This window comes from Lagopus leucura, unplaced genomic scaffold, assembly GCF_019238085.1.
Source record: "Lagopus leucura isolate 7727_CA_CO unplaced genomic scaffold, USGS_WTPT01 Super-Scaffold_100016, whole genome shotgun sequence".
In the NCBI taxonomy this organism is placed as follows: domain Eukaryota; kingdom Metazoa; phylum Chordata; class Aves; order Galliformes; family Phasianidae; genus Lagopus; species Lagopus leucura.
In genome coordinates, this window is record NW_024962270.1 from 7,493,160 (window position 1) to 7,635,274 (window position 142,115).

Consider the following 142,115-nt stretch of genomic DNA (forward strand, 5'->3'; position numbering starts at 1 on the left):
TGGGAGGAACTGTTGACTCCCTCAAGGGTAGAGAATCCTTGAAGAGTGATCTTAACTAATGTGGGTTGGCAGTCACCAACCACATGCAGTTTGAGAAAAGCAAGTGCCAGATTTTACAGCTGGGACAGGGTGACCCTGGCTACATACAAATTGGGGTTCAAGAGGATGGAGAGCAGTGCCACAGAAAGGGGGCTGGGGTTTCTGGTGATAATAAGTTGAATCTGAGTCAGCAGTGTACCCTGGTAGCCCAAAGGCCCACCATACCCTATGGTGCATCAGGCCCAGCACAGCCATTGGGTGAGGGAAGGGATTGCCCTGGTGGTGCACACCATAGGAGGTGCAGTGCAATTACCACCTCACAGCCTGAACCAATAGTTGAACACTAGGTGAGAAGGCATGGCTAACCAAGGGAGCTCAGGTGCAGGCAATGCACCTGAGTAATGAAAAAGAGCCTGGACACCCCCCTCCTCGCTTTCATTTAAGGGTTAGCAGCCAAGGTAGCAGTATTTCTTTGGATAGAGGTTGCTCTCCTCTTGAACTGCTGCCAGTCATTGGTAAATTGGAAAGGGTGAGTAAATTTTTTTTTTCTGCTATTGCTCCATCAGGTTAGTATCCTGCTACAAGACATTGTTGTCATGTTCTTTTGTCATACACGAGGAGAGAGGATGTACTGGTCTGCCTGTAACTCCAGTGTTCCCGCAGCCACCATAAACCATACTGAGATACTCAAGGCTGTTCTCAGGAAATTGCCAGTTCTCAGTTATTCATCCCATGTATCCAGCACAGTGATCTGGGTAAATGGAAAGAATTGTGTGCACATGCACAGGATCCTGTAAAGACTGGTGCAAGGCTAGTGTCTCATCATAAACTCTTTCCACTCAGATGCTAAGGTTTTGCTTGTGCTGAGCTGCAGTCAGGTCTCGCTGGGAGTAGTGCTCTTCAAACTTCTATGAAGCTGACTGCTGGCACCTGTTAGTATTATGCCAAAAGGTTTGGGTCTCCTGACTTGGTGAAGTTGTTGTAGGGCAGGGGTGATACAAGAGGATGGTGTCTGGCAAATGCTGAGGCTTCCAGGAGGTTTTTGTCAGATGCTCCTTTTTAGAGAGGGAGGATGAAGTAAGTCTGAGTCTGAACAAACCCAGAGTTGATCTCCAATAATAGTAACAAGTATTTGCAGCTGAGGGTTAAGGTCAGTGGGTACAGCTGGAGGACTAATGATGTGAAAGAAGAGCACCTGGCCAGAAAGGTCTCTCCCAAGCAATAAGAGGCCCCTGGGATCCTGTGAGACTTCAAGAGCGAGGGCTGAGATCCCTGGTGCCTGTAAAGGCCTTTGTTTGGAAGAGTGCAGTGGGGCAGTGTGGTCACAAACCAGCACGCTCTCTGGAGAGGAGGAAGCAGGATGTCTGCGCTTGGGAAGACACTGTGTGGCATTTTCAGTTGCTTCTTATCCTAAGCAGGTGTGTTGGTAAAGTAATCCTGACTCTTGTTTTTATGTATGTGTTTTTCAGAGGACCTTCATCTCAGCTCTTCTGCCAGAACAAAGCACCAAAATGCAACCTGTGTCCCTGCACAGCCTTTCAGAGCTGGAAAGAGCCAGTTTGCAGGAGCTAGCCCTCTACCAGCTGCAAGAAAAGCTGCTTGTTGGAGATCTCAGCCTGGCTAAAGGTGGGAGAGGATGGCATCTGCCAGGGGAGGACTGAGGTCTGAGCCTTTAGTTCTATTTATCCACACTCCTGCGTTTCATAATGTGGGATGATGTTTACAGATTGGTATTTGTGACACTTTCACTTAAAAGTTTTTGTCCATTTTTTTGTTTTGTTTGTTTCCTGCTTTGGTCTGAGCACTGGAGGCTGAAGCAACCTTTTGGGGAGGGTTTGTTTGCCGATAAGAGTGTGAGAATATTACCCTGCCTTTGGTCCTCCTAATCCAAAACAGATACAACATGATTTAGCAAGGGCTTCCAGCGGGGCAATTCCACTGGGATGGGGTAAGCTTTGTTTTGTGGATTAATGTTCTGCACAAAGCTCTGATGCTGAGATGGGGCTTATGCAAGGCTAGAGGATATGCTTCTGAAATTAATGGGCAGATAAATATAGAAATTCCACAGAGGATTATGGTCCTCTGTCCCGGCCTACAAAGAAATAAAGGCATTTTCTGGGTTCCCATAACTGCCTATGTTCCCTAACGACTATACATCTAACCAAGTAAGCACTATGAGCTGAGAATCAGTTGACTGCTTCTCAAATTATACTTGTAATTTAACAGTGGAAGACCAGATGCAAATGCATTCTCTATGCTCTGGGCCTTATTTTGGCATCTCAGTATGGCAAGAGATGCTTATTAATCATGAGCTGTACACTAGCAGAGCAGTTGCAAAGGGTTCTCCAGCCTCACTGCCCACTCACAGCTGTTGCCACCACTGATATAGGAGGTTGGGGCTGGAGCCCCCCAGTTCTGGGGTGCTGCTACAGAGAAGGAGTTTGTTCTATCGCTCATCCTCAGACTCATATTGTGTAGAAAACAGGTGCCAGAACGTAACTGCATCTATTTATTCTGGGTGACATTCAAGTTTTGTTTCTTGTTTTATTAATATTTGGAATATTTTGGAACATTTCCATTGCACGAAATATTTTCAAGAAGAGTGAAAGAGAAGAAAGTTCCCTTCTCATTCCCAGGATATCCAACCACCCCAGGGCTGCAGCAGCAGCCACTGCAGTTTCTTTCAGTCCCTGGGGAACTCTGTTCACAAACATTCTGCTCTCCCCAATTTGTTTGTTTGTTTTGAGCTGTTGTGAACCGTTCTCAGTGATATCATGCAGCAGGAGCTTCTCTACAGAACAACAGCAGGGTGAGAAGCAAATCGACAATTTCCTTCTGTGTCCTGCATTCTGTCAGTCAGGTTCCTCTTTTCCTGCAGAATGAGCTCAGGGAGTGTAAACTCCTGATCTCATCTTTGTGTGTGTTATGTATCTTATGTTCACTTGGTTTTTGAAGAAAATGCTTTTCAGTGAATTCCTTTCTCCTTAGCTCTGTCTCTGTATCCCTCAGCTTTCTACCTTTTTTTTTTTTCAGTCCGTTGGCTGGGAGTCAATGTAAAAGAATAGATGAGAATTAGCTATGAAAATATTGCACCTGCAACACTGTTCTCCTGACTTGATGTATTAAAGGGAGATTCATAATGTTTGGAAGTGTCTGAACTTGGTCTTCATTGTCTCCATTTGAGTACGTTGACCTGTCTGTGCTTGTTCCAAAAACTGCCTACGTGAAATTTCTTTGATAAATAGCTCTCTTTAATAAACAGCCATCATATGATTGTTATTACTTCCCTCAGTGAAAACATGTTCAGCATCTTCTTTAATCCTCACCATACACTGTGGGGAACACAGGGTGTGTGAGCCACCCTTTTGGATGCTTTTAATATCCCTGGGCTACTCTCCTCATTCAGTCCCAACAAACTTCTGCAGCATTGCAGACTTTTCAGTAAATAGCCACTTCTGGGATGGCTCTCCTGAACTGCAGAAGATCCTTTTGATGGACACTATAATCTCATGTTGGTCAATTCTGCAAGAACAAGTCTGTTGTTCAAGTAGGAGAAGATCAAAACAAGATGAAATTTCTGAAGGAGGTACAACTACCAGTGAAAAGAAGTTGCCCTTGTCTCCCAAGTTTGAAGTAGGTCATAGGCATTACTCTGCCACGGAGATAGCAGCTCATGCCTTCTGTAGAGGGGGATCCATGTGGTTTCTTTACTATCTGCTGCCTCCTGGTTTGTTTCTGTTAGGAACATTTGGATGGCTCCAGGAGTAGAGAGTTATTGTGACTGTATGTTTAAACAGTGGGGTTTTGCTGGCGTTTTTTCTTCTATATCTGGGTAGTGTTTTTTGTTCCAGATGGATCTTCAACTTCTTGCTATTCATTTAATGAAGCAAAACATACAGTGCTGTATAATGATTAATGTACACTGTGTTTTCATGTGCATACTGTTCATATCAAAGTAGCTTCCTTCTAAATCTTGCAAAATAACCCAAACATTTATACAAGCTGTGTCTAAGAATAGAATTCTTAATAAATGGCAAAGGCCAGGGTAGGATGATGTGTTCTGGGAAGATTTAGAGTGATTAATGGATGAGTTTTCAGTTAATTGATGCGATGAAAAAATGGTGACTGCTGTTCCTGGATGTGAATGTCTGAGGTTACTTAAGTGTGGGGCTTGGCTGTCTAGGACCAAAATGAGATTTCTGGGTGATGTTTTGTCTAATTTTTTTGTTTATATTATGTGGGGAAAAAAAAAAAAGTTCAGAAACAGTTATAGGGCTGTATTCCTTTTTCCAGTATCAAGACCAGACCTCTGAGTCTGAATTAAAGCAGCTTTCCCAGTGTTCAGGTGATCATTAGAACATCACTATCAATTCAGGGTCACATATAACATGACAGGATTTAAAGTGGCCAGAACACTTTTATTCTACAGCCTTTGGGCAGCAAAGGCTTTTACCACTGGCCTTTCGTGTGCAAGAACTATATGCTGGCTGCAGCATATCCCACACACTCTATAGCTATCGCATATCAGGAGTGGGATGTGGGAAGCTGGGATGCCACCAGAAAGATCAGCTGTGGTTCATTCTTTTTTGTAATCCTTATTACTTTGCTGCCTGCGTTGTATTTCATAAACACTAGCTTGCAGTTGTCGTGCATTCCTGGATTACATGTCTACCATGCCTGGTAGCTGGGAAGGTGCAGTAAGGTATGGTGTTGCCTTAAGCCAAGTAGAAGTCTGGAGCAATTGCTGTAGGCACAGCAGAAATACATGGAGAACTAAGTGCAAGCAGTGGGTTGCAACATGTTACCCTGGTCTGTCATATCACAAATGGGGCTCAAGAGTCTGGCCTTAATGCAAAAGGATGTGGGAAAGAGGCCCCACTATCATGCATGGGCAGTAATCTTCCATGACATGCTCTACAGCAATGAAGGCTTTCCTATGTACAGCCTCATACGCAGGCAGGAGGCACTTCACTTACGCAGCAAAATACTGGAACAAGTCATACTTCTCAGATGCCTCTTGCTGTTAGCCAGATAGGGGTGAGTCCCACACTTGAGTTGCTTTTAATCCACAGTTTAGTGTTATGGGATCCTGCTGTCCAGGTGTCAGGCTTCAGAGGGGCCGGGGCCCCTTCCTCCACTTCAGGAGGACAGTTGTCAGTTGCAGGACACGGTTTAGAGAAAACTATCAGTGATAGGTGGACTGGATGATCTTGTAGGGTCTTTTTCAACCTCGGTGATTCTGTAATTCTATGACAGTAGTCCCCCATGCAGCTGATGCCAGTGTGCTGTCCTGCATGGTCTGTAACAGCACTGTGTCATGTCCACAGTATCCCCCTACCTGAAGGAGGTGCCTGTGGACATGTTCTACCTGTGAGGGTGCAGAAAGGTAAACAGCTTCAAGATGGGACTGTGCCAAAGCAGCCTAATGATGCAGAGCCTTTGCTTTTCTCCCCACAGTTGGACCTAAGGGCAGTAAATCTATCCGTCAGAAACTGGAGAGCTTTTCAAAGGAGAAGAAAGGTGAGTAGCCTCCTCCTTAGCAGGGTTTTGGTCACTACTCTCAAACAGAATGGGTGATTTTTAACGGGGCTGAGCCAAGTATCTGAAGTTAGCAAAGTGATTTGTCATGTTGCTTTGGTTTTCTGCAGTGATGTGTAATGATGCATACATAGCCACGAGAGACTGTAGAAGGATGAGTGTGTGTTTGCACAAATGTGTATGTGTAAAGGTGTGGTCTTGTCTACTTGCTCATTCAACCCCCAATCTTTCTGTTTGACTTCTGACTTCTGACTTCCCTTGAAGGATGTAAGCCAAAAAGCTAGGAACAGCAGAAGTCTAGTGCACAACCAGCTGGGAATGAGCACTTAATAATTTTCTTCACCAAAGCACAAAAAGTCCACCCAAAGAAAATTTTGACTAGCAGTCTGATAATTTATAAAATGAATTTGTGGCTCATGCTCTGCTGCAAAACCCTTTGGCCCAGGGTGACGTGTATGCTGCAAATAAGGAAGAGTCTTCTAGTATCCACAAGGAGTTGGGGGGGGAGGATGGGAGAATTATTTGTGGAAAAAGTCACATAATCACTTAGATTGGCAAAGACCTCTGAGATCATCAAGTCCAACCATTAACCTAGCACTGCCAAGTTTACCACTGAACCATGTCCCTAAGCACCACATATATATGACTTTTAAATATCATTAGGGATGGGGACATAACTGGGCAGTGTGCTCCAATACTTCACAACCCATTCAGTGAAGAATTTTTTCCAGATATCCAACATTAACCTCCCCAGTGCAACTCAAAGGCATTTCCTTTTGTCCTATCTTTTGCCTGGGAGACTGGCCCCCCACCCCCAGCTTGATACAACCTTCTTTCAAGTAGTTGTAGGGAGTGATAATATCTCACCCAAGTCTCCTTTCATCTAGCCTAAATAACCCCAGCTTCTTCAGCCACTCCTCGTAAGGCTTGTACTTCATAACCTTCACAGCTCTGTTACCCTTTTCTGGGGTCTTGATGTCTTTGTTGTGGTGAGGGGCCCAAAACTGAACATGGTGCTCAAGGTGCAGCCTCATCAGTGCTGAGCACAGAAGGATGTTCACCTCCCTGGTCCTGCTGGCTCACTATTGCTGATACAAGCCAGGATGCCATTGGCCTTGGCCACCTGGGCACACTGCTGGCTCACGTTCCCCTGGCTGTTGACCAATACCCCTGGATCCTTTTCTGACCAGCATTTCATTAGTACCAAGACTGTCACCTCTGAACAGACATAGCTGATGCAAACCCTGTAGGAGACTGGAGGTTATAATTTGCTAATAATGTTTGGTATAAAATATTTCTGGTGACTTAAAATCTATGCTTAATAGATAGTAGGGTGTCTTCATAGGGTTGTGACCTATGAAAGAAAAGAAATTTCAGAAAAACTGAGGCAAGTTGCAACAAGCATGTTGAAGGAGGCTGCTTTTGTTGGCATGCTCCCTGCATTTCCTTCCTCTTCCTTCAGCCTGCTGTCTTTCTCATGGAGCTCTCCCCACTTGCCTGCCATGCTGCCCAGCACTCTGAGTGCCATCACAGCAATGTCCCAGTCCTTTTCAAGGACAGCAGCTCCCCTTGGTTTTGCTCTGGCTCGCTTGGGATATTTCTGCTGCCCACTTCAGGTTCCTAGGGAAATGGAAGAGAAACTGAGAGCAGAGACTGATAGTTGCAGGTCTGCCATCTTGGACTCTAGCTACATGTCTCCTTTTCATGTATTCAGTCTGTTTTACATGCAGTCCTGCTTGCACTCTTGCTGGTCGTTACCTTTACAGTATCGTGGTATTCTCTTCTGTGAGTTAATTATTTTACCTGGCCATGCACGTGTGTCATTGGCAGCTGGCCTGTGCTGCCCTAGTTGATTTTCACTGCTAACAATACTTTTCCATCTCTCCCATGTTTTTTTCTTAGACTGCTCTCCTCAGACTTTTGGGATCCCACTGTGCCAAGTCATTGCCAATGACCGTGCAAACAGACAACTGCAAGAAACAGTGAAGAGCAGCCGCCGGTTCTGCGTGGAGGTGGAAGAAACAGTGACAAACTTTCGGGCTCAGATGCAGAAGAGATCCCCGCTGGGCAGGGGCTGTTTGCTGGTACCTTATGAAGTGTTCCCTGAAGAGCCTCTTTCCCCAGATTTTCCTGACCATAACTCTTCCTGGAGTCAACGAAGGGTACGATTGCAGAAATGAGCTAACTTCTGTGGCAGAATCGTTGCGATAGTATTGCAGGCTGGGGAGGCTCAGGCAAATGTGATGGCTACTGTTCATGCGCTCAGGGGCTAATGCTACAGAAGAGATGGACTGTGAGGAGTGGGCCAGCCTATACCAGCTGTTATGGAGCCTTGGAGCTCAGGAAAGCCAAGGTCCCCAGAAGCAACAAGGCCAGATTCCTATTACAGCAGATAGGAATGGGAGTAGATTCATCATCAGTAGTGTAGATTTTTCAGACCCTCCACTGAATAACATCGTGTTGAGCAGTACCAGCATCTGTCATCTCAGATTTTTGGCAATGTAGCAGTTAGAGACAGGACCTCAGATTTTCTGAACTCCCATCAGAAATTGATTGTTGATGGTGGGTCCTGCTGGCTCCACAAAGCAGGGTGAGACCCTTTTCACTGGTGGAGGGGCAACGATGCTGAGATGATCTGCTTGCAGTGTTTGACTCTTTTTGCATCAAAGAACAAGGAAGGTGGGTGCAACTGGTCAGCCTCGGCCACCTTGGTTTTAGTTCTATTTTTTTGTGAGAGGATGTATGTAGTAACTTGGATTAAGTTTGCTTCATTTCTTTGGAGCAGAGACCCATGCCTGATCTCTGTCACATCCTTGTAAATCCTGGTGTAGAGAAACTCCAATGTAGGTGACTAAATCCAGTACATTGCATAAAGATGGCAGGTTTGGGGATGTTTATTCTTTCCCCATGTCTGCATGCAGTATAGGCTCTGTCCCAGTAGGAAGGCTGTTTTTAGAAACACGCTAGGAACAGTGCACATAAATGAAGGCGCAACAGTTGAAATGTTCCTCTGTGATTCTATAACAACCCAAGTTAGGCTCATTGTAGACCTCTATATTCATTCGGAGGCCATGCTTCTCTTTGTCACTAACTTCTATGGTAACAACCATGGTGGTGTCCTGTGGGACAGTTCCTGCCACCTTGTGAATCACCTCTGCTTCATCTCAGGGAGCCATGTCTGTGGACTGCATCACTGAACTGAGTGGCAACAGTTCCAAGCTGCTGGAGGCACTGCAGTTGTCACATCCCCATGAGCTGGATCCCCGGAGGAACCTGGGCAAGAAAAAGATGTTAAGCCTCAACCCCATCAGCTGGCAGGTCCCACGGATTGTGGACAGATGTTGCAAACACATTGAAACATATGGTAAATAAGGATTTCCCTCCAGCCAGATGACCAGTCCCAAAGTAGGATGGTAAAAGCTATTGTAGGTGTTGGGCCAGGGCTGTTTGGCCTGGAAGTTTTCAGAGAGAAAAGGCAGCAGCAAATTTCTGGGGCAGGATGCACTGCTGAGCAGTCACATGGCAAGAGTTCTCCAAGCTGGGGGTAACCACTGGACTGAGAGGTGAATGTCACTCGTGTATCAATCAATCCATTCCTATTGTGCTGGCCTTAACCTCCCCTGTAAATCCAATTTATAGTTTGGAGTGACTTTAAGGTTAGATCTCCTTCCTGAGCCACAGATAACCCCAGCAAATCTTGTAGCTCCCAAACCTTTCTTCTTATTGTCTCTGCCAAGAACAGAGAAAAACACACTGCCTCATAAGCAGGGCAAGATAACTGTTTCCATGATGTTAACATGCCCTGGTGCTACAAGGTGCTGTGGGAATGCAGAGCACTAACCTGTCTGTCTTCCAGGTCTCCAAACGGTGGGCATCTTCCGGGTTGGGAGCTCCAAGAAAAGAGTTCAGCAGGTAAAGTGAGGCACTCACTGCATCCTTTCTGCATTTTCATATCCACAGGATAAATGTTTGTGTGGAAGGTGAATGAATGAAGCAGACATTGGCATGTGGTCTAAAATATTGCAGGAATATACTGGAGAACAAGCAATCTGTAACCTGTTGAGTCCTTTGCCCAGCTCTGGATAGCAAGCTTCATCTCTCCAAGCTGCCTTTAGCAGTTAAGCCTCATTCACCTAATGGCAATTCAGAGTTCCCTCTTGTCAGTAGCAAGCCGCTCTTGGGTTCTGGCATGCCTCCTTTCAGCAGTTCTGTACAAGGAACATTTTTTGACAGTGTGACTGTTGGTTTTATTCTTCTCATTTCCACCTTTAAGCTGAGAGAAGAGTTTGACCATGGGCTGGATGTCTTCTTGGATGAGCATCAAAGTGTTCATGATGTCGCTGCTCTGCTCAAAGAGTTTCTTCGTGACATGCCAGATTCACTGATTCCCAGGGAGCTCTACACAGCCTTCCTCAGCACAGCCTGTAAGCACTCAGAGTGCATTGCTCTCTTTCTTCACAGTCCACCCATTACTTCTGGTTTTGTATGGAAAAAAGGGAATTTTCTCCTTGTGCATTCACCAGGCTCCAGCACAGTTCAACTTGCTATGCAGTATCTCAGCCCAGTGGTTTCCACTCCTAAGGGTGTCTTTGCAAATGTTCTGTCCAGGTCCATCTACCCTCCACAGTTAGGGTGACTGCATTTTTAGACTGTCTCCGCTGCTATTCTCACACTTTCTTGGTCTGGTTCACCATCTCTTTGTCTCTCTTTCCCCTCCTTTCCATCCTTCTCATATTTGATGATTCAAATCCTGGATTCTCTGCTTCCACATCAATAACCAGATTATAGGCTCACTGGCCTAGGATAGTCTTTGGTCACGGTCTGCACAGTATTAAATGCATTACATCCCTGCATAGGCAGGATGAAATACTGGCTTTACTGATTTACTGTAAAGGGTAGAACCTGTCTGGCTCCCTCCAGAACTTGTTACTGCAAATTTAAAGTAGAACTGTCCAGCTGGAGATATGTGTCTAGCAGACCAGGAACTGCACTGAACAATGATCTTCTCTCTGTCCAGCTATGGAGGGCCCACAACAGCTGGCTGTGCTGCAGCTGCTGCTCTTCCTGCTGCCCCCCTGCCACAGTGACACGCTGCACCGTCTCCTGCAGTTCCTTAGCAAGGTGGCACAGCATGCTGAGAACTCCTGGGGCCCCAATGGCCAGGAGGTAAGGCTCATCCACAGTGGTCAGCTCTATGGCAAAGGACTGTTTAAGCTTTGTTGATGAAGACCTTCCAAAGGTAATTGCAAGCTTGGCTTAATCCTTTGACACCTTGGGCTTGCAATGACTCTCTCCTGTGGATACTCTTGAGCCAGCCAAAGGCTGAGGAGTTTTGTGCATTTTTAATTCATCTGATTAGAACAGTGGCTAAAGGTGATAATCCAGGCTGCTCTACACTGCACACCTGATGCTACTCTGTCATACAGGTAAGGTTCTGGAATGGGTTTTGTTTTCACAGAAACTAGGGCAGGCGACATTTTAAAGCAAAGGAAGAAAAAACAGGAAAAGATAAACAAACGTATTTTCAATTAATTTCCTTCTCTGTGGTGAGTCTAATTTGCTCTCAGTTCCATTTTTCTGGTTTGCAGTAACCCCAGGTTTTTCCAACTCCAATTGTCATGAGGAACTTACCATGATTCACTGAGGTTGATTTTGATTTCTCTGGACAGTTTGAGCTCTAGGTCTCTCATGATGCAAAGAGATTGGTTTTGTCCCAAACTGTAACATGATGTCATCTTCTTGTACAGCTTGTCAAAGTGAGTTAAGTGGGAATGATGCAAAGAAAGGCTGCACACAGCCTTGAGGTTAGCCCTATGCTCAGAGAAGACCGAGCTGGACCCAGATCAACTTTCTATTTGTCACTCAGTAGCTCATGTTCCTGTGAGGTTATCCTGGATATTGCATGTTGCTGCATCTGCAGTTTTTCTTTGTTCTTGCTTACTAGATCCCTGGGAATAAAATGACAGTTTCAAACTTGGCCACTATCTTTGGTCCCAATATCCTTCAGAAAGAGAGGCCTGGAGAAAAAGATGCTGGAGCCATGAACTTTGAAGACAGTACAGCTATCATACTGGTGGTTCAAAGGCTGATTGAGCATTATCAGACCTTGTTCAAGGTACATGAAGCTTTCTCAGGTCACCTTCTCTAGACCTTTTCTTCTCTGAACTCTTTCCTAATGGTTGTACAAAGATATACTCGCAGCCTCACTTAACAGCAGGTGACTTGCAGAAATGTGATTCATTCCTCATGGTACATGTAAATATTAATTTGGGATGGGTTGTTACTGGTCTCATTAAGACTGAGCTGAGGGGCACACCACGAACAGGTCATAGAATCATAGAATCCTATTGATTCATAAGTCCCATCTATTCTGTCACTTTCTACCCACACAAATAACTCCTTCGGGACAGGAAACAACCAGCCAAAAGCTGCAGCAGTGGCACTTCAGTACCGTTTAGCTCTCAGAAGTCCCAGTGAAGGAGGAAAAAAAGATTGGAGCTCCTTGAAGGAAGGAGCTAGAAGGTGATGGTGGGAGGTTCAGATATTATAAGCTCAGGCAGATGATGGGAAAGAAATAACAGTAGGGCGCCATGAGCAGTGTCTGTCTGTCTCTCCTAGGTCTCTCCAGAAACACAGCATGGCATCCTCAGGAGACTGTTTCAGACAGACCCTGATGTCATTGACTACCTCTTACGCAGGAAATTCAATGCTGTGCTGTAAGTCTCACTCAGAGTACAGCTGGAGGGCACCCACCTGCACAGTATAGTCACAGCCATTGCACTGCTGGCAAATCAACACAAATCCTGCTGATTCTTCTTACACTTCATCACCCTTTTTCATGTTCCATTTGCTACTAACACCTTCTATGAGCTGAAACATCATGGTTTCTCTCTGTCCCTAGGAGCTTCTGTTTCTATTTCTCCTTGATCTGTGTTTTGCTCTCTCCTTTAATGAAGTCTTTCCTGCCTCAGAATTTCTCCACTGCACACTTTTGTTGTGTGTATCTATGCATCTCTCGTCCTGCCACACTCCCAGTCCCCCCACTGCTCCACGCTCAACACTGGTGTGTGCTGCATTTTCACTACCTGCTTTCACTATCCACCTCCAAACCTCCTTCATCCTTGGTATTGTCTGCACTTCTGCTTATTTTTGGCCCCTCCTGCGCACATGTAAGTAGGCATGTGCCTGTATCTGTTTATGTGACTGCCAGCTATGTTTATGCACGTGCTCCTTTACTGCAAGATTGGGTAGTCCCATGGAAGACCAGAACTTGAGCTTGTGCTCTTCCCTGTGATTAAGAAAGATGGTTTAAAAGGACCTTGTGCCTCGTGGGCTGGGCCTTTATCATGTCGTAAAACAGGAGGTACTTTGCTCCCTTGTGATCTGAAGGAGGACTTGCTCAGCAGCCCTCAGTCTCCTTATAGATCCAGGCACTCCTGGATCTATACAGGTACTCCTTCAGCGTACACAGAATGTCCTGTATGAAATGTTTTCCTGTAGCATAGATCTTACCAGTAGTCTCTGCTACTGCTCCTTGTCTTACTTCACATTCCTATTGGTGCTGGTGAAAGAGATGACAAAAGTTTGGGGTCAAACAACATCTCTCTTTTTCTATTTCTTCCTTTTTTAGGCGCACAGAAAGTGAGAATTCGACAGAGGAGCATGCTCCAATCCTGATGTCTCATCAGACCCCGGAAAGTAACTCACTCTCAGAGTTGTACAGCAACATCTCATTCCTGAACTTGAACATTGGCATCTAGCCAGAAATCAGCTCTGCCTTCCATGGACAAAACTGGGCAACATTTCCACTACAAAAATACAAAAATATGTTCTCTATCCTGCTTTGGAGGAGTGGAAAATGGAAGGGTGCATGAATGTATGCGAAAGTATCTTTGCTAAATGTAGGCGTGCAAAATGGTTCCAGTGTAGTCAGTTCTGCAGCAGAATGGATTTTCAGTTACAGTTTCATTGTCTGGTAGCTCACAGGGACAGGGCTGGGAGAGAAGCAGCTTGGGCTGAGATCCACTGGGCGTGACTGGCCTGAAACACAAGTGAGCAGAGACTGCTAGCAGGGCAGTAAGGATGGGAAAATGCAGTTCAACTTCATGCAGTCCATACTTTGGTATGCCACTTGCTGTGTGTTGTCCTGTCACTGCTTTGTGCAGAAAGACATCTCAGAGCTGAAGAAATGACCATAACCCACCATTACTGCAAAGATCTGCGTGCCATGTTCAGAAAGAATCATGGATATATGTATATATTTAAATTTTGATTTCAGGTTTCCAACTGCTAATTTTATAGATAGAAAACACAGTACTGACCACAGAATATATAGGTAGTGTAGTACAAAAAAAAAGTATACTCTGAACGTCTTTATTCCTTGAATAATATTCAGTAAGTAGACCATCTAATGTATTATAATGTATTATGGATATTGAGTGTCTTATGATCTTTGGCTGATAAATGTCTGGTTTGGTTTTTTCCTGCATCTGAGGCATTGGAAGGCACTGCAAGTTACGTGCAAATGTATGTTTTTAGCTGATGGGATAGAATGAAAGTTATCAGCAAATATTTTCTGCAGTATTCTTTCCATTTGCACTGCTAGACATGTTTGGTGGCTCCTTCCCCAATCGACCCCTAGGTTGGGCTGTCCTTAGACGAAACAGCAGTGAAAGGAGGGGTGCTATGGAAAGCCTTCCCCAGGCCTTCAGGTAGGCCCGAAGCACACTGATCCACAGCCAGCATAACATAGGATAAAGCTGCCCATGGTGTTCCCAGGCTTGTTCTTGCTTTGTTCACACACCAGATATCTGGAGGAGGGGAAGCTGCTCTTCTGGGATCAGTTAATCACATGCGGAAGGCCAAACTTTCAGCAAGCATAGGACAGAATGTCCCAGTGAACAGGGAGTAGGGGCTGAGGCAGAGTTTGAGTCTGCAGGGAAGAGTGCTTGTTTTCTAGTTGGTAGATCAGAAGGAGAGGCTGAAATAAAGGAGCATAGGATGGGGGGGTGACTGTAGATTTGCAAGTTCTTTGAATGAATCTGCCTTTTCTAACAGTTCTGTCTTGTCTTCAGGTGAAGGCTTATGCTCTGGAAGTGATACAGCTTTGGGTATTGGAAGCATTTCAGAGGTTTAGTTCTGTCATGCCATGATATGATGAAAATGTTTGCCTTTGTGCTCCTGATAGCTTCTGACCTCTTCTAAAGGCTGTTTTCCTGATGTGGTACAAAGATGGTGTATGTGGAAAAGGAGGTCACAGACAAGGAGACAACAATGCTGTAAACCATGCACAAAACACTTTTTGTCTTTCAGATGTTTTTTGAGATCATGAATTTTATATTTGCTTGGTCTGAGATGTCAATGATCATATTCATATTCAAAGTCGAGACTTTCCTTCCAAGAAAATGCAGAGTGCCAAGAAGAGAGCGAGCACATAGGAAGTTAAGAGATCACATGTGGAGAGAGAATAGGTGCCCAAAGGAGTGTTGATGTAGAGAACTAGGACAGACAGGTAGGGAAGGAAGATGGGTAAAGCTGGAGTGCTGCAGAACAGGAAGGAGGCAGGATATGAGATATGCTGGCATTTTTTTGGTGCTGGGGAAAGAGGGATCTGGTGTCACAGCTCCTCCCTTTTGGACACCCTGAAATCAACTGCAAATCTATTACTTATTCTGGAGGTAGAGATCATGAGATACACAATGACACTTATTTTCTTTGAACTGTGGAGAAATTGAGTGGATTTGTAACTCAGGGCACAGGTTGCCTGGCTCCTTTTTCTATTTGCCCTATAGGTCTCTACCAACCTGACATTTATGTTACATTTAGGCAACACTGAGTTTTTCCTGTGTGATGGAAACTTCTGGTTACTAATTAATTTTATCTTACCTGAATTCATATATTATTTGATACTCTTCCAAATGCAGTCTTTGCAGGAAACTGATTAAAATTTATCTGTACAGAGGCTCCCATCCCATCAGAAGCACTTCCTTTCACTGTGAGTTCCTCATCAGCACTGCCATCCACTGACGTATGGAAATAGTATTTGTTTGTTTGTTGCTGTAGTTTGAATGTCTTACACTGCCATGTTGTGTAGAAGCTGATGTACTTCGCACCCCTTCCTCTCAACAAAATGGCTGGAAAATAGAAGAATACTTTTGAAAAGGAGCCGTGTCTGAGTGCTTGACAGAACTGTGCCATAGGGATAGCAAGGAGAGGTAGCATGTTGGGACTGGAGATGAATTGCCAAAGGAAGACTAGAGTCATCTGGGGTTTTCAAAGCCCAGATCTTCTTGGGCACTCCACACAGAGGTTGCACCACCTGGCAGCTGTTTGAGAAATGCTCTCTGCATGAGATGTGCAGTTAAGGTTGGGATTAATGCTGAATTTTCATGTAAGGTTATGATTATGTCCTCCTACTTCCAAGTTTTTTAGTGGGTTGAAGCTTTCTCAGGACAATTGAATTAGTTTAGGGAAGTTTTGATGTGGGGGGAGATGAATAAATGCACCATATTAGTTTCACTGATAAAATCTTTTTTCCTAGGACTAATGGCAGGCATAGGCTTAGTGTGTGTGTTCAGTGGTAGAAATAGAGCTAGGGTTAATTTTAGTTTAGGACTGATAGGGATTAGTAGTGGGATTAGGGTGACTATGGGATTGAGATAGACTAAATATTTGGGCCTTTTCTGATGGAAACAGTTTGTATGTCCTCTGCATGCTCAGGTGAAATTTGTGACCATGGGAAAACATTTGGGGTCATGCAAACAACTGAAGCAGGTTTTCATTAGGGATTAAGTTTTGTTTTGGGGGCATAACTCAAGTGCAGACCTATGTACTCCAGCACTTCCCTCTTTGTGAGGAGGGAGCTCACAGCTCAGCTCATGTGTCCCACACTTGTCATTACATTGCTTGGCTTTGGCCATTCTTTTTAGCTTCAAAAGGATTGTTAGTGAATACATGATCTTTCTAGCACCAGACAGGGAGAGGAGATATTCCACCATAGCCTCATCTGACCAGTGCTTGATACCTGCACAGGGTACTGCATCTTTGCAGCTGCACTGCTTGAGATTGAACTCTTGCTTTGAAAAGGTCTTCTTTTCCTGTGGATGGGTACACTCAGAATGGATGGAGAAGCAGTACCCAGAAAATAGCAGGCTAAAGAAGGATGAGTGTGCTGAGAGATAGCTGGTGAAAGCCTCCCACGAATCCAGAGATTAGCGGTGCTGTTGACTCTGCAGGAACAGATAAACACAGGATGCCATGAGTTGCTGAATGCTCCCGGGGCCATCAACACTCTCAGGCAGCCAATGGCCAGCTGTGCAACCAGGATCATATCCAAGAAGGCAGAGAGCAGCTGGTCTGTGCTGACAGATGCAGGATTATACCTGGTGCAAAAGCAGACCTTCTGGGGGACCTTTCAGTTTCTTCCTAAAAGCCTCTGGCCCATCAGTGAGACTCTGCTCCTCAGTCAACAGTCAGCATTGGTCTTGCTGTCCCCATGGGGTGTGAGTGACACCTTATCTTGTGTCAGCCACAACAGCTTGAGTTCGTTAGCAGCACTAATGAGGATAAGGTCTTCTAGTAGCCAGTGCCGTTGGTGGCTCAGGGCAGGGGTTTTACAGCAGTTGGATGCCATTTCTGTGAAACCCTCAAGAGACAGCACTGGGAAGGAAACAGATCCTCAATTTGGGAGGAGTGGTTACAAATACTCATAATTTTGAATTCAAGAAAAAGCAGATGATCTCTATGTCTTTAAATGGACATAAGGACGCTCAAATCATTATGCCCATGCAACACCTGGACTGCAAATCATATCTTTGTCATGTTGAAATATGGAATGTTGGACATGTGGGGAATAGAGGGGTAAGTCTTGCTTAGTGCAGCAGATTGATGGGATATCCTGAGAAGGGCTGTCCTAAAGGAGTGTCCTGTACGGGATTCCCTGGTGACTGTGTAACACGTTTGATGGAGGAGGTTACAAAAGAGGCAGTGGAAAGGCGCAAGTGTGCAGTGGCAATAGTTGCAAGCTGAAGTTTGAAGATACCAGCAAAACACCAAATGAGAAGCGCCTTGGGGAAATATATTGCAGAGCCAGACCGGGTTTGAAGATGTGAGTGACATTCAGGCTGTGTGTTTGGCTGACAGCTGACACGAGAGTAGCATCAAGCAATCGATGTGCCTCGCCCCTTTGGAAGCCACGCTTAAGGCAACGAAAAGTTCTGCAGTCACCTCTGTGCCCTGTAGAGGCACCCCGGCAGACAAGCTGGCTGCATTCAGATTCATTTCAAACGTGTGCACAACGCACACCCTGCGTTTCATGTGCTGCTCCCCACGGGCCATGGGAAGAAATGCATTTTCAAAAGCACCACTATGTGGGGCATTTAATTCTTGTTCTTGATTATGTTAACCTGAAAGTGATGGCTATGATGAAATGCTATTTGCTCTGTTTTGCAAGAAAACTCCTTTTAAAGTTTGCTTGTGCAAAAGTGTGCCAAGTACTGTATTAGAGGACAACCGAGGGTTCACCACGAAGCGTGAAGTGGCTGTCCTTCGCAGCCGCTGCAGAGAAATGCACTTTTCAAAGATTAATTATTATTTTTTACTGAAAAGAAAGAAAATTGCTTAGTGTAAGGTTCTTCCACTGCATGCAAGGCTTGAAACTTCACTGGCAGGGGATAAACTGGGATGTTGCTGAAAGCTCCACATGAGGGCAGCTGTCACCACTTGTCTCTGTAAGCGTGCTGCTTCCTCTCAGCAGCATGAAGTGCTCTTTCAGCAGCACAGCAGCAGACACTGCCTGGCACGTGTGCTTGCATATGACTTGTTCTATTTCAGCTTCCTCAAACAAACAAGACTTCACGAATCGGTCGCAGAGCACTGTTGTTCCTGAAGCACTTTACCCGACCCTTGCTCAGCTGCTGCCCCAATAGGCCTGCTCCTCAGAAGAGATGCAGGCACAAAGCTGAAGGATAGAAGTAAAGCTAGATCCTGGCAAATCTGCTTGGCTTTTGCCATGCTTCAGTTTCAGCTTCTTTTACCCTGCTACCCACCTGAATTTGCAAACTGCTATAAAAATATGTTTTAAAACAGTCAGAAATTTTGTCTGGCAGTTTGCAGCCCCCAGGTGCCAGGACAGAGTGATGCTGCTGAGGGCAGCTGTGGGCTGCCTGCTCACACACTGCTGGAAACAGTTTGGGCTACACAACACCAGAGGGGTTTTACAGCTAGAGTCAGCTTTAGAGGTCTTAAGAAGGTTAGAACTGGTAAAGTTCTGCATCAGAACCAGCCCAAAGCTGGCTGTGGGCCAGCACTCTTGTGGCTTAGTAGGAGGGGAATTGCCTGGGGTTTCCAGCTTTCCCAGTACTGTGTTATTTACAGTGAAAACCCCGGAGCACAGTATGGCAAATCAGACCATGGCCAGTCCCACTGCAGTGTAAAATACTGCTGTAATAACTGCTTGCTTCTCGATGACCAACGTGCAATTTCTTCTAAACACAGGTTCTGCACCACGAGGGCTGAGATCATATTCTGTGCCACTCTGCGTTGAAACGAATATAGGGATGCTAGCTTACACCCAGAAAGTGTCAGCTTTAGCTGATAGTTCAGGAGTAAAGCTAAAGAAAACTCCAAATGAGTACAGTTAGAAAACACAGACATGCTTTTTTTTTTTTTCTTCTGAAGACTATAGTGTCCCTCTGTGACCAGTTCATTCACCCAAAGGATTCCCAACTTAGATTTAGGGGTGGCAGAAAGCAATCAGAGCTCCCCATTGCCCCCTGAGACCACCAAGGTGATGGGAATTGAAACTACAGACAGAACCCACTGATCATCCTAGAATCAGAGAGGATAGAGCAGCTTTGAGGTCCCTCTGGATGGTAGTGCAGCCTCCTGCTGTGTCTGCCACTCCTCCCAGGCTAGTGTCACCTGCAGCCCAGCTAGGGTGCACTCTGCCCCAACATCTTTTCAGAGAAGATGTAGAACAGGACAGTACACAGAATGGACTCCTGGGGTGCTCTGTCTCATACTGCCCCCCAGTTAGCCTTTGTGCCACTGATCACCCTTTTGGCTTAGCTGCTCACCCTTGCTGTAGGTCAGTTTTTCAGGCCAAGGCAAACTCAAGCTCACAAGCCCACTCTGCGACTATCACAGACAGTGGCCTCTTGGAGGCTAAAAGCTCTTTTTTGGAAGAGCTGGGCTAATGACTAGTACGGGCAGCTGGCAGGAGATGCTGAGGTCCGCAAGCACATAGCCGACCTCCAGCCTAGGGCCAACCGCGCTTGGACAACCGCACCGGGAAACAGCGCGGAGGAGGAGGCTGGGCTAGGTTGGGCTGGGCTGGGCTGGGCTGGGGGGAAACCCGGGGAGACCCAGACCGGCGCTGCGGTAACAGCATCCCGCTCCCGGCGCTGCCCCGGCCCCGCCCGGTGCCGCCGATTGGTGCGGAGCGGCCCGCGGGGCGGCGGCGCTGATACAAAATGCGCCGCGACCGCCTCCGCCACATCGGAGCATCGGGTCGGGGAGGTAAGTGCTGTGTGCTGCCGGGATCCCGCTCCTCTCCAGTCGGAGGGAGCCTGTTCGTGGGGCGCTGCGGGCTATGTGATCTCTCGGCTATGCGGTCTGTTGGTCGCCAGCCTGGGACGGCTCCCGAGGCTTTGCCCGGTGCGCTTCCCCAGTCCCTCACTGCCCAATGCTTCCCTGCAGCCATGTCGGACGAGCTGAGCGATCTGCTGCGGGAGTTCGATGAGGTCGTCGAGGGCTTCGACAGAGGCCCCGCGAGTCAGTATGAGCGGCACTTGGAGGAGCTGAAGAGGAAAGCGGGCCACAGTGTGTACGACAGCGGCATCGATGAGCTGGAGAGTGAGTGTGGGGCTGCGGGGGAGGGTGGTGTTCCTGAGGGTGGAATCGCTCTGAGAGCTCTGGGGCTCTTCCATGATAAAACACGAGTTTTTCTGCTGGTTCAGCCCCTGGGCTGCCTGTCTGACCCGACTCGTGGGCAGGATGAGTAATGTGGTGTCTGGGAGGGCTGTGGTTATGGCTGGGTCCTGGTCCAGGAGCTGCCAGCATCTGCTGGTACTGCTTCTGCAGAGCTGTTTGAGAGAACAGGGAAGATCATGCCCAGCAACCTACGAGCATTCCTTCTAGCCAGGGAGGAGCGGACAGACTGAACAAGTGAGAAAGTAGCCCAGAGTCCTGCAGTGTGCACGGGGTCGGTCCCTGGTTCTGCAGTCTGTTTACTGGGTGCCTCTGGCCTTAGGCAGTGAATGATGCTTTTGCACCCACAGGTACCAGCACATCCCCAGCAAGCAGCTTGAACTCCAGTGAGGAAGATCTCAACACCCACACTGGTCCTTACTCCTCTAAAGGTAAGTTGGGAAGGTCTGTCTGAAGGGCTGTTAGCTGGGGTTTCCCTGCCCTGCATTAGGGAGGTATTACAAGCAAGTGAAGGAAGTTCCGTGCCTTGTAGCTGGGTCATTGTGCTGCCACTCCCAGAGCCTGGGTATGAAACTGGAAGCAGAGAGGATGGGGTTGGTGGGCTGTGAGGAGACGGCTAGTTCTCAGGTGTGGAGGTGTGTGTCTGCAGTCAGTTAGCCCTGGGAATTTCCTTTCTGTGCTGCCCTTGGGTAGTGTTGTTGTTGTGAAACCTCTTTCCCAGAGCTCTGCCAGCTCTGATCTGTGTGCTCCTCACTTAGATTGGAGGGGTGTTGGTGGAGGGGAGTGGGATGAAAGAGCACTGATGGTGTCTTTCTATCTGCTAGCTAAGCTTGGAGACACGCAGGAGCTGGAGGAGTTCATTGCGGATCTGGACAAAGTATTAGAGGGTATGTATGTGGTTCTGTCCACCAGGCTCTCCCACATATATGGGACAGCTTGTGACATCAGTGTGGTTTCTGCAGAGCTGGCTGTGCTCTGGCACTGGTGTGGAGTTGGAGTATGACTTTTTTTTCTTATCTTTCGATTGAGGCAGAAATTCTTCTGTGTGAATATCTCTGGCACCTCAGTTTCCCCAGCTATTGAAGTGGAGGTGGCAGTACTGCCCTCGAGGAGAGCCCTAGTGATATGTGCCTATTGAAAATGTCCTATGAGGAATGTGAGGGTTCAGGCTGATAAGTACCAACTAGCACCGGCCTGGGGAAAGGCCCATTGGAACATGCAGACAGTGAGCAAGTCTATCAGAGTAGAACGTTGGCATCTGCAGAACAGAAACCACTTTGGATGCTGTGTGCAGTGGTGGAATGGGGAATTCCAGCTGTCTGAAAGCACAGCTGGGTTGTGATATCACTCTGCAGATGCTCCCTTACTGACATAGGGCTTAGCTGCAGGTGTCCCTGAAGAGTGGAAGTGTCATGCTGAGTCTCTCTGGCTGGCTTTCTTGGGCAGCGTTACAGCATTGTGAGGTTGGCACTAGCTGGGGTAACTTGAGGCATGGGGGTCATCTTTTCTATTTTTGCCCTCCCCAGTAGGTCTTTGATCCCAGTATCTGTTCCCATCAGTCAACTCATTTTGGATGTGCAAAAGGGAGGGGAAGGAAATGTTGTTTCGGCTGGCCCTGAGTAATACTTCGAGTTAGTAATGAGGAAAGGGAGCTGCAGCCCTGACTGCAGATTTCTGCTCTAACCCTTCTGCAGGTGATTCTGGGAGCAAGCGTGGGGATATCCACTGTAGTAATGCACCCCCTCCAGCTATTGTCTCACTACTTTTCTATCTTACTGCTTGTCCCATAGAGATGTGAGATGTGGTTTTGGTGGAAAGTTTGGAGAAGGATCCACAGCAGATACACCGAGTGCCTCCCTGATGTACCTAATGCTTCTGTGTCCCTGCCATCCTGCAGCTGAGTGGGTAACAGCTCCTCTGTGCTATGACATGCTATTTCATGCCAGGGAAGGACAATCCCAGCCACAAACATGGACTGATCCTGCCTCGACAACTGCTTCTTGCTCCAGCAGTGGGAGAACTGGAATGTGTTTCTGGTGCTGTGGGGTTGGGGACAGCTGCGCTTGTGCCAGTCTCATGGCACTGGCAAGCTTAGGCCTGCATGTTCAGCTCTGCATGTTCATGGCACCCCAGTCAAGGAGAAGGAGGGGCTCCCCAGACCCCGGGGCTGGGCAGGGCAGGCTGGCATAAAGGCAGTGGGAGCCTGAGGATGGTCCTCAACATTACTGTGGACACAGCCATGGAACAGCGCTTTCATCCTTGCCTTGGGCCTGCCATGAGATCTGCTGAGGTCTGCTGGCTAGCAGCTGTGAATGATGACATAGTCAGCTCTGCTTTAATTGCTGGGCTTCAGTCTGCCTCCATATGCAGGACAGGACTCTGCTGGCACTAAGATATGAAACCCTCTTGGTGAGGGCATCAGGCTATGCTCTGAAAGAGGGACTCGTGGCTGCTGACCAAGTGGATCTGGGGAATTTATCCTCTGGATTCAACAGTGGCATGATGGTGATATGGGTGAAGATCAACTAGCAGTGCTTCACTGACACCTTGGTGTCCTCTCCTGGTTCAGGAAGTCTGTCCCTGCAGCAGTATGTCAGGCAGTGGCAGCCATTGCTGGCCTGTTGCTTCTCTTGGGTATCTGCAAGTAAGGCCCCTGCCTGGACCCCAAGTGCCTCTACCCTGACTTCTGCTGTCAATACTGTAACAATGATGATGTACACTGTACAGTTAATATATTTTTATGAACGGGATTTTAAGTCTCTGAGTTTGTCTCTGTGTTTTTGTCCTGCTCCTGTGAGCTTACTTCATCTCTGGAGCTGCCTGCAAGGAGACACTTCTCTCAGCCCTGGGTGCTCCCCGTGGGCTATGAGGGGTTGGGGAGGCTTGGAATGAGTTAAGCAGCCTTCCACTGGCTGAAGGCAGGTGGGAGACTCCAGTGGATCCCCTGGTCATCTTGCCTGGGCTCAGCTTGCCTGTGCCTGGATGACCCAGAGCATGGGGTAGGTTCTGTTGCTGTCAGATTTATCTCTGAGCTCCTGCTGTCTATGGGACCAGTCCGTGCTCTGCTGTTCCTGACAGAATCTGACAGAACTGCAGAGGTTGTAAGGGACTTCTACAGACAATACTCCCCCATTAAAGCACATTTCACAGAATGGCCAGGGTTGGAAGGGACATCAAGGATCATGAATCTCCAACCCACCTGCCACATGCAGGGCCACCAACTTCCCCATTTAATACTAGACCAGGCTGCCCAGGGCCCCATTCAATCTGGCCGTGAACACCTCTAGGAATGGGGCATGCACAGCTGTTCCAGCACCTCACCAGTCTCTCTGTAAAGAACTTCCCCCTAAATCCAACCCAAATCTTCCCTCCCTCAATTTAAAACCATTTCCCCTTGTCCTGCTGTTATCCACCCTTTCAAAGAGTTGATTCCTGTCCTGTTTGTAGGCTCCCTTTAGGTACTGAAAGGCTGCAATGAGGTCACCCCGCAGCCTTCTTTTCTCCAGGCTGAACAAGCCCAGCTCCCTCAGCCTGTCTTTGTAGGGGAGGTGCTCCAGTCCCCTGATCATATTTGTTTCCTATAGTAGGTTGCACAGGTAGGTGTCCAAACAGGTCTTGAATATCTCCAAAAAAGGAAACTCCACAACCTCTCTCAGCAGCCTGTTCCAGTGCTCTGTCACCCTCACCTTCAAGATGTTCTGCATATTTGTGTAGAATTTCTTGTGTTCTAGGTTTCTTGCCGTTGCTCCCGGTCCTACCACTACGCACTGTGGAAAAGCGTCTGGCCATATCCAACTGCATTGATCAATGTTTATAAATATCTAGATCCCCCTTCTGTCTTATCTAGGCTGAACAGATCCAGGTCTCACAGCTTTTCTTCGTGTGGGAGATGCTCCAGGCCCTTCATCATCTTTGTTGCCCTCTGCCGGACTTCTTCTAGGGCCAGCAGTGATATATGGACAGCCTGAAGGAGGGTGGCAGCATCTGCTGGGGAGGCTTTAGGAGTGTCCCCTGCTGTGATACACTGCTCTCTGTATCCCGAGGACTCAAACATTCTTGCTGCTTTGTGTTCTGCTGGGAAAGTGCCCTGCCCTGCTGGGACAGGGACAAAATCCAGTTGCTGAGAATGGGGCTCCCTGGAGAAATTTCAGGAGCTGGCAGAGGGCCTGGCTGCTCTAGCAGGGGGGATGGATCCACCCAGCTGCACTGGCCTTGCTGGAGAGGTGGAAGAGAATGGGGCACGAGCAGCTGGAGGGCTCATCAGCAGCTCTATGAAGGGGCAGGGCATATAAATTGCAATTGCAGCTGTTCAGACATCCCCTCAAGTGAACTTGGGTGGAGGAGGTGCTCAATAGAAGGAAAGAGCCTGAAGCAGAGTACACTCTGTTCCACCTCCATGTGTTAGAGGAGATGAGATACCTACTTTACCCTAATGGTACGTTACGGGGATTATTTCTTGACTGCCTTAAAGAAATGAAGTAAACAAGATTTGTTGCTGTGAAGCCAGGTTTGCAGCTGTGGGTTTATCCCCAGTATGTTTGGCAAAGTGGGGATGTCTGTGGATAGTGTTGTACAGAGGCTGCTTTGGGAGCTCCCTCTTGCTGGAGGACAGGCCCTGATGTTTCCTTTGGTTTTCCCCTCTGTAGAAGCTACCCCTTGGTCAGCACAGTGACCAGGAGGGATGTGGGGAGATGGTGGAGAGGCCCTGCTTGCCTCAGCTGATGACACTGTTCTTCTTCCCCTGTGACATGCTTGTTCACTAGGGCCATGTGGAACTCTGTTGCAACTGTCTGAACTGGAAACGGGACAGCTTCCTTCTCTCCTTGGTTTGCGGGACAGTGACAGTGGGGCGACTGGTCACGTAATCGATTAGTTTGATGTCTAACTGTCCCAGAATTCTGAACAAATGCTAATCCTGCAAAGTGAACACTTGGGGAAGGATAGGAATATGGCTGGAACTTCAGAGCTGTCCCAGCAGAGCTTAGCAAAGGGCAGGCTATGTGTGGAGGTAGTGCGTCATCACTCACTTCATGCTGTGTGCTGTGTCTAATGAGCTGGTACATAGACCCCTGTGCCTTTAAAGGGCAACCAAAAGGTGAGAGGGTGAGAACAGCATGGTGGAACTGGGGGCAGAGATGATGCTTAATGTTCCTTGATGCTAGCACGGGGCAGAGCTCGAGCACCCCACTCTGTGGGGACACTCATCCCACATCAAAAGGAGCAGAGCAGCAGGAGCTGCTGGGACAGTCCATGTGTATGTAGGGGGTGAATGGTGATGTCAGTGACTGTAATGTCAGTTGGGACATTTTTTTTCCTCTCTGACTCATTCTGTGCAGGAGTTTCACCCTTGCAGTCTAACTTTGAATCTGATATTTATTCCACCCACAGCCCTGTTCTCTCTATTGCTTGCATGCTACCAGTATGTGGGGGAAAAGTATTTTTTTTAAAAGCACACCCCTGGCCCGGTTGGCATCATGGCTTTTGGCTGGGCAGCCACAGTGCTGAGTGCTTGCTTGTGGAAACCTGCAGTACTACAGCCCTTAGATGCTGCTTGTTGGCTTACATCAGCAAGGTGGCTGCAAATGTTGCTAAGCAACTACATATATAAATACTTTAAAACCTCAAATTTGCTGTGCCTGATAACCCCTGTGATGCATCACTGCTCTTCTGCTGCAGGGGCATGTTTGTTGTGGGTGCTGCTAGGAGAGGGGCCATGTTGTCACCCCAGGCTTCTTGGCCCATCCCCTCGAGCTTGGCAGACCACATTTCTGTAAGTCGCCATGGAGAGGCTGGAGCTATGGCATGAGCAGGGAGATACTGGCCTGTGCGACTGGGAAGTGAGGACACCCTATGTTGACTGTGTTATTTCCAACTATGCATTCAATGCAGTGCAGACTGCTGCCTGGTAACCATTCTCCTGTTTTCTTAGAAGCAAGAAGAGCATACATGGGGCTGCTGAAGGATGGGAAGTGGCTAACCAAAATTAAGGCAACTGTAGCCTCATAACTGTGCTATTTCCTACAAGCCCAGCTGCAAACTCAGTCTTTCTGGAGAGTGCAGTGTTTGTTTACCAGAGAGTAGCTACTGCTGCAGTAGTGAGTCCCGTGTGCTCTTTTCACAGGGTCTCCTCTGAGCAGACATTCCTCGTACCTCCCTGTTTCCACAAACCCTCCTGCTTTTTCCACCCCCACCATCCATCGGACAATCTGCTGTATGGTGGCCTCCCAGGAGGAGGGCAGATGTGAGACCTGGAGAGGCCTTTGTGGAGGCTGGTGGAGCAGGATGCTTCCTCAGCCTACCACAGGGCTGATGTTCTTTCATGAAGAAATTTTTGAAGAAATTATAGAGTAAGGGGCTGATTTTCTTCTTTGCATTCAACTAGATTAGGTCAGTCCTGTGATGGGAACATACACTGAGGTATTTGTACACAAATCTAAACAAAACAGCAAGGTAAGGAGCTATTACATTTCCTGCCCTCAAAACCATGTGGCGAGAGAACATATTACCTCATTATTGAACTGTACGAAGGTTACTGAGCTCTCTATTTCAGCAAAACTTCTCTTTCATGCATGTGTAACCATAGCCCTGATTCTGAACTGCATATATTCTTGCTTTGAGTAGCTCTTGTTGGGTTGAGCTCTCACAGCTCAGGGTTGGGTGCGCTTGCTGATTTGGGGAGTCATGTGCCCCACTTCATTTAGGTCAATAACCACATCCTCTGGAGGGAGGAGAAATATTTAACCCTCCAGACAGTTGGGCTGGCCACAATGATGTAAGATCTCTCAAAATACTCACAGCATAACCTAACCCCAGGGATAGCACCTGCTACTTCTCTTTTCTGACAAGCCCTCTGGCATATTTTGGGGGAATTGTTCCATGTTTACAGAAATGGGAGATATAGGGTACTTTCAGGTCCTGATTTAAAGTAGTATTTTCCAGCAAGCTTTTTAGCTGTGAGGCACATGAGAGAAGAAAGCAAATCTCTCTGCACTTCACATACTTCCCCTCCAATAGATCATCACTCTGCACCTTCTCAGAACCCAGTTCATCCTGTGCTGGTTTGATAATGTGCATTCATCTTTGTAGCTGTCTAGGTTGTAAAAGTCTATGTTGCTGTGCTGAGTGTCTGCGGACTGTGACTGTGGTATGACTCAGGCTCTGAGTCCTCCTCAGCCATTTCTTCCTCACGTCTTGGATTTATCTGAATCAGCTGCAGCCGTGCAATAGCTGCTTGGCTCTCTTGGCAAGAAACATGCCTCTGTTAAATGGGGTGGCTTGAACTCCTCCAAGAGGAACTTGCAATTCAGCAAGGAGGAAAGCAAGAGAAAGCTTTGGCTTTTTGTTTCTGTCTGTTGAAACTATTCCTCGGAAACAAACTGCCTTCCCAGAACTGAAAGGTATGATGCAGCCCAGTAATGCTAGTCCCATCACCCCTCCACCTTCATAGGTCGCAACTCCCACCATAGAGACAGCAGATTCTAGAAGTGATGTCAAAGAGGGATGTGAAACCATGGAGTGATCTGGTGGAGAAATACGACACTTGGGACTTCACAGGTCATCACTGCTCTGGCAGTTCTCCAACTGCTGGAAGGAAAGGCAGGAAAGAGGGGAGCTGGTTGGGGTGGAGCTGCAAGGAGAGCTGTAGTTTAGGCTGAACTGGTCAGGTTTTGACCACAAGTGAAAGAAACATGACTGCAGAACACAGCAACGTGGCCCTTATGGGTGACCCATGAGGCTAAGGGCTATATAACAGCCACAATGTGCTCAGCCTACTTGCAAAGAAGAACAACAATGCAAGGATCAAGATATTAAAGCTGAAATAGGCAGCTGAGGGGAGACGGAGGTCTCCATCAAGCACAGGGTGTTCAGAGAACCAGGCTGAAGGTGCTTCTCAGTGACCTCTCAGCATCCATTACAGCCCACAGAGGATTCTTTAGCTACACCACCTCTCAACAGGATATTTGCCATGAACAGCAAGTCTCTCCCGGACCATCTTTTAGGATGCTCTAGTGCCCAAGAGCTGAATCCCTGTTCTAAATAGAGCTTGAAGGACTTTCCCAGTGTGAACTCCTTCAGTGATCAACTTAATTTCCATAGTAAACAGTGTACTACTGCCTGCAGTGTCTGTCTGAATAGATTGCAGAGTAGTGAGTGATATCTGTAGCAAGTTGCTGTCTGACTTCATCCCTCAGGTATCCAAAGACACAATGCAGGCAGTGGCAGCCAGCACAGCATCCTGTCCCCTTGCCTCAGTAGGTCACTTCCCTTGATTGTTCTACTCTGCTAAGGACAAGAGTTGGCTGCTGCCATCCCTGGGGACAAGGAACAGATGAGTATTGCATGCCTCTAAATGAGTGGAATTTCATTCAATGGCAAAATTCACCTACAGCATTGAACAACAGTAGGGAAAGGTTATCCAGACTCTCTCGGCTTTCTCCTGCCACCTTTTCCCCCATTTCTTTATAAGATGCTTTCCTGCACTTCCCAACGACAGCAGTATCAGCTGGACCAGTGACAGGAGTCTGATCTCCTTTCTGGCCAATATCCCTTTGTCTGATGTTGCTAAGACTGCCCAGGTTGGGGCAAGACTTATGGAGAACATAGAAACAAAGCTGATCCATATCCTGGCTCCTTGCTGGCTTAGCTGGCGTTAACCTCATAATTAAACTAATTAAATGAATACGAGCACAGTGGAGTCCTGTATCACCATCCTTCTGGCACCAAGTCTGCATTCAAGCAGGGAGTTAAGCCTGCAAATTCTCTGAAACCCTGCTCAACACAATCACCTCAGATTTTCTGCACTGAGGCAAGCACTGAGTCTATTCATATTATTTGCAGTGATCTTTGGACTTTAAATATCTTTTCTTCTGTAATTCTTGTAATTCTTCATCTTTGTTAGTATGATGACCAGCCGCGTGCTCATTTTTTGCTGCAAGTCTCACGTGACTTTTCTTGTTCTGCATGTACTACCACTGCAGGTTATTTTTAGAATTTAAAGAAAAGGGCTCATTATGAGATGATGCCAAGGAGAAAATTGTGCTGTGCACAGGGAGTGGCATGAGACTGGATACTTTCAGCTCTGTTCCTTGCCTCCTTGTCTGACCCAGCCAGTCACGTGTTTCCAGCTTCTGCTATTTCAGGTCTTCCTGTTTCCCTAAAACAAGCAGCTTCCCAGCACGCTGGGGATTAAACACGCAAATGTAAGGCTGTCACTGCCTTCATGTGATGGGTCTGACATTCTTCTTTTGGTGAAGCTCTCGGACAACTAGCATAGAAAACAATGGACAGGAAAACGGGGAGAAGTTGTCTGCCTTCCCTTTCCGTGGCCCCTTGTGTGCATTGTTTGTACGTGTCTGCATTTGTCTGCAAGTACCACCAGGTCTGAGTTTCCGATACTGAAGTTTCTCCATGGAGCTGCCAAGAGAGTCACAAGGGAAGTGCTTCTCTATCAAGCACAACATGGTGGTATGGTGGAGCAGACCCTTCACCTTGTCGTTCTTCCCTGGTTCCACACCTCTGCTTCTCTCTCCCAGACATCATTGCTTTTCATAAACTCAGTTTTCTGCTGACATTTCCACAGTTCATCTCTCTGTCCCATTGGTCTCCGCTGTCTCAGGCCTTTTGCATATTATGCAAATATGAAGATAAATCCTGATTTCCAGGAGGAAATAAATGATAAAGTTCATCCGATGAGAAAATCTCTTCTTCACCAGAAAACACTCTGAGCATGGGTGGAAAACAGTGGAAGGCGAAATCGAGCGGCTCCAACTCCCACCAAGGCAGCTGAGAGTGTGTATCAGTGCAGTGCATGTCTAAGGAGGAAAATACCAGGGGTACCACTTGCAAAGCCGGAGAACAGATGGGTGTGCTGGGGCTGGCTGTGTCCAGCAGCACAGCCTGAAGTTGAGGTGAGAGAAGCTGGTGCTCATTTCTTGCCACTAACCATTGGAAGAACCTGGCTGAGCTGTGTAAAGATCAGCTAAATCAAGGGTTTGCTCCTTCAGGACTTGTGGCTGAGCTTCCTCTTTTGAAGGGTTTTCACTTCCATGGCATGATGCTAATGTCATCTTGTGTGGCAGCTGTTACGCTAAAACCAGTTTCTTCTACCATACCCAAAATAGGAGTGCAGCAAGTCCCGCCATGATTGAATCTCCTTGTGACACCCCTTAGTGTGACATGAGAAGCCTGAAAGTAGCTGGGCTTTCAATTAAGGGACATGGGTTTTTCCTCATGCCATAAGCAAAGCAACTGAACAGATGCTCCTGGTGGAAATAAACACATCTGCACAGCACAAGAGTTGTTTTCTGTCCCAAGGAGGAGCTGGACTTGCCCCGAGTAACTTCAAGAGACTCTCCAGACACATGGACTCTGCTCCTAGGACAAGGGACATCTTGAAGTTCGGATCCTGTCCTCTTATCCTCGTGCCAGCAGGGGCCCACAGAGCTGTCTACTGCAAGACTCAGTCTCCTGCTGGGAACAAGTGAGTTCTGATTCCATTCCTTCACTTTGCTGTGGCCTGAGCATGTTTTTGTGCTGTTCTGGGATGACTCCCAGTGGAGACCAGCAGTGTTGTCCAGCTCAGAGAAGAATCAGCTAAGTTTTAAGCCAGTTTCGGTGAGAAGATAAGAAGGGGGCTCAGGCAGTTTTCTAACTGTCTTCTGCTGCTGGGAGTCTGTGACCTGCGCAGCAGATAGGCAGCGAGAGGTAAAAGACGTCAAGGGAGACGGTGAACAGATCAGACCGCGGGCTGCTCCTGGCTGCACCACTGCTGCCCTCTAGTGCTGCCAGAATCTGTGCCTCTGCCAATTCCCGGCCAGACTGGCGTGACGGCTGGGGACCTGGTGAGTGGGCCATGGTAGCTTGCTGCGGGAAGTCTGGAATCCAGGGACTCTGCCTGGTACTATGTGCTGGGCGCATGATACGTAACCTCTCCAAGCTGCTGCTCCAAAGGCCTTAGTGGTGTTAAGGGTGCTAATATGCTGAGGATGAGGGGCTGGTGAGAAAATCCCAGTAAAGCCTGGTGCTGCACATCCTACACAGCAGCCGCCAGCGAGTGAGAAAGTGCCACTGCATCACAGCGCTCAGCCCTCAGGGACAGGACTCCACAGAGAGGAGTATGGAGAAGGCACAGCCCCAGGACATGTCAGGAGATGCAGGAGCCTCCCATTGTCATGGCACAGAGACAGCCTGGGGATCTGTGGTCCCTGCCTGGACTCAAGGCAGGATCTCTATTCCTATTCTACTGCCTGCTGGCTGCAGAGCCATGCTGGGAGATGTGTCCATGCAGGTCAGCCATTCCCTGGGAGCTCTGAGCTGAAAGGAAACTGTGTTTTAGCCCCTGGAGCCCTGAGATGACTACCTGACAGGGTCAGGGTGGGGAGAGAATTTCAGAATATCATGAGTTGGAGGGGTCCCACAGGGATCAGTGAACCTCACTCCTGGACACAAAAATTGGACCACGTCTGGACCAGCACTGTCCAGACGCTCCCCCAGCTCAGTACCCTTTCCACATCCAGAAGAGATGAGGGCTGCTGGGTGTAGGGCATCCTGTGCAACAGCACTCATGACAGCCAGGGAGCATTCCACAGTGCAGACACCCCAGCATCTGACATTCCAATCCCAGCCACGAATCATCACTTCAAACTGCTAGCTGAAAGAGTCAAGACACGAGTCTGAGGATCCTCTGGGCGCAAGAAAGGGCTAACATCTTTTATAAACAATTAATGGATCTAAAGGGAAAGGGCTTCCGACGCTTCCCCACCCGGCCGCCCACACCTAAGATGGCGCCTCCCAGACGTACCCGCGCTGAGAGCCCCGCCCCCACCGGGCCATCCGTTCCGGCTGGACATGGCGGAGCGCGAGGACCGGAAGGGGCGGGTTGTGACGTCACACGGCAGCGCCGCGGGTGGAGCCTCCCGTCGCGCGGAGCGCCGGAGGAGGTGGGTGTTGGGGCGGTGCTGAGGGCCTGGGCAGCCCCGGGCTGGAAGCTGTGGCGATAGAGTGCGGCTGCGGGGCCGCTGTGCTGCGGGTTAAAAAGTATTCATACGTGGAGGTTGCTCTTAAGGCTTCCAGCTGGCTCTCGAAGCAGTTGGTTGTCAGCGGAGCGTCTGGAACGAGAGCTGCAAGCACTGAGGAGGCCGCTGGAGCCGGCTGTAGCCCCGGCGTTTGTGTCGGTTACAGAGGTTGAGGTGGCTGCCCAACGTCCTGCAGCCTGAGCACAGAGGTCTGTGCTTCGCTGCGTCTGCGTGCTTCATAACAGTGCGTTTGGAAGCGGCAGGCTGTGGGTGGGAGCGGCTGTGCTTCCCTCGGGCAGCGCTGCGCGGTGCCGGGAGCCGCCGCTGCGGGCTGAGTCTGTCCGGCGCTCCGCTCCGTGCCGCGCCTTGCCGTGCCTGCACAGCGACGGCTCGGGGCGCTGGGGCTCGGCGGGGGTTGCTTAGAGCCAAACGTGCAGCCACACACTCTGTTTTCTTGCCGTTTGTTTTGACAAGGTGAAGTGGTTCGTGTGGTAGAGAGGATTACCAGTCCCCTCACTGACAACGGGAGTAAACAGCTTATAAATAATGAGGATGCGCTCACGGTCATTAGCCCGGGCGTGTCGGTGTGTGACAGAATATCTGTCACGTGGGGAGGAAAGGGAGGAGGAGGTGAATTGCTGCTTAATATTATTTTTTTTCTATTTTGTCTGCTAGGAAATAAAACAGTTCAAGGGAAACTCAGAAGGCTGTGTGTTATTCAGAGTGCTGCTGATAGTGCTGCTGATGAAGCAGGAATCCTGCAGGCCTCTGCTTTTCTCAGTGTCCTGAAGTGTAGGGGAGGAGAAGCCAGTGTCAGTCTGCGGGGCAGAGAGCTGCATATGTAAGTGGGGCATCTAGTGCTTGGACCTCAGCAGTGGGAGGATTCTGCTTCATTCTCTGAGAGAACACAGCGAATAGAGAGGCAAGTTTAAACCAAAATAATGGCAAACTGATGTCCCTTATTGTGCTCTGGCCATCTGCAAGGTCAGGTTGTGTATTAGCTCTGCTGTTGTCATGGTTTGTTTCTTCTCAGGAGAAATATGAAAGGAGCCAGTTTTGTGAATGAACTCTGCTCCATGGGAGAACAGTGTTATGTCCTAACCTATAAACATTTTTGAGTATGACAGTAAGTGAAAATTGGCTCTTTCGTTGTCACATTGTATTCCAGGTTGAAAAACATGAAGTTTTCAAAATATATTTATAATCTAAAAGCTGATTTTATTATTATTTTTTTTGTGTCTGGTGATTTTTCTTGCCCACCATGTTATCTCTCTAGTATGGGCTTAATGCTTATGTCAGCTAACAATAAATTGGTCTTCAGTCCATATGGTGTCAGTGTCGGATCTGGAGGTGAGAAGCAGAAACTCTTGCCAAAACTGCCTCTGTGAAAGTTCAAGAGATGCACAAAATGGGAAAATGGCTCAATTCTCTCTGTACATGCAGTGGTGTTCTTGATGACACTCGACATTAGTTCAGTGCCTTAGAAGGGCTTTCTGTATTATGACTGTGTAGCCCTGAAACAGAGATTATAAACTGTCAGCAGTTTATCATGTGCTGAAGAGCATGTGTCTCGTCTGAGTTTACTTGTCTGAGCAAGTTGTATTTTCTTTTCCAGCTTGCAGTTCCAAGAAGTGTCTGAGCGAAGCAAGGAGTAACTGAGCCGTGGGAGAAGATACTGAAGTTCTTTGCTGAATAAATGTTCTTCTCTTAGTTTCAATTGGCCTCTCCTGTGGATGAATGCTGTTGCTCAGAACAGAAAACTTGAAGTAACTGTTGGATCAAACAGCTTGCTGTGATGTGAACTTTCCAGCAGATATTTACAGAAGAGAGTGACAGAGAAGAATAACCTCTTTCCAATTCTGATTCTACTGGAAGTGCAAATGAGCACCTGTGGCGTCCGTCTCAATTTGTTTGGGTGCTCAAAGAAAAATCCAGTCTGAGGAAGCCTCTGGGAATAGACAGGTGAGAAATCTGTCAGCCAGAATTTGGCAATCTTTTAATACAATAAGTATAACCAGCTTCTGGGTGTTGTTAACTTTAATTTGTCCAAGTTTTAAAGCTTTAAACCTTCATTAATTTTGAAACGTATTCCTCAATTTTCTTTGTAAGCAGAATGAAATGAAATATTTATTTCTGTACTTGTGCAAAGCAGGTGTTTGCAAAATGCTAATGGTCATCAGGATTTCCTAATTTTCAGGATGCATCTTGTTCAGTTGTACTTTTAGCCAAATGGATCTCCTGACCTGGCAGATGGGGGTGGCTGAGGGACTGGGCTGCTGGTACTGGTATGTGGGGGGAGCAGAGATGTGTGGCTGGAGTAGTTCACTGCAATTCTGACTTGAAAAAGTACAGGATTTTTTGTTTGTTTTAAAAATGCCATTCAAACAATAGCTCTATAAAATAGAGAATTGTTTTTAGTTGCAGTGCAACAGCCTAATCGATATCTTGCCTGCCAGAACATGAGTCCTGCTGGGGTCCCTTTCTAAGATATTTTCTGCCCTCTGCAGTGGTGATAGGTGCAAGGTTTTTTTGGTTTAAGACCTAGCAATTGGTTGCTCTACTATATCTGAGTTTTGGATTTGTTTCTTCTGGGTGTTTTTCATATTGTTTTTGGTGTGGTGGTTTGTTGTTGTGCGGATTTCATGGCTTTTTTCTTTTTTTTTTTTGCTTTTTTTTCTTTCTTTTTTTTTTGTATCTGTGGGATTTTGTGGAGAACTACTGTTCTCCAACAGCTGAAATGGTTGGGAGGTACACCTAACCACAAGTGTGAGATTGCACCTCCTCAACCCTCCATATACGTTTGAAAACATAATGGCTGATTTCATTCAGTCTTTTTGTGGATCTTAAATCATGATCTTAAGCTACCAGAAATCTGCAGAAGTTAGAAAAGCACCATAGGCTCTAAAATATCAAAACTCAATTTTCTTTCTTCCTGTTATGTTTTCAGGAGGTTGTTGGAAAGTTGTGCTATGCAGACATGCTTTTATTTTCTCATGTTTCTCTGCTTTTACAACAGAACTTACTTTTTGCTGTTGCCGTATGATTTTGTTGGCTTGATTGCATTTCAGAAATGGGGCTGTGCAATTACTGGCTAGAGCTGTGAGGCAGGATTTTCTTTTCATCTAAATATTTTCCTTCAATAGCTCTCCAGCACTGCTTGCCTCTTTGAGATTTGATCCAGTTCTGCTGCATGGGAAAGAGGGGGTTGTTTGAAAAAACAAGCCACAGAGCCAGTCATCAAATAAGAAATGTAGCAGCAACACCCAGTATTTTGGGAAATATTCTGGCTGAGAAACAATAATGTTAGTGATGTATAATTCCTTTAGCTTTAGATCTCTTGGCAAATTAGGAAGCTGGTTGTGTGATTGTTCTGTTATTCTGTACAATCAGGAATGATGGTGGCATTCTTCTCTCTGGTCTGGGGCCGTTCATCAGCTCTGTGGGTTCTCAAGGCTCATCTGTTGCTTCTGCACTTCTGTCCTATAGATGTTTCACCCTGTGTGCAGGACTCCCCAGCTGTATTATTTCCTTCCTTCTGCTGTGTTGCAGTTTTCTTGCTCCATCCATGGTATGAGAGTTACACGGAAGGTAACACCAGCAGTGTCCCCGGTAGGTTCTAATGATGAAAGACAGTAAAACTTCTGCCATCCAGAACTGGTGATCTTTAACATGTTTATGTAGGGATACAGTGAATCAGTGGGATATGACAAATACCCAGTGTACCTAGACTTTCCCTTTCCTGTCCTTTGTGGACAGCTTCATTTAGATGTTCTGCATGAGCTGAAGTGGATTGAAGTGTGACAGTGCGAGGTGCCCCTGTAAAGGAGCTGCCTGCCACTTAGGCTGTGCTTGAGGGCTGCATTCCACACCAAGTGCGTAAGGAGCAAGGAACTGAGGCTGGCTGATACTGCCATCCTGCTGTTCCTAAACTGATCCAGCTGGTTCGTCCGGGAGCTGGAATTCAAGTCTTAGTGCCTGAGTGCAGAATTTAACAGTAGGTGCATGAGTATTTCTGTGCGTTTCCCATCATGTTTCTAATTATTTATGCTGAAATAACCTAGCTTCTTGATTATGCAGCATAGCTTCATGTGCACTTGTTTCTGAAGCACAGCAAGCCATGGTTTAAGAAGATCGTTTTCTGAATGAGTCCCTTGAGAAAGGAAGTACGTGGATACCATCCATTTCCTAGATAGTTTGGACAGCATTCATTGGCAAAGCAAGTGAGGGAGCTTCCCCAGGACCCTGGTGTGCCTGCTGCATGACACAGACTACACACAGCAGTTGGTGTAACTGCGGGTAGATGGATGGATAGTTAATATGAGCAGCAGTAAAGCAGATAATTTAGTCTTCTGCAGCATTGTATGCCCATTACTGTTAAGCTGTTAACCGAAGTTTTAGTACTTGCCTTTTGAGAAAAACACTTGGATGCTGTGAAATGGCATGCAGATAGCTTATTTCAGGGCTTGTGGAGATGCAGTATTTTGCAGTTGTTGCTCTTCTGTATAGCTGTGTCTTGCAAGGTGGTGTATGTGATGCCTGTCCCTGCATGCTTGGAGTGAAGCCATCAAGGATTTCCTCGACAGTGATGAGTTTGTCTTGTTGAGGAGTTGATGAGACTGCCTGCAGGGAAGGTGGCTTTTACAGCACTGTTCTTACCTGAGAAGAAAGAGGTGGGTGTACTGTAGGCAAAATCTGTAGTTCTCCAGCATGGAGCAATCTGCCGTGGAAACTGCCTCTGTCTCTATGTGGCTCCCTTTCAATTGAAATTCAGCAGGCAATCGACTGAACTTTTTACTTGCTTGTGTAGCAGATGTACTTTTTCCTTCAGAAGAAGGAACGCTGTAGGCATGCATGGGTAAAACACTTTGGGGAAATGAGGATACCCAGATAAGCCCTTTGGTCTGAGAGAAGCAGTGTATGTGAGATTGGGAGAAGGGTTAGACAAGGGGAAAGAAGTTTGTTCGTTCCTTCTTTCTGTCACTGACTTTCATGTTAGTGGTCCTTTTGCTTCTTCATGGATTTTTGGTTACAGCAAAAAATTCTCAAGAAATTTAAGTGCTGTAGTGATATCTACAGAGGGTACGTAAGTTGCTTTTTTAAAAATAACATCTACTACAATATCAATTTTTAAAGTGTTTTAAATAAGAAGGTGCACTGCTGTAGCAAGTGGCAGTTTGTTTATGCTCTTCTTTGAGACTGTAAGAACCATGTCCAAAAAGGGAAAGTCCTTTGTTTGTATCATGTCTATGATCTCTGAAGTGCTGTGTAACAATAAATAAAAGGTTTCTGATGGAATGTATGTGCATTTAGATGCTTCAGAACATTTTATAGCAAATAGCATGGAAAGTATTCAGCAAGTGTTGAGATAGGATTTGAAATCCATGTGTTGGCTATGGTAACTGTGGTGGTTGATGTCAGTGTTCCACCAGTAGCCTGGTTGTCAGAACCATCAGACTGCTAAGTGCTCTTCCTGAGAAACTTGCTGGAGATCCAAGTGGAGAGTTAGGTGGCTTACTTCAGTTGCTTTACTCTTTAAAGGAAATTAACTTTGGGACAGTTTGGTAGCGTTGTATTTTGAGGGAGCTGAAGTTCTGTATAGCTGCAGGATGTTTGCACACTGAAATGTTGCAAGTCTGTATGTGACCTGACTGCTGTGCTCTATTGCTGGAGAGTGAAAGGTGAACTATTGAATGTGCATCCTTGTTTAGTGGGGGACTGAAAAATCTGTAGAGATAAGCAGCTAGTCCTTATGTATTTCAGTCAGTGAGTAAGCCCTTGGCTACCCTGGTGTTTATGTGCCAGCTTCTTCTGTTTCAGTCAAATGGATTTTAAAACTGTCAGATTGTATTTCACTGCTTCCAATTTTATCCTCCCTCTTCAGGAAGTTTGTTTTTTTAACATCTTGTGACTATGCAAGAATGTTTTTATAGTTAAGATCAAATAGCCAGTCAGTCTGAACAAAGTGTTTACGTTCAGAATGAGATTCACTGCTTTGAGGAAAAACGTACAAAATCCATTGCATTATATGCACTGAGAAGTTCAGGCGGGTCTCGTACAGATGGAGGTGTTCGAAAGGTAACTGGTGCACACAGCACTCAGGCTTTGCATTGAATAGCATTCAGCATGTGCCAGTTGCAATTTTCATTGCAATTGGGCAACAGTTCTTTGAATCATTAACCCCAGCCTTCCCAGGAAGATTTAGTAGTAGATTGTGCCAGCATTCTGCTGCTCCTCTGACCTTCTCATAATTACAAGGGAAGTTTTTTTCGTCTCACTGAAAGTTTTGTGCAAACTGGATGTTTTATGGTTTCTTTGTGCCTCTGAAAATTACCTCTTAAGACTTTTGTAACTTATAGTTCAGTAATTTGAGCTTTTTAAAATGTTGCTAAGCAAGAAGAGTGGTCTCCTGAGAGTACTTCTTACCTGACAGCATTTTATTCTGTTTGAATTTAAGAGTGTACTAATATTTTGTTTTGTGGTTATTTGGCATTTTTTGTCTGACAAAGTTTTGAGTATCAACTGTTTCCGTTATGGAGGACTTCTGCTCCATAATTTTGAATTCTCATTCTTTTAGAATTCTATTAGAATAACTGGAATATATGCAACAGATAGAAAAATAATGTGATAGTTACATTGCTGTAACTATGTCATCAAAAGTGAAGATGCCCTGTAGTTGTGCTGGTTGCACACTTAGTGGTTGTGGTCTGAATAGTGTGGGACTGTATGTTGTGCACTTATTTCCTTAAAAAGTGAATTTACAAAGCATTAGCTCTGTGGCCATAGTAGCTTACTTCATTCAGGAAGTAGGAAAAGGTCTGCATCTTTAATATCTTATGTTCTTGTTTGTCCTATTGGGGTGAACAGTCTAGGGGGCAGGTCCATGCAGTCTGGGGGGCAAAACAGTGCTAAGCTTTGGAAATGAGAGAGGTGATATGGCCTCTTGCTAGAGCAGTTCTTGGGACCAGTCTCTTGCAATATGGGGAAATTCTTTTCAGAAACAGTGTGGAGCCTTTGAACTTAGGTTTAAACAAGACTGATGTGTATCCTCTGTGTTTTCATACAATAAAATGGGAAAAGAACACTTTTTATAAAACCTGTATTTGGCTAGTCCTGCTGCTTTTCATGCTGTCTTGCATGCCTTTTAGATCTGTTAAGATCTTATCTTGCATCCAAGTAACTTCTCACTTGATTTAGTGCTGGATGCATTGTGCTTAGTTTGATCTGGATAAGCAGATCAAAGTAATGAAGTGCTGTGCAGTGTCAGATACAGCAGAAGAGAGAAGTGAAAGTGTAAGGCAGCGAGCTGTGATGTGAGCGTGCTGTGACTGTAGCAGTCTGGTGCAGGCTAAAGCTCAGTGCCTGCCTTGGTACCTCACAGGGTCCATAGAGGAGCCCCAAGCCTTGGCACCATGGGTGCAGCGTAGAGCCCAGAGCTGCTGCCCAAGTTCATTGCTGTGGAGAGAGGTGAGGGGACATCTGCAGCCTTCAGACACGTGAGCATTGCCCTGTGCACCCCTTGACTCCCCATTGCTTTTCCTTAGAGTGGGCTTTGGCTGTAGCTACTTCAACATACTCCTATGCCAATCTGAGGTTGGAACTAGTTGCCAGGGAGGGGGGGAAGGAGCCTACCTCATTAATGAGAACGAGCCTTTGGGACTGTTCTGCTTCCCAGAGCTCTCCTGTTAAAGGACTTGGCTGTGGGAACAGCTTTGTTTGTGATCCAGCTTCGCTGGAGGTTTTGGCAGGAAGAACTGCAGAGCCTCATCCAAGATTTTGATGTTTTCATGATGAAAATTGCATCTGATCTGTTCTTAATGCTGAGGCTGTCTTTGTGATGCAAAACACCCGCACTTAGTCTGACTGTCTTGCTGGGGATCATGTGTTAATCACACTTCTGATTTGCCTTGGGAAGGCTAAATTAGGGAAATCTGAGTGCTGTGAAGGTTTACTAACCTAGGGATGGCCTGATTTTCCGTTCAGGTTAGGCTACTTTTTATCAAAACATTGACTGGAAAATTGAGCTGGAAGTGCTTATGAAGAAACAAGTGGATACGTGTGTAGAGGCTCTGCTGCTGGACTGGGGCAGCGCTGTTGGAGCTAAGGCTGGGCTGGCCCTTACATATAAGGAGGACTTATTTTAGGTCCTACTTTATTCAGTTGAGGGGCAGAAAGATGGGAAAAACTATGAGAAACTTATTTTCTCAGAAACTATACATTTTTTCTTCCACTTGCTCACTTAAGGAACCTTTTTTTCACAAGTACACATCCAGATCGCTTTCTGTGGGAAGCATCCTACAAAAATAAGAGCTTCTGAAGACAAGCACTGTCTGTGCTCACAGTACTGTGATCACAGCAAATATACCAAACAGGCTGCTTTGGTCTGGACCATGCTGTCACGATGACCTGTGCTGTACTTTGACTGGGCTGCTGGAAATATGAAATTAACCCTGAAGGTGCCACCTTTGGAGTCGGTGGGCACTTGTGGCCTTCTATAAGGAAGAGAAGCCACCCTCAAATGGGTAATACTCAAGAGGATAAAAAAACAAACCGATTAGGGAAAGGTGGGTGTCTGAACAGGAGGAGAGCCTAGGCCCAGGAGCTGTCATGGGCCTATGGTTATCATCACAAGGCAGATGCCAATTAAAATGATTTTTGGAAACATAAGTGGCAGTTGTATGGGACCTACATTTATTCTGCAGTGTGTTCTTTGCCCTGAATCACTTCCTGCCATGGAAGCTGGATGGATTGCAGTGCAGAGGTGTGTCAGCAGGTTGGAAGCAGCATGCATAGCTCTGGCAATGGGGGTAGCTGTTGGGAAATTCAAGGTGCGGTCTGTATCTCTAAGTAGATAACAGGCAGTTTAAGCTGTCGTAAATGTTTCTACTTGCTCAAACAGGAAGAAGTCAGACGCTCTGAGGACAGAGCATGTCTGTTCTGGGTGAAGTTGGGGTCTGTCCAGTTGTGTATATCTTGTCACAGTACTTCACTGGTATCTGCATGTGGGACAGGTCTTGCTGTGCATCTCCAGTACAGCAGTGTCTGTGGCTTTCTACAGAACCCTTCACTGGTTGGGGTGGGAAGGACCCTCTGGAGGCCATCATGCCCACCCCTGCTCCAGCAGTGACACCCAAAGCAGGGTGCCCAGCACCACATTCAGGCAGGTCTTGTGTATCTCTGGGGAGGGGTCTTCATCCCCTCTCTGGGCAGCCTATGCTAGTGCTCTGTCACCTGCACAGTGAAAAAAGTTTTCTGGTGTTCAAAGGGAACATCCTATCTTCCTGTTTGTGCCCTTTGCCTCTTGTCCTTTTTCCATCCTCCCGCGCACCTCTTTGCATTTGTTGGTGCTTATAGCAGCCCTATCATTAGGGGAACCCAGTTTCCAGGTATAGTTAACTGTAGAAATAATGACAGCATCAAGAAAAATGTTCAAGTTGTAATGTGAATTATCAGCTTTATCAGTGAGAGGCTTCAGAGCTGTGTTTACTTATTAATAATTATTAGGAATAATTGTTTCTCAGCTTTTGGTAAGTGGTGCAAGGTGATGTAAGCCAGTGCCGGGAACGTGCTGTGTCTTGGAAATATCATCTGCTTTTGTCCTGTGAACACTTGTAGAAATCCTGCCTCTGAACTCTCTACAGGTGGGGAAGCCCTGAAAGTAGGGGAGGCTCTGTGTGTGGTGGGGAGCTAACTTAGCCCTGTTGGTGTCTGTTTAGAAACCTGCTTCCTGCAGCATTTGTAGGAAACCTGAATAATGTTTACAGATCAGTGGCCAGCATTAGTTCTTGCTGTGGTTACATTCATCACTTCTGTGTACTTTCGTTTTGATGAAAACTCCTCTCTGCACACAAACTTGCCCAATTGCTGTCTTGCATCACTTTTAAGAAGTTTTCAACATGAATTTGCTACAAGTCCAAAATGGGGCTTGGTTTAGCAACCTAATAACTAGCAATTCCAGTAAGATCATTGACTTTTAAACGTGGCTTGGAATTGTTTTAGCACAATTCCTTAAAACTGTGCCCAATGTGATTAATATTTCAAAGAACTTGAGCGTGCGCCGGAAGAGGGAGGGAGAATGAGGTTTCCTGGATAGGCCAATTGATGCAGCAGATAGCTGAGAGGAAGCAGTGAAGAAAACGTTTCTAGTAATATAGTACTACTGTTACCTTAGCTGTATTTATACAAAACAACCTTTCTTTTTGCAAATTGCTTTTGGAAGACTGACACCGGTCTTGAATTGGATCAGAGTTCTGGTTTCATATGTGTGCTTGGAAGCTCTTGGTTGTTGTCACCTGCATTAGTGGGTGACGGGGGTTTTTGATTTAGTCAGTGAAATGTCAAAGCATTTTGCTTTTAAAGATAGCTTTCCTGACAGCCATATATGATTCTCAACACTTGCAGAAACAAGAGTTTTATTCAGAAAAGAAGTACAGTAACTCGGGAGTTGGATTGAGATTTGCCTGCAGTTGAGTTTTCCGCTGTAGTGAGCTGAGTGGTTTAAGTGGAACGATGAATAATTCAAGAAGAGATGAGACAAATGCAGACTTAAAGACATCAGCTGTTAGTCTCTGTGTGCTTGTCAGTAAGTAAACATGCCTGGATGGCAGTTATGCTGTTAACATGGTGCCTGTGTTGGCCCAATTTACGGAAGTGTTGGGGAAACCTGAAACATGGCAGGATTTCTGAGTCGCTTTCTATCTAGCATTACCTGGTAAAGCTTGACATGAACGTTATCTTGCTCTAACAATGTCAGATCATAGCATAGAATATCCTGTTGTGGCTTACTGCTCATCTCCCTAGGGCTTGTGTGAGTATGTTTAAAAACAAACAAAAGGACCACATATAAATGCTAAATCAATTCAGCTCTAAGCATTTGTGTTTGGATTGTGTTGGTCGATTTCCCAGTTTCTTTAAAACAAGCTATTGTTTCAGGCTGGTTTCGCTGTACAACAGTTTGCCCATTGTTTGCTATTGCTCAAACAGCAGCGAGGGCAGCAACTGACCTGGATTGTGGAGAGTGTGCTGTGTTGCTTTGAGCTGCGGATCTCAGAACAGCCCCAGAGCCCGTTCTCCACCTCACTTGAAGAAAGGTGGGCAAATGCTCAAAGGAGAAGCAGTTGTCTGCTGTTCAGATTAGAAGCAGGCAGCAGGACAGCAAGAAGTCAATATAGGTAAATAAATAATTTTACAACCATATACTTACCTTTACAGTGATGAAAAGCATGTTGATAATCTTCACTGAACTGTTAAACCCTTCTGTTAAATGATTTACGTGCTGCTTGTGAAACCGTGCATTGCTAATAAAATGTTTTATGTACTGAAATAGCATTTCATTTATCCTTGAAGATCTTTCTGCACCTGGAGGGATATAGAGCATGGCTTTAAAACTCCTGTCAGTCATCAGCTCACTGGCTGTTGCTTCAGGTCTTCGGACAGCACAAAGAATTGGAGGAATGACTTAAAATTGTCATATTTTTTAGAAAGCAACAAAATAATACTTCCCAGAGTTTGCACTTTGCGCAGGTTGCACTGGTTGTTGGAACTGAACATTTGTTTTCAGGTGAGGGCAAACGTTTTAGTGTGGTGCTTCTGCCAGGAAAAAATCCAAAGAGGAGAACTCCCCTTGTGTTTGTGATGTTTGTGCTTTATACTGTGGTGGTAAAATCCTTCTGATATCTTCTGGGAGCAGGAGGGTTTCACAGGGAGCAGCCTGCTATAGCAGCACCCTGCTGTAACAGAAATGTTCTGCTTTTTTTTATTGGGGTGCATGAGACACTTCTGGCCCTTTCTGTACAATATTTGTGTTGCTGCTGCAGCAGGTCACAAAGCTGCTTAGTTCAAATCTTCCTATGAACTTCTGAGGCTGTGTTACAGCAGCAATCTGTTGTGCTGCAGCTCTCACCTGGTATCGTCTTTCCTTAGCAGCTGGACCCGGGCAACTGTGTGAGATGCACACATGGAAGTCTTCTGTATGCGTGCTCTTTTGATGTTTAGCTTTTAAAGAAGAAATTACAGTTAGTTTGTTAAGATCAAGAATTTTCTTTTGATCTTCTGTGAAAATGGGAAAAAAAAAGAAACACCCACCCCTTTCCTCTGTCTGAAAAGCACAGTCTGTGCATGTGCCACAGCTCCATCCCAGTGGAACTGAGGCTCTGCTGGGCAGGCTGGGAGGCTGGGTTGGTGCTGCCTGGTCACTGGGGGTGACCCAGCAGTGCTCCCTGCAAGCTGTGCTCGCTTCCTCCTGTAACTCCCAGCCTGCACGTGGGAACCTGGGACTCCCAGGTTTACGTTTCATGGACTGTGGTGTGACGAAGCCCAGAACAATTTACTGAGTCGACCAGTGCATTGGTGGTGTTCTTATGGTGTAGGCTCCTCTGCTCTGAAGCTGCTGGCTCCTCTTGCCCTCTGCTGTGGCTTTTTAGTTGTGGGTCTTGTTGTGCAGAGGGATACTGTGGTGAGAACATGGCGCTCGGGATGAAACACCAAAGTGGGACAGGGAAGAAGAATTGCAGTGAGCTTTAAAGCTCGGATTTGCTAATCTCTGAAAAAGAGTAGCCTTGTGGTCTGGCCCTTGATTTCTCAAATTAAAGTAGCCGCTAGGTGGTAAACTTGCTCCTTCCCCTCAGGAAGAATGACTCATGGAAGCAGCTGATCAGAATTACTCCATGCTCTTTTTAAAGAGCATAATGTCTTTGTGCTGGTGGTGGAGCTGGAGCCAAGCCTTGTATCAGATGAGGAGGAAATAGTGTTTTGGAAACTTTTAGCATGTTCCAACTTCGAAAGCCTCAGGTTTGCATTCCTGAAGAGCTGCTCCAGGCCCCCTGCTTAGCTTAGCAGCCCTTCTGTATCTCTGGGCTGGTGTGTGTGGGAAGGGAAGGGGAAATAGTTTCAGAACTGAGAGAGCACCAAGACAGGGTCTGACAAGGAAGAGAACAGGTCTGCAGGATATGGGTGGGAGATGGTGTCAAAGCATGAGACAGGGAGAAAAAGCCTCCAGTATCTGATGCTGATTTAAATGTTGCAAGCAATGGAGCCAACATCGTAACAGAGACTAGGGGCGGGTTTTTTCAACCAGAATGGCAATGGGGTACTCTGGGCTTCCTGATTGCTGTTGCTGAGTCACATCCAGGCATCACAGAGCTGTCTTCTTCGGGTTCTGTTTCATTGCTTCCCTTTGCCTTATTGAGATGGAAAAAAATGTCAGGCTGATAAGAAGTAGAAGAGCTTAACGGGAGCATCTCCAGAAGGATGGCTTGGTACCCAATGGAGCGCTGGGAGCACCCGCAGCCCTTTGGTATGTATGATTGCAATGGGAGGGTCCTGGAGAGTGTGCAAACCATGCCAGCACCCTGCTGCGTGGTCTGATAGGAAAGAAGCAGCAGCTGTTTAAGTATTGTGATACATTAATCATGAGATAAGCATGAGAGCAGTCGCTGTGTTTTTGTGTATGTGATTTAGAATGGCAAAGTATTGCTTGCTCATAGAAGGGATATTATTGTAAAAAAAAAAAAAAAAAAAAAAAGTGGTTTAAAGCTGTATCTCTTAGGATTTAGGACTTGTGAAAGAAGTGGGTCATTGAATTATCTTCTCTGTCCTTTTCCAGCTGTATAGATGCTAGATGTTTACCCAGTATCTGCCAGCACTGGAGACTGGTTTGCTTTTTGGCTTTGTTGTGACTGAGAGCAAAGTTAGGGATAAAGAGGAGAGAGCAGGAGCTGACACTGCTCCAGTTTCCTCCCTTTGGAACAGGCAGTGTGTGCTGGCAGCTGTGTGCCTCTTGTCTGCTAAGGGAAGCAGCTTTAGCAGGGCTGGGAATTCATGCTTTCAGTGCAGAGGAAATATATGAACGCAGACCTCTTTTAACCCTCGTTCATACATAAGCTTACATGCAGTCTTACTGGAAGATACCTATTAGGCTGTTCTGGTGTGTGTTAGCCCTGTGATGCACAAGCACAGTTTCTTAGCTCTCTGCTGGGATGAGTCTTGCTGGCCCTGTCCCCTCTGCTGCAGGCAGCTGTGCTTCCTGGGAGCGGATTAGCTGAGGGACAGCACAGCACTCAGTGAAACCTGATTTTATTGTTAGCTGGCAAATAATAGCTTTGAGCTCAAAAAAAAAAAAAAAAAAGCACCATTAGTTTTGTGTGCATACTGATTGAGTCTTAACCTGGTTTGCCTTTGTGCTTTTGGAATGTGTTAAAAGCATCGGTTCTGGCAGAGCAGAGTCCAGCAGCTCATGTGCCTTCCTGGACAACAAGTTCCCAGCAGCAAGTGCTCAGCATTTTCTTTACTAGTGTGTTCTGCACCAGTTTAGTGAATAAACAGGGCTTAAAAGTTAAGCAACACTGTTTTCTACAGTGTAAGGCTCAGTAAAGAGCTCAGTGTGTCACTTTGCTGTGCAGTGCCAACGTTTTTTTGGAGTGGTGCTTTTTTGTTAATAGGAAGTGCTTTTTGCAGACTGTGTAATTCAGACTGTTTGCACATGCTGCTTTTTTCCCTTCCTGAATTAAGGCTGAGCTGCATATTTGGTTCCTCTCTAATTCTCTCGTGTATACAAGAGAAAAGTGAACATGGCCTATCATTTCATTGGGATGCAAAGCTTTCTATTTTTGTGTTCCATGGGCTATTTTTGAGGCTGAGTCCTGATTATATCTTTTTTCTCCCATCTTATGCTATTATTAAATGCTTAGATCTTCTTGTGCTCTCACCGTTTCCCTGCCATCCTAGGCAGTTGCAGAATCACAAAATGGCTTGTTTTGGAAGGGACCTAGAAGGTTGTCTAGCTTCAACCCCCTTCTCTGGGAAGGGTTCCAGCCTGACTAAATCATGCACCAGGTCAGGCTGCCCAGGGCCCCATCCAGCCTGGCCTTAAGCACTTCCAGGTATGGGGCACCCATACTTCTCTGGGCAGAAGACAGGTTTTGTGTCGTAGCCTACTGCCAGCATCTCCTTGAGAGGGCCAAGTCAGGCAGTGGGTTAAGGACACTTGATCAAGAATATTTATGAAGTTTAGTAGCACGCTTCCATCAGTGAATGGAATTTTGAAGTTTTGTGTTCAGGTAACTAAAAATCATTATTCACTTGAGCTGTTTTGATAATTTGTGTACACCTCAAAGAAGGAGGGAGAAGTGACTGCAGGAGGCAAGTGAGCTTGGCATGTCTGCGCAGTGTCACACAGCTGTGTTGGTGAGGTTCTGTCCTCTGATGGGGATTTTGCACATCAGTTTAGCAATAAATACAAGGGTACCGTGGAAAATGAAATAGAGGAAAAAAAAGTCACTATGGCTCTGCTTTGGATCCTTTCCTCCTGTATGTTGGGTCTATCATGTGTGCTGCCATCCTTCAAAGATGGGGAGTTGGTGTGCTTGCACAGGCTGTCTGGGAGGCAGGCATGGTTGCAGTACAAGGGCTGCCTTTGGTATTGGGGGTATAAAGTTTTCTAAACACGTTACCTTTCAAGACCACAAGTGTCCTAATACTGCTGTATGTCTTCCCCTCTGATGGGAAGAGCAATGCTGCCTCCTGTTTTTTGGGGAACAAAACGTCCAGTGGACATTTGCCCAGTTTTTTTCTAGAATGTCTTCACATTTCTACTCTAAAAACATTTCTACTCTTAAACCTTTCCATTTGCTCCCAGGTTTGGAAGCTCTGGCTATGGATCAGAAAGGCTATCGACGAGGGAGTTTCCAAAGCAGCACTAGTGATGAAGATATGCTAGAAATAGTAGGAGCATCTCTGGACTTCTCTATGGCAGATGATGATCCACCACTCGACAGAGAGATGGGAGGTAATACCGTGCATCTATCCTCTTTTTTTTTTATATTGTCTTTTGGTAGGACTCCTTGTTAATATTTTCTCTGTGGTCTCTGCTTAGTGTGAAAGACAAGCCTTTCCTGGCACCAGCACAGTTTGCAGTATGCTGCATTGCGTTATAACTGTGAATAGTCTTTTGCAGAATGGCCAAACAATTGTTCATGTGTTACACTTGGCTTCCAGTGTTGCTTTTTTAACAGTGGTTGATGGGAAGTGTGTTGTCTGCAAAGTGAAAAATAACCTTAAAATAAATGGCAATTGCAAGAAGCATGTGAATGACTTCAGTGTAATGGAGAGGCACTGCATGTTTTTTTTCCAGCATGTGAGTTGCTTCAGTACTGGCATACAGTAGTGTGGCAGGGAAGAAAACTGCTCTGTTAACCATCTACGTGATCATCTTCATATTAAATGCAGCATATCCTGTCTTACCACTTTGTTTTTTATGTTTGAGTAGTCCTTTCTGGAATTTCCAGAAGTAGCTGTTGTAGGGAAGAGCTGGCCATGCTATGGGGGAAGTATCTTTATTGTAGATGTGAAAGGACTGAAAGGAGTTTGTGATATGAACAGTCTGTCCTTTCTGCTTCCTTTTTTCCTTGCCTATAATTTTAAAGATTGTCCTTGGCCTTGCTGCTGTGGATAGGAAAATCTTCAACAGAGGAAGGGGGTCTGATGCTGAGCAGCATGAACAGCTTTATCACCACTTGTTGTAAAGGAAAGATCTGTTGCTACTTCTATCTAATCAGAGTCTGGATTTGTGAAATCAGGAGGGGAGATACTAATCTGCAGAGTATCGCTGAACTAAATAACTCAAAGAAGACAAAGTCAAATTTTTCTAATCATAAGTTTGTTTCACAGCAAAAGTATTGAATTTGAACAGCAGATTGCAAGTCTCCATGACTTCCCATAAACCTTTTATCTTCTTTCCCCATTCCTATTTATCCTAGGGCAAAAATTAAAAAGTAATCCTTCTGTTTTACTCCTTGCCTGCATGATCTGCCCTAAGGTAGTGCAAATGAAGACAGACTTCCTCAAATGCTTCTCACCTGCCAGTAGCGGAACCCACTCTTCCCTGGAGATACTGTAAGGAGTTTGTAGTTGGTCCTTTTTATCATTTTAAGGCTCAAGCATGGGAACAATTAGTGTGTTATTGTTGTGCTTGCATCAGCTCTGAGTGATAAGTGCTTCTTTGTGTGTGAAGGGAATGTGTACAAGACATATGCTGTTTTGTGAGTTATGCTGACTCCAGCTAATGGAAGGGACAATGGCTAGTCCTGACAGATGAGCTCTGTTACAGATATTAGGCACTGTCCTTATTCCAACCTGACATAGTGATGGGCATCAGTTTTATAAATGAACATTAAATATATACATATATTTAATATAAACATATAAATGAAGTCCAGCCACATGTTAGTTAATGCAAAATTAGATACATAGGAAATAGTTGCTTTGTACATGCTGTTAATGGAATTGTGAGTTCATGGTTTTATTACCTGCTCTTGCAAACTGCTTTTTCCATAGTTTTTTGGATATCAGATGTCTGAAGTTAAGGAATTATGTTTAATATTTAGAGAATGGGTTAAATTCTTTCTCTAACTTCTTGCAAGGAAATTGTTGCTCTATTCTTACTTTCAAAACAGTGATAGATAACATAGTTTATGTAAATGTTTTGCTATTTTCCCAAAACAGCACTCAGTTGTTTCCCTCCTTATTTAAACAAGGTTTTGTCCATCTCTGCTCAGTGAATTTGAAGGCTGCAATTGCTTCTATCAAAAAAAAAAAAAACTTGGTGTCAGCAATCAGTGAAGTCTGAGCACGGCTGTCTTTGGTCCTTGCAGTGGTGAGGTCTGCCCCGCTGAAATGTGCAAGCCGGAATAAAGCTGGTGAGGACAGTGCTGAAGGAGACTGTGGTGTGGCAGCAGAACAGCTGTTTGTCTGCCCCTGATCACTTTAGTAAACTTGGTTGTGGAGAGAAGCAGTTTCAGCAAAAGGAGCTCTTTCTGTTTGCAGGAAGCATAGCTCTTTGTGGGTTTTGAAACTGGAGGAAAAGGGGAAATTTAAAAGGGGAAATAGTTTTCCCTAAACATTGATTTCAGTTCTCTCTACAGAATTTCCCCCACTGAATTCAGAACATGGTTGCTGATAGCAGTGTGTCAGGTGTGCAACCTGTCATGCAGGTGGAGCAGTGGCACAAGCTCTACTGTGGCTGGATATGTGCTAAGTGATGTTTGTCTTATGGTAATCTTCTGCACGTGCCTAGTTGGGATGTGTCTGGTGTGCTGTGTTTGCTATCTGATGTGTGGTTGGAGGCTTTTTTTAGTGAAGCTGTTTAAAGCCAGAATCCTGCCTGCTTCTTCTTTCCTATACTTGTAATACCATTACACAGGGTATTCAAGATGCATTTCTACAGCAGCAAATCTTTTTCTATTTTTTATTTTATGGAATTTATAAAAAGCTATTTCCTTGTTGATTGATTGTTGTTGAGTATTGAGGCAGAGAATTATCCACAGACACTTGAATTCTTCAGACATACCAACTTGGAGCTTCACATCATTTACAGTTGTCTTCTCATATCCCTCCAGCCCATGCCTTGCGTTGTTGACAGTAATCCAGCCATAGCTCTTCACAGCCAACTGAGAAGGTGCTGGTTGCCACTACTTTCTTGGATGACTTACAAATCTATTGCATACTCCAGTGCAAACAGGAATGAGTGGGATTCCACTGTTGCTTTCCTTCTGTTTGGAAACCAATGAATTTAGCCTTTAAGATACTATGTCTTCAGCCAGTTGCTCTTCCATGAGAGAACTTTCCCTGTTGTTCCTAGAGACCTTAATTTAAGACCCTCTGAAGAAGGTTCTGTAAAAAGCTTCATGGATCCCCAAATACACTGTCAGTTAGATTATTGTGTCTGTGGTCCTCTTCCATTTCAAAAGAAATAAAAGATTTACAAAGCCAGGTTCCTTAATAGAAGCACTATTGGAACAAATATCTTTGCAAATAATTTGCCTCCTTAGATATTGCTGTCTGTTGTTTGTTATCAAGGTAAGTTGTACTGCATTACCTTGATAGTCATTTTCAAAACTGTTTAAGATACAAATTATTCCCTCTGAATAGCAGTTCTGGTTGGGAGTTTGTTTGGCAATGATGCCATTTTATTTTGTGCTTTTCTTAAATGACTCTTCCTCAGCTGATTGCAGTGGGAAGGCAGCCCCTGGGTGTGCAGGAACCAGGTGTAACGCTGGAATATCACAGTGGCTTCTGGACGTACTTTAAAATGTAGTATGATGAAAGCAGATCTGTGTTCCTCATTTCTTTTGTAGGAAAACTTAAAAGAATTTCCATCCTTTTGAACGTTTTATTTTGTTGTAGGATTTAAGGAGGCTTGCTGTTTTTCTTTTGAGCTCTAAAGGGAAGAATTGAGAAATAGAATAGCAGCAAACAACATGCTATCTAAGGTATGATAAGCTAGTACACAGGTATGTGAGAACAGTTGAAACTATAACCCTGACTACATCTGGTGTAGGTGATATTGTCAGCCATTCAAACCTGGAAGTCCTCATGTTGCTGCCAGTGTTGCCTCAGCTGGCAGTGCTTTTGTCACTTGGGCACACTTTCTTCAGATGCATCCATCCTTGACCTCTGCATTAGGCAGGTACGGTTTCCAGAGCAGCAGAATGCCCTGCTGAGCTGCCAGCCAGCACAAGGACAGGACCAGTCAACCTTTGCTAAGGTGTAATGTTTCAAACTTCTGAGATACAGATACAAATGACAAGCTACCATTGGGAAGCTGGAACCAGAAGAACGTAATCAGTTACCCCTTTGAGCTCTTATGTGCATAGAGTGGCAAGATAAAGGGTGCTAATGAGGCCCTGGAGGGGTTGTGAAAAGCACACTGGCATATCACTTGAGGGCAACAGATAAATTCATTGCCTGCCTTCTGGGAGGCAGTAAGCAGAAAGCATTGCCACCAGCCAGTTAGCAAGTGAGATGTCACCCACTTGGGAAAAGAAAGGCTTTTGCAGTCAGTCGATGGCTGACTCACTGCTGTCAGGAATCTGCATTGCTAAATGCGTGAAGGAGACCCCGAAGTTCTCATTGTACAGCTTTAAACCTGTTTAACTTCCAGTGCTTCTGTAAGCACATAGCATTAGAAACAAGTTATTCTCCATCTTAAAGCCCTTGCGCAGTCCGCTTCAGCCATCTGCGTGCCGCGCCTGCAGCACGGCAACCGGGCGCGTTTCAGCGCTGGGGAACGCGCTCTGCCAGGAAAACGTCCTGAGCGCTGCCTGAAGAGCTGCGCCTGCCTCGGGCTGAGGCCCTGGCACTGCGGGTCCGGAGCTGCGCTCGGTGCAGGCAGCCGGCTCCCTTTGCCCTTGCTCCCCGTGCCTCTCTGCTCCTGCCCCTTGCAGGAGGTGGAGGGCTCATGTGACTGTCGCTGCTGACGACATGCTCAGAGTGCAGGAGAGCCCAGCGCGCCCAGGGTTGGTCTTCACCTGAATCCAAAGGGAAAGGATATGCAGCGAGCGCTGCCCTAGAACGAGCAGCTCCCGTTTTCCTGTGACTCCCGCTGCTGTGCGATGGGCTCTCGAAGGAGCTTCTGCAGGAAAAGGAACGCCTAAGTGAGGGTGAGGAGACCGCTTGCGGAGAACCTGAGCGGGGGGACGCGGCCGTCTGAAGATGCACGTTGCAAGCGGTCAGGCGGCAAGCAGCAGGCTGCTGGTCGTGGCTCTGGGGCTGCTCTCGTTCCTCTTCCTTGGATGAAAGGCTGGTTACCGAGGGTGAGCGGCCAGGGTGGTCTGTGGGCTTTGTGCCATGCGATGATTGCTTACTGCAGGTCTTCCTCTTGTTTGTAAAATCCTCTCTCTTTCCAGATTTGCAGCAGCAGGAGAAGCAGTGTGGAGGGAGGGAGTCCCCCTCTCCCAGGTGCTGGCGCTGCTGCCTTGCTGTGCTGGCCTGCTGATTAATAAATCCTCTGGGGTTCCTGTACTGCAAATGACAGATGTCTGTAACTTCAACAAGCTCTGCCTTTTTCTTTTTTTTTTCTTTTTTTTTTCTTTTTTTTTTTTTTAAGCCAGGAAGAATATAAAAAAAAAAAAATGGAGCATTAACCCATTTGGGAAAGAAGAGGTGCTCAAAAAGCTTTAAAAAAAAAAAAGTGTTTGAAAAAAATAATGGGTGCATTTTAACTTACTGTCTGTGGGTATTAATGTGGGTATTAAGTACTGATTTAAAGATGTATTCGGAACTGTGGAGAGCTGCAGGATCATCTTCTTTTTGTTTTGACGAGGCATTACTGAGCATATTTCTGTCCTTTATTCCTATATGGATTCCCTAGGATTCTTCATTTGCAGTGAGCTGAGGCAGGAAATATGATCTTGATAAATATTTATGGCTGTCAGCCATTTTATATTTCAGTTATTATACTTGGGAAGAAATATAAGGACATTTTCTCATTATCTTGTGTCAAATGGGCAGCTTACCCTCTTGCACAGCTGTGAAATTCCCATGTATTGCTCAAATACTTTGGGGCCCTGATTTTGTAGTATGAAACCCTCTTCATAGAGATTCCCAGGGCAGTTGCTGAATGTGGTATTGGTGGTACTATATATTCTGATACCTGTGAGTCTTCTGGTCTGGAATAGCAGGTAAACCTTGAGGATTTGGTTACTGCAGCCCCTTTTGCTTGCTGGCCAGTGCTGTTTGCTGACTTTTTGCCTTTGAGGTCTTGCTATGTTGCTCTGTGGTAGCTCTTTCAGTTATTTATGATATATATATCCAGTTATTATTATTTGCAGTTATTTCAGAAAAGCGAGTAGAGTTTGATGCCAGTGTCATCTTTTTGTACAAAATGCTTCTCAAAGTAGCATCAGTTGCCATCAGTTTCAAACTACCATAATAGTTCACTTTTCCAGATGAGTAGCTGTTGTCATAGAGCTGATGTTCAAAGTCCGCTGTAAATGTAAAAGGTGGTCCTTTAAGTGGGAGCTGGACAAAGGTGAGCAAGGTGGTGAGGACAGGGAGAATACACCGTAGAGTGGCTCATGTAGATGTGGAGTGGTCTTTGAAGTACTAACATGCTCGTGGATGGCTGTTAGCATTGAACTGATGTGTTGGACAAAACCTGCCCTACTCTCACTGCAGTTCTGCTACAGCCACAGTCATCGCGTCAGTTTAGGGACGTAGTGGCATGGTGGTGATGGGTCGATGACTGGAATAGATGATCCTAGTGGTCTTTTCCAGCCTTAATATTTCTATGAATTGAGATTTATGTGAACTGTTGTTGACTGTGTTGATGCCCCATAGAAGCAACTCACCCATATGGGTTTACGTAGGTAAACAGGCAGATGAGTTGCAGGTATCTGCTGGACATGGTGAACCTGGTTGTCTACTGTTCAGAAGACACAGAGGATTTGAGTTCAGAAGATTCAGAAGATTGTTTAAATGTGCTACTTTCATGAGTTGTTGAGGAGGGTTTGGTCTGTCAGATTTGTTGGATAGTTGAATAGTACTTAAGATGTCCAGTGGGCATACTTGAATGAGGAAGTCTTTGAAAACGTTGACACCAGTTTGCGTATGTCCAAGATGTCCAGCCGACTGCAAAAATGTTGAAGACGGAGTACTTCCTCAAGGCATTTGACAAATATCCCATTTTCTTTACAGTGCAAGTTGGGTAGGCTGTATTTGTGGTCTGTGAACTCCACTGATTGGGAAGATCTCTGAGAACTTCACTTTCTATACATATATATCTGTATCATATAGATAGATAGATATACACACATACGTATGTATGTGTGTATATGTGTGTGTATATATTTATCCCAAATGAAGTAGGAAGGCTTTTTTTCTCTGTTCTTTCTGAAGTAGGTTATTTTGTGGTGCTTTTCAAGTATGCTGTGTGACTGATCTTTTCCTGAGGCGTTTTCTCTGTTAAGAGGCTGCTATGCAAATCTGGGAAGCGGGCTTGGAAAGGCATCGTAGTCGTCTGTTTTTCACCTCTCTTGCTTTTAGATGACAGGGTAGAGAGCAGTAATTTCAAGTTCTCCCCACCCAATTACATCTTCTGCATGGTGGTATCTGTAATCTAAATACAGTGAATGAAATACTAAGCATTATCCTTTTATATGGGAATTTTAACACTTATTCTCCACTGCCTTTAAATCTTGACCCAGTTTTAATTTTAGCTTTTTTAATTATTATTTTCCTCTGACCTGTAAACCTTCAGTGCCTTACAGAGCTATAGAACTTCTACTAGATTTGCTCACCTGTGCAAGTCTGAAAAACTAGCTTCTCTACGCGAGGTCTGCATGTGTATGCCCTTGAAAGCTCTTCTTGTAGCAGTGTATTGAAAGAGAAGGAACATGCATTGTGGACTAGAACATGCCTGACTGCTTTACTAGGACTGTGTGAGCCACTGCTTGCTCTGCAGAACACAGAGGGCTTAAGTGGCACTTGGTGTGCTCTGGACTGCCAAGTGAATGATTTGTTATTTAAGGCAGGGGTTTCCAGTTCAGATGAGAAGTGGGCTATTGAGGACCTCAGTATGTTTCTGCCTTCTCATAGCTTATCTGAACTGCCTTTGGTTTGCTGCTGGCTGGCAAGCACTTACTGAGGTTGCTCAATGTGCACATTATCTGGCTGGCAGCACCCTTCTCTTATTTCCTGAACAGCAGCATGTTGTACAAACCTATTTTTAAAAAGTTTTCAGAACTGAGGTTTGTGCATGGTACATTGCTCTGTGTCTCTCCAGGAGTGGAGTGCAGTGGCTGGGTGTCACTGGTGTGCTGTCTTCCTGTGCACAGAGGACAGAGGTGGGTCACAGGTGCAAAAGGAGAGGTTGTCAGATGCATTCTGCTCTAGTTCCCATTCAGCTGATGCGTCCTTTCTCTGCCATGTCTTAAACTGAATGGAAGAGGCTTTGCTTTGGGAAGGGTTGTGAATAGAAGGTAGTGGGGTGTTCCTGCTGGCTTATGATTTGTAAAGATATCAAGGGAAAGAGTGGTGACCAAGCATGCCAAAGATGCCTCTGCAACCTAGTGTGTGACAGATATTTCCTGATTGTGTGTTTGTCATCATCTGGGCTCAGTGTAAAGAATGTACTGCTCTGTCTTCAATTTTCTTATAACAAAAGGCACTCTTCACTTGAGCATGGTTTGAATCATAACTGTCAATGAGTGAAGGCTGCTGATCAGAAGAGCTGAAGTCGTGCAAAGAAGGGATTTGTCAGCTCTCAGTTCTAAGCTGCCCTTTCTGGTTTGCATACTTTTGAAATGGTGATTTTCTTTTACTGTGGTTTTAGCTTTTAAAAATGAAAAAGCAAATGGCACCGCAGCAGGCTACAGTAAAGCTTAGGAGGTCTCAGGAGGACTGTTAGAGCCATATAGAGAGGCCTTGGGAATGGAAGTAGCATGAAAGGGTTCTTAAGGGAGTGTCAAAATTAGTATTTGGTGTGTGGAGTAGCATTGTTTGTATCTTCTGTGGACAGTTTTGTACAGTGGAAAAAGTACTGCAGAGCACTTTTCATCTCCAATGTTTCTTGCCCTTTCAGTATCTGATGGCTTCAAGAAAATTATATGAAGTAAAATTACCGAAGGATTTTGTAGGTATTGACTTGGAGCAAAGGCCTCAGTACTTGCACAAGCAAAGGAATGGAGCTTGGACTGAATTGCATAAAAGGACTTGTTCCTTATTGGTTAATCTGTTGAGAAGACTCTTTGATTTCCTTAGGTAAAGCTTGAAAGGCTTTTGTTTAGTTTTCCCCACTTGCCCTATGCATTTCATCACCTTCAAACTGCTTGAATAGGGCTTTAAGAAACACAGTTTTAAAGGAACAAGCACTAAGTGTGACGTTAATAGAGTTTCTAAAGTTTCTTTAGGAGGATGTCAATATTTTGTTTTAGGAGCAAGTGAAATCAGGAATAAATGTGTGAATGTTTCCAGGTGAAAGAATTTTAACTGCATTTTCCAGGGCAGTGAAACCCACTGGGGTCTAGGGCTTCTGCTGAGAAGCTCTAAGGGCAGCTCTTGTTCTGCTGCTTTTCTGCTCAGTCGCCTTTTTCTTTGGCAGGGCAATGGGGAAGACAGGATGCTGGGCAAGATTTGTTCTCTCCTTACTGACCCCAATGCTCTTGGACAGTTCACCTCCTCCCTCTTCTGCCATCACCCTTGCCGCAGGCCTATCTTGCTGTGATCAAGTGTGCTTGTGTATCCTTGCAGCTTTTAGCATGACAGAACTCTTCTGTCATCCACAACCTTGCATGGCAGTGAAATTGGTCCTGTATCTGACTTAATAGGCATTCTTCATTACCTGTTTCAACTGAAGGTCTCTGTTCCCACTGACTGAAATGTCCTTTTGATTTGGCCAGTAGAGCCTGTGAAATGGCATTGGTTGACCACCTCTACCAAGAACATCAGGGAGTGATCTGTGATGGAGGTCATAGTGGTGGTCCAGGGGCTGCTGGTCAGCTTGCTGACACTTGCTTCTAGCTGCTGTGCATGAGAGGAAAGCTCCTAGAGGCCTGTGGTGTGGGTGGTCATTGTCCCGTGCATATGATGCCCTAGGGAGGAGGAAGCACTCAACAGAGGGATGGGCTGGAAAGGAGGCAGGGGCCTGGCTTCTGGAAACAAAGGCAACCCTAGTCCATTGGGCTGAACCTCCTTTTTTGTGATGAGGTCCAGGACTAATTTTTTTTTCCCATGGCAGAGGATGTTGGAACTAGGGGAATGACGCTTAGGAGGTTTTGCTTTGAAGCAGTGATATACTCTGCACAGTTTTTGCATGCCTTCAGAAGAACTAGGTCAACCTTTCTCACAACACAAGTGATTAGCTTTCCACATTATGCTTACATTGCCCTCCTCAATCTCTTGGTCTGCACTCCCAACTGAGCAGAGACTGTCTTGTCACCGAAAGTTTGGGAACATCCCAATTCAACATCATCTTCCATGGGCTGGAGCAGAGGAGACAGAAGGTCAAGTGATTTGTCATTGACAGGGTTCACTGGACCTGAAAAGAGACTGCAAACTCCTGAGGTAATAGAGGAAGGAAAGCATGGCTCTTCTCAAGCTTTAGTTGCTTTCTCTCTGCTTTGTGGGCACTACTCCAGTGATGTCTGGGGGGCAGATGGCCATTTGCTTCTCCCCACTCCCATTCGTAGTCCTGGTTTGATTGCTACTTTAGTCTTGCTCTGGATCATCCAGGGCTCCCTTCAGTTCTGCTGGAGGTTTTAAATACTCGGTTTCTCCTCTCACTTTCCTCAGGTGACAAAATACAGCCATGATATACCCTGGATTTACGGAAAAGTTAAATCTAGATGCTAGTTTACTTTAGTGCTTCCTCAGCAGATCTTTCCAGGAAAGAGCCCTTCTCCATGTGAAATGCTGGATCTGGGGAAGTGTGTACAAATGTTGGGTGGTTATCCCTGGAATTGTTAATTGGTAGCATTTAGCTAATGGAATAGCTGATAAACTGATTAGTTCCTCCAACTTTCTATAGTTTGACCTAGCTCAGTATTTTGATGAAGTTTTTTTTTTTTTTTTTTAAAGTTTTTCCTGAAAAGAGGGAAAACTAAAAAATGCTCAATTTTTTCCCCTTACTTTCCCACCAGGCTTTACCTCATATAATGGAGGAGGGATGAACGGTGCAAGCAAAATGATGGATTTTCTGGAGGAACCACTTCCCGGTGTGGGGACCTATGAAGATTTTAACACTATAGATTGGGTGCGAGAGAAGTCCAGGGACCGGGACAGGCACAGAGAGGTAATATTGTTTTACTCCTCCTCCTCAGCACTTGAGGCCGAAGAATTGACTTGCTTGGAACTAATCTTAGTTCTGATGATGTTACTAGGGAGCCATTTGCAAGAGAAATATCTAGGGTGGGAGTCTCCTTACACCATATCAAATTTGCTCAATTCTGAAGCATAGCAAAGCCTGTAGTTGTACTCATGGAAGGTGTATGCATTATTTGGAAGAATTATATTACTTTTACGTGGATTATATGGAAGAACATAAGCACCTATGGTCCTGCTATACACAGTGCTATTGATAAAGAAATGGGATACTCTTCTGAATGATTTTCTTACTGAAATTTGTGCTGCATGGTTGAAAAAGCTGGAACAAATTCTGCTTCTGGGACTTCAGTGCTGTCAGCAGTTAAAGGGATCTGCTTAGAAAGCAAGGGATGTTTTAAATAAAGTACCAGTGTCCCCAACATGCTCTTGGTTCATGAGAAGCTCTTGCTAGTGGAGTTCTTGGAGTGTTGACTGAACTAAAGTTGTCTATTTACTTGCCAGAATATTCTGTAACGTTTTATTTTTGAGCTTTACAAAGCAACTTGTGATTTAAGTAAGAACAGTACACAAGCTGAACTCAATCCTCGCTGCTCTGTGTGTGGGAATACAATGTAATGTCATCACTTGTGCAAGTATACGCCCAACTAAGAGGCTCCATGCCCAGTTGTTGCCACTCACCCCCCCTAAATGTTCCTTTCTATGCATTCTGAGTACAAACCCCAACATTTTTTCACACGTACGCACACGGAGACATATGCAAAAACAATGTATGTGAGTTTGTAACAGGACAATCTATTTCCTATTTACAGAAAGACATGTAGATAGGAAAATTTTAAGAAATTGAAATTGGGTAAAGCTAGAAAATACTGCTGGCCAAAGAGATGTACACTGGTCACATAAAAACCTTTATCAGGGCAGTAGTTTTGTCTACTACTTCAGTCCTCACCTTCATTCAGTAGCTGTGGTGCTGATGAACAGTGTAGCATTTGAAAGACAAAATGTAGAGGGAAAAAAAAGAAGGAAAATCATTGAGAAAGAAAGGATTCTTTCTCATTTTAGTGAGGACTTGTTGTTTTCCTCAATGTGCCTTTTCATCTGGGAATAATGATGGTGTACTGGAATGCTTGTGTTGTGAAAGGAGCTGGGGCAGCGGGCACACAGTAGCTGTTGCTTGCCTCTTTGTGCTGCTGTCAGGCACAGTCAGACTGACAGGGCTGGCAGGCTGCAGCCATCCTTGTCTGTTGCAGGCAGACCCAGCCAGAGCCTCCAAGGAACTCGCTGTACTGTGGTATCTGGGGTCTGAGGACAGCTCCAAGTCCAGCTTTCAAGTGCAATCAATGCTTCTTTCTTCTAGAGCTCATAAGTCATTTGCAAACTCTGTTGGTTTTCAGCCTGCAAATAGATAATTCTACTACTCCTTACAGATATTGAGGGAGCAGCTGGAAACCATGAAAAAGTTGGTCACAACTGCTTTCTCAGTTGGTGTGGTATCAATACCACAAGACAGCACAGAGAAGTTGCTGGGGGCAAAGTGCTCGGGGGCCCCATAAGCATTGTGATTTGCCTGTGGCATCAAGCTAGTAGCAACTTGATACTGCTACAGGGATGCTCTCACTAACAGTGTCACCATGTGCATCTCAGATAGCTTACACCAAAATAGATCAGTGTCTCAACTGATTGTTTTTTTATTTGTTAATCTTTTTTTCTAGATTACCAGCAAAAGTAAAGAGTCAACGTGGGCCCTGATACACAGTGTGAGTGATGCCTTTTCTGGCTGGTTGTTGATGCTGTTCATTGGGTTGCTGGCAGGTAAGAACAAACCTTAATTTTGAACATCAATTCCTTGCATCAACTCTGATATATTATTAGAACAGGAAAATTTGTCCCAGAAACAAGGGCTGAGGGACTGCACTGATGCTTGTCTCTCTGCTACTGCTTTGTGATTTAAGGAGAATTATTTCTAAATGCTCTGAGGTACTATTTGTGTAAACGCCAAGATAACAAAACTCAGACTGAAAGCTGTCCTGGGCACTGTTTGCTGCTGGTACATCGCTCTGAAATAGACTGGATCAGAGGGAAGTGTTAGGATGTAAATAATCTTGGAATGCTTTCTATTAACACTGGAGGGGCTGATGCCAAGGAATGCTAACAAGATTCTTTTTTGTCCTCCTCACTCTTCATGAGAATAAAGGGTGAGAGATGTTTCTTGCGAAGTCAGGTTTTTTCAGCAGTTGATTGACCGAACTCTTTAAATTAGTTCAGAAGGAAACTTTGAACCCAAGAGTAAAAGATATAGATCAGCTGGATGCAGATCTTGGTAGAAGGCAGCTAAACCTTCAACATGAGGGATGATATCAAATCTTCTGTTAATATTTACATAGAAAAGCTGCTGGCGAGTTTTTCATTAACTGGAAGATATGCCAAATGTTATCTCTGGAGCCTATACTAGGATTTACTGCTACAGATCAGAGGTCTGTATTCCTGGCCTCTGTGTTGATGTGGCATTTTACCTAAGAACTGAGATGATGACGCTTTTTTCCTTGGGGATGCTGTAAGAGTTATTCTTAATACAAAAACAGAAAATTACTTGAAGCTTCCTCTTATAAAATAAAAATTACTTTCCTTACTGACTCTGTTTTTTTGTTTTTAATTGGGATTGGAAATGTTTTCTTCAAATTCAGTTATTCCTTGTCCAGCCTTAGCACTGTTACTATAACTTGTGGATCCCAGCTCTTGTGCTGGAGACCAGTGACATGTTTTATGTTCTCCAGGAACATGATACATGATAAGACCAATTCCTCCAACTAATTTTCATGCTATATTTAATTCCATGTAATTGAGAATAATTAGTTTCTAGCGCAACTTAGAATGATTTTTACTGCAAGTATGGTTAACCTTGGAAATATTGTTAACTCTGCTTCGTTGTGTGACCTTCTTTTCAGTGTAGACTTAAGCAAATCCTTCCTTTAAATAAAAGATAATTGTAGGCAAAAATAACAGTGCTGCTCTATTTAATGGTAGGTAAGTCAAAATAGAGACAGAATAAAACAAAACAGAGACTTTCAGGTATCTGAGTCTGCATCATATGCTTACTATTAAATTTTCATTTTTTCTAAACTAGGTTCCTTAGCAGGTCTAATAGACATTTCTGCCCACTGGATGACAGACTTGAAAGAAGGAGTGTGTTTAGCAGGCTTCTGGTTTAACCACGAGCACTGCTGCTGGAAGTCCAACACAACCTTTACAGACAGAGACAAGTGCCCTGAGTGGATGAGCTGGTCGCAGCTTATTATTGGCCATGGAGAGGTAATGTGTGCCTAGAAATACTTTCAGTGCTGAATATTTCATTTCCAGCCTGCGTTGTTTTGGTATGTTCTGTATGTATGTTCTAGAAGTGCAAATTAGGTTTTTCACTGGTTTAACTTCGAATTTTGGGGTTTTTCAGTAAGCAGGTTACATGTTGTCCTCATTGGGGCATCAAAACATTGACACATTGACAAGTGCACTGCTTTAGTTGTTTGAAACTTGCTGCTTGGAGGATGTTTTTCCCATGACCATTTTAAAGGACTGCCAGACAAATTCAAATCTTGTGTTACTAGCAGCACTATCAAGTAGAACAAGCCAGCTTGACTGGGAGTGTTTGTGTACCTTGTTTGCCATTTTATATAATGGCTTTTGGAAATATGGTAGGCTCCCAGTCCTCTAATTCAGCATATGCAACTTGTCCTTGAAACTGCAGGCTTACTGCAATTCGTTTTGATCTGATGATAACTGTATTTGAGGTTACCTGCTATTTCTGTGTGCTTGCTTCAGAGCCCTGGTTTGATGAAAGCTTAATTGAATTTGGTTAACTTTCTCTGCATTTCAGGGAGCTTTTGCATATATTCTCAACTACTTCATGTATGTTATCTGGGCTCTGTTATTCTCCCTTCTTGCTGTGTTACTTGTGAAAGGCTTTGCTCCTTATGCCTGTGGCTCAGGAATCCCAGAGGTGAGTGAGAGTGAAGGTGTGGGGTTTTTTTTTTTTTTTTAGTATGTGTTTGATGTGTTGGATTTTTGTTTGTTTTTAAGGTGGGGTAATTGAAAGATTACATTTGCCTGCTATGTAACTGTACTTACATCAAGTCACCATATGTTTCTAGTATATATGTTTTTTTTCCAAACTTTGTTACTGAAACATGTCTGGTTCTAAGTCTCCATATGATCTCTGTAAAAAATGAAATCAATTTACTGAAAGTAAATGCCAAAATTTACTACAGAAGGTACAAACAAAAGTGTGCTGTTTGTGGAAGACAGAAAAGCAGCATCAAGTTATTTTTTGCTAGGAAAAGCAGCCCTGAAGGAAAGGCTGAAGGGCTATTTCTGTCGTTGCATTTTTACTATGTTACCTTTGATAGCTGGGGAGGGAGGAACTCTGATAACTATAGTGGAAAGCTAAGGCAGGACTGGCGCTGCCTATCAAACTGGGAGCTCTGACCAGGGCTTGAATGAAAGCCTGCAGAGCTCTGTGTGCTTGACTTCCAGATCAAAACTATCTTAAGTGGTTTCATCATTAGAGGCTACCTGGGCAAGTGGACGCTGATCATCAAAACCATTACCTTAGTGTTGGCGGTGTCCTCTGGCCTGAGCCTGGGAAAAGAGGGCCCCCTGGTGCACGTTGCCTGCTGCTGTGGAAACATCCTGTGCCATCTCTTCACCAAATACAGGAAGAACGAAGCGAAGCGAAGAGAGGTAAAGTGGTGCAGTGATATTTCATCAGGAAGGGTGAGACTGTAGTAGGGATGTAGACACAGCAGAAATGTTTAATGCTTTCGTTGCCTCTGTCTTCAATGCTGATGGTGGGCTTTGGGACCACTGGAGCTCTCAGTTGGATGACTGTGACTGCAGTAATGATAAATTCCAGCCAGATCTGAGCTTATGTGAGATTTGGTGTTGCAGCTGGATGCATATAAGTCTATGGGGACTGATGGGGTTTATCGGCCTGTACTCAAAATGCTGGTTGATGTTCACTGTAAGACTCTCAATTACTTTCCAGTCATCTTGGGATTGTGGAAAAGTGTCAGTTGACTGGAGGTTGCAAATGTTTTCCCAGTTTTCAAGAAGGGCAACAAAGATGATACTGCTAATTGAAGATCTGTCAGTCTCACTTTGGTGCCTGGCAAAATAATGGAGAAAATTGTTGTATGAGTTAAAGAAAAAAAAAAAAAAAAACAAACTAAAAGATAATGCAGTCACTGGTTAACAGACTTAATGTCCTTCTAGGGCAAGGTTACCCATCTAGTTGACCAAGGGAAGCCAACTGATGTCATACTTCTGGGTTTCGGCAAAACTTTTCATACTGTTTCTCACAGTGTCCTTCTGGACTAAATATACAGCATACAGCTCAACAAAAACATAATGTGATGGGTGAACAATTGACTGAGAAGACAGGATGAAAGGGTCATAGTTAATGGAATTAGAGCAGGCTGGTGGCTGTCATTAGTGGGGCTTTGCAGGCCAAGGATCTTCAATGTTTTCATCAGTGACATGGGTGCAGGATATGAGGATGCACTAAGAAAATCTGTGGACAGCACTAATTTGGGAAGAACTGTTGACTCCATCAAAGGTATAAGGAGAACATAAAAATATTAGTTTTGTTTAACTAAAGCTTTATGTGAGGTGAAATCAGTGTGAAATCAGGTGAAACAGAATATGGTAATTGCAATTGATGTTGGTTCCACTGATTTAGGAGTTGAATTGCTTAAATGCTAATTTTTTCTGGTTTTGTTTTAGCTACTTAGGAATTACAAGAGTTAGCTCACTCCATTTTTTCCGTCTTGTCTTTAAAACAGATCAGACAAACTTACTCTGTAGTGATTGCAGATTTATTTGTACCTTTTTTTTCCTTAAGTAAAGACATCTAACAGAAAAGTGGAAAGTTTTTGATGGGGAAATTGAAAACGTGTGACTGACTTGAGTTTTTCCTCACAGGTTTTATCAGCAGCTGCAGCTGCTGGCGTGTCTGTAGCTTTTGGTGCACCGATTGGAGGAGTGCTCTTTAGTCTGGAAGAGGTAACATCAGCATTTTCTATTAGCTCTTCATGAGCCGTATTATTGCAAGAATTGACCCTGCTGGTTTGAAAATACAGTCTACTCATAACTACTTGGGTGTGGAAAGGAAACCCTGTTGAATACTGACTTGTGATATATTTTAAGTCTGCCAATCAACCTAAACTTTACTGGGGATTCAGGTAATTCTTATGGGTGCTGGAGAACCTTATTTTGGATTATGTATTTCTCTAGCTTTGCAGTAAACCTGCTAGATTTCCCCAACCTGTCCATGCTCACCAACACTGCTCGCAGCTACAGCCTCTCATGTTTTCTGTATGTCCATATTCTGTTGTCAGCTCTGTCACAGACTGCCTCACAACAAACTTATCTTGCTCATCAAACTGCTTTTCTTACCAATGAAGTTTTGATTTGTATTCTTTTGATTCAGACATGAAATACATAATCACTTCTGTCTTCAGGGTTTAACTAAGAGAAAGAATGGGATGGCTTTGCTCAGCTGAGCAATAGTTGCGGTAGCTGCTATGGCAAACACAATTGCTTAGCACTTCTGGACCTTGCAAGCATGCAAGACAAATACTCCTCCAAATTCAGCTTATAGCTTATAGCTTATCTGTATAAGTTGTCTCTGCTTAAGGGATCATAGAGAGCCTTTGCTACACTGAAAATGTGTGCAAACCAAGGTACATCCTGGTTGTTGTGATCTGTGTAGAAAGGAGCTCAAAATCAAATCTGGGGTGCTCAGCCTGAAATAGAGGGTATGTATCCAGTGAACACCAGTCTCAGTCCTTGCTTTGTAATTCATGCAATAGTGGTTTTGTTACGGGGCAACAATCAGTGTCCTGTCAAGTGGCAGAATCTGCTTTGTTTTCCTTTTTAGGTCAGTTACTATTTTCCTCTCAAGACGCTGTGGCGCTCCTTCTTTGCTGCTCTGGTAGCTGCGTTTACTCTGCGCTCCATCAATCCTTTTGGGAACAGCCGCCTGGTTCTCTTCTACGTGGAGTTCCACATGCCATGGCATCTTCTGGAGCTTGTGCCATTCATCCTTTTGGGAATTTTTGGTGGGCTCTGGGGAGCTTTCTTCATTCGCAGCAACATTGCCTGGTGCAGGCGACGCAAGACAACCAAGCTTGGTAAATATCCTGTGCTCGAGGTGTTTGTAGTGACTGCCATCACAGCCATCCTGGCCTTCCCAAATGAGTACACCAGAATGAGCACCAGTGAACTGATCTCTGAACTCTTCAATGACTGTGGGATTTTGGACTCTTCCAAGCTATGCGAGTACGTGAATGATTTCAACAGCACCAAAGGGGATGACCTGCCAGACCGAGCTGCTGGCCCGGGAGTTTACACAGCCATGTGGCAGCTAGCTTTGGCCCTTATAATGAAAGTCTTCATCACAATCTTTACCTTTGGCATGAAGGTGAGAATTAGCTGTGAAAGATGTTTTTCTCATTCTGTGCAGAAACTCTGCTCCTTAGAGTTTTTTTACTTGCCCAGTAAATTGACTTTTTTTCCCCCCGAGCCCTGTTAAAAGGGGAGAAAAAAACACCTGTGCTTTTTGAGGGGTGATAGACTGCAGTTATTCTGTTGTTAGTAACTGAGGGCAATAGAAACCTGTGTGTGACCGCTAGATCAAGCTGCTGGGTCATGGGAAAATCCTGTGTTCCAAACACCATATACTTCTAACACATCTCTCCTTAAGCCTTTTTGATACTTCTTCTGTATCTCTCCTTTCCTAATTGCAAAGTGACATGAAGCCAACGGGGTGGGAAAATCCTGTGAATTACATAAATAAGTACTCAAATACTCATGTAGTTGGAAAGGCATAAGGGAGTGTTGGTGGTGTTTTAGCCCACGCTAAAATGATGTATGGCTGTTTCTCCTGCTCAGAAAGATATACATCCAAATTCTGTTACAGAGGTCTTAGAACACATGTTGTTTCAGTAAGGACAGCATTTGGCACTCTCAGTGCTGTTGCTTGTTCAGTTCAAGGACACAAGGAGGCGTTCTCTCACCATTTTTTTGGTGCTGAACAAGCAGAAGTGATGGAGCATGGCATCCATACCAGTTTTAACTTTAGTATCACCTCTAAATCGGTCTTGACTTAAACTTTTGACTGTCACTAGCCTTGAACACTTTTTCCCTGAGAAATGGCATATTTCCTGATGTGTTTTTTCATAGGTCCCTTCGGGTCTCTTCATCCCAAGCATGGCAGTTGGTGCTATAGCAGGCAGGTTGTTAGGGGTAGCAATGGAGCAGTTGGCATTTTACCATCATGATTGGATCATCTTCAGTGGCTGGTGCAGTCAAGGAGCTGACTGTATCACTCCTGGCCTGTATGCCATGGTTGGGGCTGCAGCATGTCTAGGTAAGCAAGAGATGTCTCTTGAAGTCTTAGTGCAAGTTTGAATCTTGCTTGCCTATCTGAATGTGTAGTAGTGAAATGCTGATGATGTTCTTGTAGTCTGTGTTTAAAAACAGAAAACAACAGGAAAAACAAACAAAAAAATGAGCTCAATCTCAAGAATAGGGAACGTCATAGTCTAGCATCTAATATGTTTATCATCCTGTTTACATTCTTTTACTAGCATCAATCTATCATTGGACATGATAAATTTCAGTGGGGGATCTCCTAAATATGTAGTTAGAACAAGTGAGACTGGCCAGGGGCTTGAGATTTCTATATAGGGAAACCTTGCTGTTAGGAAAATTAATGATAGCAAGCAGAGGATGTCAGGATGCTACTTGACCTTTGTGTATAGCTTGTCATAGAGATCATTTCATGAATCTCTTTATGGCTGTTATTTGTAAGGCCACTTTATGTCATGACCAGACTATTTTGCAGCTAGCTAAATTTCATGTTAAGTAACAGCAAATTGGCACTAGGAAATGTTTTGACATATTATATAGTCTTAAGAAGTAAGTTTAGAACAGATAAACCACATTGTTCACAGAGCTCTGTAATTCAGATGATGTGCAATCAGAGGACATGTGGCACTGGGGTATGTCCTGTTGCCTCAGTTGAAATTAACGTCATCTTTGGAGGATGGCTGTAGTAAATGTCAGGACAGCTTTCCTGGCTGTAAATCTCCATTAACTATGTTCACGTCTTCTGTTTTTCTGTGTTCTTTTTGTAGGTGGAGTGACCCGAATGACTGTGTCACTAGTGGTCATTATGTTTGAGCTCACTGGTGGACTGGAATACATAGTTCCTCTGATGGCAGCAGCCATGACCAGCAAGTGGGTGGCAGATGCTATTGGGCGAGAGGGCATTTACGATGCCCACATACGCCTCAATGGCTATCCTTTCCTGGAAGCCAAGGAGGAGTTCTCACACAAGACACTTGCAATGGATGTAATGAGGCCACGGAGGAATGATCCTCCTCTGACTGTCATCACTCAGGACAGCATGACAGTAGAAGACATTGAGACCATAATCAATGAAACCACATACAGTGGCTATCCAGTGGTGGTGTCACGGGAGTCCCAAAGGCTTGTTGGGTTTGTCCTCAGGAGAGACCTCATCATTTCAATTGGTATGTGCGAGGAAACAAGGTGCTCTACAGATAAATGGTGCAGAGTGCAGTTTGAGGCCTTCAAGTAGCACCAACTCTTAATTTACTTCACAGATTTGAGTCAGTAGTGATGGTGGCTGTACTTACACGAGCCTGCATCTCCATCTCCCAGCACTGTGGGGTTTGCGTGCATTGAGCGTGAAGGACAGCGTGGCTTGACCAGTGCAGTTAGTATGGCTGTGCTTAATTCATAAACTTTGTGAAGCATGAGGTGTGTTGAGCTCTGTGGTGTGTTCTCCAATGTGTGGTTTAATGCACTGTTGTAACACAAGCTTGATGTCTGTTGTATGGATGGTGAGAAGTTTTGGTTCCTGAGCTGGCTATATGCTAGGGCAGAGGTAGAATACTTCTTGTAATAAGTTGCCTACAGCTGTGACTCAACCTTGTGTGTTCTTCTAAGGTAAGTTTTCAGTCTCAGGACATACAGCACATTATTTTGGAGCACTCAAGTATTGCTTTTCTGATACATATATGGCCAAATGCTTATGATCAAGTGGAATAAAATACAGAAAAAGTGCAGTAGCATATAATTATGGACATTTCCTTTGTTTTGTCAGGCTGTTCTGTGGTGTGACCATGAATTCGTGGGTTTGTGTTATTCTGAGTCTCTTGGGAATCCTTTAAAAATAATATTTTCTGCAGGATGCATAGAAAATGGGATTTTGCTTTTGACAGCCTGCTTTGAATATCAAGTCTGGTGTTTTGGATGCCAAGTTATTCCCTGCCCAGTGAGTCTTGGAATGTAAATATCAAATTGAAACAGCAGTACAGCAGACATCCAAATTGTCCAAGTAGCAGGAGTAGGCAGTAATGCACTAGTGTGAATATCTGAGTAGCATCAGCTTCTTGACACCATGTTGATGGCTTTTTTTTTTTTCTTTTCCTATTCTTGGCTCTGGTTAGGAAGTGTGGAGTCTAAGCCATTAGGTTATACACTTAAAAATACTTCTTTAGCTACCCTGCTGGGACCCACAGCAGTGGCTGGTAAAAGGACAAATCACTTTATTTACCTGCTCTTAAACTGGTGAGTTAAAGATCTCCAGGACTTGCATTTATACGACAGTTATCACCGTGTATGTCCTCTGAATGGAAATCATATGCAGCAGTTACTATTTCTGGAGGTGAAAATATGCTGTCTCTAAAAGTTTGTGTCCTTTTGGCTGGAGCAAAATGCTGAAATACACAGGCTTGACATTAAGCAAAGCCCTGTAACGTGGTGTGCTGAGCTTACCCTTATGGTGAGGCTTTGAAGTCCTTAGAGAATAGAAAGGAAGATGGAATCATGTCACCACTTGGGTCATTAGGTATGAGTCTTGAGTAACTTAAATGGACTTCTAAGGCCATCTCAGTGTGGCAAAGAGAAAAAGGTATGCTCTTCAGTTTAGAAAAGAGGCATGATATTTAATCAAATATTTCTTCTTTCAGAAAATGCCCGGAAGAAGCAGGATGGAATTGTTAGCACTTCAATTATTTATTTCACTGACCACTCTCCTCCACTGCCTCCAAGCTCCCCCTCAATGCTGAAACTCAGGAGCATCCTGGACCTCAGTCCTTTCACAGTGACAGACCAAACACCTATGGAGATTGTTGTGGATATATTTCGCAAGCTTGGATTGCGCCAGTGCCTCGTTACTCACAATGGGTAAGAAGGTAGCCCTGGGCCTGAGGTCCCAATGGGTCGTGCTGGATTAGTTAAGGTCATTGAGGTGTTCTGCTCAACTTTGGCAGAAAAACTCCATGCAGGAGTATAAGAGTTCATTGGGTTTGGATCTAGATGATCTTTAAAGGTCCCTTCCAGCTCAAACCATTCAATGATCAGATCTGAGTCAGAACCTCTTCTTCAAGAAAACAGAAGCCTCTAGTATGCAGAGATAAGCATTCCTCTAGGCAAATAGGATCTGGAAAGAAACAGCTGTGAACCCTTGAACCTCTTTCAGTTGAAACAGTAACTGTGAGCTAGTGAAATGGTCAGACACAGCTCTGAATAGGTTTGATGTACCTAAAATTAATGAAAAGCTCTCAGCCTTTTGTTACAAATCTGGTGATGTGTATCACGTTATCTCTTGAAATCACTGTGGTATCAATTCTGAAGCAGTGTGCTTGGTGAGGTGGGAAGGAATAGGAGCCAAGAATTAAAACAAGCAATCTGCTCCTTGAAGAGCCAAACTAAAGAGGAGTTCTCTCCCTGTCCTTCGCTGTCCCTCGCTGTGGTGCAGTTGGACCAGTTGTTCTTTCCAGTTTCTGACAGAAAATAGCATTGTTAAGCAACCCTTCCCAGCAGAAGTTGTCATAGTTCCTATCGTGACTGTTCCAACCACTATGCTTTGGAAACTGAGCTGCTGAGAGAAACAACACTTAAAATGCAATCCTAGATGCTCAGGTCCATCTGTTTGGAGGAGGCAGGTAGGTGTTAATAAAAATCATTAGCATGTCTTGGTAAAGTGTCTGCTGGTGCTGACGAGTACCATATTTTGCATGAAGTTTCAGTGTTGGATCCACAGAAGTACTTCAGTTACTGCAATACATTATAGTTGCTGTAGGAGAAGTTATGCAAGAGCAAGAATACATTCCTTGGGTGCTGATGCATTAAAAATGTGTTTTCATTTTTTAGGAAACTGCTTGGGATCATTACCAAGAAGGATGTACTAAAGCACATTGCACAGCTGGCTAACCAGGACCCAGATTCTATACTTTTCAATTAAAGGCAGACTAGTAGGTATTGTGTTAAACACAAAAGATACTTTATAGAAGATTCTGGATATTCTCTCCTATTTTTATTGAGACCTTGGAACTATTTTCAGCATTTCCTTCCATGGAGCTGAAGATTTTTTTTTTCTACATGATAACCAATTGCACTACATAGTCTGTGGAAAAATAATCTTCTTTTTAGAAGAAAAAAAGACTATTTACATTGCTTTTGTGAAGTTGCATTGGAAAGATTCCATGAAGGAGTAAAAGCAAAATGCTACAGAATTATATATCTTATTATTTTATTTGAACTCTTGTTACTAATGTGGATAGGGGAAGACAAGGTTTATACCTTCTGGAACTTTGAAGGAAGATGATTTTGCACACAGTATTCAGGTGGTGGCAGAACGATACAGTTGTAACTCAGGGGCAGTGTATTCCCAATTAGTTACTTAGTGAAAATAAGAACCTGATAAAATAAAAGAAAGAGAACAAGAACACACAAGCAAACAAAAAGTGCTGAAAAACACCCTTATAAAATGATAAGTGGCTCTGTAACTAACCCCATACAAGAGCTTAACTCCTCAGTAATCTCTATTGGCTTGCTGATGATATTTCGCTGAAAGAAGGAGAAAAACCAAATCTCCAGGTGACCAATCTTCATGAAATTGGGTTTGGTTTCTGATTGGGAAGAAGTTTATTTTGATTAATCTTCTGTGAATGTATTTAATTATTCTCCAATGCTGGCTTGCTAGGAGAATCCAGAGGAGGCGGCAGGAGGAGTTAGTAGTTGTATTCTTGTCATCATCTCTATTTTGATATATGCCTAAGGATTTCTTCTTGATTTTTCTTGAGCATGTAATTAAAATTGCAAAGACTGAATCCTGAAGCCTTGGCTTTACTGCACTTCCAAGTAAACTTTGATCATATTAGATGTTGCACAATTGACCTCTTCCTTAATCAGCAGTGTCTTATGTTGCTGAGGATGTCTTAATGGAGACTCCTGAGCCTGGGATGTTTACGTGGATGCATTTTCTGTTCCCTGCTCCTCTCCTCAGCCCTGCACCAAACTCAGGCTTGGATCCTGGCTCTAGGATGGAGAACACTGCCACTTTATGTATGTTCACCGCTCGGTGTCTCATTTTACCAACAACTATGCAATAAAAACCTTTCCTGACCACTATCAGCAACGTAACTTGTTCCTGAGTTGCTCTATTCCAAGTCTGTGCTTCTCAAATCTTTGTTCAAATTCATTTTCTGTTAATAAGTTTACTGGAATTTTTAAGGTATATAAATGCCTTTGAAGGTTATTATATTCATAATGGATTCTGTCTGTAGCAGACTTCACTATCTGTGTCTGAGGCTTGTTAGTGGAAATAGAGCTCACCACTGTCAGTGCATCTGGCAGGAGCTGAGCTGTTTGGTACTGGCTAGGGGTTAAGGGCTGTGAGGAATCTGACTGTGCTTCCTGATGGACATATATAAGCAGGTGTTACATTGTGCACAGCCTCAGTCCCAGAGGCCCTGGTGCCAGCTGCTCAGCCCAGGCTGGGGCTGCAGGGTGAGACTAAGGTGTGGTGTCAGGAGGTGATGGGTTCTCATTATAAGGCCACTGATGCTGCAGGGTAATGCTGTTTGGTGGGCAGGTGGGGCTCCTGGCTACAAGTGACTGGCAACATTCTCAGCTTTAAACTCACTTAGATATAAACCAAGTCCTCACCTGTACTTGAAATAGAAGCCAGCCCATTTCTCTAACAGCATGTGATGCTGGACTTGGTCACTGTGCTGAGTCTCCTAATCAGGGAGGGGAAAGGAGGAACTACTTGTGGGAGGGTAGCAGTAGCCTTAGTCCTGTGTGCCAGGAGGGCAGAGGAGGTGCTGACAGGAAATCCCAGTTGTGGGCTGGAGTTGTCACAGCTGCCTGGTGCTTTAATCCCCAGCAGAGAAGCTGTTGTGGAAGCTGGCAGGGCAGCGAGCACAGGCAGTCCGAGCTGACCACACAGCCCAGCTGTCCTGAGAGGCTGGGAGCATTTGAAATGCAAACATCACATTGGCATCAGACCCAGTTTGTTGGGCTTGTGGTAAGGTTTTGGTAGCAGAGAGGTTGCTGTGAGCAGACCAGGAGCTGTGGCACATTAGATAAGAGCTGACTCCACAAGAGACCACTGCTGGCCAGAGCTGAGCCGTGCTTGGTTCTCCAGCTGTGCTCTCCTGTGTGCAGGTAGTTCCTCCGAGCTGTCAGCTGAGCCCAGGGAGGACAGGATTGCCTGATAAGCTGCAGATGGAATTCATTCCAGGATTTCTGAAGGTGATGATTTGGGTGGAGTGGGGACAAAGAGCCTGTCACATGGCTTCCTGGCATGGGGAGCTGCTCAGAAGAGGTTGACCTGAAAAAATTGTGAGAGGGAGGGAAAACACACTGAATCAGTGGGAAGGCCTGGAAGAGCTGCATTTTAGAAAAACCAAGTCCTCATGAAGCCAAACCAAACATGAAGAAGGTGGGCAAATAAAAAGATTTTGCAATGTTAAGAGGTTTTGTTTTGCTGGCTTTGGAGAAGAGAGAAGCTGCCTCTTGCCTGAGCATACTTTTCCACTCGTGCATCATTTCCTGTGAATACACAGTTTAAAGAACAGGTGTCTGGTGTATGGGAGCCAGGTGAAAATAGAAGCTCAGGACCATTTTGTAGCCTACTCTCAGAGAAAACCTACTGACCACATACAGACCAGTGGAAATTGTGTCCATGTAATGAAAATATTTATTCCAGCTCCAGACCTCTCTCTGAGATGTGGTTTTCTACATGGAAACTTGCAGCAAAACTATGTGGTCAATATTATTCCACTGGGTGCAGCAGTGATGCCAGAACACGGGGCTCATGGGGGGTTTTGCTGGGATGGGTGTATAGCTCCATACTGGGGCTGATGCCTTGGTAAAGCTGATGCCTGTTACAGAGGCTCCTGGCTGTTTGGTGCCAGCTTTTGTTTAATGGAGTGCCTCATCACTTAAATTCCTATCAGAATGAGTTAAACTTTCATCAGAAATTCTGTGCAGGGCAGAAATTATGCTCAGTTTTATTGAGCTGAAGCATTTTCTATGTTGATCATAATCATGCTGGCTTGGAAATAGGTTTCCCTGCCCAGGGAAGTTGTAGGGGCTGAGAAGGGTTTTGCCCTGTGCAGTTCTTGCTGTTGCGTTGTTTTGCTTTCAGAGAAGACTCCAGGAGGAGCCCTGGAGTTTCCAGGAAATGGCTCATTATTCAGATCATAGCTGGAGGCAGTTCAGGGAGGGATTTGATAAGTGGTTTTATAAATCCATACCCTTGACGAAAGAAACCAAGCCTATAAGTTCAGCAGCTAAGCAAGAAATGCGATGCTGTTTTCCTTGTAAACAGGACTGGTTTAAAGAGCGCCCTGCTTCCTCCAGCTGCTCGAATCTGCATCGCTGAAGGAAATAGGTTTGCTGTGTTTCATTTGCCTCTTGCAAAGGCTTAGCAGATTCACAGCGATGAGCCCCTCTTTGTGAGAGCAGAGCTGTGCTGTGGGATGCACAGGGAGGTGGGCATGGAGTGTAGGAGGAGCTGTGGGGATTCCTGTGCCTGGCTTTGTGCGATAGCAGGGCTGTAACCTCGTAACCTGCATGCGCTTTCTCTTTGTGCACTTTATTTACAGTGTTCCAAGAAATGATTTCCTGGGGTGTTGGCGTGTTTTTCAGTGTTGATTTCCTCCTTACCTCAGAACTCGTTCTGGGCTCGGGACTTGAAAATAAAAGCAGATCTTGTTTGGAATGGAACAAAGGACTTGGATGTAGTGATGAACTGGTCAGTATCAACAGCAAAAAAATAATAGCAATTTCAGCCCCAGAACTTATTTAGAGATAAAGGGCAATGAGGCTACCTTTATAAAGGTCCTGGTCTGTCTGGCAAGTTTGTCTGAGCTGTCTGTGCAGCCACACAATGAACTGAGAGCAGAGCTTCAAGACAGCGAAGATAAGACCTTACTTTGGCAGCGCTACAAGGAAGGAATATGTGTCCAGATCAAATAAACACAGTGAAGCCATGAGAATTAAGGTCATCCTGAGCATGTTATTAGAGCTGTCATTCTGTCCCCCCGTATTTCTTAAGGCATTGGAAAAGGGCAGGAGAGGCTTCTGATATGCCAACTGGCAGACTGCTCACAGCAGGCTGTGGTGCAGGGGGTTGTGGTGGGGGAAGGGTTCTGTGCTGGTGCAGTGGTGAGTTTACTCAGTGAAAGTTTTTGGAGTGTTTTCAAGAGTGCTTCAGTTTGAGGTGCAGGGTTTTCTGTGCAGTTCTGCACTGTGATGGCAGAAACCTGAAGTGGCACTCGGGGAGAGTGTCTGTGCTAGTCCTTCTGCCTTTGGAATGGGAAAGGCACGTTTCTTTTCCATTACTGGAGTGCTTTTGTAACTGGGCTGCTGGCACTGAGGTTTAGCAGCAATCCTTTTCCCAGCAGCCGTGGTTTCCCCACAGAGGCACAGGCAGGCACGCAGCCGGCACCCGCCCAACATTGCCCCTGCTCTGCAGGAAGAAATCACTGCTGGGCAGAGTAACACTGCCACAGGCAAGCAGATGAGTAATGGTACAGACGGTATTATGTATGTGCTGCTAGGTGGTAAATGATCTGCGTGTTTATCCAGGCACACAGTGTATACAGGCATGTATAGGATTTTTGGTGTAAAATCTGTGACACGGGGTCAATCAAGGTCTTTGGCTGGTGTTGACGGTGGCACCAGAAATAAGCCCCGAAGCAGATGAGATCTGGTGATAACAAATGCTTGCTGATAACATCACTTTGGGTTGGTGGACTGAGAAGCAGAGAGGGTCAATTGGACCATGCTGCTAATGGCTGCTGCAGCTTTCCATGACTGTAATGTGTGAAGGGAAGGCTGGAGGGCCTGGGCAAAGTCACTGTTACTTTTCCAGAGACAGCAGAAACAGCTGGCCCACCTCCCTGCTCCCTGAGCTCCAGGCTGTCAGTGCTGGCAAAGGCAGTGATACAGCCCAGGGCCCTGTGGAGGTGAAGCAGTGTGGGGACTTCTCCATCAGAGCCTGGTCTCCTGCAGTGTGTGGCTGCAGGCTTGGTCTACCCAACAGCTTCAGTGGTGCTATTGGCAACAGCTCCATTTCTGGGGGATGCTTCCAACCCTCTCCCTATGGCTGAGCCCTGTGGAGCGCGCACACAAGCACCGGAAAAGCTGCAGAGCCATAGATGTTGCAGAGCAGAGACCTTGACAGTCCCAAACCAGAGCCAAGCTACACCCTATTGTGCCAGTTACCTGTTTTCTCCTGACCAGTTTCTCTCATTGCACAGTACTGCCTGGCTCTCGCCACTCTGGTGAGGCTGCCAGCTGGCCATGCAGTTTATCTTCTACAAAAGCAGCTAGTGGACAGTGCAGCAGCCCCTTGCCTCACTTGGCACTCGGCTGTCCCAGGTCATGCAACAGGAAGGTTTACCTGGAGTGCTGTTAGTTCCTGGATGCTGCATGAAAAACAATAATCTAGCTACCCCTCCATGCTGGGGGAAAGCTCAGGTATGTTTCACAGACAACCTTTGAACCACCTGCTCTGTTTCCTGGCAGAGCCCTCGGAGGCTGATTGCTGCTGCTGCTCACCAAGCTCATGCAAAGATGAGAACTGCAAGGTACTTTTCGAAGGAAGGGCTTTTAACTAGCACCAGGAATCAACTAGACTGAATGATGCAATGAGGGCTGCTGTGTTTGGGGATCTTCGCATAACAGTCTTATGCGTAATCCAGCTGGACTGCAGGCCTCAGTGTTTTGTTTGTGTTGGACAAGAGCAAAACATGACTAAGATGCAGCACCGCCAAGCCTCGCCTCCTGCACAGCGCCAGGGAGAGGCTGCTGGGGCTGGAGCAGGGCTGCACCCCTCTGAGCCCTGCCTGGACACAGCAGAGGGAAAGGGACATGTTGGGTGTGGAGGGTGCTGGGTGCAGAGCAGAGCTGTCAGGCAGAGAACAGTGCGTTAGGGGCCAGGTGATGCAGAGCAGGCAGGGTGGAGGAGGGAAGCATGGGTTACCAGACCACAGGATTGCTGCTGGGCAGTTTTTTTGTTATCAGCCTCTTTTCCTTGGCCTGGCAGGGTAGGGGAGAGGGAGGTAAACATCTGCTTGTGGGGGGGAGAGATCACATTCCTGATGTAGAGAGAGACAAGGGAGTGCCCTGGCTCATTCTGCAGTGGATCCCAGCCCCAACTGATGATGCAGAGAAAGCTTAGGCCTGAAAAGACGGGGGGGTGGACAGCAGGAGCAAGGAGCAGCTCCTGCCTGGCCTTGGCAGGAAGAGGAAAAAGCCCATCTCAGCTCCCTGGGTCTTGGACTGGGTGGGCTTGAGCCATCCTAGGCTCTGGAAGTCTTAAGCTGGCTCAGCAATCCAAAAGCAAAGAGGAGCAGAATGAGGACTCCCCCAGGCAGCTGGGAGGGATGTCCCGACTCCCGCTTCTTCTGGACAACTGCTGATGGGAGCAGTGTGCTTCCTGCACCACGTCTGAGCCCTTCCCTTTCCCAGTTCAGCAGGGCTGGGGGCTGAATGCCCAGTTGAGCTTAGCCAGCATGCAGGGCTGCAGCAGGAGCTACACCTGGCCCTGGCAGGGAATGCACCAGGCTTGGAAGCAGAGGTGTGTCTCTCTGGGAAAGCCTGGGGCATTCATGGGGAGAGGGTGCAGCTGCCTTGGCATGACTTTAGCCTGTGCTGTGGAGCCATTGGTGATGCAAGATGAGACATGACCCCACTGCTGCCTGCAGCCTTCACTGTCTGCAAGTTGCAGGGCTGGAGCTGCTGGGAATCACAGGCACCTGTTCCCCTAGGCGTCCTTGGCACTCGCAGCTCTCACTCAACACTGAGCTGCTTCACCACTCCTGGTGCCTTGCTGCAGGTGCTGTGCAGGGAACAGGGCTGGGACCACAACTCTGCAGGCTGCAGTGGGCAAACCAACCTTCTGTGCCCAGCCTGTGCCACACTCTGCCTGCAGAAAGCCTCTGCTGGGCCGTGTGCTATAGCAAGGAATGCAGTGGAAAAACACATACAGCTGCTCTGCAGTGAGAGTCTGCACAGCACTCAAGTGCTTTGCAGTGTGCTAGCACAGAGCAGGTGGGTGTGCTGGCCTGGACATCCTGCTGTCTGGTTGGACCAGCAGCATTACTATGCAACGGTATATGACTAAATACCCACCTTGAGGCTGCTGCACAGAGGTGCAAGGCCAGGTCTGGAGTACAGGATTTATTGAAAGCCGCACTGAGACCCCCCCCCAGAACTGTGCTGGCAGGAGGGGTGTTTGTGTCCTTTGTGGCAGCTTGTGCTGCTGGTCTGTCCCTGTACATTAACATTCATAATATGATACAGAGTATACAAGTAGTTATCAAAGTGGTCTATGTCCACACAGTGTCCGTGGGCCCAGCCAGCTTTATCATGCTCTGCTCTGCTTGAACCTGTCTTTTGTGTCTGATGTGTCCTGGAGGTTTAGCAAAAGGGGTTTGCTTTTGTCCTGGGTCCTGTGCCACTACTGCCTGAGCTGAAGCGTGGCCTGGGCAGCAATCCTGGAGGGAGACAACTTGATGTGAGCAAAGAGTGGCTCTGCTGCCCAAAAGTGCTGGGAGAAGCAAAATCCCAAAGAAAGGGATGGTAGGTCAGAAGCAAAGGGAGGCGAGATGTCAAGCTCCTCATCTTGGTGGTCCTGTGCATGTGGGCTGCCCCACAAGGTGGCGCAGCTTGTCTCCAGCATGTGGATTGCTGGCCCTGCTCAGCACCAAGGGGCTGGGGCACCGCTTTTCTGCATTTTCATTGCTGTCACATGAGGCTTGTGAAAAGTTGCTGAGGACCACATTGCACCCTGGGCACAGCTGGTTCAGTGTCCCTTCCTCGCCGTTAGGGGTTTGTGTGGGCGACAGAGAAGCACCTGGAGTGCTGTATGTGCTGCTGTTTGTTCCATCCTGCTAAGAACCAGCCCAAGGTGCCAGTCTTGCAAGTCTGCAGCTCCTCAGCTCTCTCCAGGGAGAAGATGCTGCTCTGGATGTGCCACATGCTGGGTTCTGCTGATGCTGAGTCTAACCTGGGCAAGGAGTGCATCTCTGCCATGTGCCTGGGTGCAGCTGCTTGTGGTGGTAATTATTGTAACGTTATGACCCTGCTCTTTGCCTCCTTAGAAGCTGATTGCTGGCACAGATGAGGTTTCTAACTGATCTGAACTGAAACTCCTTGACTATTTCCTGGAAGTTGGTGTTGGATCTGTCCTGTGCCTGCAGGCTGCTTGGCCATGGGGTGGTGGGCAGCCCTGCAGCCATGCTCCTCATACCACTGCTCTTTGCTAACCTTGACTTCCGCCCCAGTACTTCCAGCTCAAGATCCGGGAGCTTGGCAGCATGGCTGGCTATGATTTGCTGCCTGCATGTGCCAAATCTGGATTCAGACTTGCAGGGGGGTGGTCCTGCCATGAGAAGGATTAGTCTGACATTGTGGCCTCTGTGCTTCCGCCTTGATGGCGTGGGGGGCACACAGATGCACAGCAAGTGGTTACAAGGCACCCTAGTGGTGTGGCTCTTGGTAGAAGTGTGTTCTGCTCTGTGCTCCCTGTGCCAAATCGCCCAGGTCCAGCTGACTCCCACCAGGCACAGCAGATGCAGGGAATTACACTATGCCAGGCCCAGCTGGACCGCTGGCCACTTGGCTGGCTGTCCCACACAGAGGAAGGCAACAGCATGAGGAGAGCTGCACACAACAGCAGCTCAAATTGCTTCTGCCCTAGGCCATGCAGAAGAGTCAATCCAGCAAGAGCAGAGGGAAGGTGTGAGGATAAGGAGGCTGTCACAGGTCGAGCCGGAAGGCCCCAAAATAGCTGGCTGCTGCATCGTTGTAGTCAATGGCCAGTGAGGAGACGGAGACGAAGAGCTCATCACCGGCCTTGAGCTCAAACAGTCCCCCCTGGTAGAGAGCGTGGAGGCCGTATTCTGCCTCGGGTGCCCAGCATTTGGTGCCCACCCCTTTGAGCAGAAGGATGGGCTGGCTGTGGGAGGTCTTCCAGTTGATGCACTGCACGAGCTGCGGCACTGAGACACGGGCGCCGGCCCCATCGCGGGAGTAGCGGAAGTAGATCTGGGAGTAGACGTAGTATTTGCCTGCCTGGTTGACCCGCAGCCGGCCGTCCCGGTACGTGATGTTCTGCAGGTGTGAGTGGATGGTGCTGTCCTCCCAGCGAGTGATGGCGTGGCGGCAGGACTGCGAGAGGTTCCCAAAGCATCTGGAGCTTCCTGAGGAGAAGGCAGGGTGATTAAGGGAGTGTACTGCACTGAGGGCATCAATTCAGGGCCAGTAGGGGTGGCCCCATCGTGCTCCTACAACCATCCAGCTTGGAGGTGGGGTGGGGAGGGTGGTCTTGGACCAGAAAGGACAAGCATCTTTCTATCTGCTGGAAAATGCAACTTCCCATGCTCAGCTCTCAGGTGAAGATCTCTGGGGGAGATCTATGATTCTATGATCTTTCCCCGCCCCCACCCCAGAAGCCCCTCCAGCTCCCTGCTGGCGTCTCCTGGCTCACCATCCTGGGCCGGGCTCTGTGGGCGGAGGGTGAGATGTGCTGAGGGTTTGCCGAGTGTTTTGGTAGCAACCTGTCCCTCTGAGCTGTTGAAGTAGCTCCTCTGGGCCTCTGCAAAGAAAGGGACAAATGGATTTAGGAGGCAGAGTGTGTAGGGACCTGCAGACCAATTCTGGCATGTCCTTACTTAGCAACTAGAGAGAACGAGGCAGCAGAACGCCTCACTGACCCTACACAGGGGGAGTTCACTTGGTGTGACTGTGTAGTCAATTATTATCTAACAACTCTGTGCTGCTTCCTGGGTAGACGGGTTCCCCAGTCTCCAATCCAGCAGACATAACATCCCTCCAACCCGGTGGGGCAGTCTGCCCTCCCGCCCAGCTCACAGTGCTGTGCCAGAGGAGTTTGCCCTGGGAGCGGCCGATCACCCTTGACCTGCTGGCAGTCCTAGCCCCATGCTGAGCCATTGCACGCGGACATGGCTCAGCCCACAGTGCAGCTCAGTGACCTGTGACACCATGCAGCAAAGGTTCCCCGTGAGTGGAACCCCAACTCCTGCCCCAGTGCTCAGAGGGATGCACTCACCATTCACCACGCTTCTGCTGATAGCGTTCTCTGTCACCTGAACCATTAGAGAAGAAAAACAACCCCATGGTTTAAAGATGCAAAGGCTGTTCCCTGCCCCCAGCTCCTCTCATCCTTCCAAGCTTTCAATATGTTCTTTCATGCTATGCCTCTGGACTTTACCATCTCCTCTGTGCAGAGGGTTTGGCATGCAGTCCCGCTTGGATTGAGCCTCTGTCACCCACCGCTGAAGCGGATGGGGAAACTGAGGCAGGCAGGCAAATGGGAGCTCTCCTTTCATGTATTCCACCCTCCCCAGCCCTGCAGCCAGCAGCCCCAGGCTCACCGTGGCCACGTAGGCTTTGATGGTGTTGGCCAGCTTGAGGCAAGACTGGTTGCTGATCAGCTCTTCCAAGTTGGAGCCTTCCTGCTGCTGATTGATAAGCTGCAGACACCTCAGTTCCTCCGAGCTGCCCTGCGACTGAGCTTTGAGCTGGAATGGAAACACTTTGATGTTCACAGACTGGACAGAGCAGGGTAAAGCAGTGCACATGACTTGGCTGGGCACAGTGGTGATCCCTGCAGGGTGCATGCCCACGTCAGCTGCCTTTGGTCTGGCTCTTGCTGTGTCAGGATGCCCACAGACACACCATGGAATAGAGCATAACCCAGCACTTCTCTGGGCACAAAGCTGATGGTGGGATGGGCAGGTACCATCAGGACACAAATGTGGACTGAAGCTGCTCTTCTGGAAAGGAATCAGTTGGCAGAGAGCTGAGTGTGTCCCAAGCTCTGTCCAAAACCTGTTCTGTAAATTGAATGGGTTGAATCCTCCTTGTCCTCCTATGATCCCCATGACTGGCAAAAGCTTGCTCATATCAGCGGTTATAGAAATGTGACAGCTCCTTTCATTGAGTCTCAGTGCTGAGCATGAGTGGAAGACATAGATTCTTGCAAGCTGCAGAGCACCAGGTAAAGGAGAGGTACTGAAATTTCCTTTTCTCCATCTCCTTCACCTCTCCTGCTGTGACAATGGGGAAGCAAGCATGACCCAGCCTTAGCTGTGAAGAAGATATTCACAGACTCTGGGGAAGGGGTTGCAGTGCTTGGCTCCACATGTCCTTAGCCCATTCAGGGGCTGTGCAGAGAGGTAAGAATACCAGCTCCATGCTGGAAGCATGCAGCAGCCTGTTCCATGGCTGCTATATGGTGATGAGGCTCTGTAATTTACTGCTGTTGATCCTGTTGTAAACTAAGCTCTCACACATCTCTTCCCTCCCAGGGCCAAGCAATACTGGCTGGAGACCAGACCCCAAGTACTGGATCAGCCCAGACAGAGCTCAAACACTCTGTAATCTGTGCTGTATTGTGGCTGGGGGAAGGAAGCCTTCCTTCCAAGTGATGTGGGCTGCTGCATAGTGAACTATGCCTCGCCAGCGTGTCTTTAGGTTGACCTGGCCTAATTCTGCACAGCTGCTGCCTGGATGATGGACACAGCTGGCTGTGGGAAAACCAGGGCCCAGATGGGACAGCTGCCCTGAAATTGCCACTCAGAAGCTGGGAACCAGTGCAGGCACCTGGACCAGCCTGCTTGCACCACCTGGGTTGTTCCCAGATCAGGGAGCCAACCCAGCAGCCCTTGGACACTCTGGCAGTCCCACCAGCATCCTGTGCTTCCTCCAGTCAGCCTGCAGCTTCCACCAGATGTCTGCCTGCCTCCTGCCCCCAATCAGTGGAGATTCTGGAATCAGCCCAAAGACTATTTGAGGTGAGATAAAAATTCTTCTTCTTTTCTCTCACTTTTTGTGTGTGTGTGTGCTTTGGGGCTGGGTTTACCAGGAGCACAGTGGGTGGGAGATGGGTTGCAGTGCTGTGCTGTGGCACAGGCACAGCAGGCGGGTAAGCACAGCCCTCGCAGGGGTTCACCTGGGGTGGGTTTAGGTGGCAGAGCTGCCAGCCTTGCAAAGACATGCTTGTCTGAGTGGGTGGAAGCACAGTGCCTGTTGTAAATCCCCAAGTGATGAGGCTGCTCGCATGAAACTCTCCAACACAATGCATGCTTGGGCAGAGCCAGTGTGTGCAGCCAGCTCCTTTGTGCTGCCAGCAGCACTAACTGTGGTGTAGGCACATATAATCAGGGTCAGCCCTGGTGATGTGGTGGCACAGTCCCAGCATAATAATGAGCACTGCAACCATACCCCTCTGGCCACCAGTTGACTACCAGTTGACTGGCTCTGCTAATTGCCTTGATTAAGGCTCACTGTGATAGGCTGCATGTGCCACCAGCACCTCTCACTGTACAGGATAATTGCAGTCCCTACCTTGTCTGTCTCCCCTTAAATTAAATGAAAAATAGGAGAAACTTCTGTAAGACGGGAGGGCAGACTGGGTGTGCATGTGTTCTGGGTGAGGGAGGTTGGCCAAGGCAAGTGATTCTGTGCCCTCGGGATGCTGAGTTCTGAGTGCTACCAGCAGAACTGTTCCCATGTTGGGATCCAGTGAGAGACTCCAGAAGTTATTCCAAAGATGTAAATCAGTGTAAACTGCCTTCTTCCTTTAGCCCTTCCCTGAGGCTCTGTCTGCCCACATTTCCGTTCTCCTGCTGATACCTCTCATGTAAATCCCTTGTAGTGGGTGCCACAGGAGATCCAGGGGAGGAAAGAAAATGTGGAGGCTGGAGTATGCTCTGAAGGATACTGAAGCAGTCAGCGGACAGACCGTTCCTCCTGCACCCAGGGATGGGGCTTTGTCCAATTTCTCACCTCTGCTGTGGTTTTGTGCGAAGTTTGGCATTCCCGTGCCCTTCTACTGATGGGCCCTCCCTCATCAGAGCTGCCTGGTAGTCCTTTGGTTTTCCATGTCTCCTGTTTGGTGTTTGACCCTTCCACTGCTGGGGGACCACTGTGGATCTGCCATAGCAGGGGCAGCAGTGTGCGTATGCGGGGCTTGTAGGACCAGGGCCATCCTCTGCAGTTTGTTGTTACAAGGGCAGTGCCTGTGTGAGGGTGGTCAAGGGGCCCTGGGAAGCTCTCTGGCTGCTGATGCCCATCGGGCAGCAGTGGTGCAGCTGTCAATGGCAGGATTTGGTTGCAACACTTAGTCCATGGGAGCTGAGATCAGGAACAGCTTGGCAGGAGCAATGCCAAGGGCAAGCCAGAGAGGCTGCACCCCTCTACTGGGCGCCATTCAATAGGACGAAGCGCCTGAGAGCTCCAGGTGTGGGGTTCCCCCAGCCTCACAAAGAGAGAAAGAAGGCTGCAGCGTCTGCAGAAGTCCTGGAGTGTGTGTGGGATGAGAAGCACAGGGCAGGGCACAGGGACCAAAGGGCGTCCGTGCAGACCCTTCCCTGGCCCCAGCCCGGACCCGCATCCTCAGGTTACCCGCAGGCAGAGAGCAGCTCCGTCGGCACCCGCCGCCCAGGACAAGGGCTCGCCTTGCGCACAGAGGGATCCGCGGAGGAGCCCCGATCCCCAGCGCCGAGCGCCGTCCCACGCCGGGAGCGAAGCCGCGGCTCGGGCGCTCCCGGGGTGCAGCCCTCGCCCAACCGCCCTCGAGGACCCGCGCCGCGCTCACCTTGGAGATGGCCATGGTGAAGTAGACAAAGAGCCCGGTGGTGGAGGCGATCTGCAGGGCGAGGATGGCCATGACGGCCACGCTGCCCCAGAGCGGCCCGCATCGCCGCCGCCTCTCCCGCAACTCCCCGGGATCGGTGCCCGGACCGTCCCCCAGCATGCGGGTGGCCGAGCCGCCGCTGTCGGAGCGCAGGTACTGCCCGGCGCTGGGCTGCTGCGGGGCCATGGCCGGGCCGTCGCTCCCCCCGCTCCGAATTGCCCGCAGCTCCGGCGGGACGGACCGGGGAGGGGCGGAGACACGGATGGAGGCGGCCTCGGGTGGGAGTGGGGGTGGTCCTCGGGCTTTGGGTCGAGCGTGGCCTCGGGGGTGGGGTCTGTCCCGCACCTCCTCCTGCGCGGCAGGAGAGCGGCGGTGGACGTTCGTGCGCTGCGAGAGTGGGGCGGTGTGTCCTTTGTGAGCCGCACGAGGCTGGCAGGGTGGTGGAGGTGCAGGGCTTGGGGACGCTCTGCTGCAGGCAGTGGAGAGTCCCTGCGCTGTCTGGGCTGGGAACGGGAGGTCTCGGGGTTGGCTGGGCCAATGATTTGGGTGATGCAGACTATGGGGTGCCGGGGATGTCTGCCAGGGTTCAGCGGGTCTCCCCAGAAGCTAATGTTTGCAGAAAGGTATTGATTGCTGTGAGTCTTTCCCGGGGCTCATTCCACTGCCCACCGCTAAGAAACCATCCTGGGCCCGGGTGCTGGAAAAGCATCTGGTTGGAAGCAGCGTTTGGTTGTTCTCTGATAGCTGACTGCTGACCCCAAGGCTGTGCTCTGCTGGTGAGCAGTGTTCCCTGTCCTCCTGAAGTGGGGATGTTGAGTTGTTTGGAAAGCAAACAGAAAACCTGGAGGAGGATTGCTGCCTGATGACTGCCAGTCGCTGCTTTGTGCTCGGGTGACTGCAGTCTGTAGTGTTTTTACCCCTGCAATGGAAGTGAGATCTTCATACACAAATACTATAGTTCTCCCCAAGCCCTTGTCTCTTCTCTAAGGATGGGATGTGGGAAAACTGTGGGCTGGCCCCAGGCCAAACCCACAGACAGCTCCAGTAACCCCAAGTGGTACCCTGGGGTAAACTTTATGATTTATAGCAAAATGAGGGGCCGACTGTGAGCAGGAGGGGCCCCTGGTGCGGCCCCTGATGGAGGCAGGGCCACAGCCAGTGCTGAAGCCACAGCAGGGGAGAGGAGCCCCGCACCTCTGGAGTGAGGAGAGCTGTTGGGGAGAGCCAGCACACCAGTGCCTTGCTTCTTCAGGGCTCTCACACCATGAATGGTGGTTGTTTTGGCTTTTTTTTGCTTAGGAAAGGAACTTGTCCCATTTTATATCCTGCCTGCCAAAAGTGGCACTGTATGCACTGTATCTTACATTGAATCCCAAAAGCTCTGGCTTTCTGCAGACAGATTTCCCCCAGGGAGCTGCTGGTTGGGATGCAGAAAGAGGGAACTATTCACAGCAACCACCTTTTTAAAACAAAGGAGCAGTTCTATTATATCTTTTTACAAGTCATCGTGGCTGCTTTGCTTTCTTTGTATGCCTGGGGGTGAAGCAGCAGCTCCACAATTGCCTTGGGATCAGCTAGGGAGGTACAGGAGTTGTCCTTTCCTTCAGATGCCAGGACAGGAGCTTGAACTAGAACTTCTCAAACATCCTTGCAGTCCTACTTCGCTTGTGCATTCTTCTTTCTGTGTACAAATGGAGCACTGGAGCTTGTTCGTGGAGCACTGGAGCTCCTGGCCAGATTTGGAGGGTCCTTCATCGTACCTCCTGACCCTTGTTCTGTGGACTGAGTTGCAGGGCATGTACCCCAGGAGTAGTTTTGAGAAGGTTTCCTTCACAGGTCTCCCCCCATCCATGTTTGCTTTCCCATGGTGGTGATGGTGGGTTCATAATCTCAGTGCTTTCATAGCCTGAAGACTTAGGTGTGCATGCATTTGCAGAATTCCTTCAGCAGTGCCAGATATGTCAGGCTTCTCTGGGCTTCTGATATGTACTGCACACAGAGCAGCCACATGAGTAGTAGTTATGGCTTCCCAGACATGGAGAAGTGGGTCACGTTATCTGCTCTTATTGCTTTTATAAAAGTGTTTGCTGAGCCTTGAATAATGCAAGCTCAGTACAAATGTTTTCAGATCACTGATCTAATCACTCATTTTCTGTGTGAAGATCTCTACCACCCTTTCCCAGCATCCACTCTTTCTGTGGGAAATGGTTGCTGAATTCCTGGTGATCTGTGTTGTAGGGACATGGGGAGGAAATGCTGCCCCTTCTCCTTGTATCAGGAAAATACTACTGAGACTGGGGGATCATCCAGCCAAAAGCATCTGTCAAGTGACTGGGTGGTTTCCGTTGGCTCAGTGCATGACATGGTGCCTTAAGCCTTGAGAGGCTGCTGCTCTGCTCAGGCACTGGTACGGCACTGTCCTGCCCTGGCATGTGTTGGGAAGGGGAAAATGAGAAATGGATCAGTAACTGGTGGTGGACACGGGCTAGAGGGGCCAAAAGCATTTGCAATTTGGAATGTGGATGCATATGCAGAAGCAGCTTGGGTAGCACTCATCCATGTGCTGTGCTCCTGGTCCACTTGCTTCTCCATACAGTGGGGAAAGGGCCCACCTGGGCTCTGCTAGTGAGCAGCAGGATGCCTGGAGCTGCAAGCGCTCAGTAGCTCATCTCTGTTCCGTGGAGATGGGAGGTTTGCAAAGCAGCCAAGCCTGAGTGAGGGCAGGACCAGCACTTGGACTGTAAAAAGAAAATTGGCTGGGAGCCAGATAAAAAAAATGCCTCCTGGGACTGGCTGCAGAGTTGTTTTTCACTTCTAATATTTCCTGGTCCGTGCACTAGGAGAACTGGGCCAGTTGAGCCTGGAAAGCTGTTTCCTCAGCACTCAGTGATGCAGAACCAGTGCAGGAAAGTGGGAGAGAGTGTTTTGCTGCGGCCTTGCATCATCACCAAAGTGCTGGAATAGGGGAAACTAGGCAGATATTGCCTGCATAGGGATGTGAGCTGTGTGAGTTTTACAGTCTGCAACTTAGATTCTCTTTGGCTTTGCTTCAGGTATGATGGCTGAATGCACAATTTAGTAATGTGATTTTCCCAGTTTTTATGGAGGTGATAGTACAATCAGGATCCACTGGGTTAGGCTATACTGGATTCCTCTTGAGCTGGATTAGCCAGGGCATTCATTCCTTCCTGGTTTGTACCTTCTGGAGCAGAGATTCAGATCCAGTTCTCAGTTTTGTGAGACTGCTCCTTTAAGGCAAGCCACAGCCTTGTTCTCGCTGGCTTGATTTCTAACATGTGTTGGCTACATGATCTTTAGTCAGGAAACAGCAGCCCCCCGGGGATGTGAAATCAGCGCACGCAGCTCAGAAAGGTCTTTGCTAACCTTTCTGGTATGCTCTCTCAAACATTTGTCTTTCGATTTGAACTGATCAATTCCTCCGCTGAGCCTTATGCGAAAAATCTTCTTCTGCACCAGATCGTACTCCCAAGGTTCAATAGGAAGCCTGGTGCTTCCAGCTGATGCACTTAATCAGCTCTTCTTCCTGACCAGTCAGTCTCAACTATGTTGAGAATCCACATCTGTATCAGGTTCAGTTCTACCCTCAGGGAGAACCTCTGATGGTTCACCTTATCCTTGGGTCAGCATGCTTTTTTTGTAGTAGGAACCTGGGAAACAGTGGACTGGCAGTGATGTGTCTCAGCCCTTCTGTGCCTCAGTTTCCCTGTGCTCAACACAGGCTTTCAGAGGACCTGTGTGGTTGCCCACGTGCTTGAGATGCCTGGCAGGAAGACGCTTAGCTTGGTTAATGCTCTGGTGTATGTCCATCCTATGGGATGCTGCAGGGGCATTCCCTGACTGAGTGCATTCAGACAAAGGGGGGAAAGGCTGATTTGGATGAAGATTAAAGGCTCCAAGAAAATATGCAAATAGCAGGATTGCTCTCAGGGTGCTCATTATATAGAAATAGTGCAAAGGAACGGATGCCAGGAGGGAAATGCTGGGATGCTGGTCCCCGCTCCTACAATCAGTTTCAGGCTTTTCAAGACGTGGTGTTTTCCTTTGCCATGTTTCCAAGCAGAAATTGCCATTCTTCCATCCGGCATGGGCAGAAAAGAGCTGGAGATGGCTGTGGCAGACCTGCTGCTGCCTGAACAAAGAGATGATTAAAGCCAGGCCTCTTATCTCCTCCACCCAGAATACCAGAGATTTTACAGCGCATTTAACTTGCCCAAATTTCACCTGTGCTTTAGAGACAGATAAACAGGAGGAGGGGTGGGGGTAGGAAAAAGACACTTTGGGGTTTATCCCTTGGTGATGTGGCTGTGGGCTCACTAGGAACAGGCACACAGCCCACAGGCAGGGTGTTTGCTGGGAGTTTTTGAGGTCACAGGGATATTACTGAGGAAATGTCAGAGGAAGTGGCCAATGCAGCAGATGCTCTTGGAAAAAAATAAAGCCTCAGTTCAGACTGGAAGAGATTGAAGTGTTTTAGCCTGGAGCTGGTGGTGCCCCTTTGCCCTCCCAGGGGGCCACAAGAGCAAGTGTGGGAGCACATGGTTTAGCTGGCCTGGCTGTTCAGGCTCTGGCAGCTGCAGGCACCAAAGGAGGCACACATACCATGGGGCTGCACAGAGGTTCCCTGTGCCAGCAGGCCCAGGAAGGGGCAACTCAAGCAGGCATGACTCAGCACCCAAACCACATGACTCAGCGCCCAAATGCTGACTGACGATGCCAATGCAGCAGTCTCTCTGCACCCAGTCCCTCTCTGGGATTGGCAGTCTCCATCTGCCTGAGACCACAGTTGAACCAGCAGAAAATTTCCTCAGCCAACCCCAAAAGTTTTCATGATCTGTGTTTATGAGAGACATGTAGAGAAACACTTCTTCAGCCATATCCCAAATGTCTTTCTGGAAAGTCTCAGCTCCTGGGGAGGGAGCAGTGGGGCAAGCAGAACAATGCAAGTCCATCTCAGAAGTGGTCCTAGAGGGTGTGCAGGATAGCTGTGTCTGCCTAGTTGTTCAGATCACACACTGCTGATGCTGTCAGCAAGGCCTGTGGAAGGTTTTTTTTGTTTGTTTTTAATAGTGAATATAAAGTCCTTTGCTGCCCGTGTTGAAAAGAGTGTGGCAGTGTTCATACCACAGTTCTGCAGTTTATCTAAATGAACGCTTGCTTTTTGGTTTTGTCCTAAACCCACCTGAGTCAGCATTGGACTGATCTCGGAGAGAGCAAAATCCCAAGACCTCTGTGCTCCTCTTTCTAGCACACACACAGACAGACACAGACATGCACAGCGTATGCTTTCTCTGCTAGGCACGCAGACCCTCTGTTGTGTTCTAGGGAATCATGCAAACCACATGGAGGCTGCAGGGGGGACAAATTTCAGTGGTTGGAGCTGACTCAGAACTTCGCACCGCAGGTTTCCTGCTGGCTCAGGGCTTTTTCAGCCTTCTTCCCTTCCTATCCTCAGAACTATTGAGCTCCTTGAGAGAAGGCTCATGTACATCCACTACCCATGGAGCTGCCAGAGGCCCCTTCCCCCACTTGTCAAGACAGCTCATGGGGCAGGGTGTACTCACGATCTAGAAGTATTTTTGTAGAAACATCCTTCTGCAAATCACTGGGTTGCACCTTGCCTGTTCTGGCCAGTTTATTTTGAAACCCCAATTTCTGGAAGCTGTGATAGAAAGCTGGTTTGTATAGTTCCCTGCAAACTGTCAGGGTTTGGGTTGGCTCAGCTCAGCTTCTCACACAGCATAACTTTCCCTGATTCAGCCATAGGACCCATCTTTGCACCTCAAGGAAACATGTTTCTATCTTAGGATGGCTGCTGTCTCCTCCGAACTGGGACACTGGGATGCTACGCCTGGCTGTTTCTGGGCTGCAGAGAATAAAAGAAGCTGTGGGTTTTGCAACATCCTCGCAAAGCAGAGCATTAAAAGAAAAGAAAAAATAGGACAGCCTGAGCCCAGCCGTGCAGCACTCAGCTGGGGTCTTGGAGCATCAGCTGCCCATGTGGGCCAGCTGTGCTTCCTGTCCACCACCTCCACATCCTACTTTCCTAGTTCTCATTCAGCACAGCTGTCTCTGCTCTTGCTTTCACAGTAGGAAGTGAAACCCAGGAACAGTACAGCAGAAGGCATTTGGGCAGCCCTTTGCTGCTGCCCTTGTCTTTCTTCTGCACAGGATTACATCCATGAAGATCTCTACATGAAAGGAAAGTATCTTGTGGTGGAGGGAAGGGTGGTTGTATGTTTTGAGGTTTGGATTTCGTGGCATCCAGCTGTGTGCTAGGAGACACAGTGGGTGGTTTCATTTTCCAGTCTGACCAAAGCGCCCCCAGTCCCTTTTCCTTCAGAGCTGCAGGTCTGGGAAACGTTGTTTCTGTGATTCTCGGCAGGCAGCTGAGTTTCTGTGGAGTGGGGAGAGCAGATCACGAGTTTTCCTGATTATCTGAACTTGCAGTTATTCAGATCTAACAAACAGCCCTGGCTCTGCCTGCTTACCCTGCCTGGGGTAAAACTGCACCTCCAAGCCTGGCCCAGAGGAGCAGCCAGCCCTCGCTGTGCCCTGGCAGCGGGTCAGATAGGCTTTTTCCACTAGATAGCACAAAGACAGGGATGCTACATATAAAGACCCCGAACTTCCCTGTGACTGCTCCAGAAGTCCCCTGCCACGGCCAGGGCCAACTGGAGAGTCGTACAAGGTATCAGGATGCCACCTGCCTGCCCCTTCCTGCCCCATGCAGAGGGCCTGGCAGCAGTGCCGCCGTTGGGCTGGGGCCTGGAGCTGGGAGCATCCCCAGACACTGGTGGGAAGCAGGGAAGGAAGGAAGGAAGGCCGGCCCTGTTCCTCCTCCTTCTCGCCGGTCTTCCGCATCCGAGCGGGCTGTGTCTGTCAGCCGGTCTCCGTGCTCCCTCTAGTGGCAGAGCCCGGCAGCACAAACTGGTGCGGTCAGAGCCTCGGGAGGTGGTGGACTCCATTGCAGGGCAGTAAGGGCAGTATTTCCTGCCTCCTGCCTCTAAGGTTTCCACCCGTACCCTTTGTCTTCTATCAGAAGTACTGAAATGCATCCTCCCAGAGAGAAGCAGGTCCCAGTGGAACTATGCATAATCCTCCATAGCACAGTACGTATAAGTGTACAAATAAGTGAAGCTGGCTTATCTTTCCTGTGATCGTGTGCTCGCTCTATTTGAGGGGTATATGCTGAAAATACTAACTATAAGTATTTATTTTCTGATGTGATTTGAAATGCCCATGAATTTTGGATGAGATAAATGACTCTTAAATAGTTTTTAGTAATTGGGTACCACATTTTAACTCACTGGTTATTTCTAAGCGAGCAAGAAATTGTCAAGAACATAAAATAGAAGAATTAATTTTCTACTTGTATTTTCCCAAATGTTTCTTTAACTCCCCCCTTTCCCAGATAACATTTAGGCAATCTGCATTTGTCATTTGCTAACAATAGGATCACTCCAACACATTCCAGGCAGGAAATCACGTGCTGTATAAATAGGGCTCCAACGTAGACAACATTCTTTTGATTTTAGATTGTTTCAAGGGTGGGACTTTCAAGAACAGCTATTCATTCTCCTTCCTTAAAAGAAAGTTTACTTTAAAAGAATAATCTGGTTGTGACTTATTCTGGTGCTCTTCTCTGCTTCTACCTATGATATTTTTTTGCTGAACAGCTGGAAAATCTAAGCACATTCAAAGGAGCCAAGTGTGCTTATGTGGGCTGTTTTATCCATTCCGTTGCCTCAGAAGCATAACTTATTGTATGTATGTGCTCTTTTAAACTAAGGGCGACACAATTGTTTTCTGTCTTTAGTGCACAAGCTCTACCTTATGCATTCATATTGTATCGCCATCTCTGCCGGAGCTGCGCAGTTACGGCCCAATTAAACCTCAGTAACTGCACAGAGCAATATATTTTTGATGATGATGATTATTTACGCTAATGTAACTTGTGAAGTGAGTACATAAAATTCTGCCAGTGTCCTCTGCGAAGAAAAATAACCTCTAAAGAAAACACTGATAACTTGAATGCTTTCTGCTTTCTAAGTAATCATTGCAATTATTAGAAATTTTCACAGTGTTGAAATGGTTAAGAAGAGTCATGGCTTAAAGTCTTCTGTTTCTGAAGATACTAAACTCAAGGTTAAGGAAATGGGATGAGAGACATGATTTGTAATTGCATTTTACAGTTTATACACGTAGCTGTGATTTAAAGAATATTACATTTGTTAGGTACTCATTTATTTTCTGAGAATTGATACTTTGAAAGATGAAAGCAGAAAGAGGAAATAATATGAAAACAGATGAAGATTAAAAAAATAAATCTCTCAAAATAAGAACAAAAAAAAGCCTTTCAGGAGGAGCTTTCCCTCTCCACTTACCTCACACTGATGGCTTTTTGGAATAGCCAATTTCCATCAGCTCAGTGTTTTTAGAATTCAAACTATGTTTGAGTTCATTATTACTCTTATTACCATGAAAAGAGTTCTGGGCTGATGGATCTCTCACCGCCACCTCCCATCTATTTCAGGGTATTTGCTAAGAATATTGGGTAAATTCTGATCAACATCCAACATGCAGTTCTTAAACTTCAATCTTTAGGATAAAAAATAAAACCCTAGGGAAGTGAAATGCAATAATACCAGCTGATAAGAACTGCGCTAATATTTTCCACAAGTTTGGCCTTTTACTTTGTCGAGTAATGAGACTTTATATCTACAAATGTAGATTTTATACATGCATTTATATAAAACGGACACACTCTGTATGTATGTGCATGTGTGCATGTGCTATGTACATGTATTTGTAAAGGCAGGTGTATCTGTGTCTAAGCATTTATTGTAATGAGAAGAGTCTGACATTAGTCTCACAGAAAGAAAAGAAGTAGCTTGAGATAAAGCTCACTTTGAAGGCCACAGATCTAATGGTACATTTTCCTAGCAGATATCCAACCAAAAAATGACATACTGAAAGAGAAATCCCTCTGAAGAGGAAGTTTAGTTGAGTCAGAAGCATTCTGAGAAGCTAGACCAATGCTTGTGAAATGTTGTCTGGATGTTACTAGTGCCCAGACCACAATGATTTTCCTTTGCAAAGCAAGTCTGCTTCCTCAAAAGCACTTATAAAAGCTTTTTGAAGATTTAAGTGGAACTGTCTGGTGTAGTTCTGTGAGTGTGACCTTATTTCCCCAATTCAGAAAATGTCATTTCTGTGGCAAAACTCTAATGAGTAAATTTATCTTGTATACAGAAAGACCTGAGCAACCTGCTTTCTATTGTCTTCATCTCTTTTCTTCCCCAGGCAAGAAATTTGATCAGTTTTTTCATAGGCAGTTGACCAAAGGTTCTCCGGTCAGTGCAGGGATCTGAATTTGAATCTCTCATGTCCTATGCAGTTGCTCAAATAGAAAAATGCCTGGGCAAAGTAAGCCCTTCCTCTTTAGCATGAATGTTGTACCTTTAATCTAAAAATTCTCCGTGAAGATATTAAGGCAGTACATTTCCACAGAAGGTTATTGCTTTGGCAAAAGTATGTTTATTACAGAAAATGGAGTAACAGTGAAAAATCCTAACCAGTTATACTAACTGTTGTGATAAGAATTTGTTATTATGATGAATATATCCTGGAAATACTGGGAAAAAAAAAAAGTCTGTTATGCAAAATGTCACTACTAAGATTTCAGTAACATGAGGTCTTTGCTGCTGTACTAAAGCATCATCTGATGACTAAGTGATCTGCAGTCCAGAAGCAGATAGGTGGCTTCCTGAGCTCTCCTGGCAGCTTTGCTTTGGAGACTGTTCTGAGATATTCTGCATTAGACTTGTCAAGTAACAACACAGGAAATCTCTTCTTGCTTATTAGACCACATACTCATCTTGGATTCTTGGTTCAGAAGGACGTATCTTCATAGCTGCAGCTGCTTGCTGAGTATAGGCTGACTGATGTGGGTAATTTTAGCACATTTTAGCACGTTTCACATGGGACTAAAACTGTCTCCACTTTGAGAGATTTCTTTCACACCCCAGAGTGCAATGCAAGTCCAGAGCTGTGACACAGTTCCCTGAAAGGCAGACAAAACTTCCAGAACTGTAAGATGTCTCTTAGCGTCCTATGAGTGACCCCAGAGCAGTGACTATGCAGGAGCAGTTACCTAATTGCGGAACCATTCATGCAAACTGAAATAGAATTAGCACTCACATTTTAATCCAATCATTGTGTAGAACATTTGCAACCCTACCCATTTAAAAAGCAGGTCACAATTAATCTTCGCTTGCTGAAGTTTTCTTCTGTACATGGCATTTCACACTGAAATTATAATTGCTGATACATGCTTATTTCATTAGGAGATTATTATGTTTTGAAGTCGTTGTGCAGTTTCCTTTGAAACTGCAGGAGAAAACTTCTGCTTTTCTGTGTAAGTGCCTGTGTGTGTGTGTGCCTTTGTTCTCATGCTTAATTCATTCTCCTGTATCCATACGAACTTAGGAGATCTGTTTTTAAAGGCGTCTCTCTGATAAATAAGTTTCTCTCTGCTCAGTATTTTTTCCTGTCAAGGAGGTTAAGTTTAACTCTCCTTTGTGTTAGAATAAAACACTGATGGATATTGGTTTGCATAGATCTCATAAGAAGCAGAAAAGATGATTTAATATTTTCTATTTGCAGTGGAGGAAAAGACTTGGAGAAAAATGACAGCATTCAAGATTTCTTGCCACTGCTAGACTGAAAATCAGTGTGATTTGTTGCTTTGTTTTAGTTACCTTTCTTTGGTATTGCTTGCTGCTTTTTATATGATCACCACCAAATTTAAAAGTAATTAAGCTAAAACTTCACTAAAATAGGTGACATTATCTTCAGGCTCAGAAGCTTCTGAATCAGTAAAAATTGGACTTGTGATGGTCTGCAGTACAGACATATTCTCTTCTTCTTCACTCAATTTACTGTTATCTTCATGTTTTTCTGTAGGGGGCAATAGGCAATAACAAATGCCTCCTCTCACACTCTTTAAATACAAACAGAAAAACTGCAGGCAAAATGTTAGCTTTACCAAGTCGACTAGAAGTCCAGAATGTGAATTATAGTCCTTTATTGTGGATCTTTATGTGTGTAAGATAAGAGATAACCTGCTATTAATCTAAAAAATGGGCTAAACATTTGTCCTGATTCTCCCAACTGTTCTGATTTTCCTATATGAAAGTTCTCTTTTGGTACTTCAAGGGAGTCCTATTTTCTGCATTGCTTAACACACACACACACACACACAGTGCATAAAGTAAAGGAAGCCCAGGGGCACACTGTAATGCCAATAATAAAGGAGAAAGAAGCAGCCATTTCATATCTCTAACAGACAATTCTATATTAAATGAGCATGTTTCTTTTGAAATAGAATAGGCCCTGATCTGTGGAGGTATTTAAGAGGTATTTATTGTGTGGATGTGGTGGCTAGGGACATGGCTTAGTGGTGGTCTTGGCAGTGTTAGGTTGATGGTTGGACTTGATGACCTCAAGAGACTTTTCCAATCAAAATGATTCTATGACTCTGTGACCTTTGCAGTGGACCTGTGCACACTTCACCTGCAAGTCCAGACCTGCTAACTCTCCAGGGGCCTAAGAGCTATTGCGTTAAAAATGAAAACAAAGCAAAGCAAACAAAAAAAAAAACCAAAAAAACAACAAAAAACCCCAACCAACCAAGCAACAAAAAAACAACAACAGCAAGCAAACCAACCAACCAAAAGAAAACAAACCAAAAACACAGCCCTAAAAACCACCCTGAGCGTGCCAAAGATTTATTTGACTACTCTTCTGAATAATTCAGTTTTATAATAGACAACATAGTTATCAGGGAGGGCAGAATAAAATAGAAAAGAGTGATATACGTACTTCTGCCCACACATCTATGTGATGCAGATGTTTCAGCCCACTCAGTGACTGCAGCTGTGCCGAGCAGTGGCCATTCCCTTTGGCTGTCCTTTCCCCCCCCCCCGTGTGGCTTCCCCTCCTCCTCCCCCAGCCTTTGCTGAGGTACTGGCTTCTGCATTACCTAAGAGCCAGCATTATTTCCCTAAGCACAGAGCTCCCTAAATAGCGCCTTTACTCCTTCCAGTCCTGTTTGTTTTTCCCCTTGATCAGCATGATTGTCAACAACCAACCTTTCTTTAATTAGCAATAGCAATATCGAGACATTTTGTATTTGAATAGCATTTGGAATGATTTAGGATAGAATTCCTGCCAAAAAACTATGCTGCTGCATCCTTAACTTTGCCCTTCTGTGTGACCCAAGCAAAATCCCATGAAGGGAATCTTCCTCGATCTTTCTCTAGGTCTCACTGCACATAGCCAAGAGGATTTTATCTTTAGTGGTTGTGCATGGCATAAAACATGAATATTAATAGGTGAGAAGAGGAAACGAAATTCAGATACAAGATTTTTATTATTGGTTTTGATTGTTCCAAGTGAAAATACAAAATGCAAATATGAAGCTACTATAAACAATAAAACATAAAAGATAAAAAAGATAAAAGTGTATTACTAGGTTGTAGTACCAAAAAACTGTATACATGAATTGAAACATCAGAAGTGGCTTCAATTCCCATTCAAGCACAATGATGTCCTCCAGCACAGAAAAAAAGAAGTAACTAAATTTACAGATTGAAGTGGTTGTGCATTGGTGTCAGGAATATATTTAGAATGCAGTATTCCTTCAAGGCTACTTTCTACGTTATGCAGTATCAGATTCCACTGTGTTACATGGGAAGCAGTATTTCTCTGTAGGGTTTCTTATGCCAGGATGCTCCTCAGCAGTTTATTAACATAATTGGCTGGCTTTCCTTACATTCAGTATTCACTCTTTAGGAAGTTTTTCTACCAAAGATTCTTTGTTGTCATCCACATCTCTGTATAGATACTGACTTCATGTCCTTTTTACCTCATATTCTAGTTTGATTGAGATGGGATCACTAAATTCTGCATAGAGAAACAAGAACATCTCAAATCACCGGAAAGCAAATACATTACTGCACTGTATTTGTAGCTTATTGAAATAAAAGAAAGACATTCATTACGAGCCTAATGTCCTTAAAAGGCAGTTTTAATATGTTTAGAGTTACTGCTCTCTGATCACCACGCGAATGCTCTTTGAAGAATCTCATAAATCTTCAGGAGATAAAATTGTACTTTGCAATGAGGAGTCTTGAAGTAAGACTCTAGCATTTAAGAGATGAGACTTAACATGGAAATTTTTATTCCTTTCTTTCATTTGCTGCAAACCTGTTTAGCTTTGGGTAAGCACGCATTTTGCTGACCTTTTTCTTACAGTATGTGATAGATCTATGACCTATTAGGTGTCTGGAGAATAAAACTCATTGCTAATTGTGGTTGGATATTTCACCAGTAAGGCCCGTGTAAGCATGTAGATAGACGTATGCTCAGATAACAGGTTGGCTGTATAAAAAGGTAACTTCTTTATGTGAGAACTGCTCCAAAAGCAGTGCCTCCTATCTTATTATATTGGCCAATGACATCAAAGGTGAATTTTGGTAGATGAGAAGGTTGAGCCTTAACATCAGTATTCTGTTCCATTTTGTTGCCACGTGACAGATGGCAGCAGGGGGCAGTCTGACAAAATGGTGTCTGATATGGAAATGTGTATGAAGCAAAGGGGTGGAAATTAATTCCTCCATGTTGAAAAAATGCTGCCAATTGATTTTCAGCAGTGCTTGCTGAATGTTTATGGAGAACAAAGAGTGGATGTGAGCATGGAGGTGTGGTGGGTGGTGTGTTTCAGCAGAGATGACAGTGATTTGAAAGAAAAGCAATGTTCTAGATGACTATGAACAGCTGCTGCAGGCTTTTATGAGTGTGCAATGAAGGCTCTTATTCATTGCTAGTGAAAATGCATAGCTAATGGTGGTGGCTATGTTGGAAAAGATGTTTTGTGCTGAGAATTGGCTTTATCAAACAGTGTTATTGTGTTCTTTCTATCTGTTTCCATTTTCACAGAAATAAATAGAAGGCACAACTTTTGGAGAGACCTGCATTACATTGGGTAATGTAACATTTTTTGGAAGAATGTCTAGGATCACAAATTTTAATTTCTCTCTTATGTGTAAATTAGGAATTACTGAGAACAGTTGATTTTCAGCACTTTCAAAACAGAAAAAGTGGAATGTGAATATTCTATATATTTTTTTTTACTTTGTAAAATAACTTGTATAAGTTGTAAAAGGTTCAGTGATTGCTTAAAGATTTCATATTTTCTTCAAGTTATTAATCTGCTGTTGAAAAACTTGTTTTTATTTTAATCCTTTTTGATTAAAAAAGTTATAATTCTTAGATGAAGGTGCAGGCAGTTTCCTAATCACTACTGTAAGAAAATTGTTTAGTTTCTTGTATGACAGCTAATAATAATGATAATTTGGGTCATTCTTGCCAGTGCAACGTACCCATCTCCACAATGCAGCCTGGCAGCTGTTTTGGCATGTTTGTAACAAAAATTAGAAGAGTTTAGCATAAAAAGAGGTTTTAGTGCTGTTTTTCTCTCAGTGCTCTATTAGTCTGGTATAAGCTCCTAAATCACAAAGTCTTCCATTTCATACATAAGTTTTTCTCCCTCCTGTTTGGGTGCAGAGCCAACATGCTCTGTGCAGCAGTATGGCACATGGTCTAGTTTCCAGCCTGGATGGAAGGGCAGGAATGCTATAAGCTCAAGGCAAACAATACACTTTACATGGCCTGCCTTGATCAGTCAAAGGCCCAAGGCTACATTGAATTGTTTTTCTCACTGTTTCCCCTCTTGACCACAATGCCATGAGGTATCACCTTGATACTTTCTTCTAATAATGTTCCAACTTTATGAAATGAAAGTATGACATCGTGTCCAGATTAACTGTGTCAGCTTGTACTTCTAGGCACAAAAAGAATATGTTGTCAAAAGCATGGAGAAATACAATCCATTTAACCTACAGGTGATATGATCTCTAAAAGTAATGTGTAGCTCTGTGAGAACCAACAAACAACCCCCTGAAGTGTGATTGTAATAGAAAATGAAGAGTCACAAAGTATTGACATACCTTACAACTAGGAATCAAATCTCAGCAATTTACCCAGAAAACTTTTACATCTACAGCTGCAGTGTACCTTGTTGTGACTAGCTGTTACATTCACACAATCCCTCATGAAATGTCTGTTCTACTTCAAGCAACTTTTTTAACATGGCACCAGTATCACTGTTTTCATGGTGTACAGAATTAGGCTTTTTACACAAAGCCTGGTGTGTGAAGTCATGAAACAGTTTAGGTATTTCTTCTAGGTCTGATTACAGAACACATTTTTGGGTTGTTTCCAGAAGTTTTCCTGTTCAGATGATCTTATTACCTGTGCCCCTTGAAGCTGTTCCTGACAGTATGAATTCATTAGTCCGCAAATGAGATTTATTAACTGGTGGTTCCCATTGAAGTCTGAAAGGGAAATGTGTGAGCAATGTTATTACCATCTATAGGAAAGAAAATCTCCTGTCAAAACTCCTTTCATGGTATTTGAGGATGAGAACTTGATCTCTAGATAAATGCACGTTTATTAGATAAGATTGTCATCAATGAAACATTTAAGAATTTGCTGCTATAGGTGAATGTGTGAAGGAAGGAGTGAGGGAGGAGGAACCTGAGCCAAGGGTTTGTAATTATTTTTCTGCAATGGGTCATGGGCAGTAATATCCCTTAGAGTTCTTCCACATATGCTCATATCTACCAAAGAATATTGTTTCATGGCAGACTTCATTATATTTTTAGACAAAGTTAGATGAAAAAGTTATTTTGCTCATTTTAGAGCAACAGTCCAGACAGATTTGTATATTCTTTAACAAAATCAACAGAATTGCTAAAAATGACAGGAAAAAATAAAACTGAACCTATGTCACCCCTAACATATATGAAAAATAATATTTTTTCACACAATATCTTCCTCATGAAAGCTATCATTTGTAACATTTTTTTTTCAGAGTTCTTGGCATTTATCAGTTAAAAACATCAAAATTAGAAAAAAAATATCCTTGGTTCTAAAGTGAAAAAAAATATCTGTAAATAATTACAGAGAAATTATTGTTTCTATTGTTGAATATTAGAGAAATTCTTATATCAGAATTCTCAAGTGATAATGCTTTAAGAAAACAAACTTTTAATTCCCCACCGGGATTCACATCTTATTAGTAAGATGCAAGTTCAAATTAGATAGAGAATAACCTGTGTTCTGCTTTCCCTTGTATCTACATTAGATATGTATAACATACTGTTTGTAAGGCCTGACAGAAGGCTGAGCTTTTTAAGGAACAGAGACTAATAATCTTGGAAAGCATTTTCTTCAACTTCTGCTCCACTTTATTTAGGAATTTTGTGGCTACAGTATAGATGGGCTTCTAACATGCCCTGTTCTTCCACCCAGAAATGCTGCCAGATGGGATTAGAGGCCTTTGGTCATTTGCCCAGGATTAATCACAGAATCACAGAATCACAGAATTGTAGGGGTTGGAAGGGACCTCCTGAGATCATCGAGTCCAACCCCCCTGCACTGCGGATGTCCAGAAATCCCAGACAAATGGCCAGTGATCATGTAGGGATCAAAAGCATGTTGTGTGAATTAAAAATGTTCCCATGTGAGTTCTGTGTAATGTTGTACCATAGGTAGACCTTCAATATTCTCTTGCTATAACAAAAAAAAAATAAAATCAAACGTATGGTCTCTTAAACAGGAAAAAAAATGGTAGATTTCAGGAGCCATTTTTAAGAGCTTAGCAGTAAAATAGAGTTGCATATAAAAACACAGGAGTGTATTTTTAATTCTAAGAAGCATTATTGTTATATTCCATGCAATGGTATGATTTCAGCTTATCTTTCCCTTAATTGGGTTTTAAAAGAAGCAAGTTCTATGTCTAAGAAAGAAAATCACTGCAGAAGGTTCTGCAGGTATGAAAGCAGTGTGCTGTAATTTACACAGGAGCATTAGCAAGCTGAACATCTTTGTGCTACAGCTAAGCAGGAGCAGAAAGATGCAGCACCTTTCTTTCAGTGCAGTGAAAATCTTTATGGTAAGCACAAGAATTACCTTTTTTGCCTCTTATTTCAGCTAGTGGAGGAACGAAAAAAGGACAGGTAGAGATGCTGAGCAAGGTCTAGTGGCAAGCTGTATCAGAGAAGAATACCATTTCTTGAATTTTTGAAATGCAAACATATTCATTTATGGTTTATAGTTAGGGAGCATAGGCACTTTGTGCAGGCAAATTAGTTTTCTAAGTGACTCTCAAGACAGAATATTCTTCATTATCATCTGTGGTCGTTGTTCTGCCTAGTTTCTTTAACTCTCTCTAACAAGCCTTGGAGTTTGCAGAATCACAGGTTGGTTGAGGTTGGAAAGACTTCTGGAGATCATCTCATCCAAACTCACTGCCAGTGCTTGATCACTCTCATACTAAAAAAGTGTTTCTTGATGTTCAGATAAAGCTTCTTGTGTTTCAGTTTGTGCCTGTTGTATTTATCTTGTCAGAGGTCAGCACTGAAATGTCTGTCTCTCTCTTCTTGACATGTTCTGTTCAGGTACGTACTCACATTAATAATACACACAACCTCTTCCTTAAGCTGAACAGTCCAACTCTCTCAGCCTTTCTTAGTTGGAGAGGAAATCCTCTTGTGGCCCTTCATTGGACTCTCTCCAGCATGGCCGTGGCTCTCTTATACTGGGGAGCCCAGCACTGGAAATAGCACTCCAGATGTGGCTTAACATTTGCTGAGTATAGTAGAAGGAACATCTCCTTCAACCTGCTGCCAGTACTTTGCAGAATGGATAGTGCAAAGTTAGCCTCCTTTGCAGCCAGGGCATACTGCTGGCTGATATTTAACTTGGTGTGCACCACCATCCCTTAGATTCTGCCATGTCCACCTACGTGTGCTTGTAGAGCTAACTGCACGGGGTTCCTCTCAGCCCATTTCTGCAGCCTGTCAAGGTCCCTCTGGATGGCAGCAGCACCTCTGATATATCAGCTCCCATGGAGAAGCATGACAAGGTTGTGTCATCTGCAACCTTGCTGAAGGTAAACTCTGCCCCATCACTTAGATCATTAATGAAGATGTTAATTAGGATTGGATTGCCGTTTGCCCCTTCAGCCTGTTTTCAACTCACTCAATGAAAATTCTCCATATGAAAAGTAATCATTGTATTACTGATGATGGCATTTCATAATAGTAATTCTTTACGGAACATCCCATTTTTTCCCACAGTATTTCAGAATAAATGTAAATATGATCAAAAAATTTTTGCTGTTGCATACAGTGAAGAGAAAATGCGGGATTAATGAAAATGATGAAAAAGGGATTAATAACTGTAATATTCATTCATAAAACAGCTTGTATCAAGTTTAGTAATTTCTTTTTGGAATCAAAAGTGAATGTGTTAGTGTAAAAGGGAACAAGGCAAAGTGCACTTTTGTTGCAGAAAGGAATTTCCTTTCATTTTCTTCTTGTGTGTACGACATCTGATTTGTCTGTAACTCCCTAAGTTTTCCTGGCCAGATTCTTGGCTCAAATCAAGTTCATGAAAGCAATTATAAGGGGACTTTGCTCAGCAGGTTATCTGACCATCAGACTGTCAAAGGTAGAGGTAATTTCCAAGGACATAACAATTTTCCCTTACTTTAATTTGCCCTTTTAAAGTGTAGTGATATGATGGGCAGATGTATGGCAGATTAATTGCCTAGTGACAACCAAAGTGGCTGCAGTTCAGTGATGTGAGAAGTGATCCTGATATAAAACCTGCACCAGCAGAACTGTAGACTTAGGTGACCTAATGGGTCATTCTTTTTTCTGATGCCCAGAAAAAAGTTATAGAACACGTAAATCAATGTAATATCCTTCTAAGAGGGAAATGTTATAAATATAAATGATGTTAATTGTATATTGTAAGTCCACAATTTAGAACTTAGAGTAGTTCTACTCTCTCTTACAAGATATGTCTAAATGCCAGTAGTTTTCACTCAGTGCAATGAAAATCTCAATGGCTAATCCAATGACTTTAGAATCAAATGGTTATTCATTTAGCTGGAGATGTAGAATACTATAGTTGGAGTGGAAGATTATAGTTTCCATACCCTTTATTATGTGGTTTTGATAACGATCTGTTATGTCACATCATGGTTTCATTTCTCTAGGCTCTGGTATGGTGCATTTCTGTGTACACTTCTCATGACTGTACAAAAGAAATTGACATACTTCTCCCTTCCATTTGCAATATTCCCATAAGGAAAGAACAACTGCACAAAAATCACTGCTTTCTGCTTTAAAATTAAGTAACATAGATCTCACCACAATGGTTGTTGCTGACCTTTATTTATGGCAGAACAACTGTGATAAGATGCCATCAAAATTACTGCTGTGGCTGTGGGTGAGACACATGTCAAGTTTCTGCACTATGCACTGGATAAGAAATGCAAACTATCTAAGTGCACATTTGTAGGAAATGGCAAATGCAAAGGAATCCTTGTACTGAAATGAAAGAGGATAGGAAACAGCTGTGAGTTTTTAGCTTCAGCCAAAGCACTCCAATGTGTTCTGGTGCCTATTCACAGTAACTACTACTACAGCAACTCAAAGCACCTTTGGGGTGCAGATGGCTATGTTCAGAAAATGTATTAACATCATCTAACTATGGGAGGAGAAAGAACCCATCTTCACAGCGAAGCAACAAGTCACGTGAGGATGAGACAAGTCATATGAATATAAGAACAGCACTTTCTGTGATGGTGCCAGAGACACTTGGTGAAATGAGTAGAGCGTGTTTCAGCTCACAGAGAGAACTCACAGAGAGAAACTCATTCCAAGATCACAGTAAACATCGAATTGATCTAAAAGAACAAGAACCTTGCTAAAGCTATTAACTCAGTGAAGCCATCATCTGTGACATCTGTGTGCCAAAAAGCAAGGAGTGGAACATCTGACATCATTAAAGAGAGACTCAATTGGTCACCCGTTACAGTGGTGGGAGAAATTAATCTCTGAAATTATTGAATTAGGATCAATATAGCATCCAAAAACTTTCTTAGTTTGGAAAGATAGTGCACAATAAGGTATTGTGTAAATTGGCAGTGCATCATTTTATTGGACACTAATTTTCTTCCCTGCTCTGTACAACAGAGTTTAGAAGTTTCTTCCTGATCCCTCAAGGTAAACAGGTGCATCACAAATGAAACAACTCCACAATGTAATAAAAGTTCAGGTGGGAAATCCTTCACAGCAAGAGACATTTCCCTAGGCATTGCTATGGCAACAGATGATTTTTAGATGAACTCATTGAATTTTTACTATTCAAAGCTAAACTGAACTCTTGAACTTGAAGAAATGAGTTTATAAATTGAGCCCATTCTGAAGTATCCCAGGACCTGATTATACTCTTTGAAGGACACAGAAAGGGAATCTGTAATAAGCTTCCACCAACATTCAGTGCTACTCCATAACTGGTTATCTGCTCTTAGGCAGTGAAGAAAGAATAAGGAAAGGAGTCTCTCTGAAATGGCCTCTTAATAGTATGTTTGGTTTGTGAAGTATCTGTAGCATCCCTTGATTAAGGCTAAGAGTATTGCTTCACTGGCAAAAAGGGTAAAAAGCAAATACTCAAGGCATGATTATTTCACTGCGGTTCTTACTTCACATTGGCTGAACTAAACAGTAAATCAGTGATAACTAAAGTTCTAACTTGAGGTAGCAGTTTAAGTTAAATCTCAATACCTGAAAGGAGCTTCAAATCACCTTATTTGACTTAAAAATTTGCTTCTTCTTCGATACATTCCTTCACTCTGGTAACAGGATCTAGGTGATTTAGGATTGTAATTGCCATTTTGAAGAAGTGTGAAGTTTGATTTTCAAAATCAGATGGTTGTCCATAACTGCTACAATTCTGACTCTTCAGGAATTGTAAACTTTAGGTATCTGGAATCTCAGTTTATTTCGCAGAGTCTGGACAACCCACTTCACATTGTTCCAAAACGGCCTTGTTGTCAGTCAGAGGTAGAAATGACAGCTTCCTAAATGTACCAGCATAACTATGCTAGGAATCATGTATTTCATTCTACTCTAGAGGACACAAAGAAGTTGTTCTTGTTTTTCTGACCTTACTCATGAATTTCCAAAGTTATATTTCTCCTTAGAACTCTCTGGGAATCCCTGAAATGAGAGTAAACTTTCTGAGACAAAAATGCTGTGATTTTCTATTTTATACCACACTTTAGTACCTCATTGTTCCTCTCAGTAGAGAATGTAGTGTGGAAATAACTTGTCCTCTTCAGTAGAATCATTTGTCTGCTTGACAACTATTCCCAACAGTTCTTTTTATCAACTTGGATAATATTTCTGAATTTTATCTTTGCTATGTGGAAGCAAATTATAAATGTATGCTTTGAGATGAAAGATTCCCATTGACTTTACCAGATTTTCATTATATATTATATAATCTCTCTTCTGTAAATGACTATATCCCTTCTCTTTTGGTCTCAAGGGACAATTGCTGAATCCCTTCACCTTTTAGAACTCTAATATCTTTCAGTCTGAAGAAAACATTAATAATGGAGTTATGGAGTTTCTTTTCTTAGACATGAAAGGAAACAACAAAAAAAATTGTACTAAATACAATTAATTTGCAGTCCCCACATTTATAATTAATGTTAGATTATCAGTCTTCTGGTCTTCGTCATTTTTTCATTTATTTCTTTGCCTATAACTTTTCTCCCACAGTGTGAGGCTTTCCATTTTCAAATCCAGTTTTGCTAATAATGTCACACACCACAGATTTTGATTCATCCATTGAAGAATGATTAAACAGACTTCGCACTCATAAGCAACTACTTCAAAGTATCCATAATTCTTCACTATCTGACTCTGGAAGAGTATGACATTCTGAATGTCATTTTTACTTCTCACATGATATTTAGCTACATTTCCTTCTAACTCTGATTCAAATTCTCTGTCATGTAAAATCTAATAGGAAGGTAGGAAGGCTGTAGCAGAATCAAGAACTAAATTATTTCTTCCAAGCATACTGGTTAAGAACAATTATTTTTTTTCCACAGCATTTTGCTTTGCCACAATAGCGCTATTATGGAAAAAATAAAAATAAAAATTCTGCAACTGCCCAGAGATCCCATATAGGAGCATATTTTTATTTTTTCCCAATTCCTAACCCTTTCAATTTTTACTTACCCTTGTTTTTATTTTTTATGCACTGGCTCATACCATAAGCTCACAGGGTTCACATAGATAAGCAGTGCCAATAGCATAAAGGACACTGTTCCCAATCACAGTCTCTAGGCATTCCTGCACTACAAATCATGACATTACAGGATTCTTCTCTCCCTTGACGTGCTGCCATATCCAGACAATGGTTTATTATGAATCCTGCAAACTGCAGAACAACCTAGGAAAACTATCAAAGCACTAAGATGTTTTGACTGTAATCTCTTTGAGAGCTTGGTTTTATCACCGCTATGATCAGAGTGCTCAGCATCTCACATGCTGGCTACTATCCCAAGGAGCCTAATCCCCCATTTCAATCCTTTTTAACCGGATTTTAATTAGGCCATGGTAATTTGTGTGTATGCATGCTCATATACACAAATTACCATCATACACACTCACGAACACACGTATACACACACATAAGAAATAGTTTATTAAAAAACTCTTCCCCCCCCCAAACCCCCCCCACTAAGCAAGCAGCTTCCACATGGCTTTAATGGCTTTAATTTCATGCTGGTAACACTGCACTACATATGCTCATTGCTTTATATATCCTGAAGCCATACCACATGATCAAACATACTGGCAGCCTTCAGCTCAGTAGAAAAGCTACACAAAATAAAGATGATAAAAACAGCCTAAAGAAACTCTTTTGCTATCAAGGAAAGACAATGCAAATGTAGGCAATAATATTAATGAATGCTACTTACAAATTTTTTCAGTTGTATAAATATTTTAATAATTATATGTGTATATAATAAAATATCTTCCAAGATATGATGGGACTGAGTAGAATTATATGTCAGAGGTACATAGTCACATAAAGTGCCTACAGTTATAAAGTCACGTTCTGAAAAGGTTCTTTTTCAGAGTGTGATTTTCATAAGTTGTCAGATTTTGTTTGTGAACAAATACATTGCAGTGCCAAGGTCTTGTCTGGAGTCTGGTCAAAATTAGAAGTTCCAATCTGGAAAGTTATTCCCCCCATAGAAAATTATTTTAAAATATGTATTTAAAAAAAGCAGATTTTTTTTCTTGAAGGACAATTTGTGATACTTTCTTTAGATGGCACAGTAAAGATTTTTATTTTCCTTTATGTACTCCATCTAGGCAAGATACATGTGGAACCACTGAGGTGAGGAACTACTTTCTGTGGGAGCTGCAGCATGGCTCAGGTGTGTCGACAAGTGCTTTAAATGAAGAGCAAGATCATGGTTCATCATATAGAAGCCTACATGAATGATTACTTTTAAATTTCTTTGATCTTGTTCATGAAAATATTTAAAAACTTTGGTAGAGAATGTAAGAAAGGCAGTAATGGCTTCATTTTTCTTAATATGGATACAAAAAGCTGCTGCTGATTTAGCTCTTTGAAGACTGGGATTTGAGTAGAATAGCTGGAAAGGAACCTTCAAAGGCCATCCAGTCCCACTGCCTGACCACAGTTGCTCATGCAACGTGGCCACAGTAACAAGAAAGTCAATGGTTCTGTTTAAAAGTGATTTCTATTTTTGAGGAGCCTAAAGGTCATCCAGGCATCTGGATATGCAAATCCAGCTTTGGAAGAGCTGCTCCTTGATGTGGAGGATACTTTTGGATCTGGATGTTTAGCCTTCTTGAAAATCTGTCACTGTACATAGATTTCCTGAGATTTCTGGAAGAACTCAGCATGCTCCATGTACAGGTGATCTGCCCTGGGTAAGTAAATGTGCTTAAGGTAAAAACAAAACAAATAAAATAAAATAAAATTAAGGAAAAATATTTTATAAGGCAGTTTTAAAAAAGTACAAATCTTAACTAGAGCAATGGTTCCCTTTTTCTTGGTTGTCACTTATCTTAGGGGGATTATTTTGCTTTATTCTGTGAATTGTGTCTCAGGTTCAATTAACTGTTTGTATTTTGATAAAAAATATGGGGTACTCCACTGCTTTGGTGTCATAATTTATTTTGGTGGATTGTTTTACTCCTTCCTTTCCATATGCTTTGGTGCTTGTATACTTGTTCCTCCACACTGTATAATCTATTTGCACTGTGATGTTACCAAATACCTAAGTATTTGTTACATGCATAGGACTTCTAGAAGTAAATTAAAAATGGAGTTTTCCCAGATGGTTGTACTGCTGTAATTAAGTAAAAACTGCTATTCCCAAGGTGTGCTTGATTCTGCTAATATCATCAGTACTGCTGTTGAATAATCAAGTGTGTTTACAAATAAAATTAGACTGGCTTTTTTTCTTCCAGAACAGCAGGGGTGAATCTTCTCTGGATACAAAACAATGAAGATGTATGGAAGAAGAATGGAATAATACATCAGCTGAATGCATGATCTCCATGATTATACGACAAAAGGAAAAAAAAATAAGGTAGGATTGGTTAAGAAACTTAAAATGGCAATCCATTTTCTACCTTTCCAGACAGCTGCAAATCAAATACTTTTCCTGAGATTGAAGATGAAACAAAAGGAACAGATGTTGTTCCACTATTGGCAAATTAATTGAAAAATTAATGCAGGGCCTTGTTCTTAAAGAAAGGATCTTGTCAAAATTCCAAAATAGAATCAGAATATCCTGAGTTGGAGGGGACCCACACAGATCATAAAATCTAGCTGCTGGTTTCACATAGGACCACACAAAAATCAGACCTTATGTCTGATTGTCCAGAACTGCAGCAAGCTCAGAGAAGTTTTAAATGTCCCTTTGCTTATTAAGAAGTATTAACATATATCAAATTTATTACTTGTTTATTCAAATATTTATTTATTTATTAACATATCTCAAATGCTACTTTTCTTCCACTATTGGTTTTGTTTTTCAGCCCCTCAAACAATTTCTCTGACATCTCAGTCTACTGTGTTTTTTCAGTCACCTCTCATTCAGTAAGACTTTGTGAAACACTGACTTGTTGGTCTCAGGAGGGACGTTTTCCCCACTGTTGCCAGGGCTGCTGGTGTTTTATGGTAACAAGGACTAAGGGGAGAACACTTGTCAGTGAAATATCTTGATAAACAGTCCTTTTGCTTCTGCAATTACCATATTTCTTGATTACCAGGAAATAGGCACTTGATAAACATGTGGTTTCATTGTTTACCCATTCTGGCTTTCAATTAGAACCAGAAAGCAATAATGCACATTAGAACACTGCTTAGTTGGATTTGAAACTAGGCAGCTAATTAATGATTAGACATTTGCACTTATTTATTTAAGACAATCTCCAGAGTCTTCAGTGACTGGTTTTTACAAAGATAATAGGCTTGTTGGAAAGCTAGAGTAATAGCATCTCCTTTTGGAGTTTTTTTCTTGCTCTTTAAATCATTTGTTATTATTTTTAATTTAAATACTTTTGTCTGGGTATCAGGCATTCAGTACAAGCATAGCATTTCTCCACGCATGGTAGACTGGATGTTGCAGTTTCCAGGCTTTTACCTGTTTTTACCTGTGTTTACAGCATTGTGGAGCTGCTGACCAAATCATGTTATCTGCATTGTTTCATTGTCATCATTTTTGCTTAGCTGCTAAGTATGGTTAATCAGTTGCACTTTGTTGGGCTATCATCTGGTAGTGCCTTTTATTAGTAGCTGATGGACAAACTTAGTACCAAAGTATTGCTGATAAGTATTACAGCATCTCTTGGCAGATCTTGAAGATAAAGGACTTTATCCAAAAACATTTGAGTATCATCTCTGGTTTCAGTCAAGAACTACTTATGAGCTACATGCATTTATTCTTGTGTGAAGTCTGTGTAAGCAAAGGCTGAAATGATCAGTCATGACAGAAGGTTTTATCACATTGAAATGTGCATGCTCAGGCATTGGAAAGAGGAGAGAACCTTAGGTGGGTGCAACGGGGGAAGATAGAACAACTGACCAGCAGCATCAGCAAGTCAAACTCAGTTAAAGTGATCATTTGGTAAGATTAGATTAGGCATAAGTTTCCCTCATGACCTCCCAACACAATAACAATACATTTCAAGCCAGGTTTTTTTTAATGGCTGTAAGTGAAAGCTTTTTGCCTTTTATCTTAAACTGGTTAAAATTCAGGATGACTTATTAGATCAATGGACAGCACTTGTTTATGAAACAGGGCAAGTATAACAGCACTACCAAGCAGTAAACAGCATTTATTTGCAATTGAAATGCATTGTATAAAGTATGTACTACTTCATATATCTTAAAGTATGAGGAGAGGTCATTTTAAGCAGCCAGTAATTAAGAGCAATGAAAATATGAGAATCCAGACAACTTTTCAAAATACATTAGATGCTTAAATCTCTATTATTTTCAGTGAGAGTTAAGCACATTATTTAGAAAAATCTGTGTTTACTAATATTAAAAAATGAGACTGGAACTTTACATTTTTTAAAAAATTCTTCATAGTTCATATCTTCCAGTTAGCAAGAAGTCACACATACATTTGCGTGTTGCACAGATTCCCATTCATACAGTCTATATAAGGTGTGTTCATGAATACACATATAAAATGTATGTATATATGAAAATATGCTATTATTTTATATTAGTCCATGGCTGAGCATTTATGCTAACACTATGCAAAATAAGGTAGGCCAGCTACTAACAAATGTTTTAAGATAAAAGTCACACTTTCATCATACTTTGTGTCTGTATGCATTATATATATCCACTGTCCCTCTTTTAGACTTAAGTGACTCATTTTGTTTTGAAGTTGCTCATTCATTTACATAGCTGAAGTTTGTGCTGATACGCCTCAGAAACGTAACTTCCTCACATGAAGAACATTTCATATGTTTTTGGCATAAATAATGTGGTCATTACTCCTAAAAAACACACATTGCTTATTAATAGGGCTAAAAATAGCTTTTTAAATACCCAAAATGCAATTATGGAAATAATGCAGAAATAATCACAACATGACCATTTATGCAATTTAATTGAGTGATTCAGTGAACTGCTAGAATCATATGGCTGTAAGACAGCATCATGCTTTGCAGCCACATCTGTTGTCATTAATCTGACTTCCACTGAAATGCATGGGAAAACACCCTCTTGGTTCCACCAGAAATCTGCAATGATTTCTGCTGATTTCAGTAGAAAATGGATCCTTATCAATATGCTGAGTGAAATTCAAGAATGCAACCCTCATAGTTACCTGGTGTTTTCTCAGAAGCTTGATAATGGCCTGTATCTTCCAGTTGGTCATAATTATAAAACAAGAGATTAAATTCTGTTCACATCGCACATTTCTGCGAAAGAAAATAAAATGCAAGAAGTTGATCTTGTGATTTGGAATAGTTTGTTGATATAATCTCTCTGCTGTTGCAATTTAAAGACATGGAGGTTTTCAAGAAAAAGCTAAGTGTGGCACTGAGAGACATGGCTAGAGAGCATGGTGGGGATGGACTGATGGTTGGATTGAATGATCTTTCTTAGTAGTCTTTTCCAACTTCAATGATTCTATGATTCTGTGATAAATTCCTTTATGAAGTAGGCCTCAATGAGGTAATCTGGCTTCTCTCAAATAACGTCTAAATTTAAAATATAAATCTGAAATATTTCTGATATAAAAGAAGTTAGGAAGTAGTCCCTATGGAAATACGCATCCACAGACATTACAATGTCAGTTACAAAATATACATAAGGTGTTGAAATCTGATGGGTGTGCTTTAGGAACTTAACCAGTTGAATATGGACTCAAGGTTCCTCCATGGAACATGGCCAAAACTTTACTTCTTGAGATGTTTCTTGACCTTGAATGCATACTGAATGCATACACTGAGACACAGAACAAAGACCATCAGTTTTCAGGTAGGGACACGTGTATATCTTGATCTTAGTGGCAACTGTACATGCTACAGGGATTCTAAACTGTTAACAGGTATAATAAGCTGCTGTTTAATCATGAAGGAATAGAACTGTGAGTCACTTCTTACGTTGCTGCACTTAAGATAAAAAGTTCAAAATTCACTTTGGATAACAACACTACAGGAAAATTTTTCACTTGAAAGATGTTGTTGGATTCTGCACTTTTTCCGTAGAACTACTTCATCATAATTTTGTAATATTTTAAAACTGGAAACAAATTGGGCAGCAAATTGTCCTAATCATGTTTAAATATCATGTTTATGTGCTATTGGAAAATTGAGAAGTTAGGGGCTACTAAAAACATCTGTGCTATTAGAAACTGCGCACACGGTTTGCTTCTTCCTGCATACAATGCCCTCTGCAGGGCAAACTCAATCAAGTATAGGCTGCATTTTTTTTTTCCATTAAGAACATGTATTTCAATTTTAAAAAGTATTTCAGAGGGAGCGGAAGTTTTGATATTCTAGCACTGTAACTTTAACCTCTTGCATTAGAATAGCAGTGTCCTGGACTAAAATATTGTTAGTAATACAGGACAGCTGTGGTATCTGAATAGTTTTTCATATTTAGCTTCCTATTTTTAGTTCGTGATCTGAAAAGACCTAATTCTGGAGGCAAAGGAGAACAACATGCAATAGTAGAGGTCAGTAAGTACCCATAAAAAGAAATAAATTTAGTGATGGAAGAAATATAATGTTGCAAGAATACATGCAATGGTAAATTGTGAAAGGAGAAAGGAAATATACATACTAATGAAGACAGAGCCAGCAGGAAAGCATCCCAACTTCAGCCACACTGCAGCAGTAAAACTGGACTTTCTTACCAAGGTTACTGGAAAAAGACACAATTTTTCTCTGATTTTTTTATTGAGTGAGAAAATCTTAAGTCTTTCCATTAACTTCACCTAACCCTTCCAGCTCCCATCAATGAGATGTCAGAATCTGGAGAGATTCCACAGTTCTAAAAAATAATTTTAGTTAAGTGAGTTTTACAGGGTGGTGTTATCCGAAAAAATGCACTGACTATAACATCTGCAATGGTAGAACATCAGTTAGAGAAGTGATTCACTTAGATTTTCCTACTCAGCCAATTCTTCGTGTCATCTTATTCCACCTGCTATCAAAGCCTGAAGTGCTGCTGCTGTGCACAGGCAAGGCCAGCAAAAGTAGGAATTTTAAACAGATCCTAGAGATTATTCACACACACACACACAAAAACAAAACAAAACAAAAACCCACACAAAAAAAACACAACAGAGTATTAAAATGTGTATCAGGCAGTGCCAGAAATCTGAATTATTCTATGTTACATATATAAATTAATGCCACAGAATCCAGTGTTTAACCTGGATAAACTCAGACCATTTGATGTATATCCCACTTGAATGGCTAGCAAGTAGAAAACAGGCCCAGAATTATTTCCATTTCAAACTTACATGCACTTAAAATAGACAATTCAGTGGAAGAATATTCATCATATTTGCTAGGAATTACTTACAATAGGTATTTAAAATCATTAGTTTTGAAGGATGGATACGGAAACAATTTGGAGAGAAGAGATATAAATTTGGACCATATTGGCCATTATTAATGAAGAAAGCCATAGTTTTCTTACCCACCCAACCCACTCCTGGTTGTTCTGCTGTTTCGTATTTTAAAACGACCAGGAAGTGAATTTCCATTCAGTTCTTCCTCATAACTCCTGATCACCTGTAACTTAACCACACAGGCACTAACAAATAACAGAACTTCTACCACTGCCTTCCTTGTTTATTTATTTGTTTGTTTTTTCTCACCCTATAAGTGATTATTGCTTGCATGAAAGAGACAGTTTCTTAAAATGAGAGAATGAAACATTCCTGGGTGAGAAACAGTTTCAGCTGTTATGGGGTTGGTACTCCTAAGCAGCACTGTGCCCTGATGCTCAAATAGTGCTTTAGAAACTGGAATAGGATTTCTGTCATCAACTGTACTGCAAAGATCATTTCTCTGCATTTTTGAGGAGAGAATTCAGCTCTGACTATTAGAAAAAAGAGGCAATTTTTACCCTGCAGAAATATGTCATTTGTTTTCTTTTAAGAAGTGGTGGGTTGGCAAGTGTTCTGCTCCTGTAGCACATGGATTCCACCTTTATTAGTGCCCTACTTCCTTCTCTTTCACACTGTAAACAAGCAAAAACAAAGCAAAACACCAGACAGCTGAATTTCAGTGCTTCACAGTTTGGTAAAGCAACAAATGTACACAAATATATAGCCAAATGTGTATGATATAAGGGACATGAATAAATTTAGGCTAACGGCTATTTTCGTCTACTGGGATTTCATATATTCTGCTAAAGTAAGCAAATGTGTCTGCTTAAAGACCTGTAGATTTAGGACATACATCCTTAGCAGTATAGACTAAAATCCTACATACAAAAGGCCCCCAAAATTTAAAAAATTCAGTGTGCATCTGAAGTTTCTATTTCAGGCTCTTCACATAAAAAGAACCTGTCCAAAAAGAAATGAAATGTATTTGTACTAAATGGAATAACCTCAGTAATTTCTAGCATCTGCAATGTGAGTGAGCATTGTACTCTTCCATGGTTCTGCAGCGAGCCACATACAAATTTGTCCAGAATACCACAATAAAGGGGGGGAAATATAGATTAAATAATTCAATATTTTTTCAATGTGTTGTTTTATTTGCAAGGAGGATATCTTAATTTTTGCATATGAGAGCAGTAGTTCATCAGTCTGCTTTGCTTCTTGATGGAACATAGTTGCAAATGAGGATCATGTACTGGTCAGCATATTTTAAGTCTCTTCTGTAGAGCAGCCTAAATTTCTCCTATACAGCTTTTACTGCTTTCCATTTTGGGGATGCCGCATCATTACTGAATTGTTGAGTTTCATTCAAACAAGATTTTTTTTTTACTCGTAGCCATGCTGCTTTTCATATAAAGAACCATATGAATTTTGTAGGCTGCTGTTGTCAGGAGAGAAGGAAGAATTTCCTTCTGTTACTTCTTGCTGGCATGCCTTGCCTGAACAAATCAACCTTGTTACAGTTTTGTTTAGCAGAACCACTCTGGAGCCCTTAATCCAGGATAGTTTCTGTTTCTAGACACTCCTCCTCCTTTTTTCCAAAAGAGAGTGAGAAGAGAAAAACAAACCCAAACTCTATTACTCAGGGATTATGCAGGGCTTGTTACCATAAGGGTAATTTTTACCTCTTGACTAGTCTGGAGGAGAGGCTTATAAGACTTTCTGGGTTACAGATGTACAGCTTGGAAACTGTAACCCTTTTGTCTTCAAAACGAGGGAATCTGAGTGCAGTTCCAAATACAAAAGTGGAAGATCGTGGACCATACTTTAAATTTAAATGTAAATGACAGTAGGTTTGCATTTGGCCTAAATAATGCCCACTGAAATGTAGCTCATGGTCATTTCAACACATCTGCATGTAAAATTACATGCCATTTTGATCATTACTTAAGTCTGTCATCTTTCACACAGAGTAATACAGACATTGTCTTGAAAATATTTTCTGCAGTTAAAAATATTTGTCCCAACATTTCCCCTTCACTTCAATTTCCTCGATTGCTGTAGAGATCTCACTTAGCAACTTGCCCCATGTTGTCTCAGAATTAAATTTTATCTCTAATTTCAAGTCACTCTCAACCTACAGGGAAGTGTTTTATCATTCTCAAAGTTTTCGTGTCTGTACTGAACCTCCAAGAAATAATTTTATATGAATAATTTTACTCTGGCTTCCTGGATCTATTTCTCATTTCAGTTCAAAGCTGAACCATAAGCAAAGCTTTGGGAATAGAGATTTGGATGCCCACATTCTAAGTGTAGATCAGTAAACAACTGCAAAGGAACATTTTGTTAAACTATAGAACATCCTGAGATGGAAGAGACCCACAGAGATCGATGAGTCCTAATCCTGACTCCACACAGGACCATCCAAAATGAAATGAAAGGGTTGTGATTTTATTAAAAGAAAATACATCATGGAAAATATCTTTGGAAACACATTAGTGATATTTACTTGGTATTGGTTTGATGTAATGAATTTATTAGAAATTCACTCTTGATATCTTAAGAGAGATCAATAAAGCAGAGATAAGTCTGATGTTTTCAAGAAGGGAGAACATAGAGCCATTATGGGGAAATATATTTTGCAAGATAGAAAGGCAGAATAGATTCACCAAGCTGACAGGAGGAGCAGAAAAATTCTCCCCACCTGTTTTCCTCTCTGTTCCTCTCCCTTGGCATGCTACAAAATATATTTTGAACAAATGGGCTTCAAAAGCCTCCTGCTGCTTTTAGAATGGGTATATATTGCTGTAAAATTCAGGTCATATTTGTTCAGGATTTGTATAAAAGTAAAAATAATACACATTGAATTTTTTTGTGTGTGACTGCAGTTCCAGAGAGATAACTTCAATTTCTTGGTGTCTTTGGCCCTCCCATGCTGCTGATATATTCTCAGGGACCAGCCAAAGAAACACAAACCATCAGCTTAGATCCAGAGAGAAGAATAATAGTTGTTCAACATCACACAATCATATATCCCCATGAAAATTAATTTCACAGCTCTTGTGAGACGACTGTGAAGTCTCACAACTACAGCCTAATTGTAGCCTTAAAAATACATGACATGAATTACATTTCTTCCTAATATATCACTGCATCACTTTATATCATTGGTATCTGGAATGCAAAATTCCCTTTCTGTCTGCTGAGTGCACATTGTTTTCACATTTCAAAGTTTCCACAGGTGTTTTTTTTTCTAATACCACATTATACATATCACATATAGGAAATGTTTGATTTGTATTTTCTTCATCAGTCAATATTTTCCAAGTACTTGATACAAATGGGGAACTAGTGACTTCCAACATTATTTGTTTACAGAAATCATTCAAATTTCAAATTCAGTGACTGAACTGTTCAGAATAATTTCTGCTCCCTTTTCACTCCCCGAGGGAAAATAAATAGATAATACAAACTCAAAACAGCAACAAAAAAAGTCCACCTTGTTACTTTGCTCTTTCCCAGTTCTTCTCCATAAACTAAGCTTGGATTTTTCACTGCAAACAGACTTCAGAAATGTTTTGTTTGATTCTCAGAGGCTCTGATCTTCAGCATTTTGAGGATTCACACCTGTACCTATGTTTTTCCCTATTCCAAGGGATGGAACACCTCCCCTACGAGGACAGGCTAAGAGAGCTGCGACAGAGCAACGTGGGGAAGAGAAGGCTCAGGGAGACCTGAGAGCAGCCCTTCAGCTTTTAAAAGGAAGTTTGTACAAAGCAAAGGTGTAGCACTGAATTCCTCCATGCATCCATTGACATACTTGCTGAACATTTTTGGAGACCAAACAGTGGATGTGAGCACAGTGAAGAGGTGGGTGCTGCGTTTTAGCAGTGGTGACAGCAGCAGTGGGTTACCTCTGCTGGCACAAATTGTTATTTGTGGCATGCAGGCTCTTGTTCATCGCTGGTGAACATGCACAATTGATGGTGGTGACTGCTAAAAAACAGTGTTTTGTTCTGAGAATTTGCTCTATCAAATTTATTATTGTTATTAGAGTTATTGTTCTCTTTGTATCTGTTGTATTTTCCATGGAAATAAGTAGGAGGCATTACTTTTGGAGCCACTTGTAGGTACTTTTAAACAAGAAAATGCTACAGAGCTTCACTAATAAGCACGTCATTGCACCAAAGTTATTTTCAATTTGTCTTGCAGCATTCATTCATAGGCTGTCAGCTATGCATGTTTGTTCTTTTTAGCTGCTTTCATCTCACTAAAGCTGCCAAAACTAAATGAACAGAAAACAAATAAAAAGGGTTTTCCATCCCAATTCTATGCTTATTTTGCTATCTGTTTGACCCTAACTGCAGCAGTGACATGCCTAGTCTTGAGAAACAATTAATGAAAAGGCCAGCAGAGTCTAGCACCAGTGAGAATAACTGATTGCTTTCTCTTTCTCTGCACTATGTTCTGCAGGAAATATGAATTAGAATTGTAATGGGCAGGTTGATAGAACTGACCTAATAATTTAGCTGTCAGGCTATTCACAAGCATGGAATTCTCTCAAAAATCCTTTTCTTCGCCTTTTGTTTAGCAGAATCTCAGCTGGGTTTCCCAAAGTAGAAATATCATTCTGTCTCCTTCTCTTTCAGTGTTACTGTCTTCTTGTCTCAGTAGGGAACAGCTTAGTTCAAAGGCATATTAATACCATACATCAGTTTTCTGCTTTTTTTTTTTGTACCTTGGCTTAAAGTATTAAAAAAAAAAAAAAAAAGAACCTCTCATGACTACAGCTGATTTACAGTATTTCTGAAAAAGAAAAGAATAAAGAACCTTTGTTCTCAGCTAAACACATAAAACTGCTTCTTTTGCCAAATAATTTCAGTGTTGGTTGTGTTGGTTTGTATCAGCCAATCTACAAAAGATGTATCTCCTCAGACTCTTCTGTGTTGATTTGTTAGCATTTCATAAAAGACAAAGATAAAAATATTCATATTGGGAATTCTGAGCAAAATCTTTTAAGTACTGTTACATCCCCATCTTGTTTAACATATTGAATAGCAACAAGTCACAAAAAGAATTGTTTCACTTGCTTCTACTTGTCAGATTTTTTTAAGGGAAGAAGTCTGAAATGTGGAGCACTAATAAAAATTAATTACTGAATGATAATGATAATGATGTGCTGCTGGATAGTTAGGCAGTGCTTTGAGACAGCGATAAGACAGTAAACGTCTCTGAGATGATTGATTCTTCAGGCTTGAATCTCTGTAAGTCAGATCCTGCTCAAAATGTAAAGACAGACATGGATGTGTTAAGAGAATGTATAAGACCGTGAGGAATTCTGACATTGCAGTAGCAAAATAAGTAAAAATAGCGTTAACTGCAGAAAGCAGTTGGAGTTCTCATTCACCAAACAATGTATTTTAGTCTCCTCGTTATGCTACAATACTTCTTTAATGATGCTGCAGGGGAGATTGCTGAATATACCATACAGTGTTTTTTTTCTAAAAGATGATGCTTGGATTGCCAGCTCAAAGCACCACAGTCCTGCTTAAATGCAACAACTACACGTGAGCATTTGGACAGGTCTTCTCCCAGACTGAACAAACTGTGGAGTATTTATATTACAGCAGCTCCTTGGAGCACAAATGATAGGTCAGTACCCTAACTGAGGAGATGCTGCAGAGATCTGTACGTCTTCCAAAATGACAATTTCCAGTTGTGACTATCAAAAAGATGGAAAACAAGTCAGATCATGAGTTAGCTGTCAAAACCCCACTGCATAATGAAGATCATAGTACTAAGATATTAATATCATGCTGTACTGAACTGTTGTGTACCATGCTGTCATTACCAGATTATCAAAGCTTTTCTTACTTGTGAATTAAGCAAATAATGGAAGCAAAAATTTCCATTGTAAATGAACTGCAAGAAGAACATTGCATAACGTTCATTACTTGTGTGAATTTGAAAGCAAGAAAACATCTGTAGACTCAACTATGAAGTATTTCCATTGCTACCCTGGTACCCAAAGGTATCTTTCCAAGTTAAAGCACTGGCATTTGTATGAGAATGCTACAGGGGGATACTGAATGTGCTCATCTGTAGGTTTAATTTTTGGAAACACTGCAGTCATTGTATAGTGAGCCAATTTCTTCATTATTACATGCAAGTAATTCAGTTTTAGGAGAGTATATTTCTTTCCAGATAATTTCTATTTTTGCAGTGTTAAGTATTCTTTGTGCATACAGGGTCTTAATGCATACAATTAGAACAGAAATCCTCACTGAAACAAAAGCTATCATTGGTCTGGCAAATACAGCCTACATTTCTCATTTAAGTATATTAATAGTACACAGACATAAATAACTCCTCTATTTAATTCAGATATGATAACATCATTACCTTAGCTTACTTGTGGCTTGACATACAATCAGCTGAGATATAAAAGAGGAGACATAATGAGTTCTTAGGAAAGCTAATCATTCCACAAGGTAACTGAATTTAGATGCCCTCTTCCAAAATGCTCTTAATATCCTATTTCAGTAGAAGTAGCTGGGCTGTTGTGGGGGATCTATTAGGCTGGGGCTTGAACTGGTGAAACTGGTGATTGAGCACCTGGTGAAGGTGTGTGTCTGGCTAGGGAGCACAGGCAAACTGCTTGCACCTGTGTTTCCTATGTGACTAGAAGGGATGGACCCAGGGTTAAGTCCGCCCCCTGGGCTAGTATAAGGGCCAGTCACTGAAAAGACAGCATTTCTGATGTAGGTTGTATCCTGAGTAGGTGTGTTTTGTACCCAGAGAGTTCCTTCAGCACATGGGTGAGTTCAGCTCTTCTTTCTGTATCTGCCTATCTGCTCTACCTGCAAATACTTTGCCTGCTATTGCCAAGAACTTGTCAGAAGTGATTTTGCTTGTGAGCGGAGCAGCTGTATTGAGGTTATCAGAAATGATTCCAAAGAGTTCTAGTGGCTCTGTAGTAATAGGACTTCTCTCTAATTAGAGGCCCATCATCTTGCCAAGTGTATAAATCAGACTTATTTGGTATTGCCTGTGTGCGGATTAAAATGATTAATGCTGGTAAATATATTGCTTTAAACTTTATAAGCACCACTTAACCTTTTATATTTTATTGCCTACAGCTTCTTAGATTTATGTTACAGTTTCACCTCTTGAATTTAGACACTTCCAGAAGTTTTATTTTATTTTTACGGAAATAAATACTTGAAGGGGATCTAGAATACAGCTCTTCTAATCACAGAAGCACAGAATTGTAGGGGTTGGAAGGGACCTCCAGAGATCATCGAGTCCAACCCCCCTGCCAAAGCACGTTCCCTACAGCAGGTCACACAGGTAGGCATCCAGGCAGGTCTTGAACATCTCCAGAGAAGGAGACTCCACCACCTCCCTGGGCAGCCTGTTCCAGTGCTCCGTCACCTCACTGTAAAGAAGTTCTTGCGCATGTTTGTGCGGAACTTCCTATGCTGCAGTTTCCAGCCGTTTCCACTTGTCCTGTCTCCACTCACCACTGAAAACAGTCTGGCCTCACCATTCTGCCCCCTACACCTTAGAGATCAGGTCCCCTCTCAGTCTTCTTTTCTCAAGGCTGAGCAGACCCAGTTCACTCAGCCTTTCCTCATAGGAGAGCTGCTCCAGGCCCCTCACCATCTTCGTGGCCCTCCGCTGGACTCTTTCTAAGAGATCCCTGTCGTTTTTGTACTGGGGAGCCCAGAACTGGACCCAGTACTCCAGATGAGGCCTCACCAGGGCAGAGTAGAGTAGTAATCTGTACTGAGTACTCAAGGTATTAAGCAAGACAGTATTTCCCTCTCTTTTCCTGCATTTTGCACAAGGTTGTCCATAGCTCACTCTCTGAGCAATACAGATTTAATTGCCTTGTATGGCTGAGGAAAGAAAGATGTAGATCACTGATTTTGCCAAGACTAGCAACTGATACAATGCTGGTTTTAGTGTAATCAAATGTATTCAGGCTATCCAGAACAAAACTTCAGAAGGCATGATTTAGACAACAAAAAAAAAGCTGTGCATCCCATGAAGTCTTGGCACTGTAGGTGGAAATGGTCATGCAGTTTGGAGGACTAAAACTTGTATTTTAGGTGGTTCAAGAGACAAACACATTTTAACGTCTGAAAAGTTCACTAGAAGCCAAAGGATGAAGATGACTGAACATAAGAATTTAAATTTATTAATCTAATTAATCTTCTATGCCCAGAGGGCCTGAAAAGGAGTCTGTACACTTCAAAGGGATTTTCAGTTTTGAGGGATATACAGTGCAGATTTAAACCTGACTCAGATGCATGTAATTAAAATCAGCAAGTACTCATAGCATACAACGGTGTCTCAGTAGCTGATCTGAAATCACTCTAAGCTCTCCAAACTCAATATAGTTTTCACCAGACTACTCTTAGTGCACGAATGAGTCATTAAAATGTTCATGCTGAGAATTCTAGCACAGACTTATGAATCACTTTGTAAAAACAAGCATTCAGTCTTTAGCATCTTATGGTGGTATTTACTGTAAGACGTTTGTTATTGCAACAGCGATGGTAGAGCACTTGTAGCAAACAATCTGCTTTCATGGTAACAATTCCCTGTTCTGTCCCTTAGTTGCAGAATGTTCTGGAGCATTGTGAGCTGTGATTGCACTTTAGGTTCTTCGCACATAAAACTGTACTGGAATATTATTCCCTATGCCTCAAAAATATTCTAAGATCTATGAAATCTTTGCAAGTATACACAATTGCATGTGTAAGGAAAGAGGCTCTGGTATTTCCTTTAGCATCCCTATTATTACTTGGCATTTCCAGAAACTATTCTCAGAGGTTAGTACCAGTAATAGTGGTGACAGAGCGCAACTGAAATGCCTTTGCCTTCATATTTAGATGATGCTATCTAAATATAAACCCCTAGAACAGACAGAACTATGGTATTTTAAATTCAGGTGCAGATGGCAGTGGGTGGAAAGGAGAAAACAGGAGGGATGGAAGCAAAATAAAATCATGTGCACAACAGGAACCTTTCACTGGTTGTTCACTAGAAAGCCACAGTGCTAAAACATTCTCTCTCACCATGTGGTGTAGTGCATATCAATGTTTTGTTGTATACTGAAGATCCTTTGGCCATATAGATGAATAAATGCCTGTAATTTCTGGTGGTAAAGAAAAATGAGTGGTAAGAAGAATTCTGTGTGTTGTAACTACATGGTACTATTCAACATACTCTGAAACTTGTTATTTCAGGACTCCTATGCATGTGTAGAACTATCTTACTTTCAGGAGTTATTTTAATACCTACAGAACAATAATACATAGCATTATCCCACTAAATGTTTTCTTTTTGCACTAATTTTTTTAATATTGAAGTCATATAGAATACTTGATTAAGTGGTACTGGGGCTCATCATAAAAAAAAAAAAAAGGCAAAATAATTTCCCTTGCTTTGCATTCAAGTGTATTCAGATTAGAGGATTATTTGTTTTCTACATATGTGGTTCTAGAAACAGACAAATCTAGGGTGGTTTCAAAACTTTGCAAGAGGAAGGAGCAATTATTAATGAGCTAAAAACATTCATAATTTTTCTTCAGTGTTTGTCTTCACTAAGGATTACCTTACATCCTTGATTATTTTCTTTGATTCTTAGTTTATTTTAAAACCCTTGCAGGATGTTCACAGTTTCCAAAACCTTCTTGAATGATATGCAGTATTATTGAGTTTTTACATTGTTACTTTTTAAATATTAAAATTCTTCACAAATGTGAGAAATATCGTTATAATGCTTCTCATCTTAGCTTCATGCTAAGTTCACAAGACACTTTATGTACTTAAAATCCATTCAACAAACTGACTTCTTAGTACTCTTGTCACAGGGTAGCCTATTGTTGCCTGAACTGATGACACTGGTTACTATGGAAATGGTGTATTTCAAAGAGGAGGAACATGAAATGGAACTAAAAGAGACAAATGGGACCAAAAGAGGTATAGGACAGATATAAAATAGTCTATGTGCTGTGTTGCTACTTGCCTGAACCTTTGGCTGTCTATTGCAAGGAGACAACGTGATTTAATTCTCCAACTTCTACTCCCTCCTTAAGGCATATGAACACATGATCTCAACTCATAAATCTCAGAAAATGTATTCCTTGCATCTTGTGGAAAAGGTATGTATCTTTTTGTCCTTGCTCTGATCCTGGTCTTGACGCCTTCCAACTCTTCGAAGAGCATTTTAAAAGGGTCGTGACAAGACAAGATACTTAACTTGTACAATATGATTTCCTCCTCCAGAATCTCCATTATTGCTTTCTGTTTGATGCTATCAAACACAAAATTCTGTCCCTATTTCCCATGTGAATTCTTTAGTGTATGACAAAACAAAAACCCAGAAAATCATTACAATTTGTCAGTAACTTCTGAAGACTCTATCTTTCCACTGCAGACATAAAACCAAACCAAATGAAATGCAAATGACCAGGCAAGGTGACATCACAGACTGTCCAGTAACTTCATGAACAGCTCAACTCTAGCTCCTGCTTTTGTTATCTGGGTATTCAGCCCTTGCCATCTTTGCTACTGTATTGTACCCTCTGGTTCATTTATTTGCTTTTCTTTCTTTTTCTTTAATGGCAAAAAGGTACATTAATTATATATCATCATCAAAAGCAAGATATTTATAAAGGTTTTGAAGAAAAATGGTGTTCGTATTAGTTTTGCATCACTCATCTAGGAAAATATTTCTGTCTCTCAGAGCAAAGAAAATATGTTATCCTCTTAAGGATGACACGTAGTTTTGGAATGGAAGGCTTTCAGCAGCATGAATCAGCTCTCTGCTCTCTTTTGAGGGTGCAACAAAATCATAAAGAGATCTGCTGGGAAAGGGTCTTCTATTTGTTCACTATCTGGAAAACATATGCAGTGGATTAATATCCAGTAATGTCATGCTCTATTGATGGCAGAGAGTAAGGATAAGAACAGCTTCTTTAGTAGTAGTACAAGGAAAAGCATACAGCTTCAAGTCTCTTATGCATAAAGCAATGAAATTTCCTATGAGACTGCCAGTATAAATGGAACTGGTTTGGATTTCACTTTGAGAAGTGTTGGTTGACTATCAGTTTAATATTTGTAGGAAACACTGACGTTTTAACATAAATTTTGACCCCAGACAAGGAGAAAGTGTTGTTTGTTTTATGCGATAGAAATTTCCTTACCAGATGACTTGGGAACAGTGGTTTGTGCACTGTAAGAAAATTCAAGCTCAGTACATTTGAAACTAATGCACTTTATTTCTGTATCATATTTACAAAAACATATTTCTGCAGCATCTTTCAACTGCAACAAAGCAGCACTTTTTATGGAGAACTGGTCTATTAAAAACACAAAATCTCTAATGTTATCTGTAGCCAGACTCTTCAGTGAGAGAGCAGTTGTTTGAAAATACGATATAAACATAGCATGAAGGCTCTGAATTTTCTAAAATCTTAAGATTATACTCAGAAATTAATATTTTTTTCTTCTTTTGGCTACATCTCAGAAGATATTTTAACTTAGTGCATGTGATTTTAAATAAAATATATTTAGTTGAGTATGCAATAGTAGTGATGTTTATTTTTTTCTGGCAGTGTCCTAAGATTATTGAATGCATTACGGGTGGTATATAATCCAAAACCCACTTAAATTCAAGATTTCTAACATTCTGATCTGATCTGAAGAAAGCACAATTTTTAAAAAGATATGTGAAGAAGAGTGATAGTCTACATAGACACAAGAAGAGAAAAGAACTGAGTTCTGGGTGGAGGAGGCCGCATGCTAGTTGCTTTGATCTAGAACTCTTCAATTGAGCTCAAGCTTTTATAATCCAAAAAGTGACTTGCAGAAGGTGAAAGAGCCAAACATAATTTATTCCTAGTTAACCAAATAGAGATTATATCAATGTTATATTGCCGTAAAATGGTTCCTATGCTCATATCCACGTTCTGAATTGGCCTGAAATTTAATTAGAAGCCAAACTGAGTGATCTCTTATCTCCAGCTACTAGTGCTGTTTGCTTTATTTTAGCAGTGTAGTTCATTATTTTGTTCCAAATATCAAGTGCTTTTATTTATATTTTTTAATTCTCTCAGATAAAGTACATGTGTCTGATCCACTTAGATAATTCAGAGCTAAGATTTTTATAATGTTAACCTTTAAAAGGTCTCTTTGCCATCTGTCTTTATAGTTAGCTAGCTTTTTTCTTTTTTTTTTTCTTGCTGGAATCTCTCAAAAATGAAACAAATGGCTGTAATTAGGATTATCAGTTTTCCTTTATTTAATCTCTTGACCATAATTCCAAATGCTGATGATTACAATGTGGACCAGCTATTATAACAATTTATCATGATAAAAAAGTAGAAGGTACATTTTGTGCCCCCAAAGTAAACAATTAATGGTAGAAGAAACACTTTATTCCTTCATTTTTTTTCTTGTTATTTTCCTCACATATCTTTTGGACAATCCTGTATTTGTTACTTAAAATGGTTTGAAAGTATTTAAATATTGATATAAGCAGCTCCACTACTGGTGATGTGCAATTTTTGATAGCTACATATGACTTCAAGTAACACAAATGTGGACTGAATGTGAGAGATTACTCTAGATATTTGCATTTTTAGAAGCTGGCCAACAAGTTGGGAAATCTGCTCCTGGGAGCTATTTCCCACTCTAAGGCAATTTGCTGCACAGCAGTCTAATCACGCATTCATCAATTCTAAACAAAGAACACTGTGTCTAAAAGTGTATTCATCTCAGTAGTTAATACCACTATTTCATGAGTGTCAGACAATGCCTTTTTTTCCTCTCCTTCCTTTCATTTTTTTAGGGCATTGTTTCTGGGCTTTCAGGGGATCCTGATTGAAATTGGTGCAGTATATAAGTGAAACAGTTTTGCCCTGCCCTACTGAGGATTTTGCACCTAACACAGGGCAAAGTGTCCAGAGCAAATAAAGGCCCAAAAGAAGGATGTTACACATCTAAATATATCCAGTAGATAAGGCCCACCAATGGAGAGCTGCCACGACTAATGCCTCAGCTGCAGACTGTGCAGCTATGCGATGGTGCTCCTATTCCATGTCAGCTGAGCTGCCTGTGAAAGCTGGATCTCATTGTTTCTGGTTTCCAGCAGAAGTCCATATGTTAAGCCTGATTATTTGCTTGTTGTTCAGAGAATTTAATCTTTCTAGATGTATCAGGTATGTATCTAGATGTATCATGTATTAAAAAATGTCCTATTCCTTTTAAAAAATGCTTATTTTGCCTCCTTAATTCTTCACAAAGTCATGTATATGGAATGCACATTGCCCCAATTAACCAAGCAGATGAAATCTTGTTTCAGGAGGTAGGAATTCAAAATATTATGTCAAATATTTCCATCCCATAAATTTGGATCCTGTGTTTTAATTTCTAGTAGATTTCTTTGGTCTCCATGGAAACTGACCCAAGGAGGTTTGAAATGTTACATATTATTTAATCTATCTTCTATTCACATAAATGTTGCCAGAAGATCTGTCATATCTGTTCAAGCATAAAGTACCAAGGGAGTTAACAAAAGGAATACATTAAATTGAAACTTACTGTATCCTGTCACTGTTGACATTGCTGGCCTTGAAACACTGTCAGTGGGGCTCCTGAGAACAATCTTGAAAAAACATAATTCTCAGCAGAAAATGCAGCAATTATTATAGTCAACAAGCTCGTAATAAAGTATCATATTCTATAATCTAATGCCATTGAATTTTGTGTAGGCTTTAAATAATGGAAGCTTCATTTGTCAGTCAAATTTGAGAAGTAATAAAGTTTATTGGGATTAATGTGGCTATTCTTTGATGCCTAGCACAAATTACACACTTACTTAGTTACGCTAAAAGTAATCCTTGAAATTGCTCAATACAATTGCACCAAGATTTTCCCTGGATGTGATGTTCCTTCAGAAAACTGCCTCTACTGAAATATTTTTAAATTGCAGTACAAATCTTTGCGTGTGCCTTAGCTACTTTGGCTAGAAACAAGGATTTAATAATACAAGTTATATACTTCTATGCATGCAGCTGAGTAATTTCTGGATTTTATTGCCTTTTTCTGCTTTTTACATGGGAAGTTACCCTGTGCATGTGTGCAGTAAGCACAATGACCAACTCCATGTGAACTTTTTTCTAAGCCTGCCTGGACTTTTCTCAATGCTAAACTTTTTTTTTTTTTTTTTTTTTTTTTTTTAAATGCATGGGAGGGACTCCAAATGCGTCCAGTTCTGGGCTCCCCAGTACAAAAAAGACAGGGATCTCTTGGAAAGAGTCCAGCGGAGGGCCACGAAGATGGTGAAGGGCCTGGAGCATCTCTCCTATGAGGAAAGGCTGAGTGAACTGGGTCTGTTCAGCCTTGAGAAAAGAAGGCTGAGAGGGGACCTGATCCAGGTCTATAAATATCTGAGGTGTGGGGGGCAGAATGGCGAGGCCGGACTCTTTTCAGTGGTGAGTGGAGACAGGACAAGGGGAAACGGCTGGAAACTGCAGCATAGGAAGTTCCGCACAAACATGCGCAAGAACTTCTTTACAGTGAGGTGACGGAGCACTGGAACAGGCTGCCCAGGGAGGTGGTGGAGTCTCCTTCTCTGGAGATGTTCAAGACCTGCCTGGATGCCTACCTGTGCGACCTGCTGTAGGGAACCTGCTTTGGCAGGGGGGTTGGACTCGATGATCTCTGGAGGTCCCTTCCAACCCCTACAATTCTGTGATTCTGTGACTCTTATTAGGGAAAAAAACATGATTTCTCAGTTGAACTGTATTTAGGTCAAGCAAATTGCCAGGAAAAAAATTCCCAGCTGTCAATGACAGAGGCTCTAAAAAAGGTCCTGTCAAAACCTTTATTAAAAGGTTGAACCAATTCAGAAGATCTTGCTGTCACTAACACACAGAACGGCTTGAAAGTGAACTCCTTTTTATGCAAGTGAGAATTAGCAGGTGTAAAGTTCTTCCTTCATCATTTTTAAATATAGGCAAGAAAGTTATAAGATTATGCTAGCGTGTTCCTAGATCTCCTTTGAGGGTTTTGCTTTCCTAACAGGGAACAACTATTGAGATGAAATCTCTTCTTGGTGAGAGAATCTCTTCTTGAGTCGCTTTTCTTGAAACGTGGGGGCTAAAAATGTTTGTCATGTTTGGAATTGAAACTTATGAGATGTTTCTTTCCCTCATTTGCTGTCTATTACTTGTATTACCTTGAGAATGGACTGAGTAATGACACTGTAATCATAGCATCCAATAAAACACCAGCATTACCATTCACTAAAAAGTCAATATAGCTACAGGATTTATCCTTTGCTTTTGTATTGTACTTGTAATGAGAAGTTCAGCACAGGGGATTTCTCCAGGATTAGTGACTGACTAGGTAAATGATCTGCAACCCAGTTGCTACTGTTTAATAACAATGTTTTGCATTCATATAGTCCCTTTCTTTGAGGGATCTTAAAATTCAAGTATCCTGTTTCATTCAGTGTATTTGTATTCAGAGTATCCTAAAGTTGTAGTGGAGAGCTGTGGGTAATGGCAATAGCTATTGTGTACTTAATAATTGTACAGAGGTTTGAAAATTACTTTAGCATCACTGATAGAGAGCTGCTCTCTGCAGAGGAGTTATGCCAGTGGATTAGCGAAGCCATATGTTTATTTTAGCAGATCATTTTGAAGGGTGGTTGTAGCAAATGATAGTTTCCAGACATTGAAATTGACATTTATTTCTTAATTTTTCAATTAATTTATAAACAAATACCATCTTACAATTGCTTTGTTTTGAATGTTCAGATCTTCCCAGCATCAGGTTAGGAGAAGGAATGGCGTGACTCACTTTGTATGAAGAAACAAGGTCAGTAAGAATGAATAACCCTAAAAGAACATTTTTATCTCCTTTGAAATCATGGACTTCAAGAAATGTGCTTCAGAATGTGCTGTGTCTGTATGAATTAGAGAAAAAATGACAAAACAAAAACAATACAGGTTTTGATATTCAAAAGTCAGGAGATATGTTCCTAAGCTATGTTGTATCTGATGTACCTACTGCTTGTTATATTCCATGAAAGAGATCTTACAAAACCTAGAGTAACTGAGTAAAGAGGTGCTGCTTTGGGCTATACAAGTGAGTGGCTTTGTGCTTTGCACCTTGAAATTCACTTGCCAGATGTGAGCATGCAATGCACAGAGGGTTTAATAGCTGCCCAGTGCCCCTGTGGCTTTCATGTAAGATCCTACAACAAGAAAATGAGCATTGTGTTCCAATCACAAACAGACCAGTGCAGACCTGATATTCTTATTTTTCCAACTCTATTATTTCTTCCAACACCATGCAGATTGCAGTAATAGGAGTATTAAACCGCTCAATAAATTCCCACGGAAGAGGTTTTGGAATTTCTTCACTGCTGAATGTTTCAAAAATGTTTTGACAGTGAAAACCCCACATCTTTCAAAGCCACCTTGAAATTGCACTTCTGAAGGTAATATTAACTCCTGAGTGTAGCCAGTAAGGTATCATTTCTATATATATATAGGGAGATAACAAAGTTAAACAATAATCAATTGTAGGAATCTACTGGCAAGATCTGATTTCGAAATGTAATTTTCCTAGCCTAGGCTCTGTAACTCGCTATATATCATCATAGATCCCATCCTTATTGACTGAGCCGTGAGGCCTGCAGGGCTTGTTAAAGGCTATAAAATCTATTTAAAGGCTTTCAGCTATGGCATTTGGTAGAAGCAGCCTGACTTCAGCAAACCAGAATTAGTTTATCTATGCAAATAAAAAAATTCAGTGTAGTTGTAGGATTTAAGACAGGAACTTCCTATTTTTAAAAAATCTGCTTGAACACATGATAAAATGTAATATATCAACATGTTTTCAGCATCTATTTTTTCCCTTGAAAATTTACTCATAACGTAGTCCCATGTGCTTCAGTGGCATAACTTTGTGAGCGGTTAATCTTCAGTCTTGTCAAACATTTCTGCTGTGTAGCTTCCCAAAATGCTCAAAGCAAGGAACATTTACCTTTCTAGAATCAGTTAGTAGCAGATGTATGACAGCTTCCATGGAATTACTAGCATCGTGTAAAGTAAAAAGTTTGGAGTCTGTGCCTTGGTTCAATGCTTAAATACAAAGCATCTAATTTGATGATTTCATTCCATACTTGGATTTTACTGGATAAGCTCTCTCTCTTCCTAATATATTATGTATTTATATTTAGCCAAATATTGGTAGTTTATTGTAGCTTCAGAGCACCGTTATATTTTTTGTTTGTTTTTCCTTTCAAATTGAAGTCACATGTAAAACCTTAATCAGAGTTGAGGATCTGGAACAGAAGACGTGTCATTGTGAATTTATTTCTGAAAGCATTTGATTGAAAGGGCAATCTGCAGATAGGAGTGATGGTAGATTAGAGGTTAGGTATTTCTCCTCAGATTTAACTTTATGCTTCTATTGACTTCTACATCTCTGGAGAAGAGTCTTCAAAGCTTTGATGATTTTGATGTTACAGTGTTCATGTAGGGGCCACACCTTTCACCTTTTTCTGATTTGTGAGGTATGGTCTTCTGTTGTATTTTGTCACAGTGGTTTTCCTTTGGGCACTGAATTAATAATTTTACAGAGTAATTCATTACAAATATCTTGTCAAACAGTTAAATGTTAGAAATACTGGTGGTCAAGGACTGCTTTCCAATAACATTTTACATATTAATTAAAAATAGTTTTAATGAAAATGCTATTTGTTCACTAATGGCAGTCAGCAATCACTTCTGTTTTATTGTTGTTTTTTTTCCTGAGAGTTCAGTGTCTTGCATTTTTTCACATTCTGTTCATTTCTGCTCTCACGCTCTTGCAGATTTGCAAAAGGAAATGTCAGATGTGATTTCAAATGCAGAGAGAATAAACGACAAGAAATTCCATTCCATTAGAATGGAATTCTAATGCCTACCTTTGGAGTCATTAGTAGTTAATGCCAGTAGTTTTCTGGAAACTTCTGAAATCCAAAAGAGGGACATAAACAGTGTCCAAAGCACGCTCTAACTCAATGAACTACCATAGGCAGTGGAGAGTGGAGGAAGAGGAATGATCAAAAACAAACAAACAAAAAAAAAACCCAAACAAACAAACAAAAAAACAACCCCAAAGAACAAACAACAATTAGAATGAACACATGCAGGTATCTGGGAAGCTGATTTATGTTACTGATCCAGCCACTTTCATGGTACCTGAAGTAATACTGGCAAACAAAGCATTTTTAGGGATAGTAGAACAAGAATAGATGCAGATGAGCCTGACTGATGTTTAAGCATACTAAAGCAGCTATTTTGATACATAGTTCTGAAGGTGCAAAACAGTTATTGGCAGTGTGCTTTTTCTTCTAATTGATTTTCAAGAAAGATATTTCTTTCCTCACCTTGCAGAAACTCAGATTGAATAAAATGAATCTCAGTACACAGGAGTTCTGGACCCTTGTAAATGTAATTATTTGTTTAGAAGGTGTTAAATGGTTGGTGGTTTGGAGTCTGATCAGGAGCCAGGAAAGGAAATAAGAAATGCCAGAAAAAGCAGCATGGCAAATAGACAGAAATCCTATTAAACGCTCAGACCTGAGGAGAAAATAAGCATGAGAAGTACACAGCTGGAACACAGTAGAAAAACAGTCTTGCTTGTATTTCTCACAACTTAAACTCCAGTGAATTTCATGGAGTTTGAATCAGACTTCCAAGACTGGAAGATATGAATCATAAATCAAGGAAGAAAGCATAGGAGAAAAATGATTTAATAAGGAAGAAATTGACTCAATTTAATAAATACTAATATTTTGGGACAGATTATATTATTTAAAAAACATTCAGCTTAAACTGAATACTGCACAATAGTTTTTACAAAGGAAAACACATGGAATCTTTGGTCTGTGAGTAAACACTTAAAGGGCTTTTGAAAATTTTAATATAGTTTAGCATAAACATGAACTACAAATGAATTTTATTTAAAAATGACAATATGGAATAAGAATAACCTTAAAGTTCTGTCTGTACAGTGTTGATGTGAATTCACATTAACAAAAAATAGCCAAAAGCAACAAGAAAAGCTACTTCAATATAACCCAACAGAGCTGCTATTGTTCACCTTACTTGGATACATCCCTGAAAACAGATACTCCAAATAAGGGAGAAATCTATCTGCACTGCTTCTAAAGTCTGTTAAACTTCTGATGTCTGTGTGGAATATTTTACTGATAGAGCTTTTTTGTCTTTCTTTTTGACACTTTGTCCCTTCTTATCTACTCACTGACATTTCCTGAATTTATGCTTGTTTTAGTTGGCAGAAATTTCAGCTCCCATCACATGAAAGAAACTAGTTTATACTCTTCCACTTATTTTCAGTCTAAATCAGACAATTTTTCAGGGCAATATAAATTAGTAGCACCATGGGGGGGAATAAAAGGGGTTTTGGTATTTTAGTATGAGGCATTACATTTAGTTTGAGGTGTTACAAAATGAAAGCTGTGACTTCAAAGCCACAGGAGATTTTCTTTTTTCCAAAAGTTCTTTTGCAAAAAGTTGCCTGAATGCAGTTTTGCAGGTGAGAATATCCCAATTTTCTTATCACAGCTGAAACAATGAAAGAAATAAGGTTTCTCTTCCGAAGTTCATATTAATGAGCAGTTGACCATAAGCTAGGTTTCTTAAACTCAGTTTCTCTATTAGAAGATACACTTTTAACCTGTTTTGTTATTCTTTGCACTTTAGGAACTCAGATCTGTGATTTGTAGAAACGAGGAAGGGATAACTTCCATGTCATTAACATGTTCACCTATCAATGTCTACTAATGTTTCATTTTTTTTACTTGTGTATAGATTAGAAGTCACAAGAAAAACATCACCACAACATGGGAACTCTTGTTATTGATCAAAAACACATCAATTCCAGTTTTCCACACAGCAACAAGTCATACTGCTTCAGGATACTAAAAAACCATGTTAGCATTCTGTTCTTGCAAAGCTTATGGCAGCATTTGGATGCTTTGCATTGACCACTTTGAAGTGCTTCAGAGCTTGTCAAGTATTTCAGAATCAGTCAGGAGGGCAAGGGGAATCCTGATTTCTTAGACCACGATAGTCTGCTTGCTGCTGTGCTCAGAGCAGTGGGGAACCCGGAATTTGAGAGGGCTGCTCATTTCTACAGCCATTAACTGTGCCTACAGCAAATTAGATGTATATAGCAAATGATATCACAGTGCAGGGGTGGTAGTGATGGTTGGTATAAACCATTGTAATGCCAATACTTCATTTCTGAGATCAATATGAATGGACAATGGACGTTTTAAAAATATTTCAAGATTTTTAGCACTTTACTAAAACAAAAAATGTATGAAAGTAAGCAAAGCTAATTTTGTAATAGTTGAGGTTATAAATTGAGGTTGCAGTTTGCACAGCAATGGTCTGAGACTGAAAGATCTAAGTACTCTCTTAAATAACTGGGCAGCAGTAGGAAAAGAACAGGAAAAGCTTTAGGATACAGGGTTTGAATGTAACATGATATGTTTTAGTATAAAACATGCAGACCAAATACTAATAATACATAAAAATGATGTAGTCTATATTCAATTCTAGCAAAAGTATTTTCATACTTTCAAATTTCCTTGTTCTGTAGGACACTTCAAAAGCACATTGCAAAGAATCATGTCAAGACAAGCAGCTGATCAATGGGAGCTTTTTTACAGTTTCATTAAAACAACTAGGAATGTACTTTTGCTGACTTGTAAAGTTTCAGAACTGTAGTTCTCAGGCAGAAAAGTGGAGAATATCCCTGGAAAGTAGAAAAAATTGTAACAAAAAGCCTAACAAAGCTAATTGAATCATAAAGCACAGGTTCATGATAAAGTGAACAACAAAGGGAAAAAAAAAAAACCAAAAAACAGTTGCTTTCCTGAGCACTGATTTCTCTTCTCTTATTTCTCAGGTATTCTAATAGCTTGGCCTTATCCTTCCCAATTACCTGTTAACAGTTCTCCTCCTCACATCTCCACCACAGGCAGGACAGCAGAGGCAATACCTGTCAGCACTGATCCAATCTTAAAAGTTAGATTAACCCATTCCATCACTGACCTGGTAGAAAAATGTTGTGCACAGTGACATCATTAACTATGCTATTTATGTAGCATTTTTCTCTGTTATGGCATAGATTTTTTTTTTTCTTTCTATTCCACAATGGACAACATTGATCTTGCTTTGCCTTACTGGTAATGAAAGCAAGCAAGGGTGGAAGTTAGAGTTAACAAAGGCTAAAATTGACTTCAGCTAATTTATAAGGTTCTTCATAAAGCTAGGCATCATGGACACCGTTTTCTGTATCTAAATACATCAGAGTTCTGTTCTGCTTTCTAAAATGAATCCAAACTCAGCTTCTTGGTGTGCAATTGATTCTGTTTTCCCTCACTATTTGAAGTTTAAGTAATCAGATTAATTGTTAACTACTTTCTATTCCCTAGAAAGAAACTTGTTTTAGGTGCTTGTCTTCTGATGAAGTTATTAAAGAAACATTTTTACTATGAGGTACTTTTCTACTGGAATTTTATTTCAATGGATTTTTTTTAAGGTTGCAGCATATAAGAAGCTTTAGAGCTATTGGCTTTAAATTTCAAATAGCAAATTTAATCTTTGTAAAGGTGCTGAGTTCTGTGAAACTCTGTCATTGTTTAAATTTTTGCTGAGGGATAATGAAAAAAAAGTCAGGTTTTTACTATGATGTGCAGTGGGAGACAGCATAAGAAGATTTTTGGTTAATATGCATTAAAAGGAGTATTAGCTCCAGGTTAGTAAATCATCTGAGCTAGTTGCATTCCTGTATAGAGCATCTCATTTGGCCATTTAAAATGCATTGATAAGGAAGAAAATTCTACAGTTGCTTTCTAGCTTCATAAAAAAAAAAAAAAAAGATTAAATTCTATTAACAGTTAGATTTAAAAAGAGGTATTCAAACCCCAAAATCACTAGGGGGAAATATATTTATCATGAATTAACTGGATCACTTGCATATGGGATGTAACTGAGATGTTTAACTTGTTTATGTGTAGTTTTTCAGTATCTGATACTATGAACGTAAGGTTATCATAATTCTGAGTCAGAGAGCCTGACTCTCCTGTTCAAGGCATGAGGATTTAGATTACTTAAACTTTCTGTACTCGGCGTTCACAAAAAGCATGCCAGTCAGTATGGCAGCAAGCATCTGCTGAGCATCCAGGACAGACAGACTTCCACGTGCTGTACTCATTACCAGAAAATCATTTGGAGAAGCAAGAGTAAAGGCAGAAATATTAATCCTGTGCCCTTTACTCTGAGGATAATTATATCCTCTGGGTAACATTCAATTTATCCTTCATTAGCAGGCTGAATGCTGTTTCTGCACTTAGAGAGATATTAAATAGCTGGTGTAGGTGCTGTTTTGATTAGCATAATCGTTGCACCGGTGATGGAGAAACGATCTTCAAAAGATAGATGTGTCATTCATAAAATATCTGATGCAGGGAACAGATGCACGATTGCAGAACTGTACGGAGATATAACACAAATTCTTAAGCTGGCATTGCTTTTCCATGTATCAAAATCACAGGACACTCAGTGCTGGAGTTTGCGTGGCCCAACTTCCTGCTGTGAGCTGGGCTAAATAGAAAGTCAGATCAGTTTTGCATTCAGCTGAAGTAGAATTCAGAAGTCAATCTTCATTTAAGGAATGGGTGTCTAAAAGTGTTTCCTGCAAGAATGCCCTTTTCACCTACGGATAGAAGAGGCCAATCCATTTTCATGATGATGTGACTTATTGTCATTCTTTTGGCTCGGCATGAGGAACTCTGAGACACGCTGGGAAATTCATATTTTCTGACAGCGTTTTAAGTGGTCAAAATGAAACCAGAGAGTTCAAGCATATCTTCTTTTTTTTTTTTTTTTTGGAGCTGATGGTTTCAAGAGTTTGAAAATCCTATACTGAGTGGAGCACTTTTTACGCAGAAGCCATTTTAGAGTAAAAGTTTTCCATATGAACTCACCTACTGGAGGTTAAAAATACTTTTAAGCTGTTAAAATACATGAATAATTGCTACTAAATGGATGACCAGTGTACCATATCAATACTCAATCTTTTCTTCTCTCTACTTAATAACAGATTCTCTTAATTTTCACTACTAAGAAGAAACAGATGTAGCTCCAAAGCTATAGGTGTAAATTTAATTGTTTATATATATATATATATATATATATATATATATATATATTTGTTTCTGAGTAATGAGAGTTCATTTGGATTTTATGCCCTGTCTCTCTAGTGATGACTTATTATTAAATCTTTAGCTATGACCATTTCCTTTCTTTCTTCACCTTTTATCTGCTTTTGGAATAACTTAACCCAAAAGTTTGGACTTCAAAACAAAAGAATTTACAATGGCCACCAGTGAGGGCTACAAAAGTGTATTATCATCACTCTGGTTCTGACTGTATCTATTTTCTATGTGTCCTTTGAGGGACAAGTGATCTGTTTTTGCCTTTTATGTATGCAAAACATAGCAAAATGCATTCTTTATCCATGAATGAAGTAGTTACTGTTAAGCAGTTTCACACCTCTTTGCTACCAATGAATTATAATTTGCAATTGCATGACATTCACTTTTCACTTTCGTCTCCTCACTGTGCAAACCATTTTTTGTTTGAAATGAAGTCAAGTATTAACAGCTCTTAGTGCAGAATGATTCCATTTCTTTTCATTAACTGACTGAGCAGGAGTAGAGGTAAGATTTGAAGTGATAATATTTGAAGTAATAATGTTTTACTCTTGCTTTCACACCTAGAGGCTTTATAATTCTTTAACAAATCTTCCAATTTCTACTTTTTTCAATATTTTATCCTAGCCCATCCAAGAGGCAAATTTTACCTAATGACTACATAAATGGGAGAAAAAGATCATTTTTGAAACTATTTGATGACACTTCTGTAACCCTTTATTTGAGAATATTAGTTGCTGTGCACTGTCTTTTTGGAGAGAAAAGATACCCTGTTTCTGATTAGATCAATTTGGAAACTATTAACCTCAATTCTCTAGTTTACCTATGAGCTGCATAAAAACATAATGCTTTCAAATAATACTCCAGAATGAGTTGCAGTTCTAAAAATTGATGGTTCTGCTGGTCTTGATAGAAACCTTGATGGCATGCTGCACATAGAAGACAATACAGGAAGGTTTACAAATGTACATGGTAAATATGCTGATTATGAAAGCTAATAATGAGAACAGAGAACTGTTTAACTGAGGTGATGCAAACAGTGCACGAAGATCCACACAGCAATTTGCTGAATGTGGGGGCCTAGCCATGTTTTGTCATCTTGAAATATGTTTGAAGCAGAAGTCAACGCAGTTGACTTAATCTCTGTATAACTGAATTGCAACTTCAGTGTGCTTTAGTACTCAATTCACTTGAATAAACAGTAAGGAGATATTTTAGTGGCTGTATTTTCTGCATTAAAAAAAAAGAAAAGAAAGAGGAAATTTGCCCTTATCTTTCAAAAGCATTCTGTGAGGTAGATATAACATGAATAATACAGCAAAATACTTTTATAGCACAGTTTGTGTACTTGGCTGTATGTGGTCGTGTTTCTCTGTAAGATGAGACATTATGCAACAAAACTAAAAGTCTCCTAAATAAGACTAGGATATTGCTCTAATAATATGAGAGCAGTTGCTCTTTTCTAATCTAATACCCCTTTGAAAATAAAACTTTGATTATTAGCTTCTGTCTGGAAAATTTCAGGACATTGAAAAGTCTGAGAAAATCAGAGGCTCCAGCTGCTCCTTGCTACTTTAACTGGAGAATAACCTCATTGTGAATGTAACATAATTCAGAACCAACAAAGTCAAAGTAATCCCAAAAATGTTTTCAGTGAGTATTTGATCAATGTCTAACATAAGTATATCAAAGGCTGCTCTGAAAGTATTGCCTCCTATTTGTTTCCATGGAAACAAATACAGATACAGGGAGACAAACAACACTATTTGACAGAGCAGATTCTCAGCTAGAAAACAATTTTTTTTTTTTTTTTTTAACAGAGTCATTGCCCTTAGCTGTGCTGTTTTGCCATTGATGAACAAGAGCCTGCATGCTGTGCTTGTGAGAATCTGCATGACTGGCTGGAGCATGACTTGTTTTTCACATTGCTGAAACACACCAGCCCTGCCTCACTGTGCTCATATCCACTGATTGGTTGATGAATGTCGGTGGCTGCCATTCTTTTCCACTTAGAGGAATTCAGTGAAACACCTTTGTTTGTACACACTTCCATGTTGGACAGCCCCTCTGCTGCCATCTGTTGCACAGCAACAAAATGTAATGGAATACTGGTGGGAAGGTTCAACCACTACTGCTATACTACTAACATCCATTTCTGGTCATGGACCAACACAATAAAATACAAGGCATTACTTTCTGAGCATAATTCGTACATCCCCACTGCAGTAACAGACAACAGTGTGAGAAGCACCACAAACCAGGCACATTCAATACACCAAGAGTTTTAAAGATGCATTTTGATGTGTTTCTTTAGATGACTTCCTGCACTTGGAGAATTCCTTCCTGTGCATGAGAGGAAAAATACCAATACTCCGCCAAAAAAAAAAAAAAAAAAAAAAAAAAAAAAAATAGCAAGGAATAAAAGCTGATACCTCAATCACAAATATGGTGTGCCAGGAAGTTTTGAGAGGTAGAACAGAAACAGAAATTGAAAAATGTATTTGAGTTTTAATGCACCAGAGAGCTGGGAGTCAGCATCTGACCTTTAATGCCTTCCAGACAGTTACAAGATTTGCAACATGTTTCTTTCTCAAGAGGTTAAACTGAAAGAATCTTTATGGTTGTAATAAAAAAACATTTTTAGGAGAGGGATCAAAGAAAGAGCTAGTAGCAAATCTCCAGTTCAAGAAGGCTCCTTGCGAATGGCTAGTGGGAACTGAGAGAGGTAAGATCTCCTGTGGGAAGAAAATGGAAAAGTTTTCAGAATCACCAGTTGTGTGGATCTTTATCCCAAGTTCGTCATTCATGTCTTCCACACAGGCCAAGGAAACTGTGGAGAGCAAAATGCTGGTGACTGATTGGTGGTGGTGTAGCTGCTCTTTTTACAGAGCTACTTGTCTATATTGATTCTGAGTAGATTGATCATTTCAGTGATGATTTTAGGACTTATGACAGTGAAAGAAAGTAGCAGGCTTTATGCCAATGTCTAGCAAAACTCTTAATCTGAGTGTAAATTGCTACTTTTCTACATAAAATCCCCTATAGATTCTTTTGTTGTAGTATAGGCTTTTATTCCTGGTCTCTGTTATGTTTTCATTGATGGAACAATGTAAGCTTTTCTGTCTTGTACCTACCTTTTGATGTTTCCCTGTTGTGCAAGGATTTAGAGCAACCTTGTAAAGACTTGCAGTATTTTCTCGTCAAGAGCCTGTGTGCAGCCTAATGATTGTACCTCCTATTGACTTCTATATTGTCACTTAAAGTCTGATGCCTCCTTATCAAACTGGAGGTTAAAAAAATAAATAAATAATAATAATAATAAAACCAACCAAAACCTGCTGGGAAATGCAGAAGAATTTTAACATTTATTTTTTTTTGTTGTTTGTGCTAATAGCTTGATATTTCTGTGCCCTTCGATTACCTGATGACCTTAATATATTTTACATGTGGAATGGAAAGAAACAGAAGGTGATATGGAACACGGCACTCTCCTTCAGGTTTCACTCATATCAGAGCTCTACATGAAAATGTGTCTTCTTCTGGCATTCTTAATTTACTTGAGAGATGCCCAATATGAATCTGAGGAGTGAAAAAAAAAAAATTGTAGTTAAGCATAATTTGCTCCACAAAATCAAAGAGACTGCTGCGTTGCAGTACCTCCATTGCAGACCATTGCAGTCTTTGGGGGAAAAATGAGCTTTTAGTTTTTATGAGTTGGGCTTTACGTCAGTGTTCCTGAAGATGTTAATATGTACCATGCCAGCTATGTACTCCTAAAGTATTACTGAAGAATCAACAGAAGATTCTCAGAAGCTTTCTAGCTCTAGAGTTAGAACACAGAGAATACTAAAGCTGTTTCTTGAAACGTATCACTAGATAAAGGCTATAAAGTGAAGCTAATAGAAAGAAAAGAAAAGTGCTGGCCACTTTGTTGCCTTTGCTGATGTGCAGGTGTTGTAGCTGCTTCTTCAGAAAGATATT

The 142,115-nt window shown here is 43.1% G+C and overlaps 4 protein-coding genes and 2 long non-coding RNA genes across 16 annotated transcripts; 5 read left to right on the forward strand and 1 right to left on the reverse strand.

The window, feature by feature from the left end:
- Nucleotides 1–520: 520 nt before the first annotated feature.
- Nucleotides 521–15,741, forward strand: LOC122182981 (rho GTPase-activating protein 6-like). Its single transcript, XM_042876682.1, has 11 exons — nucleotides 521–568; nucleotides 1,509–1,665; nucleotides 5,497–5,559; nucleotides 7,480–7,739; nucleotides 8,746–8,941; nucleotides 9,434–9,489; nucleotides 9,851–10,001; nucleotides 10,595–10,743; nucleotides 11,522–11,692; nucleotides 12,196–12,293; nucleotides 13,208–15,741. The coding sequence occupies exons 2-11, from the start codon at nucleotides 1,551–1,553 to the stop codon at nucleotides 13,335–13,337; spliced, it is 1,389 nt and encodes a 462-aa protein (XP_042732616.1). The 5' UTR covers nucleotides 521–568; nucleotides 1,509–1,550; the 3' UTR covers nucleotides 13,338–15,741.
- A 4,292-nt stretch (nucleotides 15,742–20,033) lies between these two features.
- LOC122182891 (regulator of cell cycle RGCC-like) lies at nucleotides 20,034–23,255 on the forward strand. Its single transcript, XM_042876539.1, has 5 exons — nucleotides 20,034–20,094; nucleotides 20,275–20,430; nucleotides 20,856–20,936; nucleotides 21,330–21,392; nucleotides 22,296–23,255. The coding sequence occupies exons 1-5, from the start codon at nucleotides 20,049–20,051 to the stop codon at nucleotides 22,301–22,303; spliced, it is 354 nt and encodes a 117-aa protein (XP_042732473.1). The 5' UTR covers nucleotides 20,034–20,048; the 3' UTR covers nucleotides 22,304–23,255.
- A 7,401-nt stretch (nucleotides 23,256–30,656) lies between these two features.
- On the forward strand, nucleotides 30,657–72,608 carry LOC122182845 (H(+)/Cl(-) exchange transporter 5). Of its 11 annotated transcripts, XM_042876463.1 has the most exons (16): nucleotides 32,464–32,728; nucleotides 33,195–33,360; nucleotides 34,135–34,481; nucleotides 43,449–43,687; nucleotides 48,151–48,300; nucleotides 58,928–59,079; nucleotides 60,821–60,920; nucleotides 62,233–62,417; nucleotides 62,980–63,102; nucleotides 63,636–63,842; nucleotides 65,082–65,162; nucleotides 66,040–66,582; nucleotides 67,344–67,530; nucleotides 68,300–68,698; nucleotides 70,163–70,379; nucleotides 71,349–72,608. In XM_042876463.1, the coding sequence occupies exons 5-16, from the start codon at nucleotides 48,168–48,170 to the stop codon at nucleotides 71,437–71,439; spliced, it is 2,418 nt and encodes an 805-aa protein (XP_042732397.1). In that variant the 5' UTR covers nucleotides 32,464–32,728; nucleotides 33,195–33,360; nucleotides 34,135–34,481; nucleotides 43,449–43,687; nucleotides 48,151–48,167; the 3' UTR covers nucleotides 71,440–72,608. The 11 variants fall into 11 exon arrangements, with proteins under 11 accessions (XP_042732396.1, XP_042732394.1, XP_042732393.1 ...); XM_042876459.1 differs by lacking the exons at nucleotides 32,464–32,728; nucleotides 43,449–43,687 and adding an exon at nucleotides 32,403–32,444; XM_042876457.1 differs by lacking the exon at nucleotides 43,449–43,687.
- A 7,559-nt stretch (nucleotides 72,609–80,167) lies between these two features.
- On the reverse strand, nucleotides 80,168–85,359 carry LOC122183069 (tumor necrosis factor ligand superfamily member 10-like). Its single transcript, XM_042876821.1, has 5 exons — nucleotides 85,120–85,359; nucleotides 81,893–82,039; nucleotides 81,568–81,604; nucleotides 80,986–81,093; nucleotides 80,168–80,698 (listed from the first exon to the last, which is right to left on the reverse strand). Exons 1-5 carry the CDS (start codon nucleotides 85,342–85,344, stop codon nucleotides 80,256–80,258), a joined length of 960 nt encoding a protein of 319 aa, XP_042732755.1. The 5' UTR covers nucleotides 85,345–85,359; the 3' UTR covers nucleotides 80,168–80,255.
- A 6,878-nt stretch (nucleotides 85,360–92,237) lies between these two features.
- On the forward strand, nucleotides 92,238–118,579 carry LOC122183039. The gene is made up of 5 exons (XR_006180075.1): nucleotides 92,238–92,288; nucleotides 99,181–99,226; nucleotides 108,558–109,145; nucleotides 109,689–109,810; nucleotides 118,464–118,579. It is a non-coding gene; the product is annotated as an uncharacterized LOC122183039 (long non-coding RNA).
- An 83-nt stretch (nucleotides 118,580–118,662) lies between these two features.
- Nucleotides 118,663–131,212, forward strand: LOC122183063. The gene is made up of 3 exons (XR_006180077.1): nucleotides 118,663–118,678; nucleotides 130,648–130,708; nucleotides 131,190–131,212. It is a non-coding gene; the product is annotated as an uncharacterized LOC122183063 (long non-coding RNA).
- Nucleotides 131,213–142,115: the final 10,903 nt, after the last annotated feature.

Coding starts and splice junctions, on each gene's coding strand:
- LOC122182981 (XM_042876682.1), top strand. CDS start 1,551: ATGCAACCTGTGTCCCTGCACAGCCTTTCAGAGCTGGAAAGAGCCAGT. Junction 10,744..11,521: donor GGGGCCCCAATGGCCAGGAG/GTAAGGCTCATC, acceptor CTTGCTTACTAG/ATCCCTGGGAATAAAATGAC. Junction 12,294..13,207: donor AGGAAATTCAATGCTGTGCT/GTAAGTCTCACT, acceptor TTCCTTTTTTAG/GCGCACAGAAAGTGAGAATT.
- LOC122182845 (XM_042876456.1), top strand. CDS start 45,765: ATGGCTTGGTACCCAATGGAGCGCTGGGAGCACCCGCAGCCCTTTG. Junction 48,301..58,927: donor ACTCGACAGAGAGATGGGAG/GTAATACCGTGC, acceptor CTTTCCCACCAG/GCTTTACCTCATATAATGGA. Junction 63,103..63,635: donor GTGGCTCAGGAATCCCAGAG/GTGAGTGAGAGT, acceptor CTTGACTTCCAG/ATCAAAACTATCTTAAGTGG.
- LOC122182891 (XM_042876539.1), top strand. CDS start 20,049: ATGCGCCGCGACCGCCTCCGCCACATCGGAGCATCGGGTCGGGGAG. Junction 20,095..20,274: donor CGGAGCATCGGGTCGGGGAG/GTAAGTGCTGTG, acceptor GCTTCCCTGCAG/CCATGTCGGACGAGCTGAGC. Junction 20,431..20,855: donor CGGCATCGATGAGCTGGAGA/GTGAGTGTGGGG, acceptor TTGCACCCACAG/GTACCAGCACATCCCCAGCA.
- LOC122183069 (XM_042876821.1), bottom strand. CDS start 85,344: ATGGCCCCGCAGCAGCCCAGCGCCGGGCAGTACCTGCGCTCCGACAGC. Junction 81,605..81,892: donor TCAAAGCCTACGTGGCCACG/GTGAGCCTGGGG, acceptor CTAATGGTTCAG/GTGACAGAGAACGCTATCAG. Junction 81,094..81,567: donor CAGCAGAAGCGTGGTGAATG/GTGAGTGCATCC, acceptor CTTTCTTTGCAG/AGGCCCAGAGGAGCTACTTC.